Genomic DNA, 133,357 nt, shown 5'->3' on the forward strand with positions numbered 1-133,357 from the left:
CTTCCTGCTCACTCATAGCTTGTCATAGATCTCTCTGAGGATGTGAGGTCTTTGGCAACTGAGGCATGTCCACTGCTCAAACATTCATTGTCACTGGCAAGTCAAGAGTTTCGACGAGACAGCTACCAGAAAATCACTTTTCTACAAAAAACCCGATGCTATCTTGTTACACTGCAAGAATGAATCATTGTCCAGCCACACAGTATGAATCATAGTTAGCAAACTATGGGGGCTCATTGTGCAAAAAGTCGGTCACAGTGCTCAGGCAAGCATTGAAATCGCACTGATTTGAAGGAACTAAGCTGGTCCCTTCGACAAACAGCTCAAGTTTAGCAGCTGTTGAGTGATTATCAGAGCTCTTTAAGCTAAAGCTTTCCCCTGGATGTTCACCAAGTATCGGTAGATTGTAAATACTGGGCTCCCTGTGCTGTGTGCCAATTTGCAGAACAAGTCATTTTAATTAATTGATGCAACTATTGTCATTAAGGTCAACTTTCAAGATTTTGTGTGGTACTACACAATTAAAGACCTAAAATAAAAGCAGTTTGCACCGTGCTTGCGGCTTCATGCGTAGTAGTGTACAAACACACACTTGAAAAAAGGCTGTTGTAGTGCCCTGGCCTCAGTCACAGACTCCTCTTTGCTTGGCTTTGTCCCACTGTAAGAGCCTGGGTAGTAGGTTGGATGTTGGAGGAATGCCTCCCATATCGGGTGACCCATTGCCCCACGGCCTTTGCTCCCTGCCTAGCTCGCAGCAAGGGAGTGCTTCTGGCGGGCGCTGTATCCCATGTCACAAAGACACCTTTCTACACAACAGGGGTACAGAGAATGGGCCACAGCACAGTGGTTCTCCTTGGGTCAGCTCCAGCCCGCCATAGTGGGATTTCAGACCTCCCCCTGTGCTTCCAACTTGCAAACACCCTCATTGGTGGGGATGTTCTTTCACCTAAAGCTGGCAGAGATATCAGAGAGACCTGGAGCTCCTGCTGCTGCCTCCAAGACACCGCTAGAGAGGATAAATGACCATACCACTTATGCATAACTGGGTGAGTCTTATGAACTTTGCAGAATATATATTCTCAGAAAGATGCATGTCACAGTTCCTTAAAAGACCAATGGTTTATGTTATTTATTTTATAGAACTTGATATTGTGACTAAAAAAAAAAAATGTCAGTTTTCTTTCTAGTTAAACTTTTGAGAGGCTGATGAACTGCCAGAAAGGGGAACCAGACAAATGAAATCAGCTTTGATGTGACAGTCGAATAAGAAAAACAATTCAATGTAGACATGAAAAATATGCACGGAGGCAGTGATATCAGAACTTACTTTGTGAGTGAAATGCTAATCTGCATGTGCTATTTTGTAAACTCTTGTTTTAAAAGCTAAATTAAATGTAAAGAGAAATTTGTTCTGACAAACAGCAGAGTAATGTCTTGATGTGTTCTCAGATCCCAGTCAATCATGAGGATTATCTCCTGTCAGTCGACTCTTGCGGCTGTAACTATGGTTACACTCACTGTGGTGTCCTGCGCTGAAGCCAAGACTACTCAAAAACCAAAGTACCAGTTCACCAAGAAGCCCATCCCTCAGATCACCGTGCACAGCCATCTCACCACCAGTATGCCCAAGACTCACAAGATAGTGACCCCAAACCCTGTGCCGCCGCACCTGCAGCCCACCACAGAGAAGGCCACTTACCCAAATGTCTTTCCACAGTACCACAGTGTAAGCACAGAGCCCCCTGGTGTGGGCCCTGAGAACTACACCCTGGATTACAACGAATGTTACTTTAACTTCTGTGAGTGCTGTCCTCCTGAGAGGGGCCCCAGGGGCCCAAAGGGAGATAGAGGCTTGGCAGGTATCAGACTCACTGATAACATGTAAATATAATAAATTATTTGTTTGGTTACTTTGTTTCAGCATTTTGAACTTCACTTATTTTTTACTTATCTAGGGCCACCAGGTGATAGAGGCCCCGCAGGGGCAGCTGGTTTACCCGGACCACTTGGTGTGAGTGGTCCAATGGGGTTAAAAGGAGGCAGAGGTGAGTATGATATGCTCAAGAAATATTTAAAATAGCTAATTACACACACACAAAAAAAATCCTATTTCATGAATATGACATAACGTATATTACAAAGGACATTATATAACTGAACTTTCTCAATCACAACAAATCCACTTCTTTCTGCATATTTTATGCAAAGTAATACAGGAAATTATAAAGGAAAATATGTGCTACAAATTGTGTTTATATAGATTCAATTTTAGTTTGTACTTAGTAAGGTGAAATACCGTAGAGTTGAAATAATTAATAAGTATAATAGAAATGTTTATTACTTAAAAACTTTGTTTAAGCTTCTTGTTTTACTGATCTTCTGTACTTTAACTTTTCATCTTGTGGCACTGATGTTCAAATTTAGTTTTCAGCTCTTCCCCCCAAAAAAATTCCAAACACAACACACTAATGTTTCCTAAACACTACATTGTACTACTTGAACATACATTTTGCCCTCCTCTCCTTCTAGCCTGCAAATATCTCAATGACACCTAGTAGCACTATTTGAATAAAAAATATTCACCTTATCATATACATTTCTCAGGGGATAAAGGTGACAGAGGAAACATTGGGACAGCCGGGCCATCAGGAGCTCCAGGGAAACCAGGACAAAAAGGTACAACATTTTTTCAGTTATAGGTAAATACTTTTATAATGTTGCCAGACTTCACTGGTTCTGACGTGTTTTTGCTTACCCTACAGGTGATGTCGGCTACAAAGGTGAAAAAGGTCAAATAGGGCTGCAAGGTGCCACAGGGGAAAGTGGGGGGAAAGGAGAACCTGGCCTTAATGGGACTGCTGGTGAGAAAGGCGAACCGGGAAAAGAGGGGCCAGCTGGACCCCCTGGAGTGGCTGTTGAGGTTGGTTCTAAGGGAGACAAGGGGGATAAAGGGGAGTGTGGCTCATTCGGGGAGAGAGGACAGAAAGGTGAACATGGGAATACTGGGGCTCCTGGTATCCCAGGAGCGATGGGAATTCCAGGATTCAATGGCAAGCATGGTGCTCCAGGTCCTGTAGGTGTCAGAGGGGATCAGGGACCACCTGGACCACAAGGAGAACCAGGGGTGAGAGGGCTTCAGGGACCCCAAGGCATAAGAGGGATGCCAGGGCCAAAAGGGGATAGAGGTTACCCTGGGATGAGAGGTGAGCGAGGCATTCGTGGATTCAAAGGAGCGAAGGGATCAGGGGTTCCCCAGAAACGCTCAGCCTTCAGTGTAGGGATCTCTCCAAGAAAGTCCTTCCCGCCTTCTGGCTTCCCGATCCGCTTCGACAAAATCTTCTACAATGAGGAAAACCACTTCAACATCACTTCGAACAGCTTTACGTGTGTTCACCCCGGGGTTTATGTTTTCTCCTTCCACATCACCGTACGTAATCAGCCACTGCGAGCCACACTTGTGGTAAACGGGTCACGGCGAGTGAGGACACGGGACTCTCTGTACGGTCAAGACATCGACCAGGCGTCCACTCTGGTGGTGTTACGGCTAGCAGTGGGTGATCAGGTGTGGATGGAGACGCTAAGAGACTGGAATGGGGCGTATGCCAGCAGTGAGGATGACAGCATCTTCTCTGGGTTTCTGCTTTACTCAGACAAAGCTTGATACTCACCAGTACTATACTGACAATCTCCTCCTCTGCTGTACTGTTCCAACTTGACGATATTGGAACAAAGGCCTAGTATCAGTGGTGCTACACTATACTGTACTTATGAGCTGCTAAAAGCAGCCCTGTACATTTGGTATTGTCAACTAACTTCTTGTTTTACCCTTTACCCTCTAAATAATTTTTTTTTTTTTAAAAACACCTTTTGTTACTGCAAAACATAATTATTTATACAACATTTGGATTCATGCCACCTTCAACCAGTAAATTAGGTAAATTGTCAAATCCTCAAATTTGGTCAGTGAAACATCTTGAGAAAACACTGCCATCTTGATGATTAACGGAAGAAGGAAGCTTGGTATGGCAGCAAAGCGTGTAATACACCCATCAGTCCACTAGAGGATACCATGTCATTGTCACCTTTTGCCTCGCTGAGGTATGAAAAGTGAGGTGCCTCAGGTTTGGGAAACAAAAATCATGTGATTCACAAAAAAATCATGGTTTGGGTTGAATGTGACATGGTGGCAATATCATATGATCCCACGTCTCAAGATTTTCTCCATGTTTACTTTGTCATGAGTTCCTTTGTCGACGGCATAGATTTGTGTACTTTTCAGGCCTCTGCGAGGTAAAACGTGACACTGACACAGTATTCTCTGGTGTATTGTGATAGGTATATTATACACTTTGGCGTGATACCGGGCCAAAGAAGGAATTCAAAAAATATATACTGTGAGAACATGAAGACATAAAAGGGCTAGAAAAATGACAACGGAAAAAACTAAATGAAATGAAAATATCAGAAATGGAACTCTTACAAAGTTATGATACACTACAACAATACAACAACCCCCAAATATTAAATGGTGAAAGGAATAAAGAAGAAAAATAGGAAAATAAAAATACTGCTTTGAAAAATAACATTGTAAAATTTCTAATTATGATTGAAAATATGTAACCTGTGTGATGCTTGTTCATACATTTGAAGACCAAAGCGTAAGTAACAATAATACCAGCAGTAAGACATAACGTGTACAGAAGCTTTTCAATTATAAATCCTGCACAATATACGCACAAAACCCATGATCTCTTATTGATACCTTCAGTAGTTGACCCACTGTTATCCCCGCCTCTTTCAACTCCTCGTACCACCCCGTCTTCCTCGTCTATTTACTCTGGTGTCTGTTGAGCTATTTCTTTCTCACACTTTGACCACTGCTTCCTCTCTCGCTACATTATCACATATGACATATGATCTGTATCCAATTGCAAATAATGAGGCATAGCAAGTACACAGAGAATGTCACTGTGATCTGTTGCTGTATTATTAATGGTATTGTAAATCTGTCAAAAATGACCTGTTCTCCTCTGAAATGGAGAAATATAATATCTGCTGTTATGTTATTAAACTTCTAATATGTAAGAAGTATTGCTGTACAATAGAGTTGTAAAAATAAAATTGTGTTCACTGAAAATAAAGTTCAGTAGTACATACCATTTATCAAATGCTGTATTTGCTTTTAAAATATGGCATCCGTTATTTCCAACACTACTGATCCTGCTGGTTTTCTACAGATGACATCATGAATATGATACTCGGTAATGCGAAAAATTTACATTACACAGCTGATTACATAAATGTGCATTGGCAGTATGATGGCTGAGTATGATTAATATCGGAAAGACATGGTAATATAATGATAATTACTCATTGAGGATCCTTAAGTTCTGCACTGGTCTATAAGGTTTGATAACGTGTCACAAGGGAGTCAGGAGAGTTGTCCTTCTCTGCAGTCTGAAAAACAGCAGGAGCTGCACTGGTGAGCTGGGCTGCCGTTGGCTGAGCTGCAGGAGGCTGGCGGCGGACTAGGGATGACGTTCGGGGAGCTACTGGCGGTTGATATCTTGAATGAGGATGTGGAGGAGTCAGCATCTGTTGTTCTATTTTGTCAGACAAGGAAAACTCGTAAGTTGTGCAACTGCTGAGTTTCACACTTTTAAACATTGAAAGATTTAAAAAGAATTAAAAGAGGATTAGGACTCGCTTTTACAAATAAGTACCTGACTTTTGCCCAAACATTTTGAGCTCACTCTGCCTAAGAAGGTTCAACTCGGGCACCCTGGCCTTGCAGCTGTACTGCCCCGGAGTCTGCCTGGCCAGATAATTGTTCTCAGATGTTGCTACTCCCAGCTTTTTGGAATTCCTGTAGAAATAGTAGTGTATCGGAGGGGCAGGAGCACGAGCGTTGTACTGAAGATGGCAGATGAGCTTCATCACACTATGTTGAGTCACGCTCTGGTCATCAATCTCCAAACGTGGCTGTGTCAGAACCTCTAAGAAAGAACCACAGAAGAGAAAACATTACTGAGCAGTTAGAGATGCTTGTCGGTGAATTTTAAAACAACCAGCCGTTTCTCCCATGTTTCCAATCTTTGTGTTGAGTTAAACTTACGAGCTGCTAGCTGTAGCCTTATGTTTACTATTCTGAGTAGGTGCATTCATTTGTGGTTTTACTGGCAGTTATACAGTTTGAGGGACAGTTTCTTGGCCAGGTACAGTGACTTCCTAAAGTCAATAAAACTCCACCAAGTTACCAAATCAATGCTCTTCGACAGGAAATAGTCCACAACCAAAAACTCTCATTTTTACAGTTTAAAATAATGTGTTAATTAGTGAGCTTTAAAGGTGCTGATAGGCATATTTCACAAATAATCATATGTCTAGTGTCTAACTGATCTGTTAACACCATCCCAATCAAACTTGGTAAAGATAACTAAGTGTATAAACTCACCTAAGATCTGCACATGAGTGTCGACTGAAATGACACTGTGCGTACGTCTGTTCACGTCCCAGGAAGCCCTACACGAGTACATCCCTTGGTCCTCCACGGTCAAGTTGGTCAGGTAGAATTGTGGCACGTGGCCATTTTGTGTCATTAATTCAATGCCATCTTTGTACAAAACAATCTCGTGAAGTGGGGCCCTTCCTCGCAAGCGACACGTCATCCTCAAGGATTCTCCAACAAGGTGGGGTTGAGGAGCGACTTGCAGGATAGCGAACCCCCCTGAACAAAGATCACAGACAAGAAAGTTACCTCTAAATTACATTTCACCGTCTTATATTGGTAAATATGGCCGGTGGCAGCATGTTTCAGAAGTGTTACAGTCCATTGCTAAAAATAGGCGCAGGAGAGGGTTGGGGTTTCCCAAGTACCAGTGTTAACAGGAAGTAAGCAGTCTGACATGCTAATCAAGGAGATTTCTAATTACACAGATTAACAAGGTCTTACCATCCACGTTGATCTCCATAGGTAGACTTTTCATGGTGTATATGTTTCCCACCGCTGTATCCCTCCATCCTTGGCAGTAAAATTTCCCGGTGTCTCTCACGTTGGTGTTCCACAGACTCAATTCCCTGTCAGAATGTGGGAGCTTCTCAGATCCCTTGAACCACAGGTACTTCCAGGAAGTCCTGGTGTCAGCAGGTACGCTGCATATTAGCTGCAGGCTTTCCCCTGAGAAGATCCTCGATTCTTGTGGCACTATGTTGACAGCAGCTCTGTGTGTCGTCACAATGGGAACTATAGAGACAAACACGTCCCAAAAGAATAAAAATCCTCTGTTAAGATTAACAATGTGAATGCTGAACTCCTTTAAATTAAAATAACTTAAAATAAATTTTAAAAAAAACAAAGTCATCTGTACAGCAGAAATATTTATTCTATTATATCTCTGTATATGATTACAGATGTTAAGAGTATGTGATAATATTTGGTACCTACCCTGAGATATTATAAGCTGTGGCAGTGTTGAAAGAACTGAAATAGAAAACAATCAACGACACATGACAATTATTAGCAGATAACAATATTACCAAATGTGACACATCGGATCAGAATGAGATATTGTGAATGACCTGAAGAAAACTCACCCAGGAGGGAAATGACCGCGTCCATCGTGTATGCTGTTTGTAAGAAACAGAAACTGTTGGGAAAACTATTTATTTCTAATAAGAAGGGAAGTGAAAGGGTGTTGTCCGACTTTTAATACACCCCATAATACTTCCCCTTTTCCAAAAATGCTGTTCCCTCATTTGTAACACACTTTTTAATTGTAAACTACATTATGTGTACAATGTACATGTATATAATAGATCTAGTTCAAAATACAATGAAATGAACATGAATAAGCAGCATTTCTTAATCAGAGACGATCAGTTTTCTTTTATTAATGGAAATGATACATTTGTTTTTTGATATTTTATGTTATAGTAGAACTGATGTGGTCGTGTCTCATTTTCTCCTCCTGTTACTGTCAAGATAGCTTTCCATATTTTCAAAGTATATCCTTTTCAGCTTTTTTTTTCCCTTTCTTAAATTCAACATAATTTCTTCTGAGATATGATGTATCTCGGAAATGTTAGAACTAGGGAGGAAAAGGAACTAAAACTAAAAAAAAATTCTTCAGAATTCTGAAGTTCAGAAGAAAACATCACATTTGACAGTACAGGACTGAGACAAATTGAAAGTATATTTTAAACATATCAGCAGTGAGGAGGGGGGCAAAAAAAATGACTCAGTGGACCCATTAATTCCCCATTTCCCCCCAGTGTATTTCTTTTATTTAATCAAATTCATATTGAAGTACAACTTTGAATATTCAGTCTATTATAATTGCACCAGTGATTTTTTTTATTTTTTTGCCCGTATAATCAGCATTAGCACAAATTTTCTCCTTCCATGACCTAAGGTTTATAATGTCTTTGTTTAAAATCTATCAATTAGTTCTATTAATCAATCCTTTTTTCTACATCTGAACTTACTTAAAGAATTCATAAAGAGTGGGTCTGCAAACTTTGTTAATAGTACGATATAGTACTTCCCGTACAATACAGAGTTATTCTGTCAGCTACGCATTTAATACTGACTCTCAAAATTACATGTCTTGCAATTATGTGAAACATGATGAACAGAAACTGCACGAGTAGCATTTTCAATTTTTATTAATCATCACACACCCATAGATGCAAATATACCAATACTGTCCCAATAAGTTACATTTAAATAAAGGACAGTATTGAGTTAATTTCTCCCATATGTTACAATAACAAACCTATAAGGTAACAAAGATGATGTTAAAATACCTGATAAATGGCTTCTGCATACAGTGCAATATGAAGTTATTCAAGCTATAGTTTCAATTTGCATTGAAAACCTTTTTTTCAAACTAAAATTTGACAGCAACTGCACACCGACTATACTGTTGCAAATATTAACAAAATAAATTCAAGTCTAGCTACAAAAGAAGATTTTAGCTCATGAGCAAAGGGGAGAAAAAAAAAATGTGCCTTTCACATTTTTCAAACACAACTTTGCCAAACATTTCCTTCACTGTAAGACAGCCAAATACAAAGACACAGCTCAAATAAATCTGTAACAAACACCGCTCTCACCAATTACCCTTTCATCTGATTACAGCCATCATTTCCTTCACTCTTTATGAAGAGCTTGAAAATCAAACGAAAGAAAAGTGCTTCAAAATAAATTAAGCTGGTTATGCTGATTCTTCTGCACTCATTAAGCAACTATGGAGTGATTTTTTTTTTTTGTATGTCTTGTGTTTACAGGAAAACAGCATCATCTTTGTTTTCTTGTCTATTTAATCCATCAGCTCTAACTGAGCAAACACTATTAATGATTCACCTAAAACTGTTCTTTAGTAGACATGCTTACAACACTCTCTATTCGATCAATAGGATTCATAACACGTCTTCAAGCAATGTTCTTTAACTACTGTAAATATTACAGGATTAATGTCTCCTACTGCATCCAGAAGAATTGATAACCTGCCACTCTATAGAAAAATAAAATCACTTCTGTACATCCAGCTTATGACTGGAATAAGAGGTCTGGCGTGACAACAAGACTACGAGACTTTTCATGGTGACGCCCAACTGGAGGACTTTTTTTTGGATTTATCGACATTAATGGATTATGTCCATGCAACACGGGCGCACATGCACGAACCGCCACACCAGCATGTAACTTTTCTGCCCAGTTTTCTCCGAAGGACGAGACACAAATACTGAATACGGAACGAATCAGAAGCAGAAGTCATTTTTGTGGGGGGAAATTCGGTTTCACAATATTCAGATTTCCCCATTTCCTTTTTTTTTTTTTTTCCAAACCGTAATGTATTGAAAAATTCCTGTTCATTTTTTAGATGCTCCTCAGATATTATTACAGGCTTGGCATGTTCAGTCTGAGTCCCCACTAGTTAATCTACACCTGAAGACATATATGATAAAACGTAAAGACCAAAACCTTGTCTGAAAAGCTTTGAATTAAAACGGACAAATCACATCGAACCATTTATCCTGTCTGCACTACTGTAACAACAATAAAAAAAAAAAAGTCGAGGTACTGACGATGCCTTTGCGGGTGACAAACAGATGTGTCTTGGAAGAGCTTTGAGAGACTCCTTTGCATCGAATGGAGCCAGTGGAGGTGATCCGGGCATCTTGGCAGGATGCCTCCTGGACACCACTCTGTGGAAGGTGTTCCCGTCTGCCTCTGTGTGGCAGAGAGCAGCAGGCGGAGCACGCTGGCGGCTGTATTTCACACAATGTCGGAATGACAATGACTTTCGGGACAAAATGCTTGGAGTGTAACTGGCCTGCGGGACTCCACCTCACCTTGATTGTTAAAGAAACAAGTTTGATGTTTTGGGAAATTAGCTTATTTGCTTTCTTGTGGTAAGTTGAGGATCAATACCGCTTTCTTATTTGTGGGTTGAATATGAAGCAGAAGCCAGGAGACAGTCAGCTTAAAGACCGGTAGGTGGGTGAAACAGCCAGCCTCGCTCCGTCCACGGGTAACAAAACCCACCAGCAAGCGTCTCTGAAGCTCAACATATCTGTCCAAAAACTGAAGCAACATGTCATTTTTACACCTCGGTCTCTGCACAAACTAAAGCAAGAAAAAGCATGTTAACAGACAGCGAAGCTGGCTGCTTCCCTTTCCTGTCAGAAAGTGAATATATGCATTTCCTAAAATGCAAAACTGTTCCTTTAATTCAGTGGTTTGTTTTTAGCTTGTTTTCGGGGCTTCTAAGACAATGGATGGATGGATGGATCAAAGAGGGATGGAGTGGAAATGGGATCTGTATCAGAGGGCTGCTGTGTGTGCAAAGTGTAACAGTTGGGAAAAGGGGGCGGGTGGAGTAAAGCCTCTGGAGGGATTTTTGTCGAGCAGATCTCTTCAAGTCAACCAGCAAACACTTGCGGTTGCAGCGGAGGAGGCAGGAGCTCATTCTCAACATTATCAGAGTCGATTGCTGACGATGCTGCAGACGTTGTCCCGCTCGCTGTGGTTCCAGTGGGGTTTTGAGTTTCAGGTGGAAAGCTCTCCAGGACGCTCTGCACCTTCTGCTCCACTTCATCCGTCCAGTCAATGAGGTCGCTCTCCAGCTGGCGAGCCTTCTCTATGACCCGCTCCTGCCTTTCCCCGAGCCCCGTGAGCAGGTCCAGCCGATTGTGGACCTGACTGAGAGCCGCGCTGCCCGGGGAGCTGGAGGAGGCCCCAGTGGCCTGCGGCCAGTGGGGGGACGCCTGGCCCGACATGTACAGCTCAAACTCCTCGGAGCTGAGGTTCAGAGACTGGCCGTCCAGCTTCTCAATGAAGGCCACCGCGCAGCACTGTGGAGAGGGGACGTGACGGCTCATTACAAGAAAATCTCACTTCTGGATGTCGTCGGTCTGTGGCGTCAGATCCACTTGAAATTCTATTCATTTCACAATTTTCTACCTTTATTGGACAGTTAACAGTGGAGACAGACGGTAAATGAAGGGAGAGAGGGTGTCTGTCGCCTACTGTTTAGGTTATACAGTGACCCCTCGCTATAACGCGGTTCACCTTTCACGGTCTCGCTGCTTCACGGATTTGCATCGTGCATTGTGTTCTGCATTCTGATTGGCTAAACAGTCTTTCCGCTTCTTCTCTACCTGTTTGTCAATAACGTTGCGGTTTAATATGTACACGTACGTAAAACAGCTTGCCAAATTAAAAATAATCGATGGTGGCATGTCGGTTTATAAGAATCTTTTTGCCCAGAAGAAAAAAGAGCGACAACAACTACCGATAACTATGTTCTTCTCTCGAAAAACCACACCTGCACCGCCGGCTTTAGAAGAAAGAACCGCTGCAGAGCGGAGTCAGGATGCAGCAGCTCAGTCAGAAGAGCAGTGAAATACACGAGTCACTATTTGTCCTACTGTACTTTGTATTTGTTTTCATAATCATTTTTCATTTCCTCCCGTTCTAATCCAATGACTCGGGTCGCAGTGGGGCGGTGCCGATCTCAGCAATTTGAAGCCTTCAGTTCGTATTGATGATTAAAATTATTATTTTACAGTACAGTAGTTATTTATAAAAAAAACATTTATACAGTACTTTTATTTGTTAAACAAATGCTTGGGCCTGTAAAAAGGTTTTGTTCTTTGGTTTCAATGTATTATGGAGTATTTCATTGTATAATAATTGTAAAAAATAAAGGTTACTACTTCACGGATTTCGCCTATCACGGTTTCTATTTGGAACGTAACCCCCGCGAAAAACGAGGGTTCACTGTATTAGCTGCCAGCTATCAGCAGTTAAAACTTAAAACCAATGCAGTCTAACACAACAGTTTGAAAGAAATTCCGACTTCATGAAGGCTATCATGGAAATTATTTGTGGAAGCCGTTTTAGAGAGGTGTTGCTTGAACTTTATGATCTCTATGGAGGATGTAGTTTGTGGGGCTGTTGATACTGAATTACACAGGAAGCGGTTTCTGTTATTTAACCCACACTTAGTGATATAAATGGGAGCTACAAAATAAAAGAAACACTTGTCAGTATATCATAATAGAATTTAACAGCGCCCCAAATTCTCAGAAATGATCTCGACTCATACGCTGACAAACCACGTAAATGTAAGAAATGTGCTCACCAGATTAGTGAAGTAGTAACCGTCCTCTCCGGTCATGAGTCTGCTGGGGTTGCAGAAACGGGTGATGTACTGGATGTTGGACTGGAGTCGCGGAGGGTTTGCTTTCAGCACGATGTAGATGAGCGTGGGGAGAAAGTCGTCTGCAGACGCAGCCTCTTTCTTGCTGACTTTGATGCCGTTGAAGATGTGCTTGCTGCAACGAGTAATGCAGGCCAGCTTGTCCTTGGGCACTCGCTTTGAATCCATTTCAATCACGTCTGAAATAAAGCGAGATAAAGGAGGAGATAACGGGGTGTTTATGAGATAACATTTTTGAATCTGTATCATCAGATGTGAAGAATAAGCCAGCAACAAGACTGACCTGTGATGGCTTTGACCACACTGTCAGAGACCTCAGGGATCTCCTCGTCTACAGGAACACACAGCATCTCAATGGTGACCCAGTGCAAGGCTCTGTAATAAAACACAATCAAGACCCCAGTCTAACTATTCTGTGTCTCTTTTTTTAAACCGACTTTAAACATTAGTAATTATTTTTGCTTGCTCACCTGATTCTCTTCTGAATGGCCAGGTCTTTCTTCTCATCGTCTGTGGTTTCAGGACAGAAGACCTCCTTGTAGAGACGAGTCATCATGTACCTCTCTACTTCATCCATAACACTCTCCACATGATCTGAGGAACCTACGAACAGAGGCACAAAGCTATACACTGACAACGCATCGTACATTGTATGATGTTAGTGATACTTAATGCTGACAGCTGATTCTTTTTGAGTGTTAAGAGTGAAGCAGTACCTTTGAACTGAGTCTGGAGGCGTTCCGAGAGGTTCTGGTAGAAGTCCTGCACGCACTCTGACAGCTCATCAGCTCCCATGTCCTGGACAACGAATTCAAATGAACAATTCAGCTGAGATATAATTGGATGTCAGCTTTAAAATAAGCTCACAGTCCAGTGACAGATATCAATCTTGAGCCTAACTAAAACAGTGGCACATTTAAAATATTAAATGGCGGAAAGTAGACGTGTGGTTCAATCGCAATGAATTTGAAAACTATCACCGCTGTCAGTCCTGACTGTGTAATATGAACACACAATTAAAATGAAAGGTGGATTTATGTTCCAATGTTGTGTTTCTAGGTTGTCTGATCTAGTTTACCCTCTTGTAGACCATGCTCTCAGTGAAGGCCCGACACTGTTTGAAGATCTCTCTGCCAGACTTCAGAGGTTTGAGGAAATCAATGAACTCTCGCGTCGCATGGTCGCTGTCCGCAGAGGAATGTCGGCCTGATGAGGAGCTGGGACTTGGGCTCGACTGCGTGTCGAAAGGAGCAGCATCTGGAGGAAGACATTTAATGTTACTTTAATCATCGGTGTAAATGCTTAAAGCATCTTTTTCTACTATTTCTACACCACACGCAGCGGTTGGTGCAATGCGCCGCAGACTAACATCCTATTTAACCTGACTGTGCGCAGGTTAGTGAGCCACAAATCCAGGGAAGTAATTGAACTGAAAACACAAGATTATTGCGCTCAAGTCCGGGTGACGCAGTCTGGTTTTAATTTTCAAATATTTTTTCCAGTAAAAGATGTCAGCGGAACCATTTCCACAAAACGAGGCCAGAGAAACACTTGTTGAGTGCAATCAATGACGAATAAAAAAAAAAAAAAAATTCTCAAATTCCCAACAGTAATTTTCACACTATGAAGAACAGACAGGAGCCTTTCTCGCGGGTGTGCCTGCGGTATCTGCAAACATCATGTACCTTTTTTTGATGGTGTTTTAGTGGATGGAGTAAAAAACTTTGTGACTGTGTTGACTTTGCTGGACTTCTCCTTTGTTTTTCTTTCCTCAAACTTGCTGAACGGTGTGATGGCAGGCTGTGATTGGGTCCTCTGTTGTCTGCTTGCATACGCTTCCTCTTCCTCTCTCTGCAGCCTGTGAGGAAAAAAAAAAAAGAAGAAAAAAAAGACGTTATAGCCGGAGACAATTTTTTTTCAGACGGGACATGAAGCCGACTAAAACAAAGAGGTAAGAGAACAAGAACGCAGCGTTCGTTGAAACGAAGAAACGGGCAAACCTCTCGGCGAGCGCCCAGTCTTCTTGGATCTGTTTTTGCCTGTCTCGCTGATTTTCCTCTCGCCAGCACTTGGAGCACAGGCCCTGCCACGCAGTGTTGCCGTAAAAACCACATCCTTTCGTGCAAAGCAGCTCTGACTGGTCCAGATGAATCCCACGCCGCTGGCTCATCATCCTTCAACAGAGGAAAGGAAAGGACTGCTGTGGGGGAAGGAAGGAAGGAAGGAGGGAAGGAGGGAAGGAGGGGGACACACCAGAAGAAATACATCTTTAAAACAACAAGTAGTCCCAACTTGAGTTTTGTCTTGTGTTAAAAGATCTGGATCCACTATTGTAAAAACAACAACAACAACATCCAGACACCAATTTTCCACAGAACTGAAGTCTTGACTTTCACCCGCTTTACGTGACTGAACGCTGCAGCGGTTTAATTTATCACGGTCCAAAAACGTTATATGAAAACCCGACCGGATCTGTGTGGATTTATTTTGAGGGTGCGGCGAGTTAATTTCAACAACACCGAAGAAAAACGTCTCCCAACATCCGACGATCTCGGTTAGCATTCGCTGGCTAATAGTTAGCAACCGGTTCACACACACACACACACACACACACACACACACGTTTACCGCGTATTCTCTCAAAACAGCAACGGTGACGAATGCTTCGTCATTTCCAACAAACATTTATATTTCTAAAGAGGGTGTCGCACCGCGATGTCTTTGTCAAACTCAACAACAACAACAACAATCAACGAGCTAATCTGCAGCTAGCCGGTGTTTATCAAAGCTAATTACAGAGCTACGTTAGCTCGCACAGGTAACTCGCCAGATGAACGGAACATTAATGACGAGGTCTATTTTGGCGACGTGAATTTTGTGTCAACATACACTCTCATTCGTGTCAACAAGGTCACGTTATCGTCGCTCCCTCTTCAGTTTACATTAGCCAAGCAGCTAGCTTCGTCCCACAGCCATTTTGTCTGACAGCTATTTCTTCTTCGCTGATTTTTTTTTTTTTTTTTCGGTAGGTCAACTTTTATCGCCACCTCGCGTCACCTTGTGATCACTGCATGTTTCTCGACTCACTCGTTGTTGTTGTTTTTTTTTTACATCCAGTAACTCCTGTCATTAAAAACCTGTTGTCTCCTTTAAATTCTGCTTGAGAGTACATTTTAGCACTCAAACTGCACTTACTAAAAATAGTCAGCGACCTCAGACTAAACTCGGATGGAAATAAAGTCGCAATTCTCATCCTCTTAAATTTAAGCACAGCCTTTGATACAACTGACCCTGATATCCTGATCGATTGTTGTGAGAAGTTGGTTGGTCTGTCTGACAGTGTCTTAAACTGGTTCCAAACATCAACAAGGCAGGACGTTTTATGTCAACATTGCAGAGCATGTGTCTAAGAAACATGACAGCTGCTTCAGGTGGTAAAGTTTTGCACTTGTGTAAAAGGTGCTATACAAATAAAATTATTATTAATTAGATAGATAGATAGATAGATAGATAGATAGATAGATAGATAGATAGATAGATAGATAGATAGATAGATAGATAGATAGATAGATAGATAGATAGATAGATAGATAGATAGATAGATAGATAGATAGGGGACATTTTTTCGCTATTACGTTATTATGAAGCTTCACTTTTAAAACACACCTCATGATCTCGCAGCACTAATAGAACTCCAAGTGGTTTTAGTCATAATTTAAAGTAGGTTGCTGGCACATACCCGGAAACCACAGTGGTTATCATCTCAGCCGTTACGCATTACGCACGACCCACACTGGTTGTAGGAAGCTGAGGAGTTTTCACATGTAACCTACCGACTTCAGTTTGAACAGTTTAGTGATACAATACTTGAGCTATGGCAGGTAAGAGTCCACGGTCTGGTCTAAATGTAGGACTACTTTGCTGGTCATTCGTCGTGGCATTCATGTGTTGGCGGCTTCAATATGCAGGTGATCAGCCATGAAACAAATACGGAAGAGGTCTGTGTTGCGAAAGCAATGAGGACGACAGCGATCAGAAATATGTAATATGTATTCTTAGACTTTCTTAAAGTAACAAAGAAAGCACATCAAAGAAAAGTCTCAGTATTTAGGTTTTGGTTTTGCATGGCACGTAAACTATAGTTTCAGTTTTATGGATTATCAATCCCGCCCGCACTGTGCTGTTACTTAGTCCTTTTACTTGCTTAGACCAAGGGAAGAAAATTACTTAATGCAACATTGACTGGTTTTTAAAATGTAGCTATAATAACACGTTTTGTTTATTGAAATAACGTGTTACGTTACAAATTGCTTGTAGCCGGCACAGACTGTCATTAGAAGTGCTTGATATGAATAAGGCTAACTATTAATGCGAGATAATGCGGATGACCAAAGTGCGAAGGTGAGCTGATGAGCGTTTTTTATTGTAGTATTTGCTTTGTTCCAACTGAAACGATGGCACATTATTTTCAAAACAGGCATCACTGATGGTCTAATTATGTCTGATCATCATAAAATACTGGATTATGAGAAATTGTCACGAAATTATAAACAGGACTGCGTGAATTGTTGAAATCTTTTTTTTTTTGGGAGATTATTGGTTTTCAAAGGAAAGCACTTTTTTTTAAACCTTTATTTAAATGACTTTAAGAAGCAACAGTTTGAATGTTACCATGTTTTGTTGCATATTTCCTATTCTAGAGGAGCTTCAGAGGGTAAGGTACAAGTTTGTGGAAAAAGTGTCCAAGGAAGTGATCTGTCAGCTCCTGGACGACCTTTTGAATGATCATGTAGTGAATGATGGTGAGAGTGAATCAATACTGGAGGAGAACCGGACCCGAGTAGAGAAGGCTCGCAGTCTCATTGACACAGTGAAGAAGAAAGGGGATGCAGCCAGTTGGAAGATGATTGCTCACCTTCAACGCCGAGACAATACACTTCACTCCCTGCTGGGTCTGTCCTGTAGTCAGCCTGCTTAGCCAGGTGAGTGATCTTCAAATTCATCTTATTTTAAATGAAAACATATTAATATCATGACTCCAGGTGAAAACAGAAACATAATAGAAATACCTCTTTTGAAACATTGATGTTGTGTTTTGTCATTCCCAGCTGCAGAGCCCAAAACGGACCAGAAGTGGTCAACCAAACTCACCCCGACCACCGAGGCATTTTGGAGGGAAAAACTGAATGACAAAAATGTTAGTAATGCACAAAAGCCATATCAAATTAAATATTTCATTACAACTTAATTGATAGATTTCTTTCAGCTATTTGCCCTTAGTGTAAGCAATAAAAAATAAAAATGTTATGCAATAAGTAGCCTATTTTTCACACATCTCAGTTTAGTTCACATTAATGTTTGTTGTTTAACAAGAATTTTTCTTATCAGAGTTTTTTAATGATCTTGTTTTTGTTTAACTTGCTCTCTTTAAATTTATTTTTCAGGTTTATCCTGCATTGAAAACATCCCTAGTAAAGCGAGTGGCCCTGCTAATCACTAAGATAAACACCACAGGGCAAGTGGTAATTGTGTTTCTGTTTTATCTTGCTTAATTTTGTACTCTTTTGAAACACACAGGTCATGCGCCGCTTTGAAGGAGATGTCTTCTCTGCCAGCAAAAGACAGATGCCAACCAAAGACAGATGCACGCTAACAAAACGCTTCTACTTCTTTCCTGGCCTTTCTGTAGTTTAACACCAAACTTTTAAGTGCCAATGTCTTTTTAATGAAAAACTTAAAAGATTGCATTTGCAATCAAAAAACAAATGTTTGAGTAAAACCATATGAACTGACAATAAAATGATCTGGGTTGTAAACAAATGATCACTTACAGTTTTGTTCAAAGACTTGAGAATTTTCCTTTTTTATTGTGTCACAAAAAATTGTAACTCCCAATCAGACCTCTTGTTGTGAGTTCAAAACTCTTGGTTGACAGGTGAATTGGGTGTAATGGACAGCATCTACACTAATGACGGAGACAAGAATTTCTTCTACATTTGACTGTAGAGGACTGTATGTTGAGCTACATGCTGGTCAGACATTATATTGCTCTTTTCTATTGAAATGCTTTCAAATGTAGCAGCATTATTATCACTATGAAATGGTTTCTATTATTTGTATTTCATGTTGCCATCTCTTTTTTTTAAAGAATGGCATAGAGGGCTGTCATCTTGTCATGAAGCCCTTCTCTAGGCTAAAGTTACACACACTTGGCTAGAGACATGACTAAGTTAGTTATGGTTAGCTACTCATGCAACCCGTTATCAGCAAAACGTGAAATAGATACACCAGTCCACTACAGCAAAACATGAAATAGCCACACTTTGGCCTCTCAGGGTTGCAGTTTCACGTTTTCCTGTAGTAGACGAAAAATGAAACCTACTGTATGCATACAGCCATGTGATTTACAGGAAAATGAAACTTTTAGGAAAAACACATGGTTGGAGTTAATAAAAAAGATCATTGCTTGGGTTACAACAACAACAACAACAACAACAAAAACATGGTTGAGGTTAGGAAACAAAAACCAACTTAAGAATATTATTGCCACCTCCTGGATTCAAACATCTGCCTTTTTTTGGTAACAAGGTACCTTACAGTCTGGAGGATAAAATGGCTTCTTTCAACTTAAAATTGTCTTTATAGATTTTTATAGAAAACACTACCTTAGTTGTAATTTCACCAACCTCAACTACGTTGGTCACAGAAAGCGTATGCAGGCTCGGGGACCCAAGAGGGTGTGGGTCTCTGTCCTGAAGCATCTGTTAATAATCCTCGGTGACAAGTCAGTCAAAAATGGCTGCGGTGAGAAGCAAATGACGATAAAGTGATGCAAAATGGTCAGACATGGTTATAAGAATTACACAGAACATGATAATACATGATAATGGAGTAAATGTGTATTTGAAACTTGTAATATTTTGTCTTGGTATAGGCAGAAGGTCATAAAAATTCAGTGTTTTCACTGAGAGGAAAGGGGAACTGCAGAGTCAAGACGAGAGCTGAAAGTGAAGTGGATATAGTCACCCCACGGAAATACATTTTAGCACTCAAACTGCACTTACTAAAATAGTCAGCGACCTCAGACTAAACTCGGATGAAAATAAAGTCGCAATTCTCATCCTCTTAAATTTAAGCACAGCCTTTGATACAACTGACCCTGATATCCTGATCAATTGTTGTGAGAAGTTGGTTGGTCTGTCTGACAGTGTCTTAAACTGGTTCCAAACATCATCAAGGCAGGACGTTTTATGTCAACATTGCAGAGCATGTGTCTAAGAAACATGACAGCTGCTTCAGGTGGTAAAGTTTTGCACTTGTGTGAAAGGTGCTATACAAATAAAATTATAGATAGATAGATAGATAGATAGATAGATAGATAGATAGATAGATAGATAGATAGATAGATAGATAGATAGATAGATAGATAGATAGATAGATAGATAGATAGATAGATAGATAGATAGATAAGGGACATTTTTTTCCGCTATTAGGTTATTATGAAGCTTCACTTTTAAAACACACCTCATGATCTCGCAGCACTAATAGAACTCCAAGTGGTTTTAGTCATAATTTAAAGTAGGTTGCTGGCACATACCCGGAAACCACAGTGGTTATCATCTCAGCCGTTACGCATTACGCACGACCCACACTGGTTGTAGGAAGCTGAGGAGTTTTCACATGTAACCTACCGACTTCAGTTTGAACAGTTTAGTGATACAATACTTGAGCTATGGCAGGTAAGAGTCCACGGTCTGGTCTAAATGTAGGACTACTTTGCAGGTCAGTCATCGTGGCATTCATGTGTTGGCGGCTTCAATATGCAGGCGATCAGCCATGAAACAAATACGGAAGTGGTCTGTGTTATGAAAGCAATGAGGACGACAGCGATCAGAAATATGTAATATGTATTCTTAGACTTTCTTAGATTAACAAAGAAAGCACATCAAAGAAAAGTCTCAGTATTTAGGTTTTGGTTTTGCATGGCACGTAAACTATAGTTTCAGTTTTATGGATTATCAATCCCGCCCGCACTGTGCTGTTACTTAGTCCTTTTACTTGCTTAGACCAAGGGAAGAAAATTACTTAATGCAACATTGATTGGTTTTTAAAATGTAGCTATAATAACACGTTTTGTTTATTGAAATAACGTGTTACGTTACAAATTGCTTGTAGCCGGCACAGACTGTCATTAGAAGTGCTTGATATGAATAAGGCTAACTATTAATGCGAGATAATGCGGATGACCAAAGTGCGAAGGTGAGCTGATGAGCGTTTTTTATTGTAGTATTTGCTTTGTTCCAACTGAAACGATGGCACATTATTTTCAAAACAGGCATCACTGATGGTCTAATTATGTCTGATAATCATAAAATACTGGATTATGAGAAATTGTCACGAAATTATAAACAGGACTGCGTGAATTGTTGAAATCTTTTTTTTTTGGGAGATTATTGGTTTTCAAAGGAAAGCACTTTTTTTTTTAACCTTTATTTAAATGACTTTAAGAAGCAACAGTTTGAATGTTACCATGTTTTGTTGCATATTTCCTATTCTAGAGGAGCTTCAGAGGGTAAGGAACAAGTTTGTGGAAAAAGTGTCCAAGGAAGTGATCTGTCAGCTCCTGGACGACCTTTTGAATGATCGTGTAGTGAATGATGGTGAGAGTGAATCAATACTGGAGGAGAACCGGACCCGAGTAGAGAAGGCTCGCAGTCTCATTGACACAGTGAAGAAGAAAGGGGATGCAGCCAGTTGGAAGATGATTGCTCACCTTCAACACCGAGACAATACACTTCACTCCCTGCTGGGTCTGTCCTGTAGTCAGCCTGCTCAGCCAGGTGAGTGATCTTCAAATTCATCTTATTTTAAATGAAAACATATTAATGTCATGATTACAGGTGAAAACAGAAACATAATAGAAATACCTCTTTTGAAACATTGATGTTGTGTTTTGTCATTTCCAGCTGCAGAGCCCAAAACGGACCAGAAGTGGTCAACCAAACTCACCCCGACCACCGAGGCATTTTGGAGGGAAAAACTGAATGACAAAAATGTTAGTAATGCACAAAAGCCATATCAAATTAAATATTTCATTACAACTTAATTGATAGATTTCTTTCAGCTATTTGCCCTTAGTGTAAGCAATAATTTTTTTTTTAAATGTTATGCAATAAGTAGCCAATTTTTCCACACATCTCAGTTTAGCTCACATTAATATTTGTTGTTTAATAAGAAGTTTTCTTATCAGAGTCTACAGTTTAATGATCTTGTTTTTGTTTAACTTGCTCTCTTTAAATTTATTTTTCAGGTTTACCCTGCATTAAAAACATCCCTAGTAAAGCGAGTGGCCCTGCTAATCACTAATATAAAGTTTACTTATGAGAATAACAGAAATGGAGCTGAAAAAGACCAGGAGAAAATGGAGGAACTGCTTTCAGATCTGGGGTATGAGGTGGTCAAACACACTAACCTCACTGGAAAGGTTCGTAATAAAATCTCAAATTTAAGAACACATACTTGGTATGTTATGATTCGGAAACTGAAGCTTTAACTTCCCGTGTTCTCACAGGCAATTGATGACGCTCTGATTAAGTTCTCTAAACATCAAAAAATCAAAGAGACAGACAGTGTGGTGGTGGTTATCATGTCTCATGGGAAACTGGGAGTAGTTTGTGGTGTCGATTGTAAAAAGGACATATCTGGTGACGAGAAACCAGATGAGTTCCCCATCAACAACATTTTCAAACACCTGAACTCAAAGGAATGTCCAGCGCTGTTGAACAAACCCAAGGTCATCATCATCCAGGCCTGCAGAGGAGGTGATTCTCATTTATTGTTGCTGGTACACCAAACCACAACTAGAATGAATTTAGGAATGTGGTAGTGCCTTCTTATCTTAAAATTATGTTGCATATCTTTCAGCTGAGAAAGGATCTGAACTTGTTAGTGATAATCCAAACCAAGATGTGCCACAGCCAGGTCCGTCCTCAAGTGCAGTTGAAGGAAATATAGAGGATGATAAAATGCGATATGTACACACAGAAAAAGACTTCACTTCTCTTCTTTCCTGCACCCCTGGTGAGTTTAACGGAAAGGTTATCAGATCTTATTCTGAAGCTTATAACTCAGTGAAGATAAACATTAATAATCTGCAGTGAAAACGGATGATAACAGTTACTGTGCTACATATCGTAAAAACTAAATGTATTTCCCATTTCTGAATTTTTTTATTCCTGCAGATACTGTGTCATATAGACACAGCGATCATGGGTCTTTCCTCATCCAGTATATTGTTGATGTATTCAACACCTGCGCACATGAGGATGACATTGAGGAGCTTTTCACAAAGGCAAGTTTTGCAAGTGCAAACTCTCTTATAGATCTAAGTGTGCATTTATAATGTGTGTAAGTGCAAAGTAATATCGGTGGTAAGGTAAACACCACAGGGCAAGTGGTAATTGTGTTTCTGTTTTATCTTGCTTAATTTTGTACTCTTTTGAAACACACAGGTCATGCGCCGCTTTGAAGGAGATGTCTTCTCTGCCAGCAAAAGACAGATGCCAACCAAAGACAGATGCACGCTAACAAAACGCTTCTACTTCTTTCCTGGCCTTTCTGTAGTTTAACACCAAACTTTTAAGTGCCAATGTCTTTTTAATGAAAAACCTAAAAGATTGCATTTGCAATCAAAAAACAAATGTTTGAGTAAAACCATATGAACTGACAATAAAATGATCTGGGTTGTAAACAAATGATCACTTACAGTTTTGTTCAAAGACTTGAGAATTTTCCTTTTTTATTGTGTCACAAAAAATTGTAACTCCCAATCAGACCTCTTGTTGTGAGTTCAAAATTCTTGGTTGACAGGTGAATTGGGTGTAATGGACAGCATCTACACTAATGGCGGAGACAAGAGTTTCTTCTACACTTGACTGTAGAGGACTGTATGTTGAGCTACATGCTGGTCAGACAACATTATATTGCTGTTTTCTATTGAAATGCTTTCAAATGTAGCAGCATCATTATCACTATGAAATGGTTTCTATTATTTGTATTTCATGTTGCCATCTCTTTTTTTTTTTTAAAGAATGGCATAGAGGGCTGTCATCTTGTCATGAAGCCCTTCTCTAGGCTAAAGTTACACACACTTGGCTAGAGACATGACTAAGTTAGTTATGGTTAGCTACTCATGCAACCCGTTATCAGCAAAACGTGAAATAGATACACCAGTCCACTACAGCAAAACATGAAATAGCCACACTTTGGCCTCTCAGGGTTGCAGTTTCACGTTTTCCTGTAGTAGACGAAAATGAAACCTACTGCATGCATACAGCCATGTGATTTACAGGAAAATGAAACTTTTAGGAAAAACACATGGTTGGAGTTAATAAAAAGATCATTGCTTGGGTTACAACAACAACAACAACAACAACAACAACAAAAACATGGTTGAGGTTAGGAAACAAAAACCAACTTAAGAATATTATTGCCACCTCCTGGATTCAAACATCTGCCTTTTTTGGTAACAAGGTACCTTACAGTCTGGAGGATAAAATGGCTTCTTTCAACTTAAAATTGTCTTTATAGATTTTTATAGAAAACACTACCTTAGTTGTAATTTCGTCAACCTCAACTACGTTGGTCACAGAAAGCGTATGCAGGCTCGGGGACCCAAGAGGGTGTGGGTCTCTGTCCTGAAGCATCTGTTAATAATCCTCGGTGACAAGTCAGTCAAAAATGGCTGCGGTGAGAAGCAAATGATGATAAAGTGATGCAAAATGGTCAGACATGGTTATAAGAATTACATAGAACATGATAATACATGATAATGTGTATTTGAAACTTGTAATATTTCGTCTTGGTATAGGCAGGAGAAGGTCATAAAAATTCAGTGTTTTCACTGAGGAAAGGGGAACTGTAGAGTCAAGACGAGAGCTGATAGAAAGTGAAGTGGATACAATCACCCCACAGAAATAGGACGTATTAGAAAAAAGTTGAGTCACATCTGAAAAACACCAACTTTATGAGATGGAAACATCTTGGAAAAAGGGGCCTTAGGGATTATGAGAAATCAACCTATCACTGTCTTATTCCTGTGTCTCTAATATGGAAAGTCCAAACAAGGACAGGGCAAAGACTTGATCTTTAGAATTGAGATGAATAGACCTCAAATCAATGGCCAGAGAAAACCCATGAACTAAAACAAATAAAATGCGCAAATGTTTCTCACTCAGCGGAACAGAATCAGCCTTTAAAATAAAGGAGAATAAAGGAAATGATGTACAGTTTCAAAGGTGCCACTGGATTCAGACCTTACATTTCAGAGTACAGGTTGTGTGTTCTCAGTAGCTAAAACCTGAGCGGCGTCACAGATCACATCACATGGGCTGAAACTGAAACATAGCATCGAGGCAGAGTGGTAAACATGTCACAGGTTTGAAAGCTTTGAGAGGTCTAAAGAGTTGTTCGTCATTCAAATCTTTATATTTTTCCTATACAGTAGGTGGCACTTGTGATTTAAAAGCCCAGCAGTTTATAATGACACAGTGAGTCTCTAAAGTGTGTAGCATACGATTTATTGTAGATATCTGGCCTGCTGCTGACTCTTAAATCCACAAGACAAACAAAGGGAACAAAATTAAGTGAAGTAAATCCATTCATGCCTGAGAGGTGTAACAGCAGTGTCCTCAACACAGTATAACTTCCATGTATAAAAGAGTGGCTTGTTTTTAAAATTCAGCATGAGTGAAAAGAAGATCTTTCCTTGATTCCCTGTCCTTTTAGTTTTTTTCATTTTGTCAAAGCTTATTTTTAATGTTAGAAAACAATAATAATAACGAGACAGTTAAGTACAGTTTGCTGCACACTATTACAATAATAATAACGAGACAGTTAAGTACAGTTTGCTGTCCTTTACTTTAGTGCTTCCACTTCCTTCTATACTTTACACCCAGTGAGATTTTTTTTAGCAGAATACAACAGTAGAGATATGGGTGCTAGAGAGCGCTGTGCTGCAGATTGATACAACGAATTTGGTGGAGAATGTCCCTCATTCCTGGAGTATTTCGGTTTAGTTGCTGTTTGTGTTTATCCTCTAACCTAAAAACCTTAAAACTAATATTGTATAGGTCCTCTTCATGCCACTAAAACAGCTCTGATTTGTCAAGGCATGGACTCCACAAGACCTCTGAAGTTTGTTTGTTTGTTTGTTTGTTTGTTTGTTTAGGTAGGTGGGATGTGTCAAGGTGATATTTTTATGAATGCCAGGGACCCAGGGTTTCCCAGCAGAACATTACCCAGAGCATCACGCCATCTCAACCGGCTTGTGTTTTCCCCCGATGCACCCTGCTGCCACCTCTTCCCCAAGAAGACAGCGCACCCGCACACGGCCATCCACCATGTAAAAGAAAACATGACTCATCAGTCCAGGCCTCCTTCTTTCATTGTTCCACGGTCTGAAGCTCACATGCCCACTGTTGGAGCTTTTGGTGGTGAACAGGGGTCAGCACAGGCACTCTTGTCTAGTCTGCAGCTACACAGCCCCATGAACAACAAGCTCCAATTTCTTCTGAACCTTTCTATCAGCCAGCATTAAGGTTTTCAGCAGTTCGTGCTACAGTAGCTCTTCTGTTGGATCAAACCACATAGGAGAGCCTTTACTTCCCACCCACATCACTGAGTTTTGGGCGCCCATGACCATTTCTTCATTGCCTTTCTTGGACCACTTTTGGTAGGTACTGACCACTGCAAACCAGGAACACCCCACCAGACCTGTTGTTTTGAAGACACTCTGACCTTCGTCAGTAGTCAAAGCCCTCGTCAAACTCACTCAGATCTTTATGCTTGCTCCTTTTTACGACTTCATAAACTGACTGTTCACTTGCTGCTTTACTTGTCTTAATGTTGTGGTTGTTGGGTGTTGTTCCCAGAAAAACGATGGACTTCTGGAAACATCCTGCTTCTGTAAGAGCGTTTACAGTAAGCAAAGCACAAACTCTGAAAAAGGTTTTCCAGACAAACTTTACTTGAAAAAAAAATCCAAACAGAACTCCATTTAAACAAACCAAACAATGTCTTCACATTACAACACAAAGGCAACAAGTTGAGTAGGCAACATGGTAACATGGTTGCAGTCTGTGCATGTCTGATGTGTCCTAAAAACTGACATTAAAGTATTTTACATCGCTACTTTGACTTCATGCTGATGCTGTCATTGACTCATGAAGTTCACTCATAGAAATAAATAGAGAAGTAGCGTTACAGACTATGCACTGTTTAAAGCTTGGGGTTTGTAAAAAAAAAAAAGAAAAAAAGAGAGAGACATAAATCAAAAAGGGTTTGTCACTTATAGACCAGGATTATCAATCCAACCAGACTAGACTTCATTTGAATATCTTATTGGAACACACTGGCAGTGTTAGAGAGCTTTATATCAGTTTACAAAACAAAGACACAGGTGGCTGGTTACAAGCACTCAGGTTTTCATTCCATGACTCACACTCACGCTCAGACATTGAGCTACAAATGAACACCCACATACCCTCTTTCACATAAATGCATGCATGCACTCGCTCACACACTGGAGCCACGGTCAGAAATGCTGCACAACTCGTAAGGCCAGATGAAGTTAAGTACAGTAGCGATACAAAAAAGTTTGGCAGTGTGACGATTCTACGAGCAAAATATCCAACGTCAGTACAGCTATGTTCTGTTTGTTGTGTTCCCCTTTGCAACAGCATACAAAACACCACTTTACAGCAAAATAAACCATGCAGGGCTTTCAAAGGGAGGTAGAAGACATCAGAGAGAGAAAGTAAAAAGGCTAAAAAAGATAAATAAATATGTAAATAAACTACAAATAACAGCTTTAAAGACACTTCAGATGAGTGACCTGTCACTTTGCCTATACAATACAAAATAGACATTACAACTGAATCAGTGTCATATTTAGAGGTTGGAATGTATTAGTATAGCATTACATATCATTTAGTATCTTTTTCATTCAAGAAACATCATATCTTTGACAACAATCAACACTTGAATAAACAGTTTGCAGCACCACACATTTACAAAATAGCAACTCATGCGAAAACACCTCTGGCCCTTTACACTGTGTGTAAAATGCATCGCACATTACGTAACGCATCTTGTGCTGAACATGTAATAGATTGCATTCATGAAAACAGGAAATTGAAAATGTGAATCTGTTGTGGTTTTGCTCTGTTGAGTGTGTGTAGCTCTGTGTTCGTTTGTGTGTCTTTTAGTGTGAGGTTTAGGCCAGTGTTCCCCCAATGATGGACGCAATGACAATCCCCAAAACCACACAGCATATAATAATCATAATTTTCTTCTACATAGTGTTAACAAGAAAAAAGAAAAATCATCCAAAGCAGCAAATGGGGGGCAGAGGAAAACATATTAGAAATATGACTTAGACTTTACTTTAACATGTTAAAGTGTTTATAATAATCAGAACAAAATGCAGTTTAGAAGAAAAGCAGATATGAAGACAGCTATTCAGAGAGAGAGATTTCAATTTATTGTATTTGATGATGTTGTTGGAGTGTGACTTGGTTTAAATGCATTTCCACATCTTCTGCATTTTGTTCAGCACATTAAACAACAAAGCTTCAGATGTATAATAACATATTCACACATGCCACAAACATGAATCATCTCACATTTAAAAGCCACTAGTGGAATGTAGGAATCCTCAATTTTGGAACCACCTGGTGGTCGCATTTAAAAATGGTAGCAGATGGATAGTAGAAATCCACACAGTGACTTTAAAGCAAACTTGTAAAACTTGTATTCTCAGCATGCATTACTCCACTTGAATTTATAAACAGCGAGGGTCTAACATTTCAAACCCTGCGGACTCAACAGTCCGTTCTTAAAGGAATAGTTTGACATTTTGAGAAATGGACTTATTTGCTTTCAGCTGATTTATGAGAGGATCGACACCACTGTCATTTATGAGAAATAAAAAGCTGGAGGCGGCAGCTTGTAAATTAAACTTAGTATAAAGAAAGTAGGAGGGGATGTATGGGGAAAAAAGTGGGAACCAAATCCGCCTACCAGCACCTCTTAGTCTTATTGTTCATTGACCCAAAAATCATTTTCCCAATAGAACACAGTTATAAAAAAGATATGTCTGTCAACACAACACTATCCACTGAAACAAGGTCAATTATCACATTTTGTATTGTGAATTTATAAATAATGATGGTTCTTTATTTGTAAAACTTTACCAAAGCCAAGAAAAGTTCTTGTACATGTGAGACGGCATCCCTGTGTAGCAAAAGAAACCCTAATCTGCCTCAAAATGCAGAAGCAGGCCTGGAAGCTAGAAAACACTTCAGGGGCTGGTATTTCTGTATGTTTTTATAATACATCCATTGCATTTATGTGCTAGACTATTTATTGGCTGGTTGCAGCCAGTCCAGCACATAACCACATGTAAAACCACAACAGCTTTTTTTTTTTTTTTTAACCCATCCATCTTTTTTCTTAGAAAAATGTGTCATGTAACTCTTGGCAAGAAAGTGAATGAGTGCATTTTCAAAAATATTGAACTGCTCCTTTAATGCTATTATATCAGGTTCGCAATTATTCATATTTAAGTATGAGACAGTGTGTTTGTGATGAAACATGCAAAGCTTTTCAACACACCACAGAGCATGCACATGACAAATCTATGTTAATCATGACACAAGCAGAAAGCGACATTTCATCAAGGTGTGCAACTGCTCAGAGAGAAACTGGACAGATTTGCAGACCAGTAATGTAACCCAGCTTTCCAGTTCTCAAACAGTTACAATGCTGACTGAACAGTAGGCCACATTTTAACAGATGAACAGTTGTGCGTGTAGCGTCTTTCTTTGGTAGTCACATGGCTCTTTAGGAAGCATGGCATCCTGCTCTGTGTTCCCTGTGGGTATTTCTTAGGGTCCTAACTGAGTCCCACTGCGAGGGAAATAATGAGGATGGTCAGACATGCTGCAACACAACCTCCTATCAGGATCACCTTCTGCATGGGGGAGCCGGGGGGAGGGAACAAGGAGAACAAAGTGTCAGATAATGGTTCAGTGGATGTAGGACAGAATGGAGAGAGAGAGAGAGAGCGAAAGAGAGAGAAAGAGAGAAAGAAAGAAAGAAAGAAAGAAAGAAAGAAAGAAAGAAAGAAAGAAAGAAAGAAATTGCTGTTGCAAAGTCATTTATTATGAATGGGGAAAAGGTCATGTAGATGGCAGGTGTGAACCTTGGTTAAACCATGGATGACATTTCTGTATCTTTGAGTGCTATTATAGACATGAACCAAGAGGTGGCAGAATTGTTCCGCTGTAGGGCAGGTTGTTAAACCAAGGAAGGACAATCAATTTGAAAAGTATTTGAAAAGTATTGGTCAAGTAACCTGGTGAAAATCCATCTTAACGAATTGTAGACCAGCTTTCAGTGTTTTTTGTCTGCTGCACTCCGACACACCCCTCAACAGCGAGTGTGGCTCTGTCCAAGTAACAAAATCCAGCTAGCAGCACCTCCACAGTCCACAAGTCAACATATTTTGTTTCATTCATAAATAACTGTGAAAATGTCCATTTCTATGCTTATGATTGGTGTATTAAAACCGCAGGAGTTTGCATTTGTTCCTCTAATGGTTTGCATGGTAACACACTGGATCTTTCTAACATTTATGGAGTACTTTAACTTGTTACTTGGTTATCAGATTTCACAACCCCTCAGCAGCATGTGGTATTCAGGTGTTACGGCTTACTCAGGTTGTTCCATGTCCTGCTAGATTATTGCTATTATAACTGTTTTTATGTATATTTTTTCCTATAAATATAAATACATGTATTGTTGTTCTTAACAAAACATATTTTTATCAGGTACAATTTTAGATATGCACCCTGGAAACTGCAGGAGTACCCACAGATGTACAGGGCACATGGCCCTGGTTGAGTCACTAATGAGGACCAGCTACACCGGCAGGATCTCATTTTAATGCACAAACACGTCCCGCCGGCAGGGCACTTACCTTTTTATTATTGCTATTCACTATGTCCAGTAGTCGAAGCTGTTAGTTGGAGTTTAGGTATGTGCAGGTAAGTTTTATATCAACACAGCAGTGTCACGGTCGCTTTCAAGACTTCGTATGGTTCCCAATAAAGTGTGACATATATTTCCCCTTCCAATATTGTATACTTATGGTTTGGAGTCACATCTTCTATGTAGGCTATCTGAACATGTCTTTTTTTTTTAAAAATGTTTCAAAACTGCATGTTTGATCAAAAATAAAAATTATTTCTACCAATGATCAACATCTATTAAACTTGGCTGGTTTATTCTTAAATTACAATGGATAGAGAATATGCTGGGAAATGGGGGGGAGGGAAGGCCAAGAAACATATGCACGGGGCCAATCGCATTTATGTTACTCTGCAGCAGATAGTTTACTATGAGAGTGAGTGAGAAAGCGAGAGAGACTGATTCATGTTCTTTTGCACATAAGTTACCGACATAACACGCCCATAAACTCTGATTAGCCTATTTGCATCATAACATTAGTGAATGGATGCAGCCAATAAATAAGACAGGGTCTGCTGTTGTCACAATTTGATTTTCAAGAATAGATAAAAAAAAAAAAAAAAAAAAAAAAAATGTATGCACAGTGTGTAGAGGATTATGGCTGCCGGCGCCAGTGATGTGGACAATGTCAAATACACTCACAGCACGCACACTCCATAATGCAGAACACATGACAGGTGAGCATGCAAACAGATGACAACCATCACTGCACTTCACTTTGCACATGCAGTGTTTCTGAAGTTATCAATCATGTTCTCATGTGATAGCATGTTTTTGCACATGCATTGTTTTGTTTAATGAGCAACTCACCCTCCGGGCTTTACTCTGGTATTTAACCGCCTTCTTAGTGTCTGATACTGCCCTCTCCACATAGTCTACTGAGTGCTCCACATTGTATTCTATGCGGTCTATCATTTCCCCCTAAGAGAGGTTAGTTACAGAGGAGGTGTAGAAGACATGCAGACAGGAGGAAGAAAGAGGGAGCCAGATGTGTAGGCAGGAAGGAGGAGCGGATACAGACAGGCGATGTGAGGAGTAAAGGGTGAATGAGGAGGGGAAGCAAAAAGAAGATAGAGGAGAGGGAGAGGGGGAAAAAAAGAGAAAAAACAATTATGTCACCCTTCTGCTGCTCTTTTTAAACTTTTTGCATTTTGGGATCCTCTCCTTTGCCTCCTCCACATATTCCTGGGCTTCTGAAACACTCCGCTCAATGTTGTTCACCAGCTCGCCCTGCACAAAAATAAGAGAATTAGTCAGAGAAGAAATGTGCCTAATCTCACATTCATCCTAACAACAGCAAAATTTTATTTCATAGACGTGTTTTTTGTCAGACTAGCCTGATGAATGTTTAGAATATTTTTCAATATATTTTTTTCTTTAGCTCTATTACATATTCTCTAGTGTCTTCCTTATAAAACAAATATTTTAGGGAATGGGACTGATTTTTATGTTGTGAGTGCTTTGAAAAATTATCTTTTTTCTTTGTCTGTTCATTTATATATCTACCCACATTCTTTTTCTTACTGAGGCTTGACGTTATGAAAGAGTTATTAATCATGTTAAAACCAGCATTGATCATCAATGAACACTTAAATTAGCTCTGCATTGCCCCAAGACCCTTCAACAATTTTGCATCCAAATTACTATGGAAGCAAACCGGTACGTTCAGCTCTCCATGCATGCCATACAACCAGAAAAAAATAAAGGAATTACAGGTAAATTACCTTGCTTTATCAGAAGGGGAGCAGCGTTCTCTGTTCTCTAGAGCTTAGAGTCATTGGAATGATGACAGTGTTGTGTTGTGGAGAAGAACAAAGAGGGGAAACAGTTTTGGGGACAGAGAGGGCAAAGCTGAGAAGGGTAATTTAACACTTAATAATAATCTGAAATAAAGAGGCCCTCAGAAAGCAAAGCTTAGTTATTGGAATTATTTGGAGTATATGCATGAAGACAGAATAAAAGAGCATATCCACAAACACAAAATGAAGCTGAATTATTAGACAAACAATTTAAACAATTACAATTTTAATGCAAATCACTAACATGCAACATCTCACTCACATTCCATTTGTAATAATTGACTGCATATTTCTGATGAGGGAAATAGCTCATCTCTGTGGGGGTTCGGCCCACAAACACACACACACACACACACACACACACACACACACACACACACACACACACACACACACACACACACACACACACACACACACACACACACACACACACACACACACACACACACGTAGTCACACATGCAGGCAGCAGGCCTTCCCTGAAGGTCTACACTTTACTAAGGAGAGCACTGGCAGCTCAACAATTTAAGAGAATCTACCTACATATCAGGATATTAGGAAACAAAATTTTATCCTGGATAAGGCTCTAAATGTTTCTTAATGTGCACCGATCAACATTTGCCACCAAATACAATTTTAAGTGACAAAATAACACTAATTCTGAACAATTCCAAATGTACAAATCCAAAGCCTCTAATATTTAGGTTTATAACTAAATGCTCAAACAAAACAGTGCCTCTCTTATGTTGCCAAACTGAAATTCCCAGATGTCAGATTGTCCTTCCGGCTCATAAACACAGCATGATAATTATTCTTAAAAAATGGTTTAATGGCAGAAATCCCACATACAGATATTCACCAAATTCCAATCAACTTATCCTTGAGCCAAAAACTATCTGTTCTCCAAAATCTGTCTAAATTTACTGCGTTATTTTGCAAACAGACAACCAGATGGAGCTGCAAACATAACCTCCTTCCAACTCTGTTGGCATAGATAGGCCTACATTTATACTAATATACTTTGCAACTTGTCTGTAAATGAAAAGAATGCCAGTTTCTGTCTATCTGAGGTATTGGAGTGTTAACAGGGAGAAGCAGTGCTGCTGCAGCTTGCTAGCATGCTTAGCTGGTTAATGATTTCACTATTGACAACACAGTGTTCTATTGAATCTCTACATTAGTCAGGGCTATTTTTTTAAACCACCATCCTGCATGTAGAAACGGTATTTATCTGTCATTTGGCAGATGGATTGTCAATTCAAAACGTATTTAGCATTTGGAAGTCTTTTTTAATTGCATGCATTTGGCTGAGCCCCAAACCACACAGCTGTATGAAGTAAGAAAGAGTGTTTTCACCTGGCTCTCCACCAGCATGGCCATGTCCATGAACATGTCGTGAAGCTCCCTGATACTGTTTTCCAGCTTGATGATCTCAGTGTGCCGCGTCTCAATCTCATTCATCGCTTGTTTGGTGATGTTGTCCATAATTATCTAAGAAGGTATGACCATGAAAAGAAAGATTTAGAGAGGAGGAAAATTCAATTTTCTCCTCTCAACATGATTTGCATGTGCATACATGCTGAATTTGTTCGTACTACTTACCCCCGAGGTAAAGATAGCAGGGTTGTCACTCTCCAACATGCTCTCCAGCTCGTCATTTGTTGTGTTTCTCCCAGCTAAATGGGAAAAAAAACAAACACATTCATAAACATCTGTAACAGAAAAGTGTGCCCATTGAAGGTGTTCAGAGATGCACTATAGGTTTACTGTAAGAAATAAAAAGTGTAAGCGCAGTGAAATTTGATTGAAAAGGTTCTCCAAACTAAGGTGGATGAAGTCCACATTAAGAAACACTAATAAAATGTCACCTCCTCCTTCATGTCTGCTTGATGACAAATTAAAACGGAAGCTGTGTGATTTTCTTTTACACATACTCTCTCGCCATCTGTCTCTACTGCCCATATGGTCTGATAACTTTTTTCCTCCATGTGTCTGGATGTAATGTGAAAATAACTTGTGCCAGAATTCAAGCTGAGCGTCTCTTACAGGAGTCAGAAACGGACGCCATGATAGAAACACAGGGACTGCAGAAGATATCAGTCTGTACCATCGAGGATCTGGATTCCAGCTGATTTAAATGTTACAAGGTGAAATGTGTGTGTGTGTGTGTGTGTGTGTGTGTGTGTGTGTGTGTGTGTGTGTGTGTGTGTGTGTGTGTGTGTGTGTTTGTGGATTTGTCAGTATACAACCAGGCATCTCAAATGTTTGGCTGAATATGATCTACAATAAGGTTCAGATAAAAAAATGTGCCACCAGCCTCCGGACATATATACTCTCAAGCCCTGACGTCACCTCACTCATATAAACACTGTCTGGTCACAACATTTACAGTCCTACAGTTCAAATACTATACTGAGTACACTCCTGCCTGAAGCAACCTGCTTAGCAGTTCAGACATCTTATTGTATCTCAATCCCACCTGTTTCACATTTGCCAGTGAGGTGTTATACACTTTTCCTGCCCAAATAAGGTCAGATTCAGCTGCATGTCAGATTCATTTGGAGATGATTAATGGAGTTAATTGTCTCCATGAGGTTGAAATTTTGTATTTTGTCCTTTAGATTTTGTCCTCCGCAGATCTGGATTTGAATGTTTTGAAGCTGTAATTGAAGAAAAAAAACTACTGATGCATTCTAATATTTGTCAATACATTAGTTCTTTACATCCTATCATAACACAAGTGTCATTAACCTCTACTGCTACAACAAGGATCCATGCATACGTTGCTTTAACAGGTCATGTGCAAATATTGAATCAAACATATCAGGCATGCTCAGTCAGTCCGCATACTGGTTCTGATCATCTCCTGACATTTCCCTTTTGATTGTCAGGATAGGCAGAAGATGAGTAAACAAGCCTCTAATCCTTTGTATGTGTAGCGATCTTAGTTTTAGGAGTAAAGGAAAGTCAAGGATATCACCTACTTATTCAGTCCCGTATTAAGTTTGCCTTAATACCCCGCGGCTCCCCATAATCTTCCTATCTACTAACCGTGTCTGCGCAACAGTATTTCTTCCTGTTGATGTGTTTGCTCTTCATCCATCTTTATTTTCCCCGACAGAGTCGTCCTACTTTGTATATATTACATACACCTACACTCATATCCTTGCGAATGAGCACTGAGTCCACCTGCAGAGGTGCTTCACTTGGGCTCCATTACTATCCCGCTGATACTGTAAGTCAAAGTCAGCCGTGGTCAACATCATCTCCAATCTTTCCTCTGCACATTTTAAATCCTCAGACTTGGACGTCTTATCGCTTTCTCGTGATAACACGCTGCATCCCATCAAATAGTTAGTTGGTGGACAGATTTGAGAAGTTAGTTTAACTTCTTTACGGCTAAGATGCGAAAATTACACAGGCATACTGTGTAAATAGCCAACAGCTGCAAAACAAAGAAATCTGAAAGTTCTTGTGAGCAGTTTTTAATGCACCAGAAAATTTATAAAATTTCTGCAGTGCAATTACAAAACCTTCAACCAACAACGAAGTAATATACGTGATATCTCAGATGTTACAACACCGTCTGCTTGAAAATACATTTAGTTAATACCATAGTTGACATGAACACTTTTAATAAATGATTACAGACACATTAGTTGTTGATTGATTAGGTAATTCCAATTATGGCATGAACTAGTGTTACTTCATGCACCCTTAAATGTGTTACCGACGTATTTAGTTACTTTCCGACATGACCTAAAGAGTCATGAGCTGTTCAACCATATATTATTTTTCGCTCTTATTTGTTATTTTTTATGCTTAAAGAAATCAACGTATTGAGTATTTTACAAGAATAAAAGCAAAAATATTAGAAAAGATAAAACGACTCTTAAAAGCAAGAGTATCAACAGTATCTTTTCTGAGCTAGCTACAACTCTTTAGGTCAAGAGGTATAGTTTGCTTATTCAACAGGTAACTAATGTATCCATACTTATGAGAAAAATGCTCAACAGCAGAGCATAAAGAAATGTAGGCAGAACAGCAAGCCAAATATCTAAGCTAAGCACTGCAGTCAGTAATGTTACTGTAATTAAAGCAATTTGCTGGGAGTCTGATTTTGTTACCTTTGGACAGAGAAATGCAACCTGTTTCCACCGATTTACAGTTTTTGTGCTAGAAATTTACGTTCACCATACAGACATGAGAGTGGTATAAATCTAATTTTTGGCAAATAGAAAGTGTGCTTTCTAACATTTTAAGCTACTGAAACACAAAACAATTAATCTTATACCAAAGTATAATGGAATGACCTGCACAGCTGGCTTTGTCAAATACTGATGTGCTTTTTCTGTCCACTGGACCCCCGACAGATATGGCCCAAGATTTCAGAGGAACTACAAAACCTATATTTATGACCTAATCAAGATGTTTGTGAGTGGTTCGTGTGGGGGCCTATGGCAGAGCACGGTGAGTGATGATGGTTGGGAGTTAGACCCAATGATTGCCTTCATGAGTAGAATACTGATGAAGCTGCTCTTTAACATTTACATTTAACGGTGAATGAACCCACGTCTTCATATGTAAGCGCACTTTCGTTCATTTGTCTTTACGCATACAGAGCATATCGTGTTCAATCCAAACTTCATATCCATATCAAGCCAATGAATTTCATTTAGAGGTGATTGAGTGGGCCCACGGTTTCATTAACATGCTCAAGACTCCACTTATGTTCAGCAATGACATTTTGCAGTTTGACTAATGAGAGGATGAGGACAGCACACAAAGAGGAGTGAAAGACCACGTGCACCACACCACTGTGATCAATTCCCCATCCTCCTGACCTCTTCTGTAATAAATATTCGCTCTTTAAGCCTAAAACTACAACATTTAAGAGGCTCAGACTTAAAGTTGAAACACAAAGGGCAGTGGCCATGAGTCATGGATAATTTAGAAAAAAAAAAAAAGGCACTCTGGTGTTTCCCTACCCTATTTATCTCACTTCTTATACACACGCACGCACGCTCACTCACTCACTCACTCACTCACTCACTCACTCACTCACTCACTCACTCACTCACTCACTCACTCACTCACTCACTCACTCACTCACTCACTCACTCACTCACTCACTCACTCACTCACTCACTCACTCACTCACACAAACTCCTCTGAGGGAGGCTCTTATTGGTTACCATAGAGACTTAAACATGGAGAAGCCTAATTTGAAGCAAAGTAGTCTCATTTCACCCAGAGTGTTTGTGAGCCATTAAATCATGGTTACTATTGTATGTTGCCAGTGACAATGTTATCTAATTTACATTTTTATACAATACAAATGAAGTGACCTCGAAGGAACAGTGACAAGGCCAAATGCAGCTGCATGATTGCAGAGTGAAGGAAGCAAGTGATTTTCATGTGTTTTTTTTTTTATTTTCACCTGCACAAGAATAGGATACTGTGCCTATGTATAATTTTCTTGCACATTGTGCCTTTCTTCACACATGCAGGACAATCTGCTTTGTTTTACAGGCGCAATATGTTGGTGTATGTGTTTGTGTTTCCCTTGTTAATACGTCTCTCCCAGCTAAAAGAATCTCTGCTGAGACATAAAATATTACAATCAAATGTCAAAGAGGCCCCGCGATGCTGGTGACCAACATCCCCTGCGTCCTGCTGCCTGCTGCGCCGGCCTGTCTGCTCACTGCAGATGGAAGCAAACACATTTGTCACTCTCAACTGATAGTTAACTAAAATGCAACAGAATTAAAGATGTACAAATCTTAATTGGCAGAAATATTATGACAAATATGTTAATGCAGGGCCAATAAGTTACTTGAAGAAGACAGAAAACAAAGGGGTAGGTCAACTTTTTGGAAAGAATATTTACAAGCTTTATTGCCCAGAATTAGAAAATAATATTTATATCACTCTAATATCTGTATATCTGTGTGAAAGTAAACTTAGTAATAAGCTTAGGTTTTTATCATTAATCGTATGCTAACCATCTATTCATAATCATTTCATTTATCTCATTGTGCTTCAAGAGCTATAGACACAAAAACGGTGTGCATGGGAGTCTATGGACTAAAATCAGATGGGAAACAGTTAGCCTGGCTCGATCCAATTATTGTTGGTAAAAAGCTCTGTCTCGCAGAACCTTCATTGATAAACACACTGTCTCTTTTAGAGGGCTAAAACATAAGGTTTTAAAAATGTATCAGCAGTATCCTGTACATTGTTTTTTAGCTCAGTTTTCTTTTGGGAACCAATATTTTATTTCTACCAACAACAAAAAAACAAAACAAAAATCAAAACTATAGTATGAAGTCATTTTGATTAGAGGTGATGCAAATATATAGGGACTTAGGGTTGCTGAAGGGCTGTTGACATGCAGATTGGGGTGAAAATGATGTCCAGACAACAACATGTTTACAGTCTTCACAGCTCTTGTTACAGTTAAGTCTGTATCCTGCAGGTTAGAGTGGAGGTGAGCAGGAAAGAGGAGAAGTTGTTGAGGAAACATCAATACTAGGTCTGACAGACCACACTAGGTTTTCCTCTCTGTGTGTCACACTCTTATTGATTCACACACAAACTAGTCAAAGGTGCTGACACAACAGAAATGGTGTATAACCCTAAGGGAATTAAATTGTGTTAGATCACAATATTGATCAAATGTAATCAAAAGTGAAAAACGGGAGACTTGTGAACATCCAAAAGCCCCAAAACAGGAATTTATTTCTTTTCCTCGTAATTTGTCTCCTGTCCTCTGTGCTTTCATTCCATCTCTGTGTTCTCCCTGTGTGTCTAATCCCTTCCTTGACGACAGGTGATATCAGCAGAGGCCTCCCGTGACTCCACCAGCTGACAAATCAAATCCAAATGGATCTGGAGGACCTCAAGGAAAAAGTGAGTGAAGTGTGTTTCTAACTCCAGGAGGAGGGTTTTTGTTGGTGCTTTGCTGAACCCCACAGAGTACTGTCTGAGCGCACTTATATCTTCTTTTTTTTGACTGGATCACATTTAGTGTGCATACAGTACACTGGGTGCAGCTCACGCATACAAACAGGCTACATGTGTCCACTCTAAACTGACAGCTAGCCAGAGGAAATTACATCTGAGCCCTGCAACATAACTGCCCTTGTTCGCCTTTGCTATGACTGCTAAATGTGTCGTAGTGTTTGTCTCTGTATGTATGTGCGAGTTGTGCATACGGTGATTCTATCATGACGACTGGCAGCTGGCACGGTGCAGTCTGCCAGGATGCCATGTCAGATGCCTGGTCCAGGAGCCCGTGGCACTGCAGCTAATACCTGTCAAATCACATTGCACATGCAGTGCGACATGGGAGAGTAGTGTGACTGCATATGCGTGTGGGTGTTAGTGATGTGTTTTGGAAAGTTGTTTTAGTACACTACACAAGACAAATTGAAAATCAAATATGGATGGAATAAATTGAAATGTCTTTTTAAACAAAATGATCAAAAGTCATCTTTTTTGTACTCTTTTCTCGACAAGTGGTATTTATGACACAGTGGAATATTAATGGTTGGATGTACTCCTAATTTGATGTTACACTTGCTTTTATGTGAGTGTGTGTGCTTATGTGTTTATGTTGTTTTATGTTGAATTTTAAGTTGAAGAACTTCAGATACATTAACAGCCTGGAGCTAAGGCATAATATTTTCATCACCCAAATTATAGCCTTTTCAAGAATAATAAATGAATAAGCAATATGAATACGGAGAGAACTTTTGTACTTTTTACATATGACTTTATAAACAAAACTAAATGTCAGCTCAGTAGAGTGAATATTGAGTGAATCAAAGCAGGTAGAGCAGTTGCAAGTTGTCGTGATGAGGAAGGTTTCAGAAAATGACAAAAGGACCTCGCTGTGTAGTTATAGTACTTTTCACTTTTCACTGACTGAATTGGAACAGTTATTATTTGTTCATTCAAGTCAATCCTGTTGTAGTTGTCCATAAGTCTTGCAAGAAGGACTACATGTGTGGCAGCTGAGACAAACAGCATGTATCAATAGTGTTGGTAATACTGATCTACTCTGCAGATGTAAAATGACTTTGAATATTTATTGAGTGGTAGAAAATGGGAGTGCAGACAATATTGTTAAGGTCTAATAACATGTGTCAAACATCTGACTAATCACAGTGAGGATGGAGATGAAGAGGACGATGCTTGAGCTAAGGATAAAAGATGTGCAAGTACAAGTGGTCATGTCTTATTTGGTCAGATATGACCAAATATGACAACGTCACCACATGACACCTCAACACAAAGATTAGTATGTCACGATTGTTTTCCACTATTGTTCTTCAGTGAACATTGTTCTTCATGTCCCCCTCCTCAACAGGACTAAAACTGTGTTGTGTTTCCTGTCAAGTGACTAAGACATGTTAACAAGTGATTTGTTGCAAATCAGAACTCCTCGTTTTTAGCATGAACTCGCCAAATCTGTGCAAATGAAACTGAACAAGAAGGCAACAGTGTGACTAAAACAAGATGCAGGTATTTTGTTCCATGCCGTGCTAACATGTGTGCAGTCAGTATGAGGGAGGGTGGAGGGTTTTGTCTCCCAGGTCTACTCACTGATCTCCAGCTGTCTCTGGATGCGTCCCTTGCAGCGCTCCCTGTAGTCCGACTGAGTGGTGTTGTATTCTGACATCACCTCAACAAACTTACGGGACAGTGTAGAGTGCTGGGAAGAGGAAAAACAAAACACTTCACCTGAACCTGCTCAATGCAAGCAGCCGACACCGAATTCAGAGGTAAAATCAAATTAATAGGCAGTGGGAGGGCAAAAACATACAAGAGTAGCTATGTATATTGCATATTATATACTAATATATTGCATATATACTATATTGCATATTATATACTAATTACAAGCAAATTGAATGTGTTCATTTTGGAAAAGTTACAAAATCAGGTACACTCAAACAACTTAGCAGGCATAGCGCATATGCATATATGGTCATTACTGTCCCACAATACAAAGCACTGAGAAAATGAATGAGCTGCTCATTGATGCAAAACTTTAAAGTAATTCCAGTTAGCAGTGAGATGACTCGAGAAAGATTTCAGAAAACAAAAGTAAGTATTCAATTTTTGTGTTTTTATTGGTGAAGCTTAAGTGGCATCCATTTTGATGCAGTTTGATTGATGTTATTCTATAGGGACACAAAGGTAAAGTAAGTGGACTTTCTTTCATGTTGACTGTAAAAACAGCACACTATAGCAATTAGTATACATATTGTGGAGGGTTAGTATGCAGCAGGGACGCAGCTGTTACTCTCTTGAACTGTACCTGTGTTTTGCGTATCCTCAGGTCAGCTGACGACCTGTTCTGCCCCTCTTCTTGCTCAATGATTTGCAGGATACCTTTGACAAATACACAAAAATTGTACATTTGGTCACCTTGAAAATGAAGTATGAAGTCTACAAATTTGTTACCTTCATTACACCTCAAAAAGTATTCGGATGAATCAAACACTATGCTGATGACTTAAATGTCCAAAGAGTCTAAGCAGAAGTGGGGCTACCGGTGGGAATCTCATGATGATGTCACCTGAAAGAAGATGATGAGGTTAATAAATTCAAAACGTATTGTACTCATGAGAGCAGAAATGGGCTCATGCAAGGACTTTAAATCAAAATCAATAATCCTCTGGAGGCTGTGAATACTCACACCAAAATTCAACGTTATCTGTTCTATAGTTGTCAAGCCCTGAACTAAATATTAACTGATCACACAATCACTCAAATGGAAAGACAATAATTGTAAATGACATAGAGGTCTGACTATCAAGGAATTCATCAAGGTAAAAATTACCACAATGACTTTGCTCTTTTTTTCTTCCTCAGGAGACACTCTTCTGATAAATTAAGCTTGTGCATGTAATAAGCACTTTCTCCACTGCTGCTCCACAGTCACACCTCAGGAATTAATTGTAGAGGTGCTGTTGAGCATAATGATTTAAATTAATAGATCTTCAATGTGAAGCAATGTGATGTACTCAGTCAATTACTGAATTATACAGAGATGTAGGAGCCTACTCATGTTCTCCCCCCCTTTTCTCTGTAATTCAAAGTGGGATGAGATGGCTGTACCACATCCTGCACCTTGGGACACGTGTTATACAGTGAAATGTCAACACCTGCAGCTGCATGACCTTGCATACTTTATAAGAGATTTAGAAAGTTTGTTGCATTCAGTGATTTTTTATTTTACCGTATGGGTACGAACAAATTTTACTGGAGGTTTAACTGAAGCATTTTGATGACCAAAACCCCCCAAAAATGTGGAACTTTTCTTTTAACCCTAACATTTCTCTTAAATGATACATTCCTTCAAACAGAGAGAAACAACTTACCTCATGAAGCAAGTTTAGGGCATCAAATATCAGAAATGCACATACTCATCAAAAAGACAAGTGGTATTCATTGGGTTGGAAATGAACAGTTTATAAAGTTGTTTAGATGGTTCGGTGGAAATGACTCGGAACACGAATAAGACTCAGAAAAAAGTATGATTATTAGGAAAATACAAAAGATAACCATTGTCTTAACTATTTATCAATAACAGAGTGTTTCCCTGTTATAGATATATTAAATTGATAATAAATCTACTGAGGTTACCATTTGAATCATCTATTGTCTGCTCCTGAAGTATCGACATAAAGGTGTCCTGTGGCAACAACACAAGTAACAAGCAGAGACCCTCTGTGTGTGATCATGCCTGCACACGGTAAGTGTGAGCACAAGTGTGAATACAACTTTGTGTGTGCTCAATCATGTGAATCACAGCCACCATCTCTGAGGCGAGTGACACTAATCACTCTGCAGTACAGCTGTCTGTCAGCTGCCAAAAGCTATACAGTCCGCTGTCCCTGCATGTCTCGCTTGTTACCCTCTTTCCTCTCCTGTAGAAGCACCATCAAACTGCACAAAACAAACAGCTGCTCACACTGGAAATCAGCAGTGTCATAATATTGCATTACATATTTCAGAAAAGCAGCTAATGGCTATTTCCATTACCGATTAAGTTGACACTTCTTTTCTTGAATCGATTAATCAATCGTTTATATGCCATGTCAGAAAACAGTGAAAATTACTTGTCAGAATTCCTTTGATCGCATGCTGGCAGGCAAAAACTCCAATATATTGAGTTTACTGTGACGTTAGGCACGGAGAGGAAGCAGATTCTCACATTTAGGAGGCTGAAACCTTCAAATATTATTGTGGCTTGAAAATTGCTTATAAATAATTAATCAATTAAGAAAATAGTCGCTAATAAATTTTCTGCTCTGATTGGTTCAAAAACATCCTGCTCAAACTTTAAAAACAAAGACTCTTTAAAGCAACCACTTTTTTGCTGCTGATCAGACAAAAACAGAAATAAAGCATTGTGCCAAGTTACCAGCACTATAGTAGATGACATTTGTCAGGATTTGAACATTCAATTAGTTAAACAAAAGATCAAAAGGTTCAGCTGACACAGAAAATAATCATCAGTTACAGCTGCAGATGGAAAAATTATACTCACTTTTTAATTTAGAGCGTACTTTGTTGGCCAACTTCTTGATGTCTGCCATTAGATCCTCGAGATCAGCTTTAGTTTCTGAGGAGAGGAGAGGAGAGGAGAGGAGAGGAGAGGAGAGGAGAGGAGAGGAGAGGAGAGGAGAGGAGAGGAGAGATTAGCGGACTTGCGAGTTTCATAAAGACAGATAGTCGATACTGACACACAAGGAATGATTTTAAGTAAATAATCAGCTTCACTCAAAAATAGCACAAGTCGGCCTCTTCATGCTCTCTCTATTTTGAGTTGAGAGTACCAGCATCCTTCACATCTCACTGCGGTCCTCCGTCCTCTTTCAGGGCCTACATCCTCAAACATACACATTATACATTACAGACACACAAAGAAGAAACTCTCATGTGGGTAGACGGGTGGGTGTGGACAACCAATATGCGCTATTTTGGTGACCACATCATCAAGTAAAATCACAATGGATGGCAGCACAATCTGGGCTAGAACAGGAACATATTGTCAGATGATCAGATTTAGATGATCAGATCCTCCAGCCTGTCATACTGACAGCTATTTGAATGGAAACTGTTCTTATCCGAGGGACAGAAATGCACAAAAGCACTACTGAAATGTACAGATATATACAGCAGATAAATGTGTTTACAGACACATCCAAAGGCAGTATAAAAATCCTGCCATCATGGTGTGACACATGAGAACTGTGAACAGTGAACACTACCACTGCAACAATCAATCCATTAGTTAATGATCAATCACGAGTTAGCAAATATTACAATGATTAATGAAGCGTTTCAGTCATTTTTAAAGCAAAAATGCAAAATATTTGTTGGTTTCAGATGCTCAGATAAAAAGACTATGTTGATTTTGTCATCATATGCTTAAATGTGTCATACCTCTACACTGCTGGCTAATTGTTGGTGGTGGTGGGGGAGAAGGTTAAAATGCTGTTTAATGATAAGAATTATAGCCTTGTGTTACATGATTTATCGATAGATCTGTCTGTCTGCATGTCTACAGTTTCAGACAGTTTTTGTGACCAGTGCAAACTCCAAAGTGCAGCAGCAATGATGGAGGACCTCAGGTGTGATTGTCCATCATATGGTCATGTTATTTATGAAAAACTGAATAAACTGAATCCACTACTGAAACTAATAGCTTCATAATCCTGTTTTACAGACCAGTTCAGGTTATCGTACAAGGGAGATTGCACATCGGTTTTATGGGCTGTAAAGCTTCTGGATTAACTGAGCCTTCTCTCTGAAATCAATAAAAGATGTGGTTACTTTTTGATTTCAAAGAAACTGTCGTTAAGTTGTAGCCAATCCATTTATAACAGTGAAAACAAACTCTCTTTTTATGGAGATGTACTGCAGACGTATGTAAATGGTTCACTTGCCTAATTATGCCTAATGAACCTCTTCTTTTATAATTGCACAGAAAATCGCTCTGACAAAACAATCTTATTTTTTGTTGTCAGCAATTCAATGTATAGGAAGACAAAGTAGGTGCTGTATGCAATTACTGTAAATGTTAAAAACTATTTCACTTGTTGTCACCTTTAACAAGACTGGCAACCAGTACATTTTACAAATAATATCTATCTGAGTGTATCAAACAATAAGTGATACTATTTTGTTGTCACAACAGTGTAATTATTAATAACCGAATTCCATTTACAAATAGATGAATAAACTGTATCACACATTGTATATAGGTTAATTATACTGACCTTTTCCCACAGAAGACATTTTGACTTGTCATTGTAGGGAAAGCAAAGTCAAAATGCTGTAAAAAAAAAGGCATATTTGCAGATAAGGCAAAACACTGTTTCAATCCATAAAGGACATTTCCACTGCAAATAAGATAATAGTATGTTTTGGTTTGTATTCTGGTAGGTTTCATTTTGGTATGTAGCATTTACACACACAAACAATATATATATATAACGAGTTTGTTTCTTCATGTTTCCTCTGTCTTCAATGCTGCATAAATCACAACGATAAATAAGAGACTGACACAGTGGTAGCTCTGCTGAACTGAAACTCACAGCAAACATCTGCAACCAATTACAGACAGAGCCTCGGTGGATAATTTGATTACACAGTACGACTTCAATCACTGGTACATGTTCAATTATAAAACACAATATTTGCACATTTTTTTGATAAAAGCTGAAAAATGAAGAGCTAATCGTATCATCTCCTCCTCAAGAGCTGCATTGAAAATTTATACAGTATTATATGAGTGCTCTTCATGGCTCTTTGAGATATCACACTCCAATGATTAAAAGCAGGCAAGACAGCCCCCTTGGCTGGCACACTGAACAGAAACCAAAAGCAGAATAATAAGTGGAGTGTTGTCATTTTATTTTATTCACACTGAATGAGGTGTATCATCTGAATCTCATCAGGAGCTTATACCCACTAACACAAGCTGCAGGATAAGTCCTCTGTCCGGCTTGTGTGACGACTTAAAACTATAACAGTTCAATGTAGATGGTGAACCTACTACACATTGATCTGCAAAGCACGGGAAGCTTTTAATCTATTTTAACAGACATTATTCCATATCAACGGACATCAGCCTGCGGTACACACAGCTCAGCGCGACAGAGCTGTGGACATGCAGAGCGCTGGCTGATAACTTCTGACTTGTTCACAGAACAAACTCATTTCAAATCCAGCTGTAAAGGTCAACATGCACAATCTGAAGAAAATATTGTTCAAGGATTTCCACTTTATTTGACTGCAACATGGCAAGATACGATTACAAGGTCAGCAAACTCCTTAACCACCAGGAAAACCAGCTTTAAATATTTCAAGATTAAATCTGATGATATCTTTATTTTTTTCTTGCCAATAAATGCTGTAAGAAGACCAACAATGAATTTGTTCTTCAAACATGTACTTCCTGTGTAGCCAAACACTGAAGAGCCTTTTCCTACTGTCTAGTGCTGTTTAAAACACACCAATGTTCTGATATATGTTGGACAGAGTTTGTGGATCATGTGATGCAAATAACTCACTTATGTTTTGGAAATGGTGTGTTTAGTGCAACAAGAAAATACTCATTTGTTAGGCCCCTACAAGTAGAATGGTACTTTATTACTATATGTTTGTTAAGTGTTATAAGACGCATTTGCACATGTGTTTGGTTAAAATATAATCAATGGCAAGTGAAAAATCTATAATGAGTATCGGGGGAATATCAGGCCCAACAAAGGACCAAGAGCAACTAATTAGTAGAGAAATTTTAGGAAAGTCTTTTTCTCTTAATAGTAGAAAAGCACTTCTGAAGGTAAGAATTGATATCAAAATGGTGTAAATGAATCCATCTGGAGGACTGCATGAATGATGAAAATGTGCAAATCTAAGAAGATTGCAATGAAAATAAAAAAGCATTATTGAGCCACACTATTGATGCTGAGTGATGCTTCTTCATGAACATGCACTGTGGTATATTTAAAGTCAGTTCTATAAACACTGTCAAGCTGCAGTAAATCCTCCAAATGTGCAACTATCATCCCAAACAAATGGACAATTTACTCCACTTTGAGTTACATCTGCCTAAATTCACAGTACTCACTGATTTTAGGAACTTTTTAGCCTTTGAAAACATAAAAGGCATATTTCTAAACCCCATTTTTTAAGGTTTACTTCTGTATTTTTTTCACAGGACTTATCAAAAAAATAAAAATGAATTATGGAATATCACCAGGCTTATCATTTTAGAAATGTTTTAGAACATCCAGTAAAAATCAAGTCTCACAAGCACACGTGACAAGTACAAGTGTGCAGCAGTTTGCAAGAAAAATGAAATACATGGAGGATATGCAGAGACACCAATCCAATCAGACAGCTACAGAGGAAATGAACAATAATCAAATCAAGTGTTGGAAACCAGAGATATCAAATTCTAAAGACAGAACTAACTATGAAAAAATAAGTAAGTGTAAAACAAACACTTGAAGAATTAGCATACCCTTGGTATATCCTATGGTATATTTGAATAAAACTATCTCTCGTCAATAGTTTTGCTGCCAGTGGCAACGTATATGCAGCGTACACTGAGGTTGTAAGGGTCAGAAACTGATCTGAAGTGGTGGGCTGAGGCCCTCTGGCCAACATAAATAAGTAGTGCTCTGTGGTGTGTCTGTTTGTGTGTGTGCGCTGTGTAAGAGTTGCTTCATAACAGGCTTGGGCAATCACCTGCGGTTTTATATTGCCATGACCATAGATGGTAAATAGATGACTGGGGGCAGCGGGGTGGGCAACTTTGTCTGTCATCACTCACACGCTAAAAGTCAATATATCCGATCTCACGGCACAGCTGCTGTCACTGACCTGTGTTATGGTTCCTCTGGCCAGAAAAATGTGTAGCCTATAGAAAACTATGTTGAGAATTCAGCTGCATTAAAACAAAGAATATGTGATGACTGATAGTGAGGGAGCCTCCTGCCTCGTCCTCTTTGGTGCGTGTCTCTCTCGCTCTACATGTACACAAAAAACTAGGTCTGCTGTCTGTATGTTAGGACAAAGTCAATTATCTGCATCTGTTATCTGTATTGTCAGATAGAAATGGAATCACAGCTTTAAATAATGGAGCAGAATCACTTGTGCTGATTAACTGATTGTTCCTTAATATCAGCACAGAAAACAGCAGTCTGTGTTCCTGTCTTCAATAGTCAATCTCATTGCTGGTCAGTACAAGCACAGAAATGTAATGAGTTATAGGTCAATGATGACCTGTTTAGGAAGGAAGGTACACTGTAATGTATTTCCTTTAGAAATAAATGAATTAAAGTCATTTTCTATTTCTGTTGAGGTAAATCCCTGTGCCCACTCATGCACACAATTGTGATAGTTCAGAAACCCAGAGATGTACGGTTTTGGAAAAGTGTCTCTCATTTCTGCGTAACCATAGCAATCTCCGGTAACCTGTTCCATGAGGTCAGCTCCCAGCATCACAGAGTTAATAACACAATAACTGAGCTGTTTCAGGCCATGTGTGGTCTATATGTGTTAAGGAGTTAGATTAGATTTCCTCATCATGGTTACCAAACAGAGGAGGACAACCTGCCCGATCAAGTGTCCATATTCAGTCTCATTATTGGCTGTGTGAAAAGAGGAAGAGTGCAGGCACTGATGAATAAGTAGGGAGAAGTGAGAGGGAAGCAAATTAGAGGGCAAAACTGAGGAGTCAATTGAGCTGTGGCTTCACACTCCATCCCTCTCCCAGACGCTCTCAAATGGAATCTCCAGGTCACGCTTGTTGCCATCATTAAGACTGTGTTGCTATGGCAATGTATGCAGTCGGCCCTCTCGCCAGTTTCAGATTGTTTCAAAGTGACAGAAGGAAGTAGTGCGAGAGAGACATTATGAGGCAAGAAGAAATGTAGGAAATGAAGAAGAAGGCCAGTGTGAGCACATGAGATAACATAAATGGTGCAGGGAATGTATTCACATGTAATGACTGTATTTGTTTTCAAGGGTAACATTCATGGCCCATTTAACCTTACTTGCAAGTTAAAAGTACAGAGAAGAAGACACAAAACTAAGTGAAAGAAGAGACTATTGATCCTTGAGGGAAAACTGATCCTCTGCATTTTGACCCATCCTATATTAGGAGCATCAGACAGACAAACAATAAAGTGCCTGGAGACAGTTCTTTTGCCGGTGCCTTGGTCAGAGGTACAGACATGAGTATTAACCTTAACATACATCTTTGACTGTGGGAGGTAGCCCAGGCAAACACGTCAGAAACATGCAAACGCCACTCAGAAAAGACCTCGGACCACAAGGCCCGCAAACTATGAAGCATTAGTGTGAACAAGTGAGCCACTCTGCCAACTCAGGAATGTTAAAAAAAAAAGTTAAAAATATTTTTCTAATCTCCCAATTGTTGATATTGCTATTGGCCTTAAACTGTACTTCATACAGCTGGAGCACATGGACACCGCTGAATGTAACAATTCCCACTGTTGGCCAAAAAAATAAATAAATAATATTCCAGCATATTGGCGAGACAAAATTAAACCACAATGACTGAAACAATGCAGACTCAAAGCAGCCCAGACAGGCACATGCTCATTCAAATGTTTTCCAATTTCAGTGAGAGACTGAATTATAAAGAGCTGACCATTTAGGATTAAGGATTACAGAACTCTGTTGGGAGAACTAATCCCCCCTCTCGATAAACATGAATATGAGGCTCGATCAATAACTTCCCAGACTGCTCCTGTTGAACGCGAGCAATGCACATGTAAAAAGCAGGAGGACGGTATATATAACCCAAATGACTCTTACAAATTTCAACGCTTGATGAAAATCAGCACCCGTTGTGCACGTTTTTGTGAGCGCTGGTACGACACATTCTCCGTGGACTTGACCACAGGGTGCACATCAAATTTTGTGTCAAACTCTGGAAAACAGCAATAGACAACCTTAAAATGCTTCAGAAAGCCTACAGCTATGAAGCATTGAGCCTGAAGAGGTGTTTTGAGTGACATTTGCATTTCCAAGACCCAAATAAACATTTGTGTAACTTGCTGAAATTTGGGAGCGCTTACTAACAAAGGTTAGAGCTTCTCAGTGCTCTGTACACATCATAGTGCTGCTCATCTTTGATGCACAACAGGAGCAGTCTCAAAATGTATTCATCCACCCTTGTACATAAAGTAAATTAAACCTGTGTTAAATAACAATTATAAGAAACTTTGCATATGAGGAGAACGTTTTTGCGTTGGAGATAGCTGCACGAGCTTGTCAACTAACAAGCAGCTGATGAATTTAGCAGTGATTGTAAAGCATGAATGAAACAGCTGACATGAATCAGACAAATTAAGTCCAATTTGAGTGCACGGCAATGCTACTCTTCAGGTAGATCAACCATGACTCAGCGATATCAGGTGACCCATTAGTCTTTTTAAACATGGAAGTAAACTCAAGCTTTTTAAAATCTGGGTCTAAACTAACCATCTCTATCTTCAAAATATATTTACCAATGTCGTTTTCTTTATAGTTGGACTTTTCCCCATATCACACAGATAAGTGTTATTTCAGGTCATACATGCTGTGTTGCAATGCTATCATGTCTAACTTCATAACGTCAGTATATTTTTGTCAAGGTCTACAAACTCAAAAACAAGTTGATAGACATGGCAATAGAGGTTTCATCTTCTTTGCAGAAATTTAACATGTTGGACCTTTTGGAAATTTTCTGTAAAGATGCTTCTTTCTGAGAAATCTGTTTTAGAGAGAGTTGTGTGCAGGTCTAATTAATAACTTACGGGGGTCTCTGCTGGTTGCTGAGCAACTGTTCCTGACCAAGAAATAGTCTGGCACATAACAATGGTAAAACAGTGATTTGACAGTTTTTTTTGTGGCTTAAACAACTAATACACTATGTGTTAATTAGTGAGACTTACAGGTGCATCCAGAATATTTTATCGTGGGAAAGATTCAGACTAACTGTTTCCAGTTTCCTCTTTACAATCACCAGTAAGACTTACACAGGACCCAATACTATAACAATGCAAACATGTGTTTGCATGTTAGTCAGATGTCAAGATACGATGAGACTGACAAGACACCAAGCTGCTTGTGTTTCCTCCTCTCTATCGCAGGTCAACTGCTGCCTTTCCAGGCTCTAACCTGGCCATTTTTCTTGTTCATTATCTCTCACTCTCTCTGTAAATATATTACCAGTCCTTCGTGTGTTTGCTCCACTTATTGATTGTCTAGAGTCCGGCTGACTGATGTTTTCAGAACCTGAGCTCATCCCTCAAACATTACTGACATTCACCTTACTGCAGGAATACTGTATGAACACAGGTAATGACCAACTGACAGCCAAGATAACGTTTAACCACTAAACTCTGTCTATGGGAGAGTGAGGAATTTAGATACAGCAAACTTACCTCACTGTCCATTATTGGTATTCAAGTATTACAATTCAAAATCCTGGTCATGAAATATTCTCTTTTTTATGGCAACGCCTCAGTGTGGCATGTGGACACTGCATTACACTCTGTCCAAAAGGGATGTCAGATGGTAGGATAGTGCCGGAAAGATAGAAATATCTCTGCTGACTATTTCATCAGTTTTGATCTACTGATTCAATTTTGAATTGCTGTTCGTCATTAATTCATGGTGTGCAGGGCTTAATCACTGAAGTCCTCTTTTAAGCAGCCTATAGTTAAATGAAAAGAAGGTTACTTAAACCTCATTATGCCAACCCTAAAAATCTATTTTGAGGTTGACCTGAAATTTGATGAATGCTGAATGGATATCTCCACAATCAATCAATCAATCAATCAATCCATCCATCAATCAATGGTCCCAACACACATTACAATTCCAAAGAATACAAAAACCAGATGTTATGTACTCCTCTCGTGTGTTTTCTCTTTTTCTTCAGGTGTTTCTGATCCAGTTGCAGGTACTGCTCACTAAAGGGAGGAGAACAAGCTCTCTCTCTCTCTCTCCAAGATGAAGCTTTATGCGTCACCTTGCTTTCAATTGTGTTTTCCTTCCTTTGAGAGGGGACAGACTCTGGCTGCTACAGCCCACTGAACTGCTGGCCCAGACTCAGGTATACATCTCCCATATATTGTGGTGTGATCTCAATGTTGAGCAAATTATTTATTTTGTGCCCATAATATAGAGCATTCTTCAAGCTAAAAAAGACAGAAAGAAAGAAAAGACTGGAGAGCACATTCAATCAATCAAACAAGAATGTTTTTAACCTTAGACCTTAATTTAGACTAATATTCATCACTGTCATACACTCTCTGCTGCAAGTAAAACACAGTACATACAGTGGTATCTGTTTTTCGGCACCCCTTATCACATAGCTCATCCTCCTACTCTCTAACAGCCTCTTTCTCCTGCAACATCTTCTAAGACAGTATATCAGGGTTACTGTGGCAATGTCACTGTCACTTTGAAAACTCTTTCTGCCTCCCAACACTCGACACTCTAATCTACATGAGAGCCCCAACCCTACATGCCGTCGCTGACCGCTGGCTCAAGAGTCAAGAGTCAAGGGCACAGAGGGCAGTTAAACTGATCTATCCCTGTGTGAATGAGTTATTTGTCCTCCGTTGTCTCTCTGTGTCCTTAGCCTTGGACATAACCATCCACATCCAATTAACATGGGGATATCGACATTCCACAGTATAAAGCCATGTCTTCAGTGGTGATAACACTACATCAGCTTAGACATTATGAGTGAGATGTAAGAGAAAAGAAAATAGAGACCGACAAAGGGGAGCGACACAAAGAAAAGACAGCTGAGGAAAAACAAAGAGAATACAGCAAGCCAGGGGAACTTACACAAGACTTTTAAATTTTGGTTGACGGTGGAGGAGCTTTGGGAAACAGCACTCCGAGGGTGGGAGCACACTCAGCCAAAATCTGATACTAGAAATAGTAACACTCACAGGCTGCAATTAAAACAAGCATCTCCGGCACTGCAAGTTGAGGACTTTTAAGAGTCAGAGGAAAGATGCTCTTTAGAAAGTGGAGGCTGAGATGTCATAGGGTGTGAATGTTAAGTAGTTGGAAAAACAGACTGAGAAATGTTGCAAGATAAACTCTCAAGTATCAGTGTTAAAGGGCAGCTTCTCTGCATAAGTATAGACAAATAATTTTAAGCTTCTTTTCAATTCAGAGGTGTAGTTAACACCCATGTCACCATTTGTACTCCAATATGTTATGAAGTTAATATTCGACAACCACTGAAGTCACAAAAGATGTGAGAATGGATAGAAGAGCTCCTGTGTTTACATTAATTTGTGAGATAATGAAAGTTGGAGGTTGGTGTTATGATTCATCCAAAACCCTGCAGCCAGAACATCTGAGCGAAAAATTGTAAAGCTGCTTCACTGCTGTTCTGTTGGTTTTGCATCAAGTTTAACATTACTTTACAATCTAACCTTGGCACGCTACACGAGTGTAACGGCACGACAAAGTCTTACACCAGGCTGCTTGACTCTACTGTTTTAATGTAAAAATGAGGAGGGCGTGTTAAGTGCACTTCGATCAATCATTTTTTCATCCCAGTGCACAATCGCTGCTCAGGTTTCCTCCCGGAGTCCAAACACCTTATGGGCCTCAGGATATGTCAAACAAAGGGCTTGTTGTATTTTCTAACACGGTTTGAAAACCCCCTCCTAGTGGCGGGGTGGTGTGTGTGTGTGTGTGTGTGTGTGTCCGTCAAATTTTTTTTATTTTCTAAACCAGACAATCTGATAAACATGTCAACTTCACAGTAATTAGCTTTGAGGTTGAAAGCAGGCATGATTTTAACTCCTGTTCCCACACAACTATTTCTATTTTGGGCCTGTGAATGCCTTCAAAGGGAGATCTGTCTCAGAAATGTGTTTCAGTGACATGTTTATTTTATGTTTCTGTTATAAATTCATGGTTGTTTGAGTTCATACAGCCATTAAATAATATAATGTTAAATGAAATGTTAAAAAGGGTAACATTGATCAAAACAAATTGTCTAAAATATACCATCTTAAAATACTGTCCGGCCCAAAGATAACTTAATTCTGCACATGTGCAAAAGAGGTCATTGCCTTTCATTAGTTTTATATTTATGTGTAATGTTTGCTGATGTGCCTTAACATGGACAGTGATATATTTTTTTTTAATCTTATTTGATATCATCACATTTCCTTTGTGCTAACCTATTTGGGCCTCTTCAGTAAAAAATGAAAATGAACACTGGCTTGAGAGACTTGTATTTCATGTATTCTGGAAAAAGAAGGATAAAACAAAATCTCCAAAATACATCTGTATGATATGTGGCTGATACTTTGTTGGACCAGTGAAGCCACAGTTTATTTCAAGCATAATAAACCCTTAAATGGCTCATAAGTGTAAATGTGCGGACCAATAGGGTGTACCGCACTGAGCTGTGGCATAAGCTCCAACCTTCTGCAACTATGAAGAGTATCAGAATAGATAATGGATCTTGATCAGTGTTATTGATTTAGTCCTAATTGTGACAATGCAAAGGTAGATAGAAATTTGAAAAAGCGGGTTTAACTTACAAAATGGTATGTTTCTGTGTGCTGTATTTCAGCTTCTTCCAATGATTTAATTTACAGATTATAAAATTGCACATATGGATTTGCTGGCTCTCATGTTCAGATAAATTTCACATGTATGAGACTGTTCTCACAGCGGAAAAAAAAAGATGGCGAAAACAGAAGGAAAGGAACCAAACACATGGTACGATATCCATGTGTCAAAGCACAGTATAACATTAACAAATTAAGCAACACTCAATTTGTGTGTTAGCGAGCTAATTTTAACATCTTCTGCAAACATGCACTGAAATCTACAATCATCTCTTGTGGTGAACAGACGTATTTATTTTTCTGGCCTAATGTAAAGATCATGATAAAATGAGCAGGCAAATAGTTTCCACAGCTAAACGTAATGTAATGCTCTTGAACAAAATACATGGATTCAGCTATCCAATGATGACAGGTAACCAGTTATCTGAGTACAGAAACAGGAAGTTGGTGTGTGAACTCACTGTCTAACACTGTGAACTGTCCTTATCTCTATATTTGACAGTAACGTCCAAAAACAACAATGTCTCAGTGTCACAAAGACCAATACTGCACTACTCTAATGTTGATTTACAACTTGTAAAGGTTTTCTAAAAAATGTATATCATATAAACCTCACACTGTCCTGGGAGTAGCTGAGTGTGAAAGCCACAGATGTTCCGAAGGGAAGAGCAATCATGTCTGACCTTTGACCTTTCGTTTTAAAATCTTTCAAGTACTGTCTCATCGATCAACATAATGGGAAGCTCCTCAGGTCCGACAAACACCGTACTACAAAACTAAGACCAACAATGCAATTATTTAATGGATAATGTGAATTTAATCATGTTTCTAAATATAAAATGTATTTGTGTCTTCCCTTCCTGCATTAGAGGAACGTGCTCATGAGGAACCGCAGGTTCAATACACGTTATGATTTGATGATTACTTCATCTATCATCATTGTTCAAAGAACCACTACTGTGCACACAAACACACATATTGAACACCAACCAAGCAAAAATGAAAAACAGTACATTGCAATTCCCTGGTGGAGATTTGCTATGCTTCATTTAGGGGGGTGGATCAACTGTGATATGGGATAATGTGCGATGCAGGGGCAAAGGTAACATTACACAGTGGCTGTTTGTGTGTCAGTATATGTGTGCGTGTTATTAGGGGCTCCGCAAGTGGGCTGGAATTAACCCCATGGAGATCGTAAGGAAAGATCTCAGTCAGCAAATACACCTGAACGCAGCCTGCAGAGGGGGTGGAGGAGAAGGGGTTCTGGGTCATGAATCAGGCCAGATGGGTGGTGGTTAAGAAGATGTGATGGGTTCATGAAACTGGTAAACTGCAACAGAAACAGAGGGCTTACAATGTTACGCTGTGTTGTGACTCTTCCATTATCCTGTTTATCAGAGGACTGGAGAGAAAGTAAATGACGCTGCAATCACCCCCGCTCAACAAAGGCTTCATGATATAAAACACTGAGGGGACAAAGATATAAGTGAAGCAGATTCTGAAGAAGAAATAAGATAATTATCTTTCTAAAAATAACATAAGACTATACTGGTCTTTCATTTGAGCAACATTTTCAGTACAACAATGAATCAGTGTGGATCTTAAAGTACATTAGATTTCACAGTGAAATGCTGCTGTGCTTTAGTTTTGATGAGGCATTTGTGCACAAGCTTCAGAGCTACAGAAATATCAGCATTACAGACTGTTAGCACAGCAGGCAGCGAGAGGGAAACACGTGCAGAAAAAAACACATTGCATGATAGATGGATAGGTAGGTAGGTAGGTAGGTAGGTAGGTAGGTAGGTAGGTAGGTAGGTAGGTAGATAGATAGATAGATAGATAGATAGATAGATAGATAGATAGATAGATAGATAGATAGATAGATAGATAGATAGATAGATAGATAGATAGATAGATAGATAGATAGATAGATAGATAGATAGATAGATACTTTATTAATCCGACAAGGGAAAAAAAAATCGTTGCTACAGTAGCATTATAAATACAGGTTAAGCAATAAAAATAACAGTAAAAATATTAAATATGAAAATGTACAATGTATACAATTAAATATAATAATATTAAATTAAACTAACTAAACAATAGTGCAAAGATTTAAGTAGCAAACAAACAACCAACGGCATTATTGTTAGGTGATGGATTGATCTAAATGTCCAAGCACATGCACCAGCCTTATTTTAGAACAAACTATACTGTGCCTTCAGGTCAACATTTCATGATAATTTGTTGGCTGCTCATAAACCAGCAAAATAATAACATTAAGCTAATGTAAGCTTAGTAAATTGCTAAATTAAGATGGTCAACATAGTAAGTATTATACCTGCTTTATTTCAGCATTTTAGCATTGTCAGTGTGTGCATGATGGCATGGCCAGGATGTGAGAAAAAAAGAAGCATCACATCCTTTATTCCACGTATTATTCAGCTGCTTCGCTAGCTCCTGTCGGCTGTTTGGGATTGGCACTTAATGTCCTTTATAGATTTCCAAAATTACGTTTTTTTTGTTTTTTTTGGTCATAACGATGTGTATGTTTTCTTTCAGATTTAGTTTTGTCATGTGTGGTTGTTGTTGTTGATGCGCTTTGTGCAAAGCAGATTTCCCCTGAGAGCAATAAAGGTTTCAATCGTTCATTATTAGCATTTAGCTCAAAGCATCGCTGGGCCGAGGTATGGCTAAATAGACCTACTAGTGTGGTTGTCAATTTTTAGTGCTGTTCTTTTGTGATGTCGCTTTTTTATATATGTAGGCGAGACCACGTGTTTTGCCATAAAACCATTAATCATGCCTGAGTCGCCAGGAGTGGATATTGCCGGGAAAAGTAATGCAAAACACAATTTCCAATATCACTGTTTCACTGTTGTGCTTTTTAAAAAAAATGTTGTAACCTAGGCTTGTGTTTACAAACAAAATGTATTATTCAGTTCAAGGTATTGGTATGTGATTTAGATTCATAGAGGAAAGACTTGCACAGACAGACACACCCCATATGAAACGCTGCTCAGCATCCTGGATGTGTTACACAGATTTATTTTAATCCCTTTCAGTGGCCACACTGCAACAGGCAGAAAGCAGAGGACACCATGACCTCGCTGTAATGAACAACCCTGACATTTACATCAACCGCGCTGACTGATGTGCATTTTTTGCATTTATCAGGCAGGCAGACACGCACACACACGCTGAGCATTGATGTCAGTCACAAAGGAGATGAATATGTATCTTGCCATGCCTCATTGCTGCTCTGCTCTGGGTGTCATCTGCACATTCAAGACTAGTGAAAGGCCTCATCTGATGCCCAATGCTGCAAGCAGATCAATGCCTTTTCAGGTAAGTGGGAGGTCGGGGATCAGGGGGAGGATGTTACTAGTATGAGTAACATCCCCCATGTGAGAGCAGACGTCTAAATCAATGCCATGACATAAATGAGGGAGGTGGAGGTGTGAGGGAACAGAAACACAGGAGGAAAAATGGATTGTAGCAAACACGCAGATTGAACAAAAGCAAAGCGAAGAGTAGCTGAAATGGGAAAAGGAAAGAGAAACCGAGAAATATGGCAGACGGTGCTTACAGAGGCTGAAAAAGTAAAGACACGACTGAAGAGTAATGGAGAGGGAAAAGGTGAAAATTGGAGAAAAATGGACAAACAAAGAATGTAAGAGATTTCACTGTGAAAGTACAAGTGCCTCAAAAGGAGGAAGAGAAGACTGATTGGTAAAGTGGACAGCAAGGTCCTCTGACTTCTATTACAGTCTCCATCTAAAGGCGGGCTTTTTGCCTTTCTGACAAACTGTGCTTTATCTTCTCAATTACTTTCTAACGATTTGGGTCATTTTTCTTCCTTTTGTTCAGTGGAATCAGTCAGTACGAGGCTTTTTACTGCCGGCGTACATTAGACGGCATATGAAACAGTGACATTTGGCTTTATTCTCTTTCTGCTTACCATTAAGAGCTTCTCTGACTCATTAATGAGTCCCTACAGCATTAAACATTTATTTTATCATTGAACATCGATAGGTGAGGCCAAAAAGGGTCAATCTTGGTTTGCCATTGTAACCTCATCTAATTTAATCAATGAATTAATTAATGATGGACCGCAGCTTCTAGAATTAACTTCGTGACAAAATAGAAGAACTTAGCAAGGTTTTTGTTTTACCATGAGCCTTTAAAGTTACCTCACTGTTTCTTGACAGATTGAACAAGTCTAAAAAGTCTTTGTTGTTCAAAAATCTCTCATATGGGTTTAAATCTGAGAAGTTTCACCCAGATAGCTCTAACTATGGCTTCGATATATAGTGAAGGAAATAATTATTGGATCCCTTGCCGAGGGCGATCGATGGTCATTTTGTGTTTCTTCCATTTCCCAATAATTGCACCAACAGTGGTCTCCTTCTCAACGAGCTGCTTGCCGATGGTCTTGTAGCCCATTCCAGCCTTGTGCAGGTCTACAATCTTGTCCCTGATGTCCTCAGACAGCTCTTTGGTCTTGCCCATGGTGGAGAGGTTGGAATCTGATTGATTGATTCTGTGGACAGGTGTCTTTTATAAAGGTAAAGAGTTGAGATTCTGAGTATTTCTTAAAGTGAGAGGACTAATCTAACCGGTCTGTGGGAGCCAGGATTCTTGCTGGTTGGTACCAATTAATTTATAACTTTTAAATGATGTGATTTTCTGGATTTTGTTTTTTTATATTCTGTCTCTCACTGTTAAAATAAACCTACCATTACAATTATACACCGTTCATTTCTTTGTCAGTGGGCAAACTTACAAAATCGGCAAGGGATCAAATAAGTATTTCCTTCACTGTAATTATAGGCAGATTTGGCACAAATTCTGGGTTCATTAAGACTTCTGTTTTCTGTTTACTCCAGCAGAAAAAGTTACATTTCTGGAGAAAAAAAAAAAATATACGATTAGCTGTGGTATCTTTTAGATTTTAATTCAGCTGTCATCAAAACATCTCATTAAAATAAAGGCAATGTTAGATCCAAGTTCAGTTTAATGAAAAGTTACTTTGTTTGCAATGATCAGTGATCAGTCATATTGCCACTCATGGCAACATCTCACATTGACACCTGGAACTTATGATTCATGCTTTAGGTGAGGAGAATAAAGTCCTGTAATAAAAATGCCTGATTCTTTTCAAATTATTTGACTTGAAAAGAAAAGAAATAGATTTGTAATTTCTCATTTCTCGAATGAAGTGATGTTTAGCCCTGCGGCTTGAGTCCTAGTGGTTCCAGTCAAGCGTCGGTTGAGCAAGTTCATAGATACCTTTTATCCTCTGGGAAAGTTTTTGCGGTGAAAATGCCCTGATTTTGTTTTCTTTCAATGTCATCCACATTTGTAAACCAGAGGACTAAAATACAACTAATCAATCAAAGATAAACCACTACAAAAAAAACCACCTGAGTCCTTGAGGCACTCAAGTTCTGCAATAATGAAAACACAGCATAGAGCAGGAGTTGTGAAAGTCCTGGCACAGTTTTACCCTGAAGGAATCATGTTTGAAAGAACTCAACAAGAAGAAACAGAAAAGTACAAACAGCCTTACTCTCATCGGGGTTAGGCGAGGCAAGAATGGCGCTGTGTTTCCTTTTCACCTCCTCAACTTTCTCTGCCAGAGATTCGATAAATCCACGGATCTCTTCCACCTGTCAGGAGAGAGAGAGACACCAAAAGTGCTTTAGATCTGTTCAGTGCTGAGCAGGAACACCCCTGATTAGCCTGACTGATGTTGACATAAACGGAACTAAAGATGTAATCATCATATTGAAGGCAGAATGAAAGCAGAGAGAACCAGATTTATGTGAAATAACAGAGATATATGAAAGTTTATCATGTTTATCCAGACTCAATCATCATCTCTCTGTGACTCTGCAAAAACTGGAGCAGTCTCTTATGTATGTGTGTGATGTAAGACTGGAAGCTACATAGAAAATAGGAACCGAATTCTGCCAAAATGTCCAAAATCAGCCTTGTTTGGTACAATTGGTCAGCAGATGTTTTTTTTTTTTTTTTTTTTTTTTACCTTTGAACAGAGCAAGATTAGCCATTTTAGAGATTTCTGTGTTGCTTAAAGACAGAACAAACAACCAGTTCCTTGAAGCGCATTGTTAAATGCAATAAAGAAAACTGACCCTGAACGTGGATCACATTCATATCTTCCTTTGAACTGTGCATCATCTGCCACAAAGATGCAGATGTGACATTCTCACCAATCACCTTCCTCCAACTCCCTGCTGCCTCATCACCAGCTGTGCTGCCTCTGGCTCGTGACAACAGCTGGACGAGCAGCAACATCTGTTGGCAACTTCATCAATCTCTACTTTCATCTCAGTCTGTCAAAAGGATGATCACTTTCTCCTCCTTTACACCTGCTCAGCAACAGGCCAGCCTGTTCTCCATTAACTCTTCTCAACAATGCGTTCACTGTCATTTCTTCGTGCATATCTCTGGTTGGTCTCTCACGCCACCTTTTCCTCTATCATTTCTCACAGCTTCTACATTCCTTTCCTCCTCTCAGCCTGGCTCATTATTCTCCAATTATGTCTTTAATTAGATGTTGATTGGATTTGGTTTTTTTTTTTTTTTTATAAAAATATAATTGGTTCTTATAGACCTCTGTGGAGAGAGCAGGCCCTAAAGGTGGCACACTGAGGTGAACACAGAGTTAAATAAATGTAAGATAGGTGGGGAACGATCACAGGGTTAAAACTGTGAGAGAGAAATTCAGAAAGGATGAAATGAAGGAGGCAGTAAGTGAGCAGAAGATGAAACCACTTTAAGCTGTCTCAGTTTAGAAACCATGTGTTAGTGAGTCACGATGCATCTCTCAGCTCTCATAAGACATCAGGTAAATTGTAGTGGTGTGGGAGAAAAACTAATATCAGACGCTGCTAAAAAAAAAAAAAAAAGATCACATGCACGCAAAAACAAAACAAACTGAAACATGCACACACTTACAGGACCACTTAACTAAACTTTATGAAATTGATATACACCATGATATTCTTCATTACTCCCTGTGTCTCGCACAATTCCCCTGTTTAACAACCAAAATCTCATAGCTGGCAATGCATTCAAAGAATTACAGTCCTTTGTCATCTAATTGAAGTTATTGTAGTGTAGACGTGTAATCCTTATCTGGTAGGGAGAATGATTAGAAGAGCTGAGGCCACAGTGAGTCTTTCTTGCTTTCACTCACTTGACTTTTGCATCACCAAGGTTGAAGGATTTTGGGGGCATGAAATGAGGTTCCCTACACGATGGAAAGAAATTACTGATGAATGTAATGGTGTTTACATGCCCCAGGATGAGATTCAAAATCTTTTCAGATCTATTATGAATCTTTGGCTCTCTGCTTGACCCTTGTTTCTTATAATCAGATATTTAAAGGGCAAATTCATAGTTTAACTACAAAATAATCATTGAAGTTTAAAACTTACAACAACAAACTATCCTTTTACAGTATAATTAAAAACAAACTTATTTGTAATTGTATAGTTTTGTTTCTGAAAATAAATTTCAGACTATAGCAGGGTTCAATCTTGTAAATTTTGTGCAGGTGAAGAGAATCCAAACGTACATTTAAATGTTGGTACTTAGTACTAAAAATCCCATATTGTACACAAAGGTATGCACACAGATTCTGTTGTTGAACAACATATGTAAATAATTATTTACAACTAAACTCTTGTGCTTCATGTCAGTATTGATAACGGTGTGCAGCAAAAATTCCAATATAATGAAAACTTTATCAGTGTGCACATTTTGTTGGTTCTGTGTTGACTTTGCTTTGGTGTGATGGGCCAGGAGAAACTGTCTACTTTGGTAATTTTCAAAATAAAGAAAGATTATTTTCATTTTGTTTCATACATGTCCTGGTTCACGAGCTTACAAGGAAGAGCAAAGTTATACAAACCAGATCCCACATGGAGTATTTACAAATGGAACGATAAAAAGTAATACAATTTCTTAAACATTGATTCAAATTATTTACATAATAATTTGTTCAAAACTTTGTCTACAACAAATAATTGAATGATATAATTGAGAGACATCAAATTAATTAATTAAATAGTGCATATTGGCTCTGTGATGGACTGGGTGAACCCTGCCTTTGGCCAAAGTCAGCTGAGATGGGCTCCACCCCCCTCTGACCCTATTCAGGATACAGCGGGTATAGATAATGGATGGATGGAAATAGTCCATCATGCCTCTTTTTTTTTTGTTTAGAAGATTATTATACAAATTTAGCTAATTTAAAGAAACCAAAGTTAAACAGTCATTCTAGTTTTTAATCATGAACCATGAATACAAATATTTCAGGATTTTGTTGAGTGATTTGAAGAAAAATCAACACTTTTCAAAACTGGATAACATCAGGCTGAGAGACAGCAATGTCTTGTTAAAGGGATAAATTCATTGTTTTGGTTTCTTCATGGGATCTTTTGACAACGATAAAACAATCTTTTATAGGCAGTCCCATTAACACACATGCACATATACCAGGCTGTTCAGACACAGCCACATGCAAGTTTACACAGATGCAACAAACACATTACATAATCCACACTCGGAGGGTCGTGTTTATGGTGTGAGTGAAGGACAGCAGTCTCACTACGGTCTGCTATCCTTCCAGATCACCACTGAATGCTTAATTAACACACTCAGTCAGGGTGAGAGAATGACTGCTCCCGCTCTCCGTCTGCTACCTGAATCTGCTCCCCTCACTGACTTCATCTCCCTCTGTCACATGTTTTTACCTGTTCCTCCTCTCTGGTTTTGCCATCCAACTTCTCCAAATCATTCATCAAATTTCTCTGTGTCATCATCCCTCCTGGTTTCTAGCTCATTCTCAAAATGTTCTTCTAATCCCTGTGTTTCAGTCAAATTCTGCTTTGTTGTCTCACTTGAGATGAATATGACACACTGAAATTACAGACAGATAAAGAGAAGTACATTTCTTTATAATGGATACAGTCTAAATAAGTCAGAGGCAGCGGCAGAGTAGAAATATGAGGAGACTAATGTGAGAGAAATGACTGCAGGCTGCGGTGTTCCCTCAGAGCTAAAACAACCCATAATCACAGAGCTTTGAAAGACGTACCCTCGATCACCCCTGTACTGATTGTCAAACCTCAGATTCAGGAGATTTTGTTCTGGGCGCTGAAATAAAAAAACAGCTTCTTACACTTGAAAAATAATTTCTAAAAATAATTTCTCTGGATTTAAGCTAAAATGGCATACAGGGATAGATGTGAGCCATTTGTTCTTCCTCTTCCTTACATGAAATCAAAATGGTGCAAGGTGTTAACAAGGATGTATTGTCACAGTCTCCCTAATGAACAGGATACTGACACAGCCAGTTTGGTGTGACTGGGCTGGTGTCTCCTCTATTTTTAGATGATGCTGTCCTTTTGTTTTTTCTTTTTGGACTTTAACCTCTCTCTCACGTGGAATAAGGAAGTCAAAGTGAAAATCAGCAATGTCAGTCTGGATTGCCGAGTCGTGGTGGAGTCTTAGTCATCAGGTATTATGAACTGACTTCTGCTCAGTCACAGACACTTAAATCGAGGATATAACCAATTATAGCTACATAAAAAATCTGAGATGGAGAATGGATTACTCTAATAAACTTATCATCGTATCTCAGAGATCTTATAGAACCACATCATCGTGACAGATGTTATAGAACCACGTCATCCTGACAGAGATTTTCTCTCTCAGCCTGCTTGTGGTTCCAAGAGTGAATTGTTGTATAATGCTGTAAAGTTCTGCTGTAAGGATTTTAATGTGTTAAATGCTGTGAAATAACCTATGTTGTGATTTAGCGCTATGTAAATAAAATTTAATTGAATTATTTACACCTTAAACTGACAATACTGGAACCTCGGGCTGGTGGGGCAAGCTGAGGGTAATATTTGTCAGCCAATGGGCTGAAAAATGAGCCACTAATGGTAAAAAAAAAAAAAATAATGGAGCAGCTGATGCCATTCAGCACTTCAGTGGTCTGCCTGCTCGATGCTCCATTTTGGAGACAATCGTAGCGAGAGTGACGATAAGCTCTCGATTTGCTGGTCAATCTGCATTTCTATCCTTTGGTTCATGAATAAAAGACTGTGGACATGAGCAGCTGAGATGAGGCTCTGCACATTGGTTTCATTGACCTTTATGATTGGATGATTGCAATCTCTGCTGAAAAGGTGGGTTTTATGAGGTCATGCACAAGTTCCGGCAGGATATGTATTAAGGCGTGAACCAATTATTACAAAAATATACATGTATGTGTTTGGCTTTGCTCCTGTGATGCTCTGAAATGTGCACAAGCGTGACACAGACCTGTTACTAAGCTCACAAACATGGGACTGTGTGCACATTTCAAAACATTCACATTTACATGAAGTTATACTGAATGGAAAAATCTAAATGCTAATGCAGCAGGTGGGTGGGGAGCTGGAGGGAGCTAAACAGCCACATAGCAGGCAGTGATTATCGCTGCATGAAAAGCAGCCCTGAGCACAATGAATGAGCATGTCTAGTTATAAGCTGCCAATTTGATTGAATTTGTGGTTCTATATGATTGAAGGAGCATGTGGATTCAAAATTACTTCTACGCTTATAGACCTTTACGTTATATACAATATGTCCAACATATTCTTGCCGTGATGGGGGCTTCTTGTTTATGTTGTTTGTCTATTTTTTCCCTATCTAATAACTTTTGAGACTTTTTCTCCTTGATATATTAAATATGTATACATGAGTTTTGATCGATTCACCTGCAGCTCAGTCACAGATGATTTAGCGTCTGTGGAGATGTGCTTGTTGCCTCAGGTTGCTTTGAAAACTCACATATCAAAGTGATGGTTTTCAGACCTCTTTCATAACTCACACATGCTGTTAAATGGCATTCACCCTAACATGACCCACCTTTGTACCAACATTTGCAATGGTGATTTAAATACTTCAAAGATGAAGCTCCAAAGTACATGAACTGGTTGTACACAGGAGGTTTTTTTTAAACATGAATGCACTAGCTCATGAAATATAATGAAATATGGCCGTGACAGCAGATACACGATAAGTGATAATAAATATGGATTGCAGTGAACCCTCGTTTTTCGCGGGGGTTACGTTCCAAATAGAAACCGTGATAGGCGAAATCCGTGAAGTAGTAACCTTTATTTTTTTTTACAATTATTATACAATGAAATACTCCATAATACATTGAAACCAAAGAACAAAACCTTTTTACAGGCCCAAGCATTTGTTTAACAAATAAAAGTACTGTATAAATGTTTTTTTTACAAATAACTACTGTACTGTAAAATAATAATTTTAATCATCAATACGAACTGAAGGCTTCAAATTGCTGAGATCCACTGCGACCCGAGTCATTGGATTAGAACGGGAGATTCATTAATTCCGTAATGGCGACCTACAGCCGCATAGCTTCTACCTTCATTTAACATGTCCAGAAGTTTAACTTTTTCTGCGATAGTTAGCATCTTCCTCTGCCTTTTGGGCCCGACCGCAAGTGCCTTTGTCGGTGCAGAACGTTTTGTCGACATTATGGGTTTTAGAGAAACTTGAAATTGCAAGAGAATTTGCAAACTTAAATTTGGCGAGCTGTTTTACGTACGTGTACATATTAAACCGCAACGTTATTGACAAACAGGTAGAGAAGAAGCGGAGAGACTGTTTAGCCAATCAGAATGCAGAACACAATGCACGATGCAAATCCGTGAAGCAGCGAGACCGTGAAAGGTGAACCGCGTTATAGCGAGGGTTCACTGTATACAAATGTAAAGTCTCCCTTAGCTTTCTTCTTACTTGATCTGAATTATTCTGCTTTTTACTTTTAAACTGCTCTCTGTGCGAGATCAGGCCCATTAAAAAGGCATTTCAGAAGCCACTTCTCTCTCTCAGCGAAAAATATCACAGTAAAGTCAGCCTTGCTCCATATGACTGATGATTCTCAGCGGGTCTCTCTGGGGAGGAGATGTCAACTGCTGCTACACTGAAATTGGGCACTCCCTCAGAGCCATGATCATGTTCAGTTTATGTTCCCAGCACATGTGCACAGCATGTACCGGAAAATACACTCCTAAACTTATTCATAGATGCAGTTGTACACAGGCCTCTTGTGTGTACAAGAGGAAAGACGGGAAGAATGTTGTTATTCAGAGCTGGACAAAGAGACCACTGGTGTGATATGTAGAATCAATAAAGGCCTATTTCAAAATAAATAAAATACATAATGATCCATGCCACACCAGCAACAGCATCAATAGTTATAAATCATATCAATGCTCTCCAAAGAAGGAAAACCGGATGAGATTGATTACAGCGCTCTGAAAAAAACAGCACAATTAGATTTAATAGCAGAAGAAGAATATGCCCAGGAAGTTGTAGTGTGCCAACTGATTTATAATTCTGGATGGAAAGTGCAAACTGGTAATTGTGTGAACGGGAAAAATAGTGACATAGTGAGAGAGAGATAAAGAATAAAAGATCAGGACAGTGAGAAACAAACCTGTTCAAAGAATTCGTCCATAAATCCTTTCTCCAACCCCACAGCGACTTCATCCTCCTCCTCTGTCGTCTCCTTCCCCTGGACACACACACACACACACACACACACACACACACACACACACACACACACACACACACACACACACACACACACACACACAGGAATTATTTGATACAGTGAAACAACAACAAAAAAAAGAAAAGATCCTTTAAAGATTTCAACTCAACTCTGAGATATGTAATCATAATTTCTATTAAGGATAACATTGGTAACGACTGGACTGAAACATGTAAGGTTGTTTTTGCATAATTCAAGGTTAAACGGTAGAGTATCAACACTGTCTGCACCCATCAACTGATTAGAAACAAGGAGCACTTAACGACACTTATAATTAGATCCACAGGTCAAGTGATTGGCAAGTTATAATTAAATTAGGACCTGCAGGCAGAAACAACCTTTACTTTTGCACACTTCTACAGTCACACACATACATTACATTACATTTCATTTCATTTAGCTGACGCTTTTTTCCAAAGCGACTTACAACATACCGATGGTACACCATCGGGAGCAATTTAGGGTTCGGTGTCTTGCTCAAGGACACTTCGGCATGTGGGCAGGAGGAGCTGGGGAGGTGCATGTTTTTGGATGTCGGGAGGAAGCCGGAGAACCCGGAGAGAACCCACGCAAGCACAGGGAGAACATGCAAATTCCGCACAGAAAGGCCCAGGACTGGTTTTGAACCCGGAACCTTTTTTGCTGTGAGGCGACAATGCTAACCACTGCACCACTGTGCCGCCCATACATTAGCAAGTACAGATACATATAAACATTCTAGCTTGAAAGACTGGCCCAATATTTTGATAACATTTCTATATATGTATAAACATACAGCCAGCAATAGGTTAGCCAAGATAAGCATCAAGACTGGGAACAGGGGCGGTCCGCTGGCCAGCTTATGTGAAGCTCTCCGAATAACATATTTCACCTGGTTTGTTTTAATCTGTATGAAAGGAAATGTCCAGAAATGTCCAACTACCCCTTTAAAAGCACACTACAGGGAGTAAATAGTAACAAAGAGACAACTGGTTTTCCTCTTAAAATGTGATTGATTTACATCCGTTTGAACATTACTGGAAGTAAAAACATGCAGCTTTTCCATTCCTAATTAGAAGTTAACAAAACTAAAATGAATTTACATTTACTAAAGGCCCTTTTGATGCTAACAGAGTTCTACCAGCACCACAAAAATAAAACTTTACAGCTCAACAGACTGATCCTTGTCTTCCATCCTCCTCATATCAGCCATTACACTGCATTGGCCTGGATCTCATGTAGCTTCATCTCATTCATCCAGCCACTGTTAAACTAATTCAGTTCCCCATTAGCAGCCCATGAAATCCATTTGCTTATCAACAGTGAAAACAGAGTTCAGTTTTCATTTTCTTCCTGAAATGACTCCTTAGTCTTCTCCCCAACTTTCCAAACTGCAGAGAAAGAGGCTTAAGTAAAAAAAAAAAAAAAAAATTATGATCATATATACATTCCCTTCTCAACAACAGGTGGCTCAAATCTCAAGCCAACCCCGACCTTTAAATGTTCTTTGGAAATCCATGAAGCAAGAAATCCCTGAAGTCTTGTTTGTGTAGAATGAGGACATTTTCCAGACAGCAGAGGACTGTGGGGGATATTGGTGGAGAGGTCACAGATAAAATTACAGGGGAAATTTGTTTAATAAAAAGAAAAACCCCTATAAAAATGTGAACACAATATCATTAGAGCTCCCCACACTTTATAATTCTTAAAACCATGAGGTAAACATTTGAAAACCAGTGGGGTCTATCAGCATATTATTCTTATGCACTTAATGTGTACTGGCTGTCGGCCAGATTCATCCAGACAAAGACACTGATGGGAATGCATTAACAACAACAGCAGGAAGCAGGAAGCAGGAGGAACCTCATCAGATGCATCAGATGAGAAGGGCGAGCAATTTCCAATTGAAGGAATAAGCCACATGCTTAGATTCATCTTCAGCTGTTTAATACATCAAAGATGGCTCAGCAAGATGCACATCTATCGTCATTTTTGTTTGGGCTGCTAACATTACTTACACAGTATGTATCTCTGTATTTCTGTTGAGGTAAATACATTTGTTGAATGGAAACTATCATCTCTACAACACTACAGCTTTTAACTGACATTTTGACATTTCAATGTAGTAAATGCAGGTATAATAGAATTACTGACATCTTTCAGGGTCCTTGTATTTTGCATGCTGGCTCACTGAGACACTTGAATGTAACACACCTGGGCTTTTTCTATTATGACAAATGATGTTAAATGTCTGCTGTGGAAAAGATCCATGACGCCTAACACCTACACACAGAGGGCAGAGTGTGAGCAGCAGGCTAGCAGAGCAGAGCACAAACTCATTTTCAATAAAGAGTCACAATAAAAAGTTCACTTTTAAAAAAAAAAACATCCCACTAAAATTGTCAGCTTTGTCACCTTAAAACTATAACCTGGTGTTACCAGACCCAAATTGATTGTGAATATAACATTTCAATTGGGTACCGTAGAGAATCACTTCCAGTTGTGGCATCCTGCTGGGCGTAGACCTCTGGTTAATTTTGTAACTATAGGAGCAGCCTTTAACCAATCGGCATCGGCCATTAGGATTTCACGCATGTGAGTCAAAATTGTAACAAGCTGTAAACAACAGAGACCTCCGATGCGAGCAGAGTAAAACGGCATGACCACTGCAGATTAAAGAATATAAATGTATAGGAATTGTTCCCAATATTTGCAGGCGTTGCTACAACTGTTTGTATCGCTTCATCCAGCTGCACCACTACCGCCATTGTTGAAACTACATTTAGAAACAAACGCTTAACTTTATCGCCAATGTGTTTATTTTTGGAAATAAGGTGGGCTGTTAAAAAATTCTTAAACTCTTTGTTTTTACAAATAATATTAATATTTTTTTAAAGCTATTTTATATAACTGAGATGGATGGAAATTGTGTAACATGACTTTTCTCAAATGGAACCTATAAATAACACGTAGCTGTATTGTCTTTTCAGACACGGTTATTCTGTGGAGAGTGTGATGTGCTGACAAAGAGAGTGAGGCAGGGAGAAAACTGAGGGGAATGGGGGGAGGAACTGAGGAAGAGGAACCAGTCCCTGAGGAAAAATGTCTGAGAGGAAAGATTTTAGCTGAAGCAGTTGGCACAAATCTCTGAGAAGGCAGAGCCACTAATATTATCTAAACCCACTCAGGCTATATTTAATCCAACAAAAACGGTATTGTATGATGTCTTTTTATGGAGGGTTTATACTCGCCATAACAGAAATTAATTGCAAAACATTTTGGAAAATAGAACAATTCGTCCAAATTTAAAAGCTCATCCTTAGTGTGCTCAGCTGTCAGGACAACATGGTGTGCATCTCATTTTGCAATAAAACATAATAAATAAAGGTTGAGCGCTGATATGGCACTGATATGGTACATTTGGGGAGCAGCAGACTCTGAGAAGCAGAGAGAGTAGAGGCGGCAGCAGCAGGAGGCAGAGGAGGAGGACAAGCAGGGAATCAGAAAAGGCTCCGAGAGCACCCAGAGTGTGGACAGCCTCCACAGAGAAATGCCGTGTCTCCTGCAGAGACGCGGAGGGCTTTGGTCTGGTTTTACTGCGAGTGGTACACCACTAACCTCTACCTCAAACCCACATCTGAAGCGCCTGCTAAGCCACAAAGAGGCTGGGAGAGGACTTTAGTGCCGCACTCTTGACTCCACTTACAGACTTGACTGTCCACACACAGCAGATGTTCTGAGCCAGACTCACAAACATACATGCACACTACAGTTGATGCACGGATAATATATAACAGCCAAAAAAGAGAGAGGAGGTCGTCTCTATACAACCTGGTTCCCATGAGATCATAACCCTACAATACACTCTGCCTCTGGGGCTCACACTCGGTTGGAACACCTCAGCTGTAGTGTAATGGTTTACACTGATTATGCTTTTTTATTAGATCAGGGAGTTTTCCTAGGCACCATGGCAGCAGGAAGTCTCTCCATGAGGACAAACGTGCCTGCACATCCAGTGTACACAGAGGGAGGAGATGTAGACCAAGAGTGAGTGAGAGATAAAACAGACACTGCACAAGGTAAAAGAGGCAGGAGAAACAGGACAACACCACAATTAGTGAAAGCTGTGAAAACATATGCAATCAGAAACCATAGAGACATGTGTTTATATGTAAGCAGTCAGGTTAAATGGAGAGTATGCTTGGCCCTATGACTCTTTTCAAGGTTTTATGTGAAAATTATCAAGAGCATAGCAGTGAGAGACAGTTCAAGATATGGAAACCCATGTGGGAAGTACTTTAGTGTACATTTGTGTTTCCATATTAAAGCAGGTCTGGTTCCCGCATTTTTGTATCACAGCCAATTGGGTAGGTAGGTAGGTATATACTTTATTAATCCCCGAGGGGAAATTTTTTAATTGAAGCAGCTTCCTGCAGTCCCATTAGAAATGAGTCATAGAAATCTGTGTCAGCTGCACAGAGCAACATGGCGAGCATAACCACATTCATTAAAACAACATTCAATGCTTGAGTTGCATTTTTGGGTAATGTTGGCACTAGTATCTGTGGTTCTGTTGTTCACTTTAAGTCCGATAAGGTGCTTCTCACTGTTTAAAACTGGTAAACAAAGATAAACAATCGACAGACACACACGCACGCACAGAGAAAATGGCAGATTTTTGTGGCACAGAGATAATGCTGACACAGTGACTCCACAGATGAACAAACAGACCTCACCGGCTGATTGCTCCGCTGGTTGGCTGACAGAGTGACTGTCAGAGTGAATGACCGGCTGATGGAAGATGAGGACGCAGCGCAGAGCTATCGAGACATGATAATTACACAACCAAGGAGCAGTGAGGGTGATGACAGGGCACAGGAAGTGATAGACTGAGGCAGGACAAGGCCAGCCAATTGTTAAACTTCTTCTCTCTTACAGCACCAGGAGCGAAGAGAAACAACAAGTCTCCATCTTTCAGAGCACACACTAATGGTTAGTGTGAATTTCAGCAGTTGCCGTGAGCTGGAAAAAACCAACAACATTCTGGTTCATTTCTCCATTTGCACCAGCTGGTCTGTGCATTCCCGCTAGTAGTGTGCAAATACAAATGATGCCCAACACTTTTGTTTTAATCTAGGATCTGTATGTGACGCTGTACTTTTCAGATGACCGCTACTGTTTTCTGTACAATACACTGGAGTAAAAAACAGCTAATTGAGCAAGCAATCCCAGAGCAGAAAATCTATAATTCTGTGCTGCCAAGACATTAGAGTTCAATACAGCTGCAAATCTGAAGACTTCTGTCTTTACTTTGGCACTCTCAACATCATTTGCAGCAACCAAACCACAATCACAGGGAATTTTTTTTACTGATGGCAGTTTGAGGGATTTAAGTGTTACTTATAATGTGGTTAGGGGCCACATGATAGGTCTCTCTGCTGTTTTGGATCTATCAGCACCTGCGTTGGGCTGTATGGTTTATTCGTTGTATTTTTTTTTCTCTGTGTTTTCTATATGGGATTTTCAATTTGATCAAGATAAAATGCACCACTTTCTTCAGCACAGATGTTTCGCATTCCAGTTAAAAGAAGATGTAGCTGAGGTTAATAAGATGGTTTCATCAGTTCAGCAGATACACAAAGGATAATAATGTGGGTGGGAGAAGAGATGAAGCACAGAGTCAAAGTGTGTGCTTCTGCAACAATTTCCTTATCCTAACAATCCTCCTCAATCTCTTCTCCCTCTAATCTTCTCTTCTTTCTCATTGTCGTGTCTGTCATGCTCTTGCTCTCTTTCCTCCAGCTTCACTACAGACTCATTTCAGCAGCGTGGGGCCTACGCACACAACATGGACTCAGTTACCTTTGTCTCGCTCTCCCTCCTTTTGCCTTCACTTTGTGTTTGTCTTTTTTTCTTGACCATCTTTAATGATATCCTTTGTCAAGACCTGTACATTTTATATTGCATAAATAACCAAGTTTATGCTTCACTTCTAGCTAAAGATAGCCGTGTTTAACAGTTAACTTCATTTTATTTTTGTACTTTTCCATATTTTGAGTTTGCACGGTCTTGTTTCCTGTTTTTATTTTGGATGCTCTTATTTTGAAGGCACCGACTTTTAGTTCCTGTCACGCGAAACTGAATAAAATAATAAATGTATGATAAAAAGGACAGAAGAAAGTACATTGTTTTAAGATATTAGCACCCCCCACCAAGAGGTAAAAGTCCGTATCTGCTGCTCAACTGTTATGAGGATATGTGATTTGGATTTCTAAATTAAAACTAAATCATCAATTGAAGTGGTAAGCCCATCTTTCAGTGGGGTACGCGACATATTGTATCTACCACAACATCTTATTCTGCCATATGTGTATTTATAGCTGCTAAAACAAATAAACTTCAGAGATTTTCTCCCTCTTTTGCTCCTCCTCTCTCTCATTCGTCCCTCACCACCTCTTTCTGACCTTTGACAGTGTAATCATCAAAGTAATACCATTTAAACATGACGAAACACAAATTTAGAGACTGCCACACTATGAAAGGTTAAAAAATTAGTTTTAATGCAATAACAGAATGACTTTGCGTAAATCAATGCCAGAATTCTAAATGTCTGCAGCTGCCAGTACTCACAGAGATATATCTTTCTGCCTGCAGGGACTTGCATGAGAAGTGTGACCTTTTAGACTAAATAGTGGATGCCCCGCTCCCGTTTTGGCTTGTTAGCTCATAATAAGTCTATGGATATGGATATGAATATATAAATTACATGCTGTGAGGATTTTCGCACAGACTTGTCTGCCTCGGGCACGCATGTAGGCAGCAGCGGGTGGTTGGTCGGTGTTCAGGGTGGCAGGAGTGGGTGAGAAAATGTCATAAAGCTTCGTATTGAACTTTAATGACAGATCACAGGCAGGGAAAAGAGACGCGCCGTCGTGGCTTATGCCACGGCTTTTCCCACCCCCAGACTCTTCTCATTCTTCCCCGTGGAATATATTGAGCGTGCCTGGCTGTGTAACCCACTGACCATGAAGGTTATGACAGCGCCAATGCACCACTAACGCAATTATATTGTAGATATGGGGGGAAATGTAACAGAGAGGGATGTCAAGGAATGACAGGATTTGTATAAAACAAATGAGGGACAGTGAAAGAGTTACAAGAAAGGAACTGCAGGGAAAAGACAAGAAAACTACCAGCAAGCAGTTAAGATGCCAAACTTCAAATATAAAGAATTACATGACTGAATAATGTGATGATTAATCATTCAATCAACCGATTATTTTTTTAGCCTTAAAAAATGGCAGAAATAAAAAAAATTGTATGTGCCCACAATTTTCCAAGGCCCAAAGTGACGTCTTCAAATCACTTGTTTTGTCTGATCAACAGTCCAAAACTCAGATATTAAAACAAGAGAACAAAAACCAGAAAATTCTTGCATTTGAGAAAGTGGAACTGGGAAATGTTTTGGATTTATGCTTGAAAAATGCCTTGAACAATTAATTATCAACATTCCCATCAATTGTCTATCAGTCGACTAATAGAAGAATTTATTGTTTTGGCTCTGGAATATTATCTTAACATGGCAAAGTCTTTTTCAGAGAAGATCGTCGTTAAAAGTGGACCGTTTCCCTCCCAGGAAAAAAACAACAGGATCTGTTGCTGCAGAAAATATTTAGTAGAAATTATGACACTTGTCTATCAGGAGGAAATAGATTGGTATTTGTTAGAGATTCACAAAGGCCACAGAGGACTAATGTTAGGATCCATAGAACATTGAACTACTGTCAAAGCTGACTTCCTTTCTTCCTCTGACTCTAAGGCAGCAATAATGATTACTTGGAGGATTGCTTATGTTGATGAATACACAGAGAAACATTTCTCCACTCTGCAGTTCCCTCTTCAGAGACACTTTTTAACATAATTATTTTGGTTTTCATGTAGAAGACTTCACTGTTCTGATTCATCCTCATGGCTCTCACATTCACCAGTCAGTTGTTTACAGTGAAAAAGCTCTGAACCCCCTTGTACATTACCTGCTGAGAAAGCTGACAAAGTGTCACAGTTAGCAACAAACTGGTGAGTAAGGAGAGTGAGTAATGAGGCTGCATTTGGCTGACAGACATAAAAATAACTCCAAATGAGTGCTGAGATGGCTCCAATATGAATGTGAAAATAATAAAGAGGCAGTTTGCTAATAAGTTTGCCATATCAACGTAATAGGCGATATGTCAGGAGGTTGTTCACGGCTTCAGCTGACCCAAAGAGGCCCAAATGTTATTGCAGCTATCAAGAAGTTACTTTATATCAAAGCCATTATATTTCTGTAACAACTAATAACATATTTTTGAGCCAGAATAGCAAATGGTAAAATGGTTTGCAACAGAGATCGGTAGTGATGCTGTCCTCCCGACAATGTGGGGCATCGCCTCAGAAAATGCCCACATACAGTCAGTCATTCTGCAGGGTAATGGGTGGCAAATATATTTATGTTGTTGTTTTCTTTGGAGGGCCTATCAGTTAAAAGTACCGGTTCAGCCACAAGATGGTAAGATTAATCATATAATTATCATGCAATATTACCAACCAACAAAGACAGACAGAGCACCTTGAGGCCTAATGAGGACACTGACAATTCACAGCCTTAAGATGAAACATGTATCTGTGAGTAAAGGTATTATCTGCACTGCTGAAGAACCATTCCACTGCCATCAATTGTAAGATGATGTGAAACGGGAGGTCAGCACATTAAAAATTCAATTTTCGCAGCGGTAACAAAGATGACCTGAAGTTCAGTCATCTGTTTTTTATTATTAGGATCTCCACCAGCTCACAACAGGGAAGCTGCTGCTTTATGAGGAGCAGGAGAAGAAGCAACAAGATTTTGGGGCACAAACATCCACATAAGCAGTAGTACAACAATATCACACATGACACTGATCTGACCACACACCGATTTGCTGGTATTCTCACTGGTGCGACTCAATCTTCAATAAACAATGCAATGATTCAATGGACCATCCGGTCTCACATTTTAAAAAGAACTATTAGCAGCCAACAGATTTTGGATATCATTGCAAATGAGGTGATAGTTGCAAAGACAGACAAGTCCTTGGTGAAACGCCAGATCAGTCACACTCATTTCATGGCTCATTAATCAAATCATCAAAGATCTATTTGGTAATGAATAATGTGTTTGTGACTGTGCCTTTCTGATAATATACTGCGATGACAATGCATTTTACTGCTGCTTTACAGATTTTACGGATACATCTCAACTGTGGGTCACAACCAGAGAGCAGCCAATTTGTCCAGCACAGATCCTGCAGTTTACAGAGGCTTTACAGAGGACAAATAAAACATCTGACCTGCTAGGATAGGTGTTCACTTCACCACCAGAGGAAGCAGTTTTTTGTCCTCCTACTGTTGTGTGTAGTGTCATTAAAGAAGAGTCAACAGCCAAAATCAGGTCAAGGATAGAACAAAAGGAAAGGAAAAGCATTGGATAAAGAAAGTGAAAGGAGACGAGGGATCATGAAAAGAAACAAGAGAGTCAAAGACACACACCACGTCCGAGTCAGTGATCCACATCCATCCTATTAGTTAATGTGGCACTCTAATGCCAAACAGGCAGTGACAGTGAGTCTCCCACTGCCCCCCCCCACACACACACACACACACACACACACGCACACACACACCTGCCTGAACCAACACTAACACTGGCTAACAAGGCTGCGCACCAGGTCGGATAAAGGAGAGGCAAAATGTAAGGAAGGACATAAAACAATCTAATAAATCACTGATAGGAAAAGAGCAATAATGGAGGAACTCGCCATTACAGAGAGGATGAAAGAAAAGAGAGGGATATTACTTAAGAGACAGAGATGGGAAGAGAGGCAGATATGGTCAATGAAATGACGAGCCAGAAGAAAAAAAAAAAGAGAGATAATAAAAGCTCAGGAAAAAACTAGGAGATATGAAGGCAAAATGACCTGTTACAGATGCAGCGTTCATAATGCCGGCCTGAATAAATAACTCACTGCTGCAAAGTGACAAACAATCACATTTGATTGATAGCAGTCCCCGTGGTGTGTGAAATCTGTAATAACCTCATCGGTATGTTTCTCCTCAGGTTTCAGAGTTTAAAAAGACTGACAAATGCATCATATCTGCACCATCTGTCACTAAACCACTGTTGGACCTGCTGGGAGTGATGGGGCAAGGTGAGGGGAGAGGAGGGAACGGTATGACAATTTTTGTTATTGAGCCTGGCAGATTTAGGCATGAAGATAACCAGCTACTGGGAGAGCAAAGGCGTGGACAGGTGTTGAGCTCATAAAGTAGCTTTATGTGCATATGGGCAATGATGGAGCCAAACCTGCTCGCTCACATTAACATGAGCAAAACTCAATTTCCTGCCAATATGACACACAAAGCACATGGGTGTGTAAACTTTCAATGTGACTGTAGAAAAACACATGCGCAGAAAATTCTGTAGCCGAAGCTCAGAAGATCTTCTTTTTGTGGCTCACGTGCTTAGTTTGTATGTTATTAAATTATTTTCCCCAAGTAGTTGGAGACATAAAACACAATATATTCTCATACTAGAAGACAAATATTCTGAAGCCCAAGTAAAGAAATAGAGGATTTAGTTGAAAAAAGAGTTCCTGAATAAAAACTATTAAGAAACAAATGCAAATATCCAAAAATCAGTCCTGATACAGATCATGTATTGGCCTGTTTCTTTGTCCGTACCATTATAGTGCCCCAGCAATCAGGGCTGAAGTTATTACTGTATAAAAATGACCTCAGTAACTGATGTGACCACCATTTTTCTTTATGCAGCGCGACACATCTCCTTCACATAGAGTTGATCAGGTTGTTGATTGGGCCTGGTCTACTCCTCCTCAACGGCTGCACCAAGTTGTTGGATAGAACAAGATTTGGAACAAGCTGTCGTACAGGCCAATCCACGGCACTCTAAACATGATTAATCTATGCTTACTTCTGCCTACTGAAAACTTTTGACATCTGTGGCATTATGTTTCTTGATAAAACTACACATATCTGAATGGCCTTTTGAACACTCTGAGGGATGTGTGTGCACTAATGATGCTGCTCAGTCTTTTACTTCAACTCGTGAAAATTGGGAGCAACTAAGAAAACAGATTCATCAGAATTAAAAAATAGTTGCAGCCCTACTAGTCAATAGCACACCAGTCTTTATCACCACGCAAGCATCCTCCACTGTGCTGCAGTAACGTGCTGTTGTAATGTGCTGTCCAGGCCCTCTGAGACATCTACATGAGATTCAAGCTGCATTAACCTGAGGCTGCAAACGGAAAACAATATTAATCTAGTGCTGATGGGAAATAACAGTCTGTGACTTGCAATTTACTTCAATTTTATTTGGTGGGGAGTGCCTAAAATAGGTCTTGCTGGAGCCTCTCCAGCTGCCATTTCTCAGACATAAAAGATAAGACCTAAAATTATAAAGAAAAATAGAATCAACAGCTGTCAAATCATTTCTGTCAACCCCACACGCTGAATATTAGCCGAGGTTAGGTTTCTCACTGAAGCTACATGGAAGGTTTACACTTTTTCTAAATCATTTGCACAACTGCATCTTTCCAGCAGTGGCAGGAGGAGGCAGCTTGGCAGGCTGAAGATGTGCCTCTCTTGAACACATGGACACACAATTGGCAAGGCTGAGTTGTCTCCCTTGGGACCAATTCATTGCTAGATCTTTGTTACAAACTGAGGAGCCGCAAATTGTTTCCCCTTTCTCTCCTCTGCTTAACTGCCAATTACCCAGATCTGACAATGGCCACTTTACCACCAACCAGAAACGCGAACAAATACAGTATAGCCCATGTCAAGCTCAACAGCAGCATTCCTGTGTAGTGATGCTTTCTGTATCTGTCAAAACTGTAGTAATCATGCCTCTTCTCAATTTGAGTGGCTTTTTATATTTATATATATATATACATACATATATGTACATACATATACATATATATAGATATACATATATCTATATGTGTGTATATCTATATCTATATATAGATATACACACATATATGTATACACGTGCACACATATGTATAAACTTGCATACACGTGCACAGATATGGCAACCGTTGGGGTGGCAAAATTCAAAGATTTCGAAGGGTTTTTTTTCATGATTTGTGGGGGGAGGTGATATGATGTGAGGATTAGGAAATCGGATTGATTGATGTCAGATTGAACTACTGTCTCTCTCTCCACATGCAGATCAGAAATATCCTCCAGCACTTGTTTGAAAAAGACGAAAAAAAGACACTATCTCAGTTTCTGATTGAGACCTCCTGTGACGCGCAGAGGGTGGACATTTAGCAGGTGCAAGGCGAGCTGGGACCAATTTCCCACTGTGGTCACACACCCATACGTTGGACAGATTGATCCCACCACACATACGCACGGACGCGCAGTAGTTATTAATTCACCGATGACCTAGGCTACAGTATTTTCACATTTTCGGTAGACTAGTTTTCAATCTCTTCTTTGACAAGTATTCATTTCTGAAAGATTACAAAATCGGCTTGCTAAAGATTAACACTGAAAAATGTATGACATTGTCGAGATTAAATCCCATTAAGTACAAAGTGTCAATCTAATAACTCTCTTTTATCCAACAGACATCCTGTAATAGCCTTTATACTCATTTAAGGATACACGCAGGAAGATCAAAGTGATTTTGCGTTTGGAGAATGAGGAGAAAATGACTTTTAGTTTGCGGAAACGTCTGAAATCATTCAGCCGGGCTTTAAAATGCTTGTCGAAACATGCCTGTAATAAGACCAAATTTGCGCCTCCATCAGACCCCCGAGAGTCACAACTGTTGCTCAATCAGCGCGCCTTGCTCTGTGGATCTGCACTCTGAAAACACCACCATCTCACACGCCGATTCAAAAAGCCTCCACTCAAGAGCAGGCCATTAAGAAGAATAAAACAGTAACTCACATGTCTAAGTTCTTGCATGCGGTCCTTCATGGTTTCGCCGGTGGATCGCTCTTATTGCTTCAGTTGGCGTTGTCCTCTGGATGCGTGTGATGATGGAGCGGCGGGGCTGATGTGAGACCGACCGAGGCGAGGCGAGGCGAGGCGAGGAGGCGCGTCTGGCGGCGGTGATTCTCCCCTCTTTGGTTCGGATGCTGGGGCCACTTTACAAAACTGGGTGACGCGCACGAAAGTTGAGGCGAGGCCTTCCGCCGTTAACCCATTACACACTCGAAACTTCCTTTTTAATCCGCACTAATTGATATTTTCTGAGCACGAGCCTGTTTCCTGTTGTTTTTTTGTTTTGTTTTTTTTTCCAGTAAAATTTAGTCTGACAACAGGAAGGCCAGTTTGACACGGAAACCAGCTGCCCGGAGCGTCTGCCTGAGCGGTCAAACTGAGTGGTTATCGATTGAGCAGGTTCAGAGATAACGCCCAGGTGGATCCCCATTGTGCCAAAGCGAATAGCGACCTCTGCCGGTACCGAGCGGAATAGAGGCGGCAAAAGAGCTACTGTGTGCTTCGTAAAAATGATTGTACAAGGTTGCCCGAGGCATTTTTCTCACATTTGATTTTAAAGCTCTATACTGTTAAGATCCTGTAGTCTGAGACCAACCTCATCACATCAATCCTGTTTTTACCTTTAACATGTACCATTTGTTTTGTTAGATGTGCCAATTGAAAATTAAAGACAAAAAAAAAGGACTAAAAATCAAACTAAAAATACTTTATATCAATATCCATGTTGATGTTTTATTTATTTATTTTTTTTAATTTATATGAAGCTCTAAAAATAAAAAATATAATTTCCAAAAATGTATTTATTTTTATTTGCAGTTTTATTTAATTTCAAATTAGTTTAAATCCATTTCCCCCTTAAGAAACAGGCATGTCCCTTTTGTAAACATGATTTACAGTGTGTTCGGGTCTATCACCATGTCATTTTACATACTGAATCTCCATTACAGGGTCATTTTTGTGAATTCAGAGTGTAAGCGTGTAGTTTCCACTCATTCATTAGGTTTCTTCATACAGTATCCTCTATGTTCTGGATAGAAATAAACAGCAAAAACCTAATTAGGGTTTAGTTTCAATTGAGAAAATATTGCTCATAATACAATAAACAGCTGATTAGAGATAGAGGATGAGATATGTGCTGATATATACAAATTGTTTTAATTCTACAACACTGGTCCACACTGTGTTTTGCCTTCAGCAGGCAGTACATACATTTATTCATGTACTTCCAGCCACACTGAACATGAACAGTGCAATCTCACCCCCATCGCTGAGAATCAAATTGTCAAACACTCAAGGAAATATAAAAACCACTGGCTATAACAGCATGTCACTCTTTGTATCTCATCCACTGGAATTAAAGAGTCGAAAAATGAAATGAGTGCAATCACTCTGCAGCTCCAGAGGTGACTGTGGTGCGAACGAGAGTTAATAAAGGCACAGCTGCATGAGTCACAGCTAGAAATGAGGTCTGCGCTGACGTCCAGTATATTTTGTGTCGGCTCGAACCTCCCTGCAGGCCAACAAACACACAGGGGGAAAGAGGGAGCATCAGCGAGTGTTACAACACGCACATAATAAGGTGAAATTCAGTTTCATGCTAAACACAAGTATATCACAACATATATATAGTATTTGAGCGCAAGATAGTAAATTCAATGAATTGTCCTGTAACAGATTGAAATACAGTCATGTACATACCGTCCCTGTCTCCTCCTCCTCTCCTTCTTCTCCATGATCCAATCTCGTCCCTTCTTCCCCGACTTCCCCTTCATGTTTTTGAAACGGCATCTTGACAAAGACAAAGTGTAGCTGATGTTTAAAACCCGTCTTTGGTGCAAACTGAATGCAACACCGAGCATCTGATGCAAAACACCTCACACATCCAGTCAGAGATTTGAACATTAGCATGTGAAAGGGAGGAAAACCAGCCCGACAGGGTTTTTAGTCAGGCAGGACAACGGCCCTTCTCAGATTTCTTTTGGTCTTTTGGCTTCATCAAGACAGGTATGACTGAACCTGCACTTAGCAAAGCAAAGACCTGCTCATTATCCCAACAGCAAGAAATACATGTCATGTTTTACATGGCTTTTAGTAGCAAATAAATAAAAATAAAAAAAAAACAGGGATAATTTATAGCTGAAACTAACCCTTATCTCAATGATCAATTCATCTGATGGTTATTTTATTTAAAAAAAAAAAAAAAAATGCTAATCGGAGTTTTCAACAGTTTCTCAAAGCTCAATATTCAAATTACTTGTGCTGCTAACAATCCAAAAGATATTCAGTATAAAGTCACATAAAATAAAGAAAAAAGCAGCAAACCCTCACATTTCAAAAATTAAAACCGGTTAAATTACAATCTACGAACTGTATAGGTGTTAAAATCCCATTCATTTTGGAGTAATATGCAAATGTGTATTTCAACAGTCCAAAACAACAGTCAAAGACAGAAGTAACAAAAGCTTTTCATCTGAGGCTCAGGTGACCTCAGGCTCTATCGCAACACATTGCATCTGTCTGAGTAAAATACACCTACAAACACATAAATTCATAAAAACCGTGGTGACCGAGATGAACTATGTTACATCCAAACATGTAAACGGTTTCATCAAACTGATTTCTCAGAGTACAGCTGGAGTCTGCCGGCTGGGAGTTTCCTTACCGTTGTCCTGAGTACTGAACCTGGTTTGGAACAGTTCTGTCTGAGGTTTCCGATCCCAAGCCCTGCGATGAACAACAGGAGATCACCGTGATTATCATGTGGCTAAAACAAAGAGCAGTAATCCACACTAACTCCCGTGTTTCTCACTTTGGGAAGGACTCCTGTTACTCCAGCAAACAGACACAAGAAGAACCTGCAGGTGGACGAGAAGTGTGTGGGTGAAAATCAAGGAAACAATTTTAATGAGTAATAATTTGTCATGCAGCTACTGTGACAAAGAATTGAGTCAATATGAATGTCATCCTGTTGTAATGAGCCTGTGTTACAAGTACACTGCTGCTAATTTCACAGACTAATAAGAGCAGATCAATTACAGACGGCTGCGGCTAAACATGACAAAATAAAAGCGCTGCTTCGAACAGGTACCGACTTTTTGGCCTTGCTGCTGTTGGGGTAATCCACCACCATGCCTCCACTGAAACCTGCCCGCATGGCCTGTGTCGTAATCAGCTCAAGCTTCAGAGAGGAAAGAGGAAAAGTGAATTAAGGAATCTGGAGAAACGTTCAGAGTGAACATCCATAGACACAGAGCCATCATAAAAACAAGAGGGGATCCGTGTTGTTCACCTGTTCCGAGTTCTCAGGATAAAGCTGAAAAACTGCACGGGAGCCTCTTGACTGAAAGATCAAGGAGACGTGATTAAAGGTTTTCATCGTGAATATATAACATATGGTACCTGGATGCGTGACTTTTTGTATAAGGAGTCAACAAGATTGATAAAACTTTACCAGAGATGAATACAAAGTACTAAAGAAGGTATAGAGTCTCTTTGGTGGGCTGTGTGTCCTCTTGTCCGCATTACAGAGCCACTGCAGGGCAGAGATACTGATGGGGGAAAAAAAAGAGCATGAGGTCAATAAAACTAAAATACAGTTAAAGTTATTTTATAGCAGAAGCCCGTTTTGTTCTTCACCTGATGCAACCGTCAAAGGTTCCAGGTCGGAAAGGCATCCCCTGGCCCATGTCCCCCAACAACAGGTCTCCCTCCACCTCTCTGTCCAGTGCAACATCTGTCCAAGGGAGGACATTTACATTTGGTCAGTGTTTCAACAATGTATCCACATCCCCTTGTGACATAAACCAATAAACAAAAAGACAGAAATACAAGACAAATCTCTAATTTCAACAACGACAAAAAAACAAAACCTTCAAAGCTGCAAATGCCTTAAAAAGAAAAGTTGTGCAACTTCTTCTAATATTGATGAACACTGACCTGCACCCCAGTGTGTGAAATTAATATGTAAAACCAAGCAAGCACATGGAGATTCATTTTTTTACAATACATTTGTGTGATTATAAAGTTTACTTCAGCTAAATGCTCAACTTGTAGATTCTTTGAGCGGTTGTGATATTTTAGGAAGTCATTCTATTCACAGTGTTTTGGTTAAAACTATTCATATTTTAACACATCATTCATAAGTGACATCATTATAACAACAGAGCAGGAGAGCAGGTTCATTGTTCGTTTTCCTCAACTATGTTATTCTCGGTTTAAACATTCCCACAAAATTAAGATTTAACTGTAATTCAACTTCAAAATACCCAGACAGGACAACATTTAAACGCACACATTATTAAAGCGATCAAAGATTTATATTTTAGTCACACTCGCGTCACAGTTTTCACAGTCCAAGTGATACCTACGGTGTATCATTCATGTTCTTGTTTAAATGTCAGAGTGTGAAAAACTAACCCAGCATTGCAGTGCTGATGTCGACTCCAACCCAGTGGTGTCCCTCCTCCGACAGATGATCTCCACTGAGACCAGAGCCACACCTGGGAGACAGAGGACAGTCTCCTCAACACAGAACACGCTTTTACAATCAATAATCAATAAAACTCAAGTGAAAATACAAAATACACGTCTCCTGTGTCACGGTGGTGACATTTAGATGGAGATGTTTCTCAAACACCGACGGTTCTTTGAAAACTCCAGTTCTTTCATTGATGTTTACATTTCAATTCTCAGATGCGTCCAACCTCAAGGTGCTGCAGCTACTTCCTTACTGATTTTGATAAACACTGCACTTAAAGAAATTCTCTTTATTTTATTTTTTTGTATTACTCATACTTCAATAGAGACCTCGCAGTTCATAATGTACGTTGTAATTAGGTAGATAGGTAGGTAGGTATATACTTTATTAATCCCCGAGGGGAATTTTTTTTTTTAATTAGGCTGCGATTCAGACAAACTACGACCCCTGTTAATGAAAAAAAAAAAAAAAACCCGTATCGTACCTTCTCTTTCCATCTTAGTTCAAGTTTAATGTAAAACACGATCCCTCACCCGACATCTAGGAGGAAGCAGGTCTGTTCTTCTGGCAGATTTAAAAGCTCCACAGCTCTCTCGGACATCTGCGTCTGGATCTCGATCATCCGAGAGCTTTGAAGCAACACAACACAGTTTTTACACGTGTGCAGACACAATATACAGAATCAGACTTTAAAAAAAAAAAAAAGCAAAGTCAACATGTAGACTCCTCGAGTAGGAACTCGTGCCGATTACTAACTTAACGTCGTCATGGTTACGGTGTACCGAGGGGAAAACGGGAGCATCTCGACTCACTTCTGAGAGTATTTCTTTGCCTCCTCTTGATTGTAGAACTGCGGAGATGAGATGAACAGATCAATAACACTCGTCACTGTTGTCACAGACACAAAGTGAACCAACCTACTACCGTTATTTAAAAACAACAACAACAACAACAATAATAATACGGGACTAGTTTGACCGACTGCTGAGTAAACAGATTCTTTAACGACGCTTTTGCTTCGGTTGGAGGCCGTTGTAACCCACCCAGCTGGAAAAGACAATAAACCGAGTTACTAACCAAATCTGGAGGAGCCGTGTGTTCAGGTCGTCGACAGCTGGAAGCCATGCTTGCGTTCTGGCAACGTGTCGGTGTCTGAAGACTGTAATTTCACTTACAAAAACGAGCAAGATGTTGAGGTAGTAAACGGTCCACACGTGAAACGCAATGACGTCATTTAAGAGCGGCGAGTGTGAGCGTCTTCTTCGTCGAGTTAAATAAAAGTCCTCTCCCGTAGAGAGGTGCTTATATCGCCATCTCCCGGTGCATTCGGGTACACGTACACTATTGCCAGTCTGACCACAACATATCCTCAACAATGTGACGAAAACGCACATTAACATTGATAATCTGCTCTTTTAAAAAAAAAAATAAAAAAAAAATGTATTAACTAACTAACATTTTTATTAACTTATGACTTTTAAAGTCATAACCAAAAGCAGCACCATCCTATAAAATGTACATAAAAAAAACCCAATAATTAAAACAAATTTAATCAACAAATCAAATAAAACACGGAAATAATGGATAAATAAAAGGAATACATTGTTGTTTTTTGGAAATATCTGTAAAAAAAAAAACCAACAACACAAAAAACACAAAAGTTTCCACTGGAGAAATATTCTGAGAAAAAAAAAAGATTATGAGTTAGACCGAGACCGGTAGAGCTCTCCTAACAATATAAGCAAGTACAGCTTTTCTAAAAACTAAATAATCAAACTAAAACTTTCTCGCTGATTTAGGCCCCCCGTGTTCCTCGAAGATTATTGGTCGGTTATGTCGCGTACTTCTCGTAAACATTGACTCTCATTGGTTCGTCGTCCTGTGACGCACCGGATGCCACATCTGTCTTCCGGCCCGCTCACTGGCCCGTTCTCGGTAAAATGGCAGAGGTCGGTCAGAGGCTGGGGAGCGGAGCTTACAGGCTGTCCGCTCTCAGAACCAGCCAGAGTCGACCGGTGTGCAGCGGAAGAAGTCTCCCGATAAGCTGCCCCTCCGTTCAGGGTCCGGTCGAAGACGACCCGGTCCAGGAGCAAGGTGAAGTTCAGCCAGTGCCAGAAAGCAGAGCGACACGACGCAAATCAGAGAAACTTTCCAGAGTGGTAAAAAGTGAAAGTCAGCAGGATGATGTGACCCTGCTTTGTGCCGCCTCTTTGGGGCCGGCTGCATCCCGTCTTATCGGGTTCGTTGAAACCAGAGAGAGCCCACTAGCTCCTGCAACAGCCCTGTACTTCTCTGCAGGACTCCTCCGGGAGAAACTGCTACCTTGCAGGATGACACCCTGGACCAGAGGAGCTGTTTCCATCGACCCTGACACCCTCAGGTCCCCTCAGCAGCTCCGCGCTTTCTGCACTGTCGTGTTCATTTTGGCCGAGCAGGGACCAGAGAGGCTGGGCTGCCCGCGGAGACTCGGACATCTGAAACCGCATCGTGAAGCTTCCACAACCTCAAGGAGCTACAGCCGGAGCTCCAGCGATCCTCCCCTGCTGCACAGAAGCAAGACGGCCTACTACGACATCCTCAAGGTGTCTCCCGGTGCCACGCAGTCCCAGATTAAGACGGCCTACTACAAGCAGTCCTTCGTCTACCACCCTGACAAGAACCCCGAGAGCAAGGAGGCCACGCAGCGCTTCTCTGAGATCAGCGAGGCTTACACCGTGCTGGGCAACATCAGCCTGAGGAGGAAGTACGACCGGGGCATCTTGAGCCAGGCGGACGTCCGAAGTGGCTGGAGACCGTCGTCTACAGAGGCCACGAGCAGATCCACGGGCTTCCAGCATCATCAGCCGCACCAGCACAGAGCCAGGCGGTTCTCCCAAGCCGGGGGGAAGCCCATATTCGATTTTGACGCCTTTTACCAGGCTCACTATGGGGAGCAGCTGCAGAGAGAGAAGGACATGAGAGCCAGGAAGCAGCACAGGGAGGGGCTGCAGAAGGAGAAGCAGGACAGGTGGAGGCAGCGGAAGATGATCGAGGTGGCTGTGACCGCTCTACTGGCCATGGCGGGGATGATTATGGTCAGCATCAGCAGACCCTGAAACAGAACCAGCAGCCGCACACGTTCCCTCGTGTGAGGGCTCTCGGGAAGCTTTTCATTCATAAAATGTATCCACAAACACGCTGATTGGATTAAATTGTAGATTCTCCATCGTTCCGGTCTGTCGGAAAACAATGGCCCCCGCCTGGACTCTGAAACAGCTCTGTTCCTACGAGACATTAAGTGATATGAGCACAAATCCACAGTCTTCGCCTTTCCTTCAAGAAAAGTACTGAATCGTATCCATCGCCAATATGTCTGTATTTTAAGAGAATATCTTAGATGATTATGGCCTCTTTGTACACGATTATGTGTTTTTGTTCCCGTCTCTGTGCTGCAGCTCAGCAGGGAGCCGCCGTGCAAACAAACACACTGGACTTTGTCCTCCGTCACTTACTGTGGGAATACATAGGACATCATTACAGAGAGCTAAACCTGTTTCAATGTTCATTATTTATTACAAGACAGACTTGCAAAACTGAATCCATCCTGTAAGAGAAGATTTTATTGACCTGAAATAACAAGAACATAACACGCACATACATTCACCCAGGAAGGAGCAAATAACTGTCACTTCAAGTGGAAACTGGAAACCACAGCAGGATGTGGACTTATTTATTCCTGCCATAATTCAAACAGGAAGATATTTCACATTTAATGGCTCTCTGACGGTTTAGTTCTTACAAAACTGATTTCAGCGTCACGTTATCGCCGTGTCATCCTGTTAAATTCATCCTTACATGCAGACACATCGTAAACCTGAGAAACGAGATGTAGACGTATCCACGCAGGTTCAGCCTTTGTGTCAGCAAACACAACAATTTCTCAGTTTATTAACCAGTTTATTTAATTTTTATTAGCGGTGACAAGTCTGAAGCCAAACAACCTTTTCTGCAGCTAGAATTGATTTCTGTCGGATCAAATGCTGCACATGGATGGAAAAATTCTACTTTTCATGCTGAATGATGCACAATTCCTCCACCTGAACCTCTACTCTGACTGTAATGTAGAAAATCACTTTAAAATATCTCATTTGAAGATGCTTTGTTATTAGTGAATGTACACACAGTTTAACATCTTACTCCAGATGGTTAAGTGTATATATGTGTATGTACTGTACATTAAGGATGCCACATTGTGATTAATATAATGTTTATGTTAAAATAAGTTTATTCTGGGTAAGAGAAGCTGTATTTGAGAAAATAGAATTAAACAGTTTTATTTATTTATTTGCTTTAATGGAGTTTTGTGGGTTATTGCAGTTAACAGACACAGTAGCTGTAATTCCTCTTGTGTTTTTACTGTTTTATTCTTCAGGTATAATCTGACCTCTAGAGGGCATCTGAACACAGGAACATGATCTGCAGGTGACAGCTGGAGGCCTGAGGGGCCTCACCATGTTTTAAGTGTGTGGGAGGATATGAATGCAGCACAGGGCTGCTGATGTGGTTCACTGTGTGTCTGATTAATATGCACAGTTTCCCTTAATATGTCAAAGATTAGGGACATAAACCCAGTAAATGTACGGGATATTGTTATCAGCCTTTAAAATCGATTGTGATTGATACAAGTCAAACTGTTTACTCTGGATCAGCTGCTGTAATATAAATGCACATGGGTTGAGAATGAATTATAATAAGTCAAAGTTTGTTTGTACCCTGGGGCCTAATTATGGAACAAAGACAGACTACTTTACGGAAACTGAAACAGAAAAAAAACCCTCATTACAGCTCAGGTTTCACACTTCTGTTGATTTAGATAGAGGTGCTGAACAGCATCACTTTAAATACATTTTCAGTTTATGTTTGTATCTAAATATGTGCTCTAAATCTGGACCACCAGTTGTGACGTCTGTGTGAATAACAAAGAGATGAGATAAGAGAAAGTGTGCAACAGTTTGTTCACATTTTATTCACAGAAATATAAAGTAGTATGTCAAGTACATCACTTTGTACAAAATTGCACAGACTCTTCAAAACTCAGTCAGACAACAGAAAATTCAGCTTTAAGAGTGTTAAGAAAATAAAATGGAGACGTGAGCGATCTGTGATATGTGTTTCTTGCAACAGACGATTTCCACTGTGGATGTTCCATCAAGAAGAATCAATCAATTGTACATAAATAAGACTCAATAGGGAAAATGTAATTTACAGGCTGAGGAATAAATATGTTTCAAAAATAGGATTCAAATTGGCACATGAACTGCTCCCGCCGCTCCTCAACTGAAATGGCTAAATGGCCGTGCTTGAGAAGGCAGTCGTGGACTCTCGATATGTTTCTTCCACCTGAACTAAAGTGTTACACGTTTCAGATGTTACATGCTGCTGCTTGGTGTCCTATTTGCAATTGTATGACACGTGTCTTGCTTTTCTGTTTTCAGATGTGTCTAACATGCTTAAAAACTAAAGTTGGAAGAGTTGCCTTATTACCGGTCATGCTGAGAGACAGACAAGAAGATTATAAAGGAAAGTGAACAGGAAGCTACTGCTAGCAACGAGCTAATTTAGCTTCAAGTGCCGACAAAGTAAAGATAATGAGGATTTTCATTTGAATATATGTTTGTTGGGATCCTGTTTACAAACTGAATAAGATGAACGACGGCAACATTCTTGGCAAAAATCACAAGCAGCGCACAGTTAGTGATTTATTTTTCTGTTATTCAACTGTGGTTGTTCTGCCAGAGAGAGGAGGCCGAGCTGATGCACTCGGTTCACTCTTCAACTGCCTACTGACTGACATCACACAGGTGAGACTGTTTGGAGCTCTGGGAAGTGAAGTCCAACAACAGCTGCAATTATCGCTCTCCGCCACAGGTGGCGCCAGAACTTTGAGACTGGAAATAAGGGTTTACAGCGAAGCTGGCATGGCTTAATTCAAAACCACCAAATCTGCAAACCAGCGCCTCTCAGCCTCAATTCACACGTGACGTCTAGTTTGTAGGATTCATGCACAAAACGTGTAAACAAAGAATAAAGAATAGGAGGTTCTGCTGGATTACTTCTTGGTTGGCGTAACTGGCAACTAATTCTGACCAAAGAACCAGTCCGGCCGACAATCCCAAGTAAAACTTTGGTTTTGGCATTTCGGTTTTTGTACTTATTAAATAAAAGTGACAAGTGTTCATTAGTGAGCTGCAGATGTGCTGTCAGACGGATTTTGTTATCAGGCTACTAGTTTGCCCTGTTTCCAGTGCTAAACTAGGTTAGCCGCCAACAGGCACTTTAGCTTCATATGTGACAGAAATGTAAGAGCTGCTCACTCTTATCGAGTAGGGCAATTAGCATAGTTAAAGAAAATATTTTTTTTCCTTCATGATGATGTTTTAACTGATATTTTATAGTATGACTATGCCAGACAAATGTTCACAGCTTCAGTTTTCTTTGTTGTGATTATAGTCTGGAAACCCTGTTTCCATTCATGTTTACGCTGAAAGGCAGACGGACCAATCAGTGGCCAGCGTCGGTGGCTAAGTGCAATGACAGTGAGTTTGGATCTGGTAATCCCAGGCTAGATATTTTCTACAATGTTTAGGCATTCATTCTCAACAGTAATAAATATGTTGTGCTGTGAAATGCTTTTTCTCAATATATTAACATTAAAGGCTCAGTACTGTGTCAATATGAAGTGTGTCAAAGCGAAACAGTTATGTAACATCTGTCCATTCAAGCACAGCCATTTATTAGCCTTTGTTTTCCTAACTGTACTGTTTCAGTTCACACCCGCAGATTAAACTGCAGGCCACACAAACAGAACATAATACTGCCGCCATTCAGAAGAAACCATGTCCCAAGTCCCTCCGATAAATGCTGGATTTGGTATAATAATATCTTCAAGGCATTACTTCAAAGTGATCTATATTAACAGCATATCTAATCTACAGGTTATTCATATGATGAATTTGAATACAGAACCATCACCAGACGGAGGGACCCCATTTTAGAAACACTACTGTAGCACACCGATCATTGAAAAATATTTGGACTCTAATACACCACCACACACTCATAGAAATAACCCAGGAGGACATCAAAATGGGAGCCACCCTGTCCTGTTCGTACAGACTGAACATGTATGGTTCATCTTCCATTGCAACAGTTTTAAACTGATTTCTAACACAACATACGACCACATGTATGTGTGTGTGTGTGTGTGTGTGTGTGTGTGTGTGTGTGTGTTGCAGCCATCAATAAAACTGTGAGAAGAAAACCATTTCAGTATGCAGAAATATGCAGTATGTTTCAGGTAGAAAGTGACAGTAAATCAATCACCTGCATTTCATTAGTTGTGATGATGTGAGATGACAGCGCCACCCTCTTCTCGCTATGGACAACAGTCCGTTCAAGTCCAAGGGAAATGTCAGGCACTAAGACCCTTTAGGCTGTACATGTTTAAGAAAAACATCTCTGAGCTAACACTAACACACCCATGATTGCTGGACTGATGTTAGTGTAGAGAAAAGACCCATTTCAGGACTTTGTAGGGAAAACCCGCAGAGACAGTGAGGATATCCGGGACAGACTCAAAGCAGCTTTACAAACATTAGCGGGACACTCCCGGGAGCTCGGAGGACCTCAGCAGGGAGGGAGTGTTTCTTCAGGGTCATTTCAAACTCTCAACCCTTCAGCAGGGTGGTGACACCGACTCTGCTCCCTGGGAACTGTGGGTAAGGGTGATCAGGAAGTGGCCAGAAGAGGTGAATCAAAGCCATATGCTAGATGACTTCCTCTTGCTTTATCCTCCTACACTTATGTTCACTGCTGCATTTTCTATACCTTGACCTCTCCTTTCCTAGCTACAGCCCTCTGTGTCTCTGTTTACTGAAATCCTTGACAACTGGGTTTGAAACAAAGCCAGAGTCTGCTCGGCATCATCTCCGCTCCCTTCTCAAGTCCAGAAACAGGAAATTGCCTTGAAACAAAAACAAACAAACACAATGATGAGTGATCAAGTGATTTGGACTCATCAACAGAGCAGCCCATGTCACCTCCAACTTGCTGCATGTCATCCAATCAGAAAACACATGACCGAACCCTGCCCTGGGTTGTTTAGTAGAAAGAGTACTGGTTCTCCACAGCTCGGGCCCTGCGAGTCCCATCGGCATCGTGGTAGTCCTCAGATCCACCAATAGAGGCCTCCAGCAGCCGCTCAGAGCTATTACTCCGGCTCTGCAACCCTCCTCCTACTCCTCCTCCAGTACCTGGGTCACTGCGGGAGAGAGAGGGAAGGGTGGTGGGTGAGGAGGAGGTGCTTGAGGAAAGCGGGGCATCAGAAGGAGGCCCTGCAGGTGCTGTGATTCCAGGAGGGTGAAGAGCTGGTTGAGCTGAATCTGTCCTGCAGGCTGCCTCCCTGGGTGGAGTGAGGACTGGAGGCGCAGTCACATCTGTAACAGATTGTGGGGAGATGAAAGACATCCTTTTAATAGAAGACACATTAACAGTATAGATTAATCTGTGCTGCTGATAATTGTTTGTTGGTTTACACTAGAGAGCTGCGAGTGAAAGGCTCCTTCATAGAGCAGCGCGTCAACACAGACAGTGTGGGCCTCTTTTATTATCCTTTCTCTTGGTGGCCAATAACACCGACAACACTGGTGCCAAAGACACGCTTGACCAGTGTATCAATAAAGTCTTTTATACCCTGAATCAAACCCTCACTATGTGCATGTGAGTGAGTGCATGGGTGTGCGTAGGTCCAGCGTTTGGGGAAACAGAGGGCCTCTTTGTGACCACCAGGGTGGGTTGGAGTTGGAGTCTCGGCCCGCATGCAAAACTTCTGCGGTATAATCGCCCCCTCACTCTTCTACAGGAGGGCATTTATCCCATGCCAGGAGAGTGGAGGGCAGGACCAGTGTTAGTATGGAGAGGGGATGGTGGGGGGGGACTCTGCTTCCTGCATCTATAAGGCCATGAACACATTTAACTTTCTGTAAGTTTCTAATTGCCAACATTACGCTTTCGTGCTTGGCGACTGTCAAGATAAGACACTTCGCTCTTTAAAAGCACCTACGGATTGATTGCCTATATATCAGACACTTGAACACCATCAACCCCATCTTTTGTCTTTGTTTTAGTACATGAACGGAGCCAAATGAGGCAATCACAAGATCATGGTCAATGTTAAATCGTATTGTAACAGCAGTACATGTATAGAAGCACCATAATATCTGGACTAAATTTGGGAATATCAGTCACCACAAACTGGGCTGTGGCAGCAAAACCCACCAAACAGGGTAAATGATACAGGGTAATGCTTTTTTTCTTGTGAATTACACCTTTATTTGTGTCTTCTTTCATGTGTTTCGTGCTTTAAATCTAAAACTATGTGATGAGCAGACACAGACAGGTATGTTGCTCGGTATTAGTTTCTTGCAGCTCCATCGTGTCCTCTATTGACAGGTTTTTATAAACTTAAATGACCCTTTTAAGAGGCTGCAGCAGAACTGTCTTCTTGTTTTTAAAATCCTCATCATGGAATCACATCTCCATGAGGTTCCTGTAAGTTTTCTTCCTTATGTTAACAGTGTATAGCTTTGCCATTCATGTTACACTGACTTTTGTGACCTCAGGTTATTTCCTGCATAACTCCACTAAGCAACATAATCTCCCAGAATACTTGAAAACACTTGATATTATGTAGATGAGTAGCAAATACCAATGGAGTTTTGTGGAAACAAACAAAAATGATGTCTACATTCGGTTACTCATAAAAACCCATTGAGTTGCTATCCCTGAGGTGCAGTTTCTTTCTCATAAAACTTGGCAAAGGCAGTTTTTAATAGCGTTTTAAATCTTGTATTGTTTACATCTGTGTTTACTTGCTTGAATTCTTTGATTTCCCTGCCTTTGCTGGTGCATAGCACGATACAGTATCTTGTTATGTGACTGCCACTTGCAGAGCAGTGGGGTCGTGTGACACCATGGGTTGGACTGGACATGTTTACATGAGGTAAACAAAGAGTGGACCTCGAGGTCTAAACCCCCACAAGAAACCTTTAATGTATTCTGAACGGTTTGACTTTTCCAGCACATCTTTCCATAATCAAACACTCGTTAAGTATTTTATTAGTACTGTATCTGATCAACAGTCACGCAGTACAAAATTAGGTCTTGTATGAAAATAACCTACTATAACTACATGACTGGTTATGTGGTACAGGTGCCTAATTAGAGAGGACAACATCTCCAACTACCGTTACATGCGTAAACAGTTTTCAGTTCATGTGTTGAGTACCTGTGGTGGAGCTTCGCTGCACTTGCACATAGGAGCGTAATGTGATGTCAGCCGAGCCTCCAGATTCAAGGGGGATCGGGTGGGCGTGGAAGTGTCTCAACATGTCCGATACGGTGTGGAACCACAAGTGGTGGACGTGACACTGGCCGTTCTCATTAACTGACAAACGTAAATGCTGAGAGAGAAAAGGAAGGGAAAGAGAGGGAAACAGGACATTAACAAGTTAGAAAAAGGTTTGCAATTCAAAGACATGAAGGAGAGAGAGAGAGACAGTAAATTAAAAAGAAAGAAGAGAGGGAAAGAGAGAACACAAAGACAGAATTGCCTGTGAGACACAGTGAGCTGAAAGAAACAGGCCAAGACAGAGGTCAGGACATTATCTGGGAGGTGTCTCGCTGTGGGAGCAGAGTGACAGAATGCAGAGCTGACACACCAGAGGAAGAGGTGGCAGCTGACACTTCCTCAACACTGCCGGCTGGCCGGATGTGATGTGCAGGGATCATGTTACATAAGAGAGCACAAAATGGTGACATTACTGCAGCTTTTCCAACTGGTGGCTGCTGCTCCAAATGTCACGAGAAGAAGACTGAGAGAATTTATCTTGATTATTCTGAGTGTAGAAACAATAAGCTCATTCCTTATTTTATAATTAATCGATGACAATTTTTAAAATCCATTACTAATTTTATTACTTTTATCGAGTAAAACTTAGAAAAAAATGTTTTTTTCTCATTCTTTTAATTCAGTTTGTTTTGAACAGTTTTACAAAAGAAGAAAACTGAAAACAGAGTATTTACGACTCAATCACTTGACATAATGCTGTTTATCTTCCCTCTTATCATCTCACCTTGGCTTTGCCCTGGAAGTTGAAGGTGAGGACATACTCGCCAGGCCGGGTCTCACTCTGACGAATCACAAAGAGCCCGTGGCTCCTGGCTCCGCCTGAAAGGACCAGCTGAGCTGCACGTACGCGAGACAGCGTACCATGGAACCATGGGTAACCCGCCAAGCTGGCATCTCCATCCGAGTCTTTTGCTCCTTCACCACCACCTGAGTAGTGTCACACACAAGAACATGTTTTATTTTTCTCCGTCTATAATCGGCTAGTGTTCATTTTCATGTTTACAGGTCCTCACCTGCTTGGATTAGCTTGAGAGGAAAAGTAAATGTTTTACCTGCAGTGGAGTTGGAGCCCTGGGCCTCTGGAGACTGCAGGAAGCGCTCTAAAGGCATGTGGGATGGGTGCTGGGTGAAAGGAGGTTCCCTGCAACGGACTGAGGGGGCGCTGTAATGCTCTGCCGCTGTAGGACATGACCTCTCTGAAGCACGATACACTCCTAAACAAGTTTTTATATATCAACACATTTGTCCCGATCAAAACAAGTAAATATTATGTAATGCTGTTCTGCAGGGGAGAATAGAGAGCAGTCTTGGCTCACCCTCAGAAAGTAGCTCACAGCTGCAAGAGGCCACCATGGAGCAGTCTTTGGAGGCCTGACCATGAGGACATGACGCCAGCTCGATGTCATCGCCGCTGTCACTGTACACAAACAGGCAGGTCAGGACAACCACAAGAACGTATACACATGCACACATGTGCAAACAAACATCACCGAGTCCTAACACACAACTCTACACACATCCACATCCTTCAAACACGGACACAAATAATCTCTCTGTTTATGTCCTGAGCTACACTGACAAACATCCACTAATCCAAGAACCTGAGGAGGAATGTCGGTGGTGCAAGCTCACCCATGTTTGTACTCAAGCAACCTGTCAAAAACTCCACTAATCGGGTGATTAATGACTGTGTGTGTGTTTCCCCTCCTTCCCCCTCTCCCCATCCCTCGGTCTCTCTCTACTCTCCATCTTCAGTCAACAGCAAATATTTATCTGGTGGTTTACCCAGGGTCTATGCAGTCCTGGATGTCCGCAACCCACGAGTTTTTCTGCAAGGAGTCGATGGTTTCCAGGATGTACTCTCCACCGTTTTCCACCTGTGGAAGCAGCCAAACACCGCAATTATACACCGAGCTCTGTTCAAAGGATGGGCAAACCTCATTTCCCAGAAAAACTGTTTTCAAGCTTGTTTTTATGTAGATTTTTTTTTTTCTTCATTACTTCTGATAAAGCATTTCAGCTCATGCAGGTGCAGCTGTAGCAACATTTTTGCAGATCCTACCTTAAGAACAAAGGTGTTGTCCTTGTCAGGCATCTCGAGCGGCATGGTGGTCCTCACCTCCACAATGGCCGACAGAGGGATGCTCACTTTGGGCTTTGAAGACTAGAACCAACATACGAACAGACTCATAAAAGCCCGTTTTAACGATACTGCACCTACCACATGTATATAATAACAAAACACACTAGAGGCAATGAGGACATTCATAACTGCAAATTGCTTCACTTTACATCGGTGGCTCCGAACAGGTTAGTCAGGAGTCTAACAAGCCTCTAAGAGGAAGTGGTTAACAGATGATTACCATTGTGAAAATAGAAACACATTTTGCAGCACCACAGTATTTTCACTTACTGTGTATAGAGAAAAGGAACAGTCTAAATGATTTAAAAAGGGAAATTCTTGGTATAAAGAGGGTCATATAATATACAATATAATAATTGTGAATCCCATATAAAAAGGTTTTAGGACAATAAACGTGCTGCCTGTTGCTTGCAGATCACAGTGGATTTAGGAACAGATTTCATTTGGTAAGAGTTATATTTTAATCACTTCTGCTCTACAAAACAAATGATGCATCACTCCCTGGATGGTAGTACAATTTGTGCCAGTGTACTATCACCAAAAACCATAATAAGCCATTATGAATGGTCCAGAGTGAAATTGCATCCTGTGTTACATTCTGTAGGAGGTGACTGCAACACTTGTAAAAGTAGAAACTATATATTTTCCTCTAAAGAAAGCCCTAAATAGAGCTCTAAATTAGTGGTCCAGGTTTAAATAGAAAATCACTTCAGCCACTGGCTTCAGTGTGAGATGCATGCAGTTCCTCCAAACCCTCAAATTCTCCTTCACACATGTTAATTAAGGGGCAACAGGCAGGCAGAATTATTGGTGCAGCCCTTTCCAGCAATGCACAACACCCCAGATTAAGTAACTCATTTAAATGAAATAAAGAAGTAGGGGAGAGTTTACAAAAGACTGCAGGATCTGCAATAATACCTCCACAGCTCAGTTTTTAACACGGTCTCTTATTTCTCACTGCATCTCAGCGATTATTCCTGCTGGCTGACAAACAAACACAAAACAGGAAGAGTTTATAAGAGGGTGAACACAGAAAACTCGGCTGACCCCAGTTTGCCCTCTGCAGAGAGTTGGAGCCAAAAACGATAATCTTAACAGATCCTATGAGTGTGTGTGTGTGTGTGTGTGTGTGTGTGTGTGTGTGTGTGTGTGTGTGTGTGTGTGTGTGTGTGTGTGTGTGTGTGTGTGTACATGTATAAGGCGGTGAGCTGTGTCTGTGTGTGTGTTTATTTCTGCGTGTGTCAGGAGAGGTAGAGCGAGAAGGAGGCTGACTGATAGTCTGGCAGAGGCTTATCAGCGGATCTGTCTGGAGTAACACAGTTCTCTTCTTGATCCGCCTGTGCATCTTGGCTGTCGTCCACGCCCACAATTCCTTTCTTTGGATCAGATGTCAAAAAACACTTCCTGTATTAAAGCATTTGACCATTTCCTGTGCTTCTCCACTCAGGACAGTATAAACCCAGTTTGTCTGTGGAAAAATGTATTCATGCAAACCAGTGCACATAACAGTGTGTGCTCCACCACACGGCACTTGAAGTCTTGCAGAAAATATTCTCATATTTTGTGATGAACTGTTCACTTCTAGTAGTATCGAGCTACATAGATGGTTTTGTTTGTATTTGTCCATGTCTGAGTTTCTTGGAGTGTTTGCAAGGTGAATTTGTTAGCAAACAGGTAAAAATATGAGCATTAACTTGAAGTCATGTTTCTTGTCACCTTATGATTTGAAGTCCAATATTTACGCTCCTTTTAATTCTTTTTTGGTCTTCCACCAGCTCATGAGGGAAATATCAAACTTTTTAGTGACTAAATGCCCTTACCCATCTCCAATTTGTAATTGGACTCTACCTGTCCAACACCAAATAGGAGTTGCTGGCTGCATCTGTAAACGACACTGTTGACAGTGGTGAGAGTGAACCACAACGCTAAATCTGAGGCTGGGGGTGTAAAACTGAAACCAAACTTAAAGGATCCTGCCACGCTCTGTAGAGCTCAGAAAAACCGGTGCTAATTCTCTGAGGGTTTATCACTATGAGCGACTGCTTTCACTTGGCACATGTTGTATTATTTACTCTGTCATTAATATAAAATATTGATTAGTACAGGTTTAAATGTATTATTTCTTAATTCATATGAGGTTAAATATTCTGAGGTGGATATATCTTAAAACCGCAGCAGATAAAGTTAGATACCACTAAAGGTTAGCAAGAAAAGATGCATTTTTGGGTGAATCTACCCTTTAAACAAGGGAAGCCAACAAGTCAAACAAGACACAAAGTTAGACTTTGTTAAATTGTTTTGCAGGCAAAGAAGGATTTCTCTGAATTTGTATAGTGACGGGACTTTAAAAAGACAAACCGGTATGAATGCACAAAATATATCTAATATCACCAAGAAAAGTAAACACTGTTGAGGTGCTTTTTAATATGCAAAATGTTGCATTCTTAGTGACTTAAAGTGAGAAAAAAAAAGAGAAAAGTCAAATTTTCCCAGGCAATGTTTTAAAAAAGTATTTGTCCTTGTATTAATCTTCCATGTAACCTTCAGTATTTTTATTCTAAGCTGAAGCCTCTCTGATGTTACATGAGGAGCCTCTCGTTACTTGGGCTGGTGTGAACCAGAGAGCGGGTCATCCCGGGGCCTGCTGCGGTGTCATAATGCAGGCAGTTAGCGCGCTGCATTGTGCCACACAGAGCAGCGGGCAGATTGATGGCCCTGACAGGGACGGAGCCCGAGCCAGGAGCACGCAGGAGAGACATTTTATGAGTCAGTTTATCTTTCCGAACCTGTCGAATGCACTGTTATGTTTTGTAAGATGTGAATAGGATGGCAGTGATAAAACAACTCCGAGCGGGCCTGTCGAGATGTGTGTGTTTAATTAAAGTGTCATCAAGGCTGTAACCGCTGCTCTGAAGTCTCCTAATGTCAGCCTCGACCACGGTGGATAATCATTTTCCCATGTGTGGACGTTAATAGAACACAGCTGACGAAACAGCTGAATTATTAAGTTTTATTTTTCATGTTCGTCTTGTGGTACTAACTGACCTGGAGGAGTTCAAGTGACTAAACTATTTCGGTTTCTATTTGCAGTTTGTCACCGCTGCCAGTTTGCCAAAGATGAGGAAGCAATCAATATTTATTTTTTGCACACGAAAGAGAAGCTTTGTGATCCCCTCGCCTTATAGAAATCAATGTAACAGCTTCCTCTCTCTCTCTTTCTCACAGTCTCCGGTTTTCTCTGCCAGCTCCCTCTCCCCCTCTCCCCCTCTCCCCCTCTCCCCCTCTCCCCCTGTCCTCACCCCTCTCCCCTCTCCGCAGCTTTATCCCCTACATTCCCACCAGCCATGATCAAAGGACAGCAGCAGATTTACACACACTCAGCTGCACAGCCTCATGGCCTACTTAAGGTCAGGGGCAATGATCTGGAAATCCCATATAGACAAATGTGAAGGGTGCATGCATACGTGGTTTGACCTGCGTCGCTCAGCGTCAGCAGGGCTCGATCATCAGGCTCAATTTAAATCTGGGATTCAGGAAGGGCTGCAACTAAAGAATATTTTCACTATTGATTCATGTTTTTTTTTTTTATTGATTTTGCCTCATCTGCATGAGACTTGAAATATTGGAAATGTGTAAACCTGTAATTACTACTGTGCTGAAAAGTTCAACAAGGTTTTGGGACCATTTTTAATTCTAAATAAAGACAAATCCCAAACCCAATAAGGTTTGTTGGTATATGTTAATAATCATTTGCCTGTTTGTGGGTTTGTCAGGTGGGTTGGTGGGAAGATCTTCAGCCTCTGAAACACCTTCAATAAAATTCTCTGACAAAATAGGTGTAACAGCTAAGAGATAAAATCAAACAGCTTTTTGCTGAAATAGTAAAAATCATACATTTCCAGAGAGCAACGTGAGGTATACAAAGTGATCCTTTTGGTTGATAAATAATGGACCACCCCAAGATATTTCATTTACGATAAGATAAAACAAAAAGTAGCCGGTTGCCACTTCTTAATTTAAGGAGGTGTTTTCCTTGTCAGTAAACTGAGTGTCTTTGAGTTTTGCACTGTTGATCAAATACACAAGAAGTTGGAATACGTCACCTCAGACTCTGAAAAATAAAAAAAATGTGCATTTACACTGCTTTCCGTCATTTTATAACCAGATTAATTCTTTCATGTTTTGTTTTTTTTTATGTCAAAGTGTGCTCATGTACCTTGGGTGGTACGTAGAACTCCAGCAGGAACCTCTCTCCTCCTTCCTCCCTCTTCGTCTTCCTCAGCAGTAGGCGACACTTCTGCCACTGTGCAGCACCCATACAGTTTGTGTCATCGGCCACCATGTACCTGAGCGCTCCCTCCCTCTGGATTTCCAGCAGCTCGGCCTTGTGGCCCTGGGAACCCCGGGGCAGTCGCAGCTTTTGGGACCACTTCTCTCCCCCTGCCACCGCCTCCCCTCCTCCGCCTCCTCCTCCGTTGGCCTTCCTGGCCCCGGGGGGAGCCTCAGGTTCAGGGGAGGCCCGTCTATGCCACATCTCTTTCACCCCGTCCACCACACACAGGCTCATGTTCCTGAGGGAGAAGCCCTTCTTGAAGCGAGCCTTTGGGTGACTGACTGACACGTCCTCTGAGCTGCGTGACTGTCCCAGAGCGGACACCTTGTGGGTCGTCTGGGGGCCTCGGGAAGCGGTGGTGCCACTGCCCGCTCCATCTATCCCTCCCCCTCCGCTGTCCATGCTGTCCAGGGATTCACTTGAAGCCCCTGCGTCCTTGCGTCTCTGGAAGAGGTCGTGACCGTAGGAGAGCGGGCAACCCTGGATTCCCAGGAAAGGAACAATGCTGTACTTGGGTGCCGGGTTGGAGCCGTCCTCCCCCAGTGAGGACGCCTGGTTCTCCCGGGCCTGTGTCAGCGCGGCAGAGAAGCACTCCAGGAAGTGGTGAGCAAAGTGCTGTGAGAAGCTGGCATCGGCGCCGGGCGAGTCGTAGCACGGGTTCTCCGACAGAAAGCGCTGGAACTTGTCAGCGAAATCTGCAGCGGAGGCTCGAGCGTGGAGCTCACAGAACTCTCGCCAGTCAGGCAGCGGGCACGAGGAGGAGAGCTCCGGGCTACCGGGCACCACCGCTCCGTTCATCACTGAGCCATGCCAACCCACCGAGGAGAGGCTGAAGAGGAGGAAGAGGAGCAGAGTGTTAGTGTCGATGTTAAGGATTGCAGCATGTATTTGTGTAACTTCTTTAGATCACACACACAGCAATTGTGGAACAGCCTGCGTGTGAGATGGTATAAAGAATAAAACACGTGTGAATGAAGCAAACTGCGAACGACCTTATGTGTTATTGTAGTATTTATATCTTCATATGAAAAATGAAGCCCCTGAACTGATTTTCTGCTGCGTATTTCTTAACTGCCAAGGTTTTCTTGAATTTTTAAATCAAAATCATTTGTTTTCGCATCAATATCGCCTCCCACAATCTCTTCCTCTTTCTCACATTCCTTCATACAAATTGTGCAACTTAATATCGAAGTGATATCGAGAACGGAAGATTTTAGTTCTCCCACACCATGAAACATGTGACCCGAAACCAAAAATAAAGGCACAACTTTAATTTATTGGATTACTTAAATTCTGTTTTACATCTCAAGTATTTCCTAACTTTCCCAAAATGTTTTATGAATCAAGAAAACCAGATCTGGTTCATTTTGTGTCGTTTCTCAGATAATCCCGTGGTTTTTAAATGATATATTTAGCCCAAAAAGTTCTTAAACATATTGAGTCTAAAATACTCTGGAATCAGGTAATGAAATGTCCATGTTTGAAGAACATAAACACCTCCAGAAGCCTTAAAACCATCCCAAAATTGCAGGTGGCAGAACATTTGTGTCGTCATTAGAAGCTCCAGCTCCAGTGACAACAAGCACAAACAACGTCTTGCTCCACTGTGGGGAGAATTTATTTCCTCTGACAAGTCGAGAATCTGTGATAGCTCATGTCATGAAGGTTTGAATTCAACTTATGAAGAGATTCAATGTGACAACAGATCGAAAAAGCTGTTGTCACATTGCTCCATCAGCTGTGAGTCTCACCAATTGATGATTTCTGACATGCACTCGGATTATCTGAATTATCTGGAAGTTTGTTCTGTCAGAGCAGCTCAACACCATCGAACTGATCGCATGGCTCCTCTGTATGTCCTGTCTATCACACTCATTCCTGTTTTTTTTCAATAATGAGGATCTTTTTGAGATAATAGTTACATTCATCCACTCATCTTTACATTCCTCTGCTTCACAGCATGTGTGTGTGTTTGTATGATTCAGTCTGCAGCGCTGCCTCCCTCTCCGGACCAAGCAGTGCCAAACCACATCACATCACTACTCAAACTCTTCTCTACAGCGAGGATGTAGATTCATACTAACACTGCATCAGAAGCAACATCCAATAACAGTTTTCACACCCCCCTCCTCTTCAGTGACTAATACAGCATCAGTGAATAGACCCGAACAATCAAACACATGTTGGTTTGATGGTTGCTGTAAATCACGCAGATAAAAAGAAGATATCGTGCGAGTGGGTTGGCATAGGGAAGGCCAACACTCCCTGAGCTGCGACAGCTTATTCTCAGAGCTGCTGGGCTTCTCTTGGCAGTTCACTCGCACAATACAGGCTCAAATGTTTGCTTACTGAAACTGCACTCCTAAACTGAATCATGCATATAGTCGCACTGCAGTAGTCCCTGTGTTTCTCCTTTGAGCCACTTGATTGTTATTTTCAAAAGTATCCGTGTGGGTTGTCTTTTCAGAAAGGATTAGTGCAAACAACTCGCCACTGGAATTAAATCTGATCGAGATGCACGTTCAACTACAAGCCAATCGCTGTCTGTCATTTCTTCTCCCACAGATCTGAAACAAACAATAAAGATCAGAGAGAGGATATGATGACAGAAAGTACGCAGGAGTGCCGGCTCTTTGAAGGACCATTTCTGAGCTCATCATATGGAGAAACTGTTGGATGCTGAGGCCTGGTGTCAACATCTTAGAGGAATGCTGTGATGTTATAAACACTAGAAAATACAGGAAAAGGGAGGCATTAAAGATTAACAATAAAACCTACATACATACCTACAGACAAGAAAGGAGACGGAGGAAGACGAATGAAGGAAGGAAGAAAGGAAGGAATAGAAGGAAAAAACAAAGAAAGAAACAAAGAATGAGAGAAACAAAGAACAAAATAAAGAAACAAACAAACCAAGAAAAAAAAGAGACAAAAAGGGAAACAAAGAAGCAAATGAAAAAAATAATTAAAAAAAAGTTTTGATTGATGACAGAAAACTACCAACAAGTCCTCCAACCCAAACGACAATATCGGTTGTTCCTTCCCTCTGAAACCTGGTCAGGTTGAGGAACAATAGACACTTGTTTAGGGTAAGAAAACGGTTTGAGTTGTAATGATGACTTGAATTATGTTGTGAGTTAAAGTCACTTCCTGTCACTTCCTTTAAGTTTTGAACAGTAAACTGTCTCAGCTCGTGTCTGGAAACGGGAAGCAAATGGGGAACAAAATCTATTTATTAATAACAGTATTAATGACTTGTTAACATTAGCCTACATAAAAGGGAAATTCCAGCAACACGGGTTTCCCCACAACATAGTTCCACATAATCTGCTCCTATAATTTATAAATGACTTATAAAGCATTAGTAAATGTTTATTCCCTATTAATAAATCTGTTCCAACTTAAAAGCCTTTTAAAAAGAAAGTGGTACTAAACTGATAAAAGTTTGGAAACGTAAAAGGTAGAATCACTTTCCACTCATTAATGTCTCCATCACTTCATTCATCCATTCATTACTTCAAGCCACCCAAGGTTTGTAAAGTAAACTGATAATCACAGTGTTGCTGTAATAATGATCTCACTCTCCATATGTGTGTGTGTGTGTGTGTGTGTGTGTGTGTGTGTGTGTGTGTGTGTGTGTGTGTGTGTGTGTGTGTGTGTGTGTGTGTGTGTGTGTGTGTGTGTGTGTGTGTGTGTGTGTGTGTGTGTGTGCTGCTGTTGCTGCTGCTGGCGAAGAAGTCAATATCCATTCAGCTATTTAAAAACCTGCACTGGGCCAACTTTCTACTCATTCAGCAGAAAAAGCAACAACACTCACTAAGGTGCATTTCTCAAACTCCTGCCCTTCCGCAAAGATGAGGATATGTGCCTCTCTCAAGGATACTAAACTGACTATGCCGCGCCCGCCCACACACACACACACACACACACACACACACACACACACACACACACACACACACACACACACACACACACACACACACACACACACACACACACACACACACACACAGTCATTGAGTCAGCATGAAACTCAAGCCACGAGACGCTGGAGGAAGCGGACAGCATTATGGTTTTGTGAGGCTCAGCAGACTGAAGCAGACTACATATTGAAAAGACACAGGGATATAAAGCCCCTAGAGACGGGGCAGTGGTGAAAAGTAACTAAATACTGTGTGTAAGTGCCGCTTTTGAGGCACTTGTATACAGTTTCCTTTAACATTTTCACATGAACTACACCACGTTCACTCCCTTACATTTGTTTGACAGCTGCAGTTACTTTACAGATTAAGATTTCAGTCATTTAGTTCAGTTATTAGGGCCCGAGCACCGATCGTGCGAAAGCCCTATTGTTGTTCAAGCGTTTATTATTATTCTCCACAAAACACTGCATTTTTGGAGGCTTTATCCTACTCAAAAACTCATGAAAGTTGGTACACGCGTCTCTCTAGGCGAAAAAGTGCGCAAGTGGGTGTGGCCTAATGGCTCGCTAGCGCCCCCTAAACAGAGGCCCCGGCGGCTCCATTTACCTACATGCACGAAATTCATTGGACGTGTATCATACCGAGATGTACAAAAAAGTTACATTGCACCATTAGATCAACTCAACAAGAAGTCTGCCATTTTCAATTTAGTCACCATTTTGGCGATTCACACGTTGTACTGTTACAAACTCCTCCTACAGATTTTGTCGGACCAACTTTAAATTTAGTCTGTGTACTCTTAACATGTTTTGAATTAAAAGTTCTTAAAAGAATTTGTTTTCGTAGATTGGTGTGCCCGTGGCGTGGCGGCCAAAAAGTGACCCAAAAGTCATACTATAGCATGTCGTCCAAAACGTTTTGCTATAGTATGACTTTTTTTCATAATTTGGATGACGTGCTACAGTATGATTTTTTTTTTTTTAAAGTCATGTGAAAGGGGGAAGTTGAAACCTAAACCTTTTGGCCAAAGGGCAACAGTGGCAACCACTACACCACCAACCTTCACAGGAGCAAATATGCATTGTGACAAATCTCAAAGGCTTACTGCAACCTATAACTCTACCGTCTACAAATATTCATTCAAATGCGACCAAAATTGCCACAGACATTCTTTGGATGGTAGATATACATGTTTTCAAGGGGGTCTGCAGTGATATTAAATAACTTCCTTTAATGTGTAGTGTATGCAAAACTTTTTCAAATTCTCAAAAAATAAAAGGTGTCTAAAGCTTCTTGGATTTCTGTCTGAATTACCACAAATTGTATCCCCCAAAATTCCATTAATACATTTTAATACTTTTTTTTTTAAATCATATTTCGGACGACTTTTTTTTTTCATATTTCGGACGACACGCTATAGTATGACACAGTGGTGCAGTGGTTAGAGCAGTTGCCTCACGGTGAGATGCAACCGGGTACGATCCCCACTTGAGGTATGCATGTAAGTTCAGAAAAAGGTAATATTCCAAAAAATGATAAAAAAAAATTCATGCCGTATGTCATTCAAAAAAGTCATACTATAGCATGTGACCCAAAAGTATTTTTTTTGTACATAGTACAGCCAGGACGATGCAGCTAAGGTTGATGTTTCGCCGTGACACAGGAAATTGATATTTAAGGTCAAACGATGCTCCAAACCTCAGGAAACTTTGCACATGCGTCGGACACCAACTTTCATGAGTTTTTGAAGATGTTAAAGCTGCCAAAAAAGGCAATTATTTTGTTTTAATAAGAATGAGGAACGAGACCGAGAAAAGAATTAAAACTGCAAGCGGGAATATGCGGACCCTCGCGTGCTGCACGTCGGGGAGCCTGCGGCCCCGACCCGCTGGATCCCCGACGTGCAGCGTGCGAGGGCCTGCATATCACTGCTTGCAGTTTTATTTTTTGTCTTGTGTCTCATTGGGTCTTGTGTACCTTAGAACAAGGTATCCTGTCAACAGTTTAGAAGCCTTTTATAAAGCTATGAGGGAAATTATTTTTGGGCTTAAGGGGACTTCCACTGCAATGCAGTGGCCTCTGGGGAAAAGAGTCAGCAAGGCGGAGTGGCGGTGGCGCCGCATCCAGATGAAGAGTTTGGGAAAAGAAGAAAGTGCGAGTCTTCGACATCGTCTCATAGATGGCGACCTAGTGGAGGTGTGGAAACACGTCCACCATGCACACTTCAAACAAATCTACTCCTGCTCGCAGCTGTCCATGTACCTGTCTGCCACATATTCAAGCCCTTAATACGTCCATGGTGAGTACCATGTAGTTGGAGTAGCGTTATTGTTTTTTTGTTCTAACAGCCACATGGGCAGCAATGAACTCATCTCACCCTGCAAAACATACTGCAATAAGCAACACAAAAGTGAAGTTTAAGTGTTTTAAAACAGTATTTTTTTAGTTTTGAGGACGAAACTAGACTAAAGGTCTAAAGTAACCGCTGAAGGAAATACGTGGCTCTTTACCTGCTAAATGCTCCGCTATTTTAACCAGCTAGTCGCTAACTTTGTCTCTGATGTTTAGTGCGAACAGGGTTTTTTTTTTTTTTTAAATAGCCTCTTTTAGCTGTTAACAATGTCATGAGAAAAAAAAGTATAACATTGCAGGCCGGAAAACCAAAATGAAGAGTTAATAGTCACTATAGATTCAGATGATAATTCTATGTAGGTTTGTCTTCCTTTTTTCATTTGATATGATGTATTATAGCCACTTTAAGTACATTTTGCTCTTACTGCCTCTGTACTTTTGTTTAAATAGGACTCTAAAATACTTTAACCTTTTCTGGAGTATTTTTACATTGTTGTAGTGGTACTTTTACTAATGGACCTGAGTACTTTTTCCACCACTGGAAGGGGGCATGTTTTTGCTCCACAGGCCATCTGCTAAAACAATCAGTGAGCGTGTGGAGGTGGACAAGACAAGGGGAGCATAAAGAAAGAGACCTACTGCAGGACAAGGGGGAGCAGAGGCACCATGTAGATTCTTACATCCCCACCACTCTCCTCAGACGTTCTTTTCAGCTCTGACGGACCCAGAGAAGAAAATAATAAAAAAAAAAAAAAGACTTGAGGAGAGTTGTAGGGAATCTAAAAATGTTCACCTCCATCCTACAGACCTCAGAAGCCCTTCCCTTCCTGTGTCTCTTCCCTATCTGTTGTAAAAATCTATCACGACCGTGCGCCCCCCCACCCACACACACCTCCCTCCTCCTCCTCCTGCTGGTTCTTTACCCAGGGGAGCGGGGCAGATATCTCTGTCAGATGGTTGGGAGTTCTGTCTGTAACAGTAAACTGACAAGGGAGGAGAGGAAAGAGACATTACTGTGCAGGGAAAAGTGATCAGCTACCGCCTGCAAAACACATCGTGCAAGATCCGTTCACTTCATGTACCTCGTAGGGCCCTCACAGGACTGGACTGTGCGGAGCCAGGAGTTACATGTGCCTGATTAATACTGTGGTGTTGTAGGTGGTAACAGAGAGCGACTGAGAAAATGATACCGTAGCCAAGCATAACGGATGTACAAGGAGTTGTGTTATTAAAGTTGCGCATTCTTCCGTGTACTTTCAGAGATAAACACAGCCCATGTAGTTTAACAGACTCCTACGTCCTATATGCCAGCAGCACACCCTCAGTGATTGGCCGATGAGGATGATTGGTGATGTTGTGCTTCCACCCCGGGGAGTTTGTGCCCAGCCATGTTTTCTAATATTAGCCTGCTCCACAGCACACAGCTAGCAGCACACTCAGTACAGTGCAGCGATGTACATGCATCTTCAACGCTATGTGAATCCGTTAATTATGTGTTCTTATATAAGATGTAAATATTACAGCACATAGATATGGACTGAAGATATTCAAGGACACACGCAAACAGGAAAACCCCACTGTTGCTGTCGGAGTATGAATGTAAAACATGGATAATAAATAGAGCTGCAGCACTGATCGATTAGTCAAGAGTCAGAAAAACTATTTTAAAAATCTAACAATAGTTTCGGTCATTTAAAATAACTAATAAAATTCAAAATCTTCTTGTCACATTTAGAATTTTTTGGTTTTGAACTGTTGACTGGACAAAACAAGTAATAGCGATATCTCTGACTTGTCATGTATAATTACAACAGTTCATAGTTAACTAGCTAATCCAAAAAATAACATCTAGATTAATCTATGATGACAATATTTGCTACTTGCAGCCATTTAGGGCTACAACTGATGATTATTGTCACCAATAATTTAGTTTTTATTTAATCAATCGTTTATGAAATGTCAAAAATGACCTGAGAGCCCGACGCAGCTTCTTAATGTCCAAAAGCCAAAGATTCAATTAAATTTCATTCAGCTCAAAGTGATGAGGGGAAAAATATCAATAAATCCTCTCATTTGAAAAGATAGAACCAGTGAATAAAGTACTTAATAATGTATTTCTTCTCTTCCGGCCTCTTAATTGGAAGAATTGCTGCTTTACTTTGTTTTATGTTAGAAAAGATACATTTTGGGGGTCTTTGGACTGTTCGTCGAACAAAACAGGCATTTTGAAGACATCACCTTCACCACATTTTATTGACCAAATGAATAATTGATTAGTCAAGGAACTAATCAGCTGAGGGACTGTAAATGAAAAGAATTGGGTTAGGATAGTACCAACAAACTTTACCACCCAAGACGAGGTATTATTTCGACCCAGTATTAATGTTATTTTTTTTATATTACTGTTATGTGGATATCCTCTGCAGTTTTGAATGTCATATGCACTTCATTTTGTACAATTTATGATACAATTCTGCCATTGTTGATGCAAATAATAATTGACTACTTGGAACTGAAGTTAACAAGATAATCAATGTTTTGTTGTCGTGACAAAGGGTGTAAATTGAGCAAGCAAATATAGTTAATGTTGTTAAAGTTGTCAGTGTTGGTTAGGCGGCACTCTCCCTTTAAATAAACAAACAGTGAATTGATGGCAACATAATTACAGACAATAACACACATTAAACTTAAAGTTAAGAACTTTTCAGCTCAAATGGGTGACAGAGATGCAGAAAGCAGAATGACCAGGATGTCTGTTTTGTTGAGTTGCTCTGCACTGAAGGAAGACGGAAACAAAAGTGAACACAGTCGGAAAGTCACAGTGACAAAAACAGACTCTCCTACAGAAGTCGAAATGCACATTATTACAGTAGACATCCAGGTGTGTGTGTGTAGGAGTGTGTGAATAACGCAAGAAACAAAAAAGGGAACACCAGCTTCAACACTGGATTAAAAGAAAGGAGGAAGAATGGGGAAGGAAAAGCAGAGAAGATATAGAGACAAGATAAAATCCCTGTACGGGGACATCAAAGACAGAGAGATACGATGAGGGATCAGACGCAGTAGCAGGAGAAAGAGCAGGTATAGGGGTCAGCGGTGATAGACCCACATACTTTTAGATCTGTTCACTTTAGAGCAGCCGGTCAGTGACCTTTGACCTGAGCGCTGATAACCTCGTCCCTCCTTAATGCGCCTGAATGTTGTCTGGGAGAGTTTCTATCAGTCGCAACGTGACACAGGACCACCAGAGAGGAGCTGTGAGGCTGGGAGGGTGATAGTGAGTGCAGACAGACATTATGAATAGGTGCAGTGAAGTCCTGATCCAGACACTGATACACCCAGCTGTATGGGAAACTATCTGTGCCAGTGTCTGTGTGTCTGTGTGTGTGTGTCAGTGCAGTGCGTGTGGAGGCAGTTAGATTGGCCAATGATAAGAACCCAGACATGATGAGAAGATGGAGAACGAGCATTCCTGAGGACCAAATCACCAAACTGTGATTGCAGACAAATAGAGCAATGCTCGCCACTTCACCTGCGGGTTTTTCCTGAGGTAGCAGGGCCTCATCACACACATTAAACACATCAATTAGTGTGTCCTCTACAGACAGGCTGTCCTCTCTAACTCTCTCTCTCTCTCTCTCTCTCTCTCTCTCTGCGTCCTCTGGCAGGCAGTGACAATGTAAATGTTGAGTGAGCTCAGGCATCCATATGGCTGTCGGTGATAAAGGACGCAGCGCGTGGGAGATGCACATAGCACCGCTGACTTCCATTTCCTGTCTCTCACCCACCAGGTCCAACTAATTTCACAGATGACCACAGGCCTCTCACAGAGACGGACGCAGAGGGAGAAATACTGTACAACCTGTGTGAGCATCAAGTGCGTCGCTTACTGGAATAGATGAGTTTTTAATTCAAAGTGAAGGACTGAAGCTGATGTAAAAAACAGCATGATGATGGTACGAACCGGGGGTGGACACAGTCGCTTGTTTGGCTCTATGTAATACTATATAACATAGTTTCATAATGTCTTTTTTTTTTTTTTGGCCATCTGTGGATTGGTCCAGACTGTATGTATTTAAACTATTAGGTTTGAATTATTTTCTGTTTGCAAACTTGCTTTCCTCAAATTCCCCTCTGAATAATGTAAAGTATTTTGAGTTTATATCAAATACATGAATTTATTCTTATAGTTCACATGATGACTAAGTTATTTATCGTGGAAAAAATGCCAGATGAAGCCAGCGTCCCAAAACCCTAAAATAAAGATATTTACAGAGATAAAAAAAGAAAAAAAAAGAAGAAGAAAAGCAGTAAATCCTCACATCCTACAAGCTGGAGGTTGGTGCTTAATTTTCTATTGATAGATTGATCAGCATTATGTCTACAATTCCCTTATAATAGATACTTAGTGCAGCTCACATTTCCCGTTACCGTATGTTGATTCAGCTGTGCAAGAGACATTTTTTTTTTGTGGGGATGTATTGAATTGCATAAAATCATGATATCATACAGAGTTTTTATTATTTTTTGAATCCATGCAGAATATATGTCAAACTAACTAAGTTTTAGTCAAAGTACTTTAAAATCATTGTAAAGTTGTTTTTTAGTGCTTTTTTAGATTATTATAGTGCAGTTGGAGAAAAAGGATCCTTATATGTTACTATAAAATCCCAACATAGCATCAGAGACATGATGTGGCTTTATAAAAGTATTATCTGAACACTACAGCGATGTAACAGCCTATACGACACATTGTTTGTACGCTGTGTGTAAAGTTTGTCCACTGCTGACAGAACACAGGCTAACCTGCATGTTTAAAAATATTTACCTCCGAGTGGTGCTGCTTGAATATTACCACAAAGTAACACCACAGTAACAATATGATAGACTTAAAGTTTAGAAGAGAGTAAATAAATTCTACACAAAAGCACTTACATTTAGTTAGTTCACTGGAACATCACAAAATGGTGCCAGAATTTAATTAAAGCCTCCCACTGATATTACTGTGATCATGAGGCATATAAGACACTTTTTGTGGTGATGTATAGGACAGCATGAGTGTTCTTGTTATTTTGTCCACCCCCTGTACGTGCAGGCGGCATGCTCGGCACAGAAGCTCGAGTCAAGTGTGAGTAGCTCAACTTTACAATGAAAGAATTGTTGCATCTTTGCAAGATTTGATTTGACAGGGGTGCTGCTTAAATATCACAAGACAACAAAACAATAAGATAGAATTTAGTTAATAATGTTTTCCTCGATTAAGTCACTATAAAAATCACTGCATATTATGAGACTATTCCAATGATGTAGGTGCCTCTAAATGAGCAGGCCTGTAGGCCCTGATGTTAAAATCAGACTTATTAAGCTTCATATAAACTGACTGTCTCGTGTAGCCTATAAAAAGACACCTGAGAGAAAGTCAATATCGGGCCTAAAACAGGCCTACTGCGGCCCGGGGAGCCTATTTAAAGCCAACAGTGGATCGTTGTGCAGGCTGCGTACCGGACTTCATGAATGGGAATCGGCTGCTGCTGAATGGCTGACAGATCCAGATCTGGAAAGCAGCCGATGAATGGGAGCCTGCGCGTGCAGTCACGAGTCGGTACACTGATTTTGGATGATCTCGAGCGGGCCTGTGCATCACATCAGATCACATCGGGGCCCCTGAGCCGTGCAGTGACTGACCACACTTTACTCCCTCAAGTCTATAAAATGGATTATCGGGGAAAAAGCCCCTTCAGACCGCGACCCCCGCCCCCTACCCCCCCTCAAGTCCAGGAAGCAGCCTCATCCACTCTGTCGGTGCCGACACCAGAAACACGTCGCTGCCATCAGACGGCTGCACTTGTTCTCTACCACCAGAAGCCGAGTCTTTAAGCAGGTTTCAGCGCGGAGGCTGACTCGGGCTGACTCGGGATGAAACGGGTTTAAACGCCAAACACTCTGCCTCCTCTGCGCCTCAGCACCTGGAGGTTTTGTTGTTGTTGGTGGTGTTGGTGTTGGTGTTGTTGTTGTTGTTGTTGTTGTTGCCCACAACAAATCACGATGCCTTTTCTCCTCACAGCATCAGCACACGAGAAGAGGCTGTGCGAAATGTCTCATCGTGAACGTCAGGATGGTCCAGACGCGCTAAATAAGAAACACAACGCAGCAGCGGCAGTGCCCGCAGCTCTCACCTCAATGCAGGACTGGTCTCATGACGCTGCTGTCTCACACGATCCGGTGTTGCCGTGAAGATGTTCTCTATTCAGGGTGGAACATGGTTATCCCCCGGTTTCATCTGTTTCTTATCTCCGGTTCAGACGAGCTCTCTGCCGGTCAGCTCTGCCTCCATCTCTGCTCGACGCACTGTGGTGCTGAACACTGGGCTCTGCTCTCCACGGACCACTGTCATTTACAGAGAATTAGAAAAAGTGCTACTTCCGGCTCATGCTTTCAGAATAAAATTCCAAGTTGCACAAATGATTTTCCTGTTCTGCGGCCACAGTCGGCGTCTGTTTGGGCCAAATCAAGTTTTGATTATAGATCTTCAGAGGGGTGCCAGAACTGCCCCGTTCTCTGCACATTAGTGATTTTGGAGAGGTGTACATGAATCGCAGGGACATGTCCCTACCAAAATTCTCAATACAGATATTTTTTAAACATAAACAAGTAAGAGTTACATGTGTTGTCAGGTTACTGAATGTTGTGCAAACACCTGAATATTGAAAGAGCATAAAGGGCTGAGCAGATGATTTGGCTGCACACTGTTGCAACAGTGCAGATCATAGACTGCAGGCCTATATAAAAGTAGACGTAGTTTCCGGGTCGGAAAAACGAGGCCAGTGCGTTCCTTAAACTGTAATACCACCGAGGGCCACTATTGCCAGTCTCCAAAAACGCTCCGGCCCCATAGACTCCTACTCAACTTCTCTCATGAAATATAAAGTCAATAGATTTTTTTTTCCACAAGTTATTTTGGGGTTGTTAGCTGAAGTCACTACTTGTTGTTAGTTTTCTGGTGGTCCATCTAAAAGATAATCCTGTTTTATCCCATCTCATTAGATGAGGCCTCAAAAAGGGGGATTCAGTTCACCACTCGCTCCTCCCCATCCGCTCCAAATATGGTCACTTCTGACTCCTAAACAGCAAGAGGGTGTCGGAAACCAGATTTCAAAACTCTGTATGCTGTTAAATACATAGGGATTTATCTACAACCTACTGTAGCATGTACAATACAAGCAAATACACAAAATGCATCGGACATAAAAGGTAGTTAAGCTGACTGTCTTTTGTGTTGAGCTACATTCTTCTGAAATGTCTGACTGTGAATTTATATCATATACGTATATTCCTTTATCTTTATATGGAGGTGCATATAGTGAAATTAAAATGCAGAGTGGTCCGGTTTGTTTCTCGGTTCTTGAAAATTTGACATTTTAAAGAATACTTTTCTGAATGCCTTTCACCCAGAGGAAGGGACCACAAAAATCCTTTGGATGCACCATTTTGTATTTCCTACAAGTGACTTCTAATGCTATTAAAATGGTGCTTTTATTTTGAAGGCACGCTGAAATACTGGTATATTCGGTCTTTGGTTGAATTGACCGCAGCTTCCTTCACTGGGGGTGTGAGTGTGCTTCACTGAGCTATTTAACACTAGCCTTAAAAGAGCCACGCCCTTTTATTGTTGCCATAACTCGCCACTGACACAATATTAGATGTCCCGTGTGCGTGTGGTTTGAAGGAATAATTGCATGTATAAAACACACACACACACACACACACACACACACACACACACACACACACACACACACACACACACACACACACACACACACACACACACTACTCTGCATGTTTTGTCAGAGTCAGAGATGTTCATCAGACTGATGTAGACACTTCACACCTTCTTCCTACAGCGAACAACAAAAGGCTGATAACTGATGCAATAATTTCTGGTCTTAATTGATGAAGCGGTGACCACCATGAGGTCATGCCAACAACTACTGTTGCTCTGACAACAAAAACAACACAAAGGGCTGCAACAAACGCAAAGCAAAGAAGGTAGATATCAAAACCCAGCAGGTCTACAGAGAACTACAACTGCAATCTTTTACCTTCAAACATCCCAAAAATGACAGAGATCACATGAAAGAAAATAACACCCATCATCCTAAAACAATAAACACCAAAAAGTTATGAAAACTTCCTTCCTTCCTTCTCCACAGTAACAACTATAATACTATCGGCTCATGCTTGTCTGAACTGACTACAAAATGCAGACTCAATAGGACATGACAATTCCCCTCCGTCCATGGCAGTCGGACTCTGCCATGCAGAAGCATTTTCAGACACTCTCTGCTTCTTTCACTCAGCTGACTAAAGTGAAATGATACTGAGATTATCTCAGCAAAATGAAAACGTCATGTTTGTGTTTGGTAAATGACTTTGAGCTGCATATCATTTATGAGAAGTACTATAAATAAAGTTAGTGTTATTATCATTAGAATTACATTCATGTTGTTATCACGCGGCTCAGTGATGTTTACTGTTCAGTGAGAGGCACAAAGGCTTTCCCTCAGCACGACTTAATTATAATCCACTCTGAGAGGATTGACTCTGCGGGGTTAAGGGCTGAAATGATAACCTGGTCAGGCAGCAGGCAGGTGGTAGTGGGAGAAAACAGGTCGCTCTGGAAGGTCAGCATTTATTCTGAGTGGCTCCTCTTAAACCAGCCACCCCACACCTGCTTCTAGTCTAAGCTGTCATGCTGAGTGAACTCTTTTCTCAGTTGCTAAGAAGCTCTAAGTGACCATGTAATGATTAGCAGTGGACGAATAATTAAACAAAAACATGTGCTTGAAATGTTGCCAGTTTTATGTCTTAAAGGAACCAATTCCCAAACCTTTTAACCTGAGGTTGTCTGTAGAGAGCAAACAGAAGGACAGATCATACCAGTCTAGTGAAACACAGATAAATCATGGACAATAACGCAACCAACCTCCTATAACTAACGGTGTCCTGGTGACTTGTTGTGACCTTCTGAACAATGTGTGACTTTCCTGTGACCTCAGATGAGGAAACACCGTCCATATATTTCACTGTCACAGTCATATTCCTTGAATGTGTAAACATAATGACCCAATAACGACAATTCTGATTCTGCTCCTTTTAGGCTTATACTGTGAAAGAAATTTGGCAAGTCACTATCAGCAACATTTGACACTCTGTTTGTAGCTTCTGTTTCCCATAATATTTAGATCAAATGAATGAAATTGTAGTGTAATGGCCTGAATATGGTAATCAGGGATTTTAGTGCTCTGTAATCAATTCGTGTGGAAATTTCACAAACCCAAAAAATGAAATATATTTTCAATCACATCTACAACTTCTCCCTCAATGAAAAAAAAAAAAAAAAAAAAAATCTATAATTTATTGATATTTACATATTCTTCTGTTTCAAGTTTCAAATTTAAGATTAGGTCAGCGCAGAGAAACTTTTCTCATTCAGCAGATGAAATAAAAATATCCTCCTGGTGTCAAATTCTGCACAGACATCATCGTGCACGGTGAAGTTCAAGTGAAGTGAACAATAAGCAAAGCACAAATTGGACATTTTTGACTTTTACAGAAAGCAATGTTCTGTTATGATAAATATATATGTTTCTGAGCGAGTGAAAGGGTCACTTTTAAACTAATAAAACGGTGTCCTGGTTGCAATGTTTCATAAAACTGCAGATGAAAGATTAAAATCCATTTAGAGTGGGTGATTAAATGAAGGGGAGCCTCTATTGTTGTTTTTATTAGCAGTGATGACTGTGGTGACAGAAAGCTTTAAGCTCACTATTCTCCATCGAAACCCAATATAGAATAGAGCGAGGAGCAGCTTAATGAAACAAAAAGAGACCTGGGCTGAGCGAGGCCTCTCTCTTTGTCTCCCTCCGGAGACCCTCGCTTCTTATTGATCCTCAAACACTTCCTGCCGGAAGGATGAATCAACAGGGGCCTCGAGGGGGCAGTGGCCGCTTCAACCTCCCTGCTCATCCACAGATCCCTCACAGGCTCTCCCACATCACCTCGGTTTTAGTCCCTTCCTCTCTATATCTCCATCACTCTGTCCAAATTATCACGTTGTTCCTTCTTAATTCCTCCCATCTAACCACAAAAGGTCACTGTCCTCCAATTTGTCCTTATATACAGTACAGTGTGATGGCAGAGGACCCATAAAACAACTCCTCTGTGGGCGTCATTGATCAGGAGTTCAAAGACTGTGTGTACCATATTTAGACTTCAGAAGGGTGCGACACAGGTGGGAGGCAGCTGGAAGACAAAAGGAAATAAGAAGAAAAAAAAAAAAGGGAGATGCTTCTGAGTTGATTTTGTGTGAAAGCATCTGAAGTGGTTGAGATGGAGATTGGCTTCCCGGGGCTGTTTGAGGATCAATGTGTCAGCTGGCTTTAATAAGAAAACTTCCCGTCACTGTATCGTGACCGGGAGAAAACACCACCACAGGAAACTTCTTAGCCTTTGAAGATGCCATTGTTTTCAACACTGCTGTTTTGTCACAGTCGTTGGCGTCAGAAAGATACGCACAAGGAACCTTATGGTGTCATACACTGTGATGAGGCGGGTCTAAGCAAGGTCATGTGACAAAGTACAAGAGGGGAGAAGTCCTCATAGAGCAGAGGTGAGGGTGGCTGGCTGGAACAAATACAGGACTTGAATGCGGGAGGTTGTCGTACAACTCCACGATAAAGCAAAAGTCAACATGGATTATGCTTAAGCAACCATGATCTTTCTCTGACCCTAACCTAACAGCGACCATGTCCCATTTAAACCAGATCGTGATCTTTTTCTGGCCATAACCAAGTCATTTTTGGTGTGTAATCGTATAGTGCCTTATACGCATACATATGAGATTCAAACAGTTTTGACAAACGGTCAGAATTTGACACCCTGGAAATGATAAATGCTTTTGTTGAACACAGTGATCTACCAGGGATGTGTGCTTCCATGTATGCGACTGGCCAGTGTCACATCTGGACAGATGTTGGTGCGTTGCAGCAAAAGTTGTCTGGTTCACATTTTTTTGTCAGATGCCTCTGAGGCTTCTGTTGGCTCGTACAATGCACCTGATGTTGCAGTGGACATTAAAGAGGACCTATTGTGCTTCTCCACGTTTTCTGTCACACATGCCACACATGTCACACAATGCCGGTCATTCATATTATATGTAGCCAAAGTTTTGAATAATGATGTAAACATATATAAGAGTAAATTTTTTGGGAGAAAAAAGTTCTGGCTTCAGACTGCTCTGAACACTCAGTCTGACATCAGCTCGTCACAGGTTTCTTTCTATAGTCACCTGTACGGGTCACAGCACATCTCAAAGTAGCGGACGGACGAGGCCACTTGCTCATTCTGTCCCGGGAGTTGTTTGACTGCTCTGCTCAGGATTTACAAGTACTGGGTGCTGTCCCTCAGTGGACTTTGAGGAAGTTGTTAAATCAGAAGAAAGCAGCCTTCAAGAGACAGGAGCACATTTGGGCGTCTGTTTAAGGGGACTGTTCACATTTTTATTGAAAAGTTGATCAAATGACCACAAAAATACTCAAAGCCACTTCAAAGATGTCATATCAAAGATATGTAAACTGACTAAAAAGGTTTCAACAGGTTTACAACAAAGAGACACCAAACAGCCACAAAGAGATGCAAAGCAACAACGCTGAGACTCCAAAGGACTGAAAAGAGATGCAAAATAAAAAAGACACATGACAACTCTAAACTAAACGTCTGCTTTTAGTTAGGATGAGTGGTGGGCTTGTGCCCGTCTGTTCCCACCGGTCTGTGTACACCGGCAACTGAAAGTCAGCACATCTCTGATTCTGCTGGTCCGACGTGCTTCTATTCTGTCTCTTGCAAGTCTCTCAAATTTATGAAAGTGCAATCGTAAATCACTAGAGTGACTTCTCATGTGATACTCTTTCAGAGTTACTTGTTGTGAAGACTTACCTGAACATCTTCCGGGGACCCTTGAACATCTGAGACCCAGCGACAGTCGCTCGCTCCGCCTGGTTCCAGCCTCGCTTCAGAAGTCCTTTCCAAACATGAATCATGCGCACAAAATGGACGGAATAAATTAATCCCTGTTCAACAAACACAAGTCACACAATGTTTGCGGTATGCGTGTTGGGGTACAGACTGGTGTTGGGCTCGGTAAGATGTCATCACACAGTTTGAGTCACACCAACTTTCACTGGCTGGCGCTTCACCGAGGCGCCGAGAAATGAACGGCGCTGATCCTCAGGAGACCTGCTGCTGAAACGTTGGTGTGTGTACGTGTGTGTGTGTATTTTCTGTGTTACCCTGTACCTGAGTTTGCATCTCTCCCGCTGAGCTGGCAGGAGGTGATGAATGATGTGTGTGATGATGTCATCCCAGCCACTCTGGAGCGCAGCCCAAGATAGCTCAGCAAAGCGCACCATCAGTGACACTGTAAACAACACGGGGGAAACAACAACAGGAAGGAAAGCACGTCAGTTGGTCATGTGCTGGAAAGTCTCTGCCGGCAAACCTAATGGTGCATCAGGAAACATAAACAGTGGTGGAGAGTAAGCACATTTACCTTTTCCAGGTATTTGTGTTTTTCCTTGGTATTCTTCTTTTGTTCTTCTTCTGCTGCTCTACATTTCAGGACAAATATTGGGTTTTTTTTTTACTTCACAATAGATTCATTTTTTACAAATGTAGAAACAAAGTTATCTACTCGAATATGATTGATTCTTAAAATCGTCTCCACCTCAATGACATGAAAACCATGCATTCTTCTTTGTCTGAGGCCCTAAATAAAAGTAATGTGTCATTTATAAGCAATAATTAAAAAGTTATGAAGTATTAAGCTGATAAAACAATGCTGCTTTTTGAGCTGATAAAGTGCTCCAGGAGCTCCAGAAGAGAACATCACAGAAAATGTGTTTAAAACTGAAACTACAAATTATATGATTTTAATATGTTAATTAAAACTGCAAGCAGTGATGACGGGCCCTCGCACTTTGCCCCCGCCGGAACCGTCTCCCCGACGTGCAGCGCATGAGGAACCGCATATCCCCACTTAAAGTTGCTATTTTTTGTCTCGTTTCCAGTCTCCAGCAGGGGGCGCTACGACTATGACGGAATATTACTATCAGGTGTCTTCAGGGCGGGACCGCTGTCAAAGATGTAATGTTTGAGGAAGATCGGAATATGTACATAAAAGTTACAGTCAGTTGCGGGTATCAGTGTGATACACAAGTCCAACAAATTTGGTGCATGTAGGTGAAACTAGGTGCCGGAGCTGCCCCTCGCGACTCCACTAGAATACAACATTTTCCGCCGGGACACATGTGTGTATCCACTTTCATGAGTTTTTGAATATGATAAAGCCTCCAAAAAGGCAAATCACTTCACGTAAGAATAAGAACGTCTAACGTCCAAGAACGACTAAGAACATTTTTACGAAAAACAATCGGGCTTTCGCACCGATGCTCGGTGCTCGGGCCCTAATAATAAGGAACGGGAAAAATAATTCCTTGAATAACAATAGGGCTTTCGCACCATCGGTGCTCGGGCCCTAATTAGGTTTTTCTTAGTGACTGCACAATCTCATCCTTTGTCTGTGAATAAACATGATCCTCACCCACCCGTCACTTTCCATCAGCATCCACATACGAGGTGAGAGGAGGGCAGGGTGGGGAGGAGACTTTAGAGGTGTGTGTGTGTGTGTGTGTGTGTGTGTGTGCGGTTTTTTTTTTTTTTTTGGGGGGGGGGGGGGGGGCACAAGAGAGACCACATTCGGTATCCGGACTGGCTGATCCGGGATCACGTGGCCGAGTGAGTCAGCCAGACGATGTCAGCAAATCAGAGCGCAGGGGAGCATTCAGCATGGAGCCACCTGACAGAGGAGGCCTGTTTCCATGGCAACACCCACGAGGGGTGGAGGGGATGGGGGTGAGGGTGAGATAAAGGTGTGGTAAACTGACTTCGTGCAGACGGAAGAAAGGACGAAAGAGGAGAGACATTTCAGAAAGGGGATTATGAGAGGCTGAAATGTTACTTCGTGTTTTTTTTTTTTTCCTGAAATAAAATGAACGACACCTCCCTAACACACACGCACGCACGCACACACACACACACACACACACACACACACACAGGCACCAAACTTCCAGAGCAACCCTCACCCTTTTACACACACTCACACACACTCTTTGTATCCATGCAACAGTCCACAGCAGTTTATGGTTTGAGCTGCTTAGCAACACAAAGGAGACAAATCCTGAATGGTGTTTTAGTTCAATGAAAGCAGTGAATGAGAATTTCACAGACGCAGAGAAATGAATGAAGATGATGCCTCTGAATGGGAGGGACTTCTGGGAGGAGGAAAAAAAAGATCTTACCTGCAACGCTGGAACAGGATTCATATCGAGCGTTTCCATAATTCCTCTCTCAGCAGGACTGATCTGCAGCCCCCGAGGCTCCTCTGATAACTCACATTGTCAGACTCGATGCCAGAGAATTTAAGCTCATAAGGCCCCAAACTGCGGAGTGTTTGGCGTGTAGCTGCAGTCAGTTTGGCCCACATGTACAGCTGCTGTTACACGTGTGCTGAACAACTATCTGTCAAACATGCTGTAAAAGAAGTTCTCAGGCCAAAAAATATTACACCTGACAAAAATGAAATGGAAATGTTTGGTTTGACCCTTTTTGCTGCTTTTCTCTGCGTAACATCATCATGAAATGGATGTTTTGGGGTTCTAGTTGGTGCAGGTTATTAATCCAAATTCCCCAGTTTTTTTTTTATGGCTCTATTAAATTTTTAAAGTATTTAAACAATATTTAAACTGTATATCCTACATTATTTTCTGAATATTGTTTAAAGGAGCGTTAACACAAAGGTTGCCCAGACAGGTCTGCCACCCTCTGGTTTATTATGTCTCCTTTATGTTTTTATATTTGAATATGGATTATAAGTGAGCAAGATACAACTTGCTGTGGTGGTTTGGAGAATATTATGGGTTAAATTGTTGGGCTAGATTGTAGACTGTCACTTACAGACCCCCCAAAACAATCTAATTTTACATCCTTTGGACTTTTCAATAAAAAGTTAATCGATGTAAACACTTGTGTGTGTGATTAAAAGCTTGAAGAAAGACCAAGGACATGTCCTCAGTGTCGCCATACACAGTGGTAGATATTGTCCTGGTTTGTCAACAAAATATTTGAAGTCATCGCTGTTGGCTCAGGAAACTTCTAACATTTCATAAATTCATCTTTAAAAGGATGACCAAACGTAATGAGCTGATGAACTGACAGTTAAAACATCTGCTTGATGCGGCTGTATGTCCATCCAAGTGTGCCATTAACGATGTTTAAAGGACACAGGAGGACATGCAGGGAATGCATTTTCCCTGACAGGAAACGGAGAGATCGGACAAGGAAGCCGCAAGCAGACACAGTCAAGAGGAACCAGTCACAGGAGTCAGCTAAATTATTCATATTCATAATAAAACATAACTTTACTGCCCTCTGCTGAACCCAGGATGGAAATGAAAAAGTTTGAATAATACAATATTTCCGTCTTTTTAGACTTCTTCGGTCTCTCTCGCTCACCACAGGATGGCATTTGCGCCTCGGAACAGTCTCAATTTAAACATGACGTAGCAAAAACAATAAGCGCTGACCCATCAGTGTCCCGTCATTAATGAAAGCTCTCAGCCCAAAGATCAGTCCAAGTGAAATGACCCCGTCCACTGCAGTAAAAAATAAAATGAGGCCATTAGGCTTACTTAAGATCTTTGTTATTCCACAGATGGAGGTTGTTAATATTTATGGGCAGCTGGAGGAGGTGAGACGAAGGATGGAAAGGAAAGAGTGACGGGGGCGAGCGAGAAGAGACGGGAATTAAAGGTGTGCGCATCCAAGTGTGGGGTTAAAGGTGAATGGCGTTCTGGAGAGCAGAATGAGGCTCTAATTGTGCGGAGATAGCTCAGAGTCTGACTGATGAGCAGAGTGGGCCTTAAGATACGGCAAAAAAAAAAAAAAAAATGAAGGAGAAGGCCGCGAGCCGTGTTGCTCTTTAAGAGGAGGGCTCTCGTGAATAATGCAGTCTTGTTCAGGCATTAAAAGATGCAGGAAGCCTTCAATCGCTAAACAGCACATTCATTCGCTCCGTGTGTGTGTGTGTTTCAGTGCAGACATTAGGTGGTCGCTTGTCCTCCATTCTCTTGGGTCAGCTGGTAAACAGACCCAAGGGTTCACAGTCTAAGCACACATTTGTCTTTCCCCATAATCAACTCCGAAATAAAACAGAGTAGGATGAAAGGTCTTGTAGTTTTAATGAAAATCTGCAGAAAACCCCAGAAGTAAGAGTACATTAGTGACTCGGTACATTCTGACTTCCCCAGCCTGTCAGTGGCTCTGAGACCATTCAGTCCTACTAAAGACATAAACCTTTAAAAATCAGTTAGGAATATTTAAAAAGGAGCTTTTTTTTTTTTACAAACAACATCCAAACAAGAATGAATAACAGATTTGATGGGGACTATTTTCCGCTGGGTACTTCCGTAGATTTATATTGAGTGTGTATGATGTTTTTGGGACTGAAGCAAAAATGAACTATAGTGCTCAGTTCATCTGAATGAATTTTGTTGTCCTTGTTCTGCTGCATGTTTACTGTAAATCCATTGAAAGAAACAAGAAATAGTGAAATTTGGTCACAATCTCCTCTTCTGTTCCTGAATGATGGTGTTGAATAATGGCCAGAATTTTTTTTTTTTTTTTTTTACAGCTCATTATGATGTCACAATGAAATTGACCTTTTTGGATCTAAAAGTTTATTATTTTACCCTAATAAACGTGTGCTATTTTGTCATACTTAGTGAACGTTTTTAAATGATGGCTACAACTGTTTTGTGAAGTCATTGACCTTTGACCTTCAACAACAAAGACCAAATCGGCTCATTGTTGAGTCCCAGTAAATATTTGTGCCACATATGAAGAAATACTCTCAAGGCATTCCTGATTCACGAGAATGCGGACGGACGGACGACCCATAAAAATAAGGCCTCGTAAAAAGGCCCAGCAGAGAATGCACCTCCTACAACAGCTCAGGAAGTTGAACCCGTCTCAGGACCTGCTGACTAGGATCAACGCTGCAGTCATTCTCTGCATATCCAAACGTGGTTTACTTTGGATCAGCCACCACACAACACAGGATCAGACTGCGTCAGACTGTCGAGTCTGCAGAAATGATTATTGAGCACTGATCTGGTTCATGTCCCGAGCACATCCAGACAGGAAACGTGCAGTTACATCAGTCACCTGGCAAATAAGACACTCAAGCAGCCGTACATGTGAATCGTAGGACAAGCACATGTGAGCAAACTGTATATGACCGCTGACTATACAGTGTATGTGGATAAGGTAACTGAGCGAACATTCAACATTTATTACAACTTATGCTGTTAACTCACATCACGACCTGTAACAGATCGATAGAAACAGTACGTATGCATGTACGTGGCTCTCCTGAGCAGCGTTGTGGTGTGTGTAAGTACGCTGACAGACACCAGCCCTGGCGTCAAATTTCTTCAATGTGTAAACATACTCGGCCAATAAAGGCTCATCCATTTTAATTCGAGAACAGTTATCATCAATCCGCTCCTCACCACTGCCACCGTCCTGCAGGAGCCATCAATAACACGGCCAAACCCAATTAGGATTGACAGTGCACTTAAATCTGCCTTCAGATTAGCATCCGCTCTCATAACTTTTAAAACTCTGGCAGATAGTTGCTTGCGAAACTTTATTATGAATGTAAAAATCGTTGCTGCTCTGTGGAACAAAGGGATCAGTTATTCATTTACGAAAAAGAGCAGATGACATTAAATCATCTTCCCAGTTATCTGTTCTTATCAACAGATTCGGTTCATGTGTCGCCATATTCACCATCACGCAGATTTCATGAAGTGAAAATATGAGAAGAATTTCTGCATAGTCTTTATTTGAAATATATCTGCAATGACGGTCAGAGAAGAGAGAAGTTAGCAGGAAAACATGCCGAATAATGTTGAATATTAGCATCACAGACTCAGTTACCATGACTGAGGAGCAAACGGTCCCCTAAATAACAAGACACAGTAACAAGCTGATTTCAGCCCCGAAGACACAAATCATCCAAAACCGTTCTTATCAATCACATCAGTCAATCTCAAATTGGGCAAATTTCAATAGGAATGAAAAACAACTTTATAACCGAGTGTATTATCTTACCACTATTATCTGCAAAAAAAAAAAATCTCTTCCTAAATAACCTTCACAGAAAAAGCCCCGGCTACCAACGTGCACCCTCTAATCGAACCTCTCATCAATGACGTTAACCCTATCACCTTTCATTTTATAACAACTATCTTATTATTGATTCATTTCTTTAATTATTAGAATTTCCAGTTAAACACAATTTTAGCTTAATCAAAGCTGCACTAAAACAGCACATATGAACTATTATTGATTGCTTATTATTATTATTATTATTGATTGTATTGTGTTGATCTAAGATCATAAGAAGGAACTTTGTACTATAGTGTTGCTAGACTTGTCTATTGATTGCAACTTAAACAACTTAATTAAAGAGCAAGAAACTGGAGATGAAAAGCTGTGTTGGAGTCAATCAACTCTTTGATTGACAGTTTACAGTCCTCAGCTGCCCCCAAGTGGAGACATTGAATACTGCAAGAACAATAAAGGAGGATAGTTCGGCAAGCTTTTCTATGCAGGACATGCATGCTGTTGAATGGTGAACCAGCCCGTCTCGCAGAGCCGTGATGACACCACTGAGGGACAGCTTAGAGGTTTTGGTCGTTCTCATGGAAACGGTGGAGGTGGTCGGAGTACCTGGGCGAAACAGAGAGGTTACTTGTGAGGCTAAAAGTTAAACGTCGTATTTAGTTCACGTTTGATGTGACGCGTGAAATCTAAAGTCAGACACGTCCAAGCTTCTCAATCGGCTGCGGGACGCACACTCACTTTTTAGCACAGAAAGCTGAGCAGTCTCTGCCGATGCTCTCGCTCCAAGCAGTCTTGTACAGCACCTGAAAAATCACAGGTGAGTCCTGATTCTGTGACGCTGAATATCAGACGCTGTATCACCTGGTGTTGAAGGACAACCTACCAAGAAGACCAAACAATGCAGAAACAGGGTGTAGAAGAAAGCAATGGTCCTGGCAATCTTATTGGAGAGAATCCCACGTCCCTGAGAGACACAAAAAAAACCCACAGGATTGGATAAGAAGTTTTCATCAACATGTTTTACAAGTGTGCGTTTGTGTGAATTTGAGGCATACCAGGCTCAGAGTTGCTTTATCCCAGGGGCTGAGGCTCAGGTATCGACGCTGACGCTCCTGAAAACACACAACACAGAACAATAACAATATCTCCGAGTAATGACAGACTTTGTTTTGTTGCCTCGTACAATTGTTTTGAGCACAAAAATCTGATTCAAAGAGGGATTGAAGCTTTTTTTTTTTTTTTTCTTTGTTTAAGTAATTAATTAAATTAATTCTTCTGTCTTTATGGAAGATAAAGTTCTATCTTTCCAGGAATACCTGAACCTTTGTCCTTTTTATTTCACGTACAGCTGACTGTTTTGAGGTCACAGTTCGACCCCCTCGGATTGATCATCTCCATTTTGTACTGACTTAGCTCATATTTAGAAACGCAGTAAGTTATTATCGAGGAGAACTGAAGACATTGAAGCCTGCAGCTGGACCCTTCTCAGTCAAACGTTAGACCTGCTCCCATTCATCTGATCTTATGTGAGAAGTGAATGTGTTCGTCTTGTACCCTCTTGCTAAAGGAAGCAAACGGATCCAGTCTCTCCTCGTACTGAGAGGAGTAACGCATCACGGTGTCGTCACTACCTCCAGCCTGCAGCAGAGAAAACAAAACACCAGTCAGACAGCAGTCATCAGCCTCCAAAACACAAACAAAACAAGTTAAAGGTTTTATTTTCCAGCCAAACTAACAAGATATCAGAAACAAGACCATTGTCCATGTAGAGTCCATTCATTCCCTCATTCATTCCCTCATTCTCAATCACTCACTCTGCCCGGGTAGCTCTGCAGGAATTTGATTTTCTCAAAGAGTTTGATGTTGTCTGCTCTCAGGCTGTCCAGTTCATTCTGCAGAGCCTGCATGGTCTGCTGCATGGAGCGATGCTCCTGCAGGGGTCAGGCAAAAGACAAAGGGACGAGAAATTAGTTCTCCCAGAAAAAGACACAGGAATACGTGTGTGCGCGCGTGCGGTGTGCGCGCGTGTGTGTGTGTGTGTGCGTGCGTGCGCGCGTAATAGACTGTGACTCACGGCTTCCAGCTCCTGGTTGCGGGAGCGGAACCTCTCCCTTTGGCTGGAGATGATGGAGAGCAGCGAGTCCATCTGGCCCTGAGGAAGCTCAGGATGGGGGCTCACGCCTGAACCTGGACAAAACACAGATAGTAGAGTCAAAACAACACTTGCATGCCATAGTTGATTTCCTCTATTTAGATGCCAGAGTGTTTTATGAGAAACAGGAGGTTTGTTCTGAGGCAAGATTTTATGTAATTATCTCTTTTTTTTTCTTTTTTTTTTAAGACAAGCAGTGTAAACATGTCAAAGCTTCACTCCGTTTCAACCGTCACCTGTAAGGAAAGAAACAACTGATCAGGCTAGTTAGCAGTCAACCGATTCCCCTTTCATACCAATGACCAGGGTTATTTGAGCAATTTCCAACCCTTCTTACATCAATTCAAACCAAGTCAACACGGGTTCAACTCTGGTCGTCACAATCCAGATGAGACCCCGGGTCCAGCCCACTTAAGAGAGGTGGACGGTGAAGCCCACACGGGTTGACCCTTTGACAAAATCTACACGAGTGTAACCCCGGCTGGCTCCTCTCTGAGAGAGGGCCTGCAAGGACCAACTCCACATTCACGTGCTATCACCTTCACAAGAATAAAGCTTTCAGTGGGGAGACAACACCGAAGCATCAAAGCTGCTGGGTGATTCATTCAGCGTAGCTTCAGAGGAAACAACAGCCAAACTCCCAGGACATTTATCCGTCTTGTCTTGTTATTTTGCGTAGAACAGAAATGAAATGCTACGGAGCAGTGACCAGTTAAAACGTCCCTGATGCTATTAACCGACGTTTGAAGGTCAATTCACTGTCAAAGAACTTGAAGAATTGTTTTCTTGATCAGCTTCTTCTTGTGACAGATTTGTTTCTGCAATAACACAAAATCTTCTGCCAAAGTTAAAGCAGATTTTGCCATTTCAACACATTTCTTCTTTTCATGGTCGTCTATGGACGCGGCTGGAAAAACGTCATGTTCTTCTGCGCACCAATGAGAATTTAGCAATATTTGACTGTCAGCTGTCAACTAAATCTTATCAAACCACATCAACACAGTCCTGAAGAAGCAAACAAGGCGAGTTTATGAACGTTTAACTCCTGATAAGTAACAACCACGTCTATTTTTGTTTTATCAAACATTCTTTAACTTTGGTTGTTGCATCAATTTTAGATGTAGAGACTAATCTTTATTATTGGAGGGAACATTATCTCTCCAAGGAGCAGTTGATTTGTCACTATCCTATAGCAGCCCCCTTTATTCTGCCTCTTCACCGAAAGCCGAAATGAGTTTAAGGTGTCTGTACAGTAAATTAATCCTGTTGTCTCTTTGGGGCAAATGAGCATGATGCAAAAATTCACACAGCTTTCTGTCCAACTTTTAGGGATTAAATTAAAAGTTTGGAGTTACCACTGTTGTGATATGTCTTTTGATCAAAGAGAGCGGGGCGGCTTGCTTTAAGGCGACATAACTTTCAACCCTCTTCCCCGCACCTATGCAGGGACGTACCGGTGAACATTGCGGAGGCCTCTTTGATCGGCTCCGGGATGTTCCCCATGTTGCTGACCTCCGACCCGTCCGCGTCTGGGCGCGGCAGGGAGGACATGGCCTGGATGGTGCTCAGGTCGTGCTCCAGCTTCAGGATCAGCTCCTTCTGCTCGGCGCTGGTGCGCACCGCAGACGAAAACTCCACCTGAAGCTCTGCGTACCGACCTGTTGAGAGCAGAGAACAAAGATAACTTGTAGATCATCTCCGTCAGTTTTCTCATTCGTCTTCAGATGTTATCTGTAGCTCCCAGGAGAACTCACCTGTAGCAGCTGTAAATGGCAGAAGCTGTCCAAAACATCTCTGAAACCCCGCAAAGACTCCCCTGTCCTGGTTTCTAACAAGCTCAACTCATCTCTTTCTCTGAGAATACTTATTTTACTGAACCACCCAACAAAACATATTTACAACAAGAAAGAAAAACTACCACAGCACACTTTTAGTATTTGTATAAAAGAGATTTACTTCAATTATCACACCTAGGGTGCATGTGAATAATAATGATGATGATGAATCAAATGTCAATCATAACAAATACATTGTGAACGTTTCATACAGTGATATTGCTTTTCAATGTTGTAGAAGGGACTGTTTTACAGTGCTGAGAACAAACAACATGAACGTTTAGTAAATAGAAAGATAAAGAAACAATGATACATGAGGAAAAAACGAAAGGGAGGAGACCCCGAAGGAGGAAAAAAAAAAAAGCATCTCAGGAGTGACAGAAGTGCGAGGGGAAACAACTTTCAAAAAAACATTTTACCATCCCTTTACAGTCATGCAGCCTTTTGTACTACAACACACACACATACTCGCACGCACACACTCACAAAATAAGCAGTGGGAGAAGTTATGAGAATTATTACTTCCACATTGTTGATGAAAGGTTGGAACAAAAATCATCTAAAAACACTCTGAACTTGCTAAAGCCTCAACAAGCATCTTAAAGCTTTCCAAAAGGGGTTGGGGAGGGGGGGGGTGAAGCTCTCCCCAGGTCATTTGGTTGTCAGACTACACTGTGGTTTAAGCTATTGGTGAACTGAAGCAACGACACTAGGTAGCAATATACAGAAAACTGTCGGCAACCTTTCAACAGAAGTGGATAACTATTTCACTATTTGGCTTTTTGCTTCCTCTTTTAAGTCTTGCGAGTATCGACTGAAATGTTCATTGTTCCAGAGTTGATCTCTGGGAGATTGAAAAAAATAAAACAAACAATTTTTTTTTTTTTTTTTTTTTTTTACAATTAAGCATCAAAAAACAGAATACGTGATAAATACGCGGACATGATTTAAGACTTAAAATTAGCAGGAGCCAATGTGAGAGGAAAAACAAAAAGCACGCAAGAAACGTGGAGAGGGAAGTTTAAAGGATGAGTGTATTGTGCTGTATCATGTGTGTATGTATTACTGAGTGTGCTATGCATACAGCACCACTGATTCAGAAAGTGTTTCCTTACAAAACCCACTTCATAAGATATATTTTAAAAGTATTACAAAAACATCTGAGGTTTTTCTTTCTTTTTTTTTCTTTTTTTTTCCTGAATACGGTGACCAGTGCTGCTGTTCGGGCTTCCATTACAACTAATATGTCAAATGAATAACCACTACTTCAACAGATCATACAGTAAAGCTTTACGACTTCAGAAAACATGATATGATATACAGCATCTGTTACACCTTTACAATGTTATTCAACAGTGTATAGAATCATCTGATTTAAATTTGTAGAAAAATATCTGTGGATCATGGAAAAGTCCTGAATCGTCCCTTCTCTCCTCCTGCCTTCAAACAAAAGCGTACTGTGACAATAGTGAATCAATAGCTACTTGATCGACTGTATTTACAAGTCTCTTTTCCAAATAACCATTAGAATTGGCACACGTCATTATCAATACCTGTAGTGCCCGTTATTAATGTCACAGCAAACCTGACACAAACAGAAAAATACAAAATGCCCCATGAATAAATTCAGTGTTATTACAGTGTATGCTGTTTCTGCATGCTTCCTCCTTCATTCAATGCTCTGGCCTTTCGCTGCTAGTTAGTTTATGTACAACGTAAGAAATGCATTGTGGGAAAAACAACTGTCTGAAATAAGACCCAGGACTGAAACGTGAATTCAGGTCAGTCATAAGAATACACGAGTTTGTTTGTTTCTCCTGTTACCGTTTCACTGCACTCCAGCAATTACACACAACCCTCTGCAAAAGGTTGAGGGAATATTTAAGTACCAATGTGAAGTAAATCAATTTGGATCAGGATGCGGGAAGTATTCGGAACAGGTCGGGTGAAACCGTCTACGTCTAATGACATCACTAATTTGGTGCCCTGCTTGGCAGTTAAAGGCACAACTCTGATGATCTCACATGGTTTAGGTGAGCTGATGGATCTGGCTATAAAATGGCCGATGGATTAAGTGCTTATACTTTTTACAGTAGCTATTCATCCCCATAAAACACACGCTGCGGTTGTCCAGTCCAAGCAGTCCCACAGAAGGTGATATTCCTTCAGTCAAGACTGATGTCTCACATCAGTCGTCCACAGGATGATCCAATGTTTGAGAAATTTTACAATTATCAGATACATTCGAAAAAAATCCAATTTTCGCTAATGCAATGCCGTGATCAGTATCTTTTTACAGGCTGCCAATAAATCTGGATGTACATTCAGGGAAAGGGGAGGCTTTAGGATGGACTGAGGAGACTTTGAATAGAAACCGAAACAGGT

General features: G+C 40.6%; 9 protein-coding genes across 15 annotated transcripts in view; 3 read left to right on the top strand and 6 right to left on the bottom strand.

Moving 5' to 3' along the window:
* Positions 1-1,462: 1,462 nt before the first annotated feature.
* Positions 1,463-4,112, top strand: otol1b (otolin 1b). The gene is made up of 4 exons (XM_069706318.1): positions 1,463-1,859; positions 1,956-2,045; positions 2,605-2,676; positions 2,763-4,112. The coding sequence occupies exons 1-4, from the start codon at positions 1,463-1,465 to the stop codon at positions 3,659-3,661; spliced, it is 1,458 nt and encodes a 485-aa protein (XP_069562419.1). The 3' UTR covers positions 3,662-4,112.
* A 1,027-nt stretch (positions 4,113-5,139) lies between these two features.
* On the bottom strand, positions 5,140-7,641 carry LOC138625419 (high affinity immunoglobulin gamma Fc receptor I-like). 2 transcript variants are annotated; one of them, XM_069706320.1, is made up of 6 exons: positions 7,594-7,641; positions 7,445-7,480; positions 6,953-7,243; positions 6,455-6,727; positions 5,724-5,996; positions 5,140-5,603 (listed from the first exon to the last, which is right to left on the bottom strand). In XM_069706320.1, the coding sequence occupies exons 1-6, from the start codon at positions 7,616-7,618 to the stop codon at positions 5,401-5,403; spliced, it is 1,101 nt and encodes a 366-aa protein (XP_069562421.1). In that variant the 5' UTR covers positions 7,619-7,641; the 3' UTR covers positions 5,140-5,400. The 2 variants fall into 2 exon arrangements, with proteins under 2 accessions (XP_069562421.1, XP_069562422.1); XM_069706321.1 differs by having other exon boundaries at positions 5,412-5,566.
* Positions 7,642-8,646: 1,005 nt separating this feature from the next.
* rabgef1l (RAB guanine nucleotide exchange factor (GEF) 1, like) lies at positions 8,647-15,736 on the bottom strand. 2 transcript variants are annotated; one of them, XM_069706316.1, is made up of 9 exons: positions 15,618-15,736; positions 14,729-14,925; positions 14,414-14,586; positions 13,807-13,985; positions 13,445-13,526; positions 13,199-13,331; positions 13,012-13,103; positions 12,651-12,907; positions 8,647-11,358 (listed from the first exon to the last, which is right to left on the bottom strand). In XM_069706316.1, exons 2-9 carry the CDS (start codon positions 14,899-14,901, stop codon positions 10,927-10,929), a joined length of 1,521 nt encoding a protein of 506 aa, XP_069562417.1. In that variant the 5' UTR covers positions 14,902-14,925; positions 15,618-15,736; the 3' UTR covers positions 8,647-10,926. The 2 variants fall into 2 exon arrangements, with proteins under 2 accessions (XP_069562417.1, XP_069562416.1); XM_069706315.1 differs by having other exon boundaries at positions 14,729-14,928.
* Positions 15,737-20,354: 4,618 nt separating this feature from the next.
* LOC138625418 (caspase a-like) lies at positions 20,355-23,465 on the top strand. Its single transcript, XM_069706319.1, has 8 exons — positions 20,355-20,467; positions 21,287-21,568; positions 21,695-21,783; positions 22,039-22,212; positions 22,300-22,549; positions 22,653-22,808; positions 22,970-23,079; positions 23,240-23,465. The coding sequence occupies exons 1-8, from the start codon at positions 20,461-20,463 to the stop codon at positions 23,354-23,356; spliced, it is 1,185 nt and encodes a 394-aa protein (XP_069562420.1). The 5' UTR covers positions 20,355-20,460; the 3' UTR covers positions 23,357-23,465.
* A 3,267-nt stretch (positions 23,466-26,732) lies between these two features.
* stx1a (syntaxin 1A (brain)) lies at positions 26,733-81,375 on the bottom strand. Of its 2 annotated transcripts, none has more exons than XM_069706323.1 (10): positions 80,942-81,369; positions 67,841-67,918; positions 60,857-60,956; positions 44,187-44,261; positions 41,949-42,022; positions 41,231-41,339; positions 34,223-34,296; positions 33,977-34,111; positions 31,629-31,739; positions 26,733-28,080 (listed from the first exon to the last, which is right to left on the bottom strand). In XM_069706323.1, the coding sequence occupies exons 1-10, from the start codon at positions 80,969-80,971 to the stop codon at positions 28,003-28,005; spliced, it is 864 nt and encodes a 287-aa protein (XP_069562424.1). In that variant the 5' UTR covers positions 80,972-81,369; the 3' UTR covers positions 26,733-28,002. The 2 variants fall into 2 exon arrangements, with proteins under 2 accessions (XP_069562424.1, XP_069562425.1); XM_069706324.1 differs by lacking the exons at positions 26,733-28,080; positions 31,629-31,739 and adding exons at positions 28,089-29,760; positions 31,938-32,048 and having other exon boundaries at positions 80,942-81,375.
* A 752-nt stretch (positions 81,376-82,127) lies between these two features.
* Positions 82,128-86,717, bottom strand: bud23 (BUD23 rRNA methyltransferase and ribosome maturation factor). The gene is made up of 12 exons (XM_069706325.1): positions 86,553-86,717; positions 86,288-86,325; positions 86,009-86,104; positions 85,415-85,497; positions 84,635-84,731; positions 84,450-84,546; positions 84,288-84,338; positions 84,091-84,176; positions 83,808-83,853; positions 83,661-83,722; positions 82,697-82,786; positions 82,128-82,508 (listed from the first exon to the last, which is right to left on the bottom strand). The coding sequence occupies exons 1-12, from the start codon at positions 86,598-86,600 to the stop codon at positions 82,454-82,456; spliced, it is 849 nt and encodes a 282-aa protein (XP_069562426.1). The 5' UTR covers positions 86,601-86,717; the 3' UTR covers positions 82,128-82,453.
* A 679-nt stretch (positions 86,718-87,396) lies between these two features.
* Positions 87,397-90,608, top strand: dnajc30b (DnaJ (Hsp40) homolog, subfamily C, member 30b). The gene has a single exon (XM_069706338.1). It carries the CDS (start codon positions 87,416-87,418, stop codon positions 88,568-88,570), a length of 1,155 nt encoding a protein of 384 aa, XP_069562439.1. The 5' UTR covers positions 87,397-87,415; the 3' UTR covers positions 88,571-90,608.
* Positions 90,609-92,715: 2,107 nt separating this feature from the next.
* Positions 92,716-115,060, bottom strand: LOC138625425 (SH2B adapter protein 2). The gene is made up of 9 exons (XM_069706333.1): positions 114,853-115,060; positions 102,282-103,227; positions 97,985-98,086; positions 97,708-97,799; positions 97,239-97,339; positions 96,975-97,136; positions 96,647-96,849; positions 95,800-95,974; positions 92,716-93,949 (listed from the first exon to the last, which is right to left on the bottom strand). Exons 2-9 carry the CDS (start codon positions 103,194-103,196, stop codon positions 93,615-93,617), a joined length of 2,085 nt encoding a protein of 694 aa, XP_069562434.1. The 5' UTR covers positions 103,197-103,227; positions 114,853-115,060; the 3' UTR covers positions 92,716-93,614.
* An 11,619-nt stretch (positions 115,061-126,679) lies between these two features.
* The window catches only part of cux1b (cut-like homeobox 1b), a 61,646-nt gene continuing 54,968 nt past the window's right edge, over positions 126,680-133,357 (bottom strand). For 3 of the 4 annotated variants that reach the window (XM_069706339.1, XM_069706341.1, XM_069706340.1), the window contains one exon: positions 131,066-133,357. This exon is cut by the window's right edge and continues 3,723 nt beyond it. Coding sequence is in view for 1 of the 4 variants with exons in the window: in XM_069706342.1 (XP_069562443.1) it covers positions 127,543-127,591; positions 127,724-127,788; positions 127,869-127,949; positions 128,041-128,097; positions 128,540-128,623; positions 128,800-128,916; positions 129,060-129,172; positions 130,592-130,795 (770 nt within the window). In the remaining 3 variants the exon portion in view is untranslated. Of the gene's footprint in view, positions 127,592-127,723; positions 127,789-127,868; positions 127,950-128,040; positions 128,098-128,539; positions 128,624-128,799; positions 128,917-129,059; positions 129,173-130,591; positions 130,796-131,065 lie in introns of those variants that run through there. The other variant, XM_069706342.1, reaches the window with a different exon arrangement.

The sequence above is a fragment of the Brachyistius frenatus genome, unplaced genomic scaffold (genome assembly GCF_029030835.1).
Source record: "Brachyistius frenatus isolate BFR_SWC_R1_liver_20210118 unplaced genomic scaffold, ASM2903083v1 Contig_62, whole genome shotgun sequence".
NCBI lineage: Eukaryota > Metazoa > Chordata > Actinopteri > Embiotocidae > Brachyistius > Brachyistius frenatus.

Coding starts and splice junctions, on each gene's coding strand:
- otol1b (XM_069706318.1), top strand. CDS start 1,463: ATGAGGATTATCTCCTGTCAGTCGACTCTTGCGGCTGTAACTATGGTT. Junction 2,046..2,604: donor GGGGTTAAAAGGAGGCAGAG/GTGAGTATGATA, acceptor TACATTTCTCAG/GGGATAAAGGTGACAGAGGA. Junction 2,677..2,762: donor AGGGAAACCAGGACAAAAAG/GTACAACATTTT, acceptor CTTACCCTACAG/GTGATGTCGGCTACAAAGGT.
- LOC138625419 (XM_069706320.1), bottom strand. CDS start 7,618: ATGGACGCGGTCATTTCCCTCCTGG. Junction 7,481..7,593: donor CGCGGTCATTTCCCTCCTGG/GTGAGTTTTCTT, acceptor TTTCTATTTCAG/TTCTTTCAACACTGCCACAG. Junction 5,604..5,723: donor AATGTTTGGGCAAAAGTCAG/GTACTTATTTGT, acceptor CTGACAAAATAG/AACAACAGATGCTGACTCCT.
- rabgef1l (XM_069706316.1), bottom strand. CDS start 14,901: ATGATGAGCCAGCGGCGTGGGATTCATCTGGACCAGTCAGAGCTGCTT. Junction 13,527..13,806: donor AGAGCATGGTCTACAAGAGG/GTAAACTAGATC, acceptor TTCGTTGTCCAG/GACATGGGAGCTGATGAGCT. Junction 13,104..13,198: donor GCCATTCAGAAGAGAATCAG/GTGAGCAAGCAA, acceptor GTTTTATTACAG/AGCCTTGCACTGGGTCACCA.
- LOC138625418 (XM_069706319.1), top strand. Junction 22,213..22,299: donor ACACTAACCTCACTGGAAAG/GTTCGTAATAAA, acceptor GTGTTCTCACAG/GCAATTGATGACGCTCTGAT. Junction 22,550..22,652: donor CATCCAGGCCTGCAGAGGAG/GTGATTCTCATT, acceptor CATATCTTTCAG/CTGAGAAAGGATCTGAACTT.
- stx1a (XM_069706323.1), bottom strand. CDS start 80,971: ATGAAGGACCGCATGCAAGAACTTAGACAT. Junction 34,297..41,230: donor CCAGAGACAGCTGGAGATCA/GTGAGTAGACCT, acceptor TTTCCCATTTAG/CTGGGAGAAACACAACAAAT. Junction 31,740..33,976: donor CCATGCTGGTGGAGAGCCAG/GTGAAAACACTC, acceptor AACCTCTCTTAG/GGGGAAATGATAGACCGCAT.
- bud23 (XM_069706325.1), bottom strand. CDS start 86,600: ATGGCTTCCAGCTGTCGACGACCTGAACACACGGCTCCTCCAGATTTG. Junction 86,105..86,287: donor GCAAAGAAATACTCTCAGAA/GTGAGTCGAGAT, acceptor GTTGCTTCAAAG/CTCTCGGATGATCGAGATCC. Junction 85,498..86,008: donor TGCTTCCTCCTAGATGTCGG/GTGAGGGATCGT, acceptor TCTGTCTCCCAG/GTGTGGCTCTGGTCTCAGTG.
- dnajc30b (XM_069706338.1), top strand. CDS start 87,416: ATGGCAGAGGTCGGTCAGAGGCTGGGGAGCGGAGCTTACAGGCTGTCC.
- LOC138625425 (XM_069706333.1), bottom strand. CDS start 103,196: ATGAACGGAGCGGTGGTGCCCGGTAGCCCGGAGCTCTCCTCCTCGTGC. Junction 98,087..102,281: donor AGTTCTACGTACCACCCAAG/GTACATGAGCAC, acceptor TGTTGGTTCTAG/TCTTCAAAGCCCAAAGTGAG. Junction 95,975..96,646: donor ACTTCCAGGGCAAAGCCAAG/GTGAGATGATAA, acceptor TTTCTCTCTCAG/CATTTACGTTTGTCAGTTAA.